Source organism: Crotalus tigris, unplaced genomic scaffold (assembly GCF_016545835.1).
Source record: "Crotalus tigris isolate CLP2741 ecotype Arizona unplaced genomic scaffold, ASM1654583v1 scf7180000019011.417310, whole genome shotgun sequence".
NCBI classification, from domain to species: Eukaryota; Metazoa; Chordata; class Lepidosauria; order Squamata; family Viperidae; genus Crotalus; species Crotalus tigris.
Window position 1 is genome coordinate 244,156 of NW_024097325.1, and position 144,179 is coordinate 388,334.

At 39.5% G+C, this 144,179-nt stretch overlaps 8 protein-coding genes across 9 annotated transcripts; 6 read left to right on the top strand and 2 right to left on the bottom strand.

Annotated features, from left to right (window-relative positions):
* Positions 1–1,311: 1,311 nt before the first annotated feature.
* On the bottom strand, positions 1,312–38,487 carry NFATC4 (nuclear factor of activated T cells 4). Of its 2 annotated transcripts, XM_039358366.1 has the most exons (11): positions 38,444–38,487; positions 37,857–37,925; positions 25,007–25,988; positions 17,971–18,133; positions 11,380–11,579; positions 8,206–8,378; positions 6,924–7,064; positions 5,105–5,160; positions 4,704–4,830; positions 4,093–4,614; positions 1,312–2,267 (listed from the first exon to the last, which is right to left on the bottom strand). In XM_039358366.1, the coding sequence occupies exons 2-11, from the start codon at positions 37,873–37,875 to the stop codon at positions 2,200–2,202; spliced, it is 2,451 nt and encodes an 816-aa protein (XP_039214300.1). In that variant the 5' UTR covers positions 37,876–37,925; positions 38,444–38,487; the 3' UTR covers positions 1,312–2,199. The 2 variants fall into 2 exon arrangements, with proteins under 2 accessions (XP_039214300.1, XP_039214298.1); XM_039358364.1 differs by lacking the exon at positions 38,444–38,487 and having other exon boundaries at positions 37,857–38,226.
* A 9,391-nt stretch (positions 38,488–47,878) lies between these two features.
* On the top strand, positions 47,879–76,331 carry LOC120314851 (ubiquitin carboxyl-terminal hydrolase CYLD-like). Its single transcript, XM_039358360.1, has 15 exons — positions 47,879–48,007; positions 49,821–50,294; positions 50,836–51,165; positions 52,239–52,344; positions 54,809–55,185; positions 56,007–56,175; positions 57,953–58,097; positions 59,184–59,306; positions 63,299–63,390; positions 63,948–64,011; positions 64,803–64,935; positions 66,814–66,922; positions 69,234–69,352; positions 72,281–72,497; positions 73,657–76,331. The coding sequence occupies exons 2-15, from the start codon at positions 49,866–49,868 to the stop codon at positions 73,839–73,841; spliced, it is 2,598 nt and encodes an 865-aa protein (XP_039214294.1). The 5' UTR covers positions 47,879–48,007; positions 49,821–49,865; the 3' UTR covers positions 73,842–76,331.
* A 1,759-nt stretch (positions 76,332–78,090) lies between these two features.
* On the bottom strand, positions 78,091–79,158 carry LOC120314843 (olfactory receptor 1020-like). Its single transcript, XM_039358348.1, has one exon. It carries the CDS (start codon positions 79,018–79,020, stop codon positions 78,091–78,093), a length of 930 nt encoding a protein of 309 aa, XP_039214282.1. The 5' UTR covers positions 79,021–79,158.
* A 3,291-nt stretch (positions 79,159–82,449) lies between these two features.
* On the top strand, positions 82,450–92,974 carry LOC120314844 (vomeronasal type-2 receptor 26-like). The gene is made up of 5 exons (XM_039358349.1): positions 82,450–82,529; positions 87,558–87,849; positions 90,531–90,758; positions 91,367–91,493; positions 92,064–92,974. The coding sequence occupies exons 1-5, from the start codon at positions 82,450–82,452 to the stop codon at positions 92,972–92,974; spliced, it is 1,638 nt and encodes a 545-aa protein (XP_039214283.1).
* Positions 92,975–95,041: 2,067 nt separating this feature from the next.
* Positions 95,042–101,019, top strand: LOC120314845 (vomeronasal type-2 receptor 26-like). The gene is made up of 5 exons (XM_039358350.1): positions 95,042–95,217; positions 96,153–96,444; positions 97,508–98,368; positions 99,637–99,763; positions 100,109–101,019. The coding sequence occupies exons 1-5, from the start codon at positions 95,042–95,044 to the stop codon at positions 101,017–101,019; spliced, it is 2,367 nt and encodes a 788-aa protein (XP_039214284.1).
* A 3,707-nt stretch (positions 101,020–104,726) lies between these two features.
* Positions 104,727–114,897, top strand: LOC120314846 (vomeronasal type-2 receptor 26-like). The gene is made up of 4 exons (XM_039358351.1): positions 104,727–105,014; positions 105,918–106,778; positions 113,535–113,661; positions 113,990–114,897. Exons 1-4 carry the CDS (start codon positions 104,727–104,729, stop codon positions 114,895–114,897), a joined length of 2,184 nt encoding a protein of 727 aa, XP_039214285.1.
* Positions 114,898–120,981: 6,084 nt separating this feature from the next.
* LOC120314847 (vomeronasal type-2 receptor 26-like) lies at positions 120,982–128,128 on the top strand. Its single transcript, XM_039358353.1, has 6 exons — positions 120,982–121,028; positions 123,125–123,416; positions 124,281–125,144; positions 125,846–126,073; positions 126,494–126,641; positions 127,109–128,128. Exons 1-6 carry the CDS (start codon positions 120,982–120,984, stop codon positions 128,017–128,019), a joined length of 2,490 nt encoding a protein of 829 aa, XP_039214287.1. The 3' UTR covers positions 128,020–128,128.
* A 6,506-nt stretch (positions 128,129–134,634) lies between these two features.
* Positions 134,635–139,777, top strand: LOC120314848 (vomeronasal type-2 receptor 26-like). Its single transcript, XM_039358354.1, has 4 exons — positions 134,635–135,426; positions 137,084–137,311; positions 137,696–137,822; positions 138,867–139,777. Exons 1-4 carry the CDS (start codon positions 134,635–134,637, stop codon positions 139,775–139,777), a joined length of 2,058 nt encoding a protein of 685 aa, XP_039214288.1.
* Positions 139,778–144,179: the final 4,402 nt, after the last annotated feature.

Consider the following 144,179-nt stretch of genomic DNA (forward strand, 5'->3'; position numbering starts at 1 on the left):
TTATTCCTTTCTTTATCACTAATAGGTTAAGACTGTTTATTTTGGCCATTTAGCTAATTTTGTCCTGCAAAATGGGTTGGGGTTAAGAATTGTTGATTGATTTGTGAATATATGTACCTGCAGCATAACCGCAACAAAGATATTGCACCAATCAATTAGGCCTACGGTAGGCAAAAAAATATCGTGGATGTGAGATTTTAACATTAATGGCAGGCAAACACAGAACAAGACCCATGCAGGCATATGGCTGAACTAAACACAAAGGTACTGATAGCCAAAAGTTTGCATTTTGTCTTACTATCAGCATCTTGAAATAATTATAGAGATTGCCAAAAAAACGTTTCTCCTTTGTATTTGTTCCTACAAGGTAAGATGAATTCATGAGGACTTGCATTTTTTTAATGTATTTGAATTCATGAAGTTTTCTGTCACACAGAAAGAGCAAGATCCCAGTTTCATCGCTGGGAAATACTTGCATACTTTTTTTACAATAGTCAACCATTTGCTTTGTCTTTCTGTTACATTTCATGCTGTAAAGCCTTTCTAAAAACGGAAATTTGGGGTTGCTTTTAGTATGAATAGTAGGAGTTTACCACAGTGACTTTTATTTTTTCCCCTCAGAAACAAGCCCAAAAAACCAGTCACTAGCATCTACAGCAGTGGTTCTCAACCTTTCTAATGCCGCGACCCCATAATACAGTTCCTCATGTTGTGGTGACCCCCAACCACTTATATATCACCAGGTGCCAGGGGCATGGCCAAAGAAAAGGGGGAAAAAATGGCGGACAGCTTTTTTGGCGACCCCCGTGAAATGGTCGTTCGACCCCAAATGGGGTCCCGACCCACAGGTTGAGAACCACTGATCTACAGGGAAGAAGAGGAGAAAATGACATCACATATGCTATGATGTCATCAGTGCTCCTTATGGATCTCTTGGGGCCATATTTATTTATTTACATTTATCAAATTTATATACCGCTCATCTTGTGATGTGAGGAGACACTGAGAAGTTTACAACATAAGTCGCTTTTCAGTGACATCAACAAATGTATCCTCCTATGATACATGCAGGATTAAGGCTTCCTTTGACAAACACAAGTAATTTAGCTGTTTGTTAGCAAGTACTTTTTGAAACTTTTATTTGTTTATTTAATCCCTGGTCTTATTTCCTAAACATCTGCAAAGGAGTAGGACAGAGCTTGTGGAACATGAAGAAATGGGATGAAACAGATCTACACATATTCATCCTCTGTGATTTGTTTCTCTGTATCAACCAGATGTGTTTTCCAGAGGATATACAAAGATCAAGAATTTTAGGAACACTTATCTTTCTTTATTGATCATTTCATTGTGGGATCATAGAATGAGAAAGCACAAAGATCTGTGAGGGTTTCATAATCACCAAACATTGTTTGAACGTTATGGTTTGAGAAAGATCTCCTATAATACCATCCTCCCTCCACAGTGGGATGGGGTTGGGCAGAGACTAAATCTGAAGCCTTCTCCATTAAAGAAAGGATGAGAGGTAGTTTAGATAGAAGGCAAAGTGGATAGCATGGCAACCCTCTTGCTGGTTTTCAGGAAACAAACAGGATGGACATGACAGAGAATTCTGGACAGATGTGCAGGATAGACCCAATATCTTGGGAAAATGAGGTTCTTTCTCAGATAGCCATATAAAATAGATTAGTCAATGGAATCAATTATCATAGGACATACAGCTCCCCAATATGTAAATGTGGAGTAGATAAATAGAGAAAGGACTAAACTTTACAGAGGGCATGGTAACTCAATAGGTAGTCTCACTCTTTGCCCAAACTCTTTATCTTGGAGTACCAGATAAATAAATGGACCGATAGAGGATGGCCATTAAGTAGAAGAAAGATGATGAAGCAACTGATATCCAGTCTCCCAACACAGTCAATCTTAGAGCCTGGGAATTGCAGTTTAGCAACTTCTTCAGGACTACAAATGCTCCAGTCTTGGAGTGATGATGGTGTGACTCTGCCTTGAGTTATAAGAGGCCCCTAATCGAAGACTGAAATAAAAAACAGGCAGAAAATTAAAAAAAGGAAATTCGTCAATGTCAAAATCCTCAGAAGCTGGCAGTTTCTTGTGTGATCCCGGACATCTTCGCTTTCGCTGGGTTGACCTCCAGTCTTCTTGAAGCTTTATGAACCCCAGGATTCTGGTTGTTTCTCAGCTCTGTCCTCCTTCGCAGGATGGCTCCGGAAAGTCACTTAAGTCCCTGCCAATGATCTCAGTAACTAGGGAGAGTAGTCAGAAAAAAAGAGAGAGAGAGCCAATGTGAAGGAAAGCTCACCACACAGAAGCTTGTGAACTCACTAGGTGGCCTTAACCAAGCCACTGAAATTTCTAAGGCTTAGTCTGCAATACTTGTTATTGTGGGAAATTATTATGAACAACAATCCTGGAATTATAATTCCTAAGATCTGTTTCGAACAAGGGTAGTGTGTTAACAGCCTACCAGGCCCCAGTGGGTGGATAAAGACTTTCTAATTCTCATCTGGTAGTAGGCTGCTCCATTGCTGGCCTAAGTTATTCATCTTATGACCAAAGAAGGAAAAGGCAAGAAGATTGGGCAGAAACAGTGGGTAGTAATTTAACTTTCATGCTCGTGAGATCTGGAGGGATTTGAAGGGGAACACTAAAGGAATTATTCAACCATGTACTGATTTTGAGGTCCAGTGTCTCAGATTTAGCTTCTAGTATTTCCAGGTATGTGCACTGGAAAATTGAGACAATAATCTAGATCAGCAGCTAGTATAAGATCTGTGAACCCCAACCACCATGGCTTATAGATCATGATTTATGACTTATCACTATGTAAGTCTATAGTCAATGGCAATAGCTAGCAACCTTCAAAGTACTAAAATGGTATAGGGTTTCCTGCCTGAGCAGGGGGTTGACTACATGACCTCTAAGGTTCCTTCCAACTATGATTATTATTGTTGTTATTATTATTATTATTATATTACTACTACTACTACTACTACTACTACTACTAAACAGGTTGGATTGAGTCTATTCTTGAATGGGAGACGACAGGGAAATCCCAGCTTTCTTCCTCTATAATTCCACTAAAATTCTTTGAAATTGTAGCCAGTCAATGCCCACTACCAATTGCTCCATCATTCAAAGTTTAAGGGTAGGTAGGACTCAGCTGGAAGTTTAACTCAACGCCCAATATTTTGAAAATAAGTTTAAGGCTAGTCCTATGAACACACTTGGTTGAAGCTTATTTTCAAATTAGCCTGATTGGACCTATCACTTGAGAACAAGTGAATATGAAGGTTGGCTTAATCGTTCATTTTTTTGAACAGGAAGTGGAAAGACTATAAATGCCATTTATTCTGGGCCAGCTGCCTTCTGTGGCCTATGACATCATTTCTATGACTGTCATTTTCTATGACAGTGCCAGCCTCATTCTGCTCTCTTTGCTAATTTAGAATTATCAGCAAGATACAACTCTGACACAACTGAGTCCCACTGATAAAGAAGGTTACTTTTTCAAGAGAAGCAAGCTTTCCAGCCAGCTATGCCAACCTTCCAACTGCCCTATCACAAGGCTACCAGATCTGGACTGCAAACCTCCATATGACCACTAGATGGAAGCAAGAGAAATTTCTGTTTCTCATTCCTGTCATCTTGGGGTGATCTTGATTTCTGCAGCTCTGATCTAAAAGCTTCAGGCAAACATTCACACCAGGAGCCCTGGTAGCACAGTGGTTAGAATGCAATATTGCAGGTGAACTCTGCACACAGCCATGAGTTCGATCCTGGCAGGCTCAAGGTTGACTCAGATTTCCATCCTTTTGAGGTCAGCATATTGCCCCTCAGATTGTTGGAGGCAATACACTGTCATTGTAAACAGCTTGGCGAGTTCTATAAAGCACTACGGAGCAGTATCTAAGTCAAAGTGCTACTGCTATTGCTATTCTGTCATTGTGACCTGATTTTGGAAGGGCTGGGTTTCCATGTTTTGCAAATAGGAAAAAAAGAGGAAAAACACCATCATTCTTCTTAAATTGAAACCAAATCTTATTGAAAGCTTCACAAATATACCTTTACCTTCTTCCAGTGTGATCCCATGGATAGGCAAGTTTTCCCGGAAGCCACTGCTGAATCCCGATTTCTCCAGTTCCTTGGGGCTAAACTCCTGGGATCCAAGGTCTGGATCCGTCCATTCTGGTGACCTCTCCCCACTGTGGGTTTCTCTGTGTCCTGGTGGGTGAGGACTGCGTTGTGGACTAGGGAGTTGGAAGGGTGGAGGGTGGCAATCTAAAGCGTGAAGGTGGGGCAGGTTTGGAGGAGCAAGGTGGGGTACAGAGAGATTAATGTCCCCGTACGTCTCACTGGGAGGGAAACGGAAGGCTGGGCTGTAATGAGGAGGGGTTGAGAATGAGCAAGGGCTCCAGTTGGGGCCATAGGGGGAACAAGGTGGGGAGCGCTCAGGACTATAAGAGAAGGGAGGTCTGGAAGGGGAAAAATCCATGGCCCCTTGTGCTGGCGGTAGTGAAAAAGGAACATTGGGAGTGATGTGTGCGAATGTATGGGGTGTGGAATCCGGATGTGGCTCTTCTTTGAAGATCACTAGAGAAGAAAAGGAGAAGGTTGACAGGGATCATCAAGCACACTTTAGCACCCAACCATTATTATCTCCCATCTTCAGTTCTATCTACCAGGCAAATATTTGAAGCCTTGAGCTGGACTCCTTTTCCGGCGCCCATTGGAAATATAGAAGTATGTTTGAACGGGCCGTGAAACTCTCTTGTTGCTGTATTCGGGAACAGTGAGGGTCAGCAAAGCCTGTGGAAGGAGAAGAAAGTGATGTCAAGGCAAGTAAATCCAATAGAGGAGGTTAATCCCACAATCTGGGTTTGTTTTTTTCTTCAGATATAAGGACTTCAGATATATGTCCACATATCTGAAAACAACCATGTTAAGGAAACCAGGAACAGAATGCCTTGCTTCAATCACTGTCCATCATCTGCTGCTATGCTGAAAAAATACTACTTCATGGCTAGAAAAATTATCTCCAATATTGTCCCCTTAGATGATAGTTTATAGTTCTCATTCTCACCTCTGTGCTTTTCAAGCGATTAACGTTTGCTTCCTCTTCCCACTGGAGTTTTCCATCTGAAACCACAAAGGAACTAGTTCACTGTGAGGCCAAAGGATCAGACACCTGTATTGGTGTAAGACAGACATGTCAAACTCGCGACGTCACATGACGTCGCGCAACATATTGGAGCTTTTTCGCCATTGCTGGCAATGGGGTGGGCATGGCTTCCCAATGATGTGTCCGGCCCGTGGGCCAGCAGTTTGACACCCCCAGTGTAAGAGATGGAGGCACAGTTTTCTGGATCAAGCCAAAGAGTCACTTAATCCACTCAACCCCTTTCTGAAGATCAGAAGCAGGAGATGCTAAAAACAATCATAGCCCACACTTTGTGTCCAGTGGGCATGTTTGATGGTTCACTAAACCTGTCAATGGAAAATGTAGTCTTAGCTTTTAGAGATCACAACTACTATCATATTTAGTCCAGAGAAAAATGCCCCTGAGTTCAAGACAATTCTTTCCCAAAAGGATGAGTAGAAAGACAAGCTCATGCTGTGCCAGTTTTCTGATCTTGTTAGCCCCAGTATTAGAGCTTTCCCTGTGTGTGTTTGTGTGTGTGTTTGTGTGTTATTTGTGTCTCTCTGTGTGTGATAAATTGTGTGTGTGTGTCAGTGTGCCTACTCTTTCTTTATTCTTGTCAGAAGCACCATCAAATGATAACATCTAATCTTCAACACTGAGCAAATAAAATAAGGTATAAAATGGGTCACAAGGCATGTAAGATAAACAGGATTAAAACTAAATGACATTTGCCCAGTATCGGGCTACGTGGACAGCATTTTCTCTGGCCAGCCTAAGGACTTCCTCCATACAATCCCACATTTTCTTCTGAATAAATCTTTATTGGAAGTTTTAAAGAGAATATAAATACTAACTGAAACAAATACAGATTCAAGAAAAAAAAACAAAAAGAAAAAAGGGGGAGAAAATGAAAGAGACCAAGGTAAGGAAAGACAAGATAAAGAGAAGTAGGAAAAAAAAGTTTATAATTTGTTTTGCAGCAAATACAAATATAATTGCAAAGTTATCCTATGGTTACAAAAAAGAAAACCTTTACTTTTTAATATTATCCATATTTTTTTCCAATCATCAATATCCCATTCTTTTTTTCTGTTTCAATGCAACAAGTCTACAGGTTGACTTTAGAATATAGAAGTTGACTTTTCTTTAATCAAGGAAGTCAATTTAGCCATCTCTGCAAATGTCATCATCTTCACCCACTACGGTATTCCTCCCTAATAGATAGTATTGAGCCTTTCCATATGTGGGCATGCAATAATGTCACTGCAGTTGTCATATATTCCCCCTGCCCCCATTTTCTATTCTTACCTGCAAATACGACTACCGCAATTTGCAGGCATTTACATGGAGGGGTAAAGTTGTTCTCCAATTAAGCAAATGTGGGTAATTCAATTTGAATTCCATTCTTTTGCTCAGATAGTTTCCTGCCATGCAGCAGGGGAAAGAAAAGAAAGAAAGAAAGAAAGAAAGAAAGAAAGAAAGAAAGAAAGAAAGAAAGAAAGAAAGAAAGAAGGAGGGAGGGAGGGAGGGAGGGAGGGAGGGAGGGAGGGAGGAAGAAGGGGAGAAATAAAGAAAGAGGGAAGGGAAGGGAAGGACAGGAAAGGAAAGGAAAGGAAAGGAAAGGAAAGGAAAGGAAAAGAAAGGACAGGACAGGACAGGAAAGGAAAGGACAGGAAAGGAAAGGAAAGGAAAGGAAAGGAAAGGAAAGGAAAGGAAAGGAAAGGAAAGGAAAGGAGGAACTGAACCAGACTTCACTTACCAGGGCCTCGTTCGATGAAAACAACCTTTGATTCTGGCAGAAAGTTGGCTCCGCTGATGACCATCTCTTCACCACCATGCACTGAGCAGGCGCTAAGACTGTAATGCTCTACTTGTGGGAGTTCTTGTGCTGAACGCTGAGCTGCAAAGAGGGACCAGGGAGAGTCTAAAAGTCTTAGCTCTTTCACAGCAGAATTGGGGAATGCGATTACAGGCCAACTCATCCACTGTACCTTATACATAAGAATGGCTTCCTAAAACATTTCCTTAATGCCAACTTTCTTTTCTTTCATGCTTCCAAAAGCCAATCATTGCTCGAAGGTCTTTTGCACAAGACTCAACACCCTTCCCAGGCAACAGGTGTCTTGTGCTGCGACATAACTGGACACTGCAAAGTATGTTTTTTTAAAAAAGAAAAAGCAACAAAACCCACTCGGATCTCTCCTAAGCCTTGTGAGATTTTAACAATTTCCCTTTGGGATCTCCTAGTGTAATCTTGGGGAGTTAGTTCTGGCAAACTCACAAGATAATAAAATAAAATAAAATAAAATAAAATAATAAAATAAAATATAAATATAAATAATAAAATAAAATAAAATAATAAAATAATAAAATAAATAAAATAAAATAATGAAATGAAATGAAATAAAATAAAATAAATATAAATTAAGAGGCAATCCCACCTTCTACCCCTGTGCATCCTGTTCCCTCCCTCATCTTTTAATTATAATCTTAATTGGATTAGAATATCTAGTTTTATTGTCTTGGATATATTTATATGTTACGATTTTAATGTTTTATGCTGTAAGCTGCTCAGAATTGTTTCGTTACAAGATGGGTGAGAAATAAATTTAATAATTAATTAATAAATAAATGTGTATCTCTCTCTGTGTGTGTGTGTGTGTGTGTGTGTGTGTGTTACTTGTGCACAAGTATGTTTGTATATACATAGGCACATACTGTATTTTGGAGTGCATACTTTAAATTGACTGCCATTTTCCTTTATGTTCTCAAATCTGGGGTTTACCTGGATGTTTTAACTCAGCACTGGGTAAAGGGGAGATGTCCCCAGGCAAACTTTCAACAGGAATAACCTTCTCAGTTGCTGGAAGCAGAGCTACCATGGATGGATAGCTGATGATGGGCAAGAACTGAAAGGTCCCTTCTCCAGTTTCACATACCCATCACTCTCAATATAGAGTCAACCACCTCAACTTTCTTTTGAACCATCTTGAGGACAGCCCCCAGCAGTCACTTTAATACCCTGAGGTAGCAATACTCACAACATTCAATGGGCACAGAAGCCGTCTGGATGGAGACTACTTTGCCATTTCCTTGTGGGACATGAACCCGAAATACCAGCCGGACCCGTGTGTTTTTGCGCCCAATGTCCGTCTCGCCCTTGCGCAGCTCAATGTCTGAATTACGCAGTTTTAGGATTCCTGCACAATCGATGCTGGTGGGTTGGGGAGTGGGGAGGAAGAGATCCAGAAGAAACCAAAAAAAAAAAGAGAAATGAAAATTCTTCTGCTGGATCAATGGAACTTAGGTATCTTTATTTTTAAAGGAAAGAAAGGTGGAGATACATTACTTTTCTTGTGAGTTCAAGTCCTATCTTAGGCATGAAAACTGGCCAGGTGACTTTGGGTCAACTATTCACTCTCAGCCCAACCCATCTCACAGGATTGTTTTTGTGGGGAAAATAGGAGGAGGAAGACGTATTGGGCGTGTTTGGGATTGGAGCCTAAACCATATGAAGAACGGTTGCAGGAGTTAGGTGTGTCTAGTTTAATGAAAAGAAGGACTAGGGGTGACATGACCACAGTGTTCCAATATCTATGCGGCTGCCACAAAGAAGGGGGGGGAGGTCAATCTATTTTCCAAAGCACCTGAAGGCAGGAGAAGAAATAAGGGATGGAAACTAATCAAGCAGAGAACCAACCTAGAACTAAGGAGACATTTCCTGACAGTTAGAATAGAACAATTAATCAATGGAATGGTTTTCCTTTAGAAATTGTGGGTGCTCCATCAATGGCGGCTTTTAAGAAGAAATTGGACACACATTGGTCTGAAATGGTATAGGATTTCCTGCCTGAGCAGGGGGTTGGACTAGAAGATCTCCAAGATCCCTTCCAACTCTGTTATACTGTTATTATTTTTTACTCTGGTTTGAGGACTCATAACAAGTTCTTCTAAAATAGCTCATGAAAAAATGGCAAAGGGAAATTGGAAGTATTTTAACTTAAAATCTGATCACCCATGATATTTTTAAGAAGAGACTGGACAGCCATTTGTCCAAAATGGTATATGGTTTCCTGCCTGAGCAGGGGGTTGGACTAGATGACCTCCAAGGTCCCTTCCAACTTTACTACTACTACTACTACTACTACTACTACTACTTTATTATTATTATTATTATTAATAATAATAATAATAATAATAATAATAATAATAATAATAATAATAATAATATTAACCAAGAAACATTTTGGATAACTGGAATATTCTAGTTTTACTTCTCTTAAATCAATAAATTCAAAAACAATCATGGACGAAGAAAGAGGATGAGATGGAATGCAGCCTAGGAAAGAGGTAACACATTTACTTGTTTTTATCTCACCTTTATTATTTTTTATAAACAGAACAGGACAGACAGAACAGACAGAACAGAACAGAATAGAATAGAATAACACAGTTGGAAGGGACCTTGGAAGTCTTCTAGTCCAACCCCCTGCTCAGGCAGTAAACCCCATACCATTTCAGACAAATGGTTGTCCAATCTCTTCTTAAAAACTTCCAGGTTGGAGCATTCACAACTTCTGGAGGCATGTTGTTTCATGATTAATTGTTCTAACTGCCAGGAAATGTTTTCTCAGTTCCAGTTTCTCTCCCTGATTAGTTTCCATCCATTGCTTCTTGTCCTGCCTTCAGGTGCTTTGGAAAATAGCTTGACTCCCTCTTCTTTGTGGCAACCCCTGAGATACTAGAACACTGCTATCATGTCTCTCCTGGTCCTTCTTTTCATTGAATTAGAAATACCCAGTTCCAGAAACTGTCCTATATATGCTTTAGCCTCCAGTCCCCTAATCAGCTTTGTTGCTCTTCTCTTCACTCATTCCAGAGTCTTAACATCTTTTTTACATTGTGGTGCCCAAAACTGGATGCAGTATTCCAAGTAACTCAAGTATTCCAAATAACTCAAGATGGCAAACATACACAATACTTCCACCTCCTATTTTCCCCACAATAACAGCCCTGGAATTGGGCTGAGAGACAATGTTTGGCCCAAAGAAACCCAGCCAGTTTTCATGCCTAAAACAGGATTAGAACTAACAATCTCTTGGTTTCTGGACTAGCACCTTAACCACTACACAAAATTATCTTTCCCTATCTTTTAGAAATAACATAACATAACCTTTTAAGCTGCATAATAATACGTAATAATGAATGATACTGAGGGTATCATTAGGTGGAACTATAACTGTGTATTGTATTAGATTTTATATGGTACTATTGTAATTTATTGTTACATTGACTCTGGCTTCTGTTCTTGTGAAGCATTTAGAATCATCTGACTGAATCAGATTATAAATGTATTCATTCAATCAATCAATCAATATCTGAAACCAAGACAATTATACAGATAGTTTTCACTTACCAATCACAATTGGGACTGGCAACTCCGAAACTAAGTGACATGGCGATAAAATGAAGTATCATGTGACCATACTTAACAATAATTCCAGCTGTGACCATTAGCAAATCACTGCATGTTGTTAAGCATGATGTCACATGACCATGATTTGTGACTTCCTACCAGCTTCCCCAATGACTGCCTATTGGAAGCTGGTTCCAAATAGTGATCATGTGACCATGGGATGCTGGTACCTTTGTGAATGCAGGCCTTTTGTAGCTTATATCTCTATTATATTTAATTTAACATTCAATTGGTTTGTGAATACTTGGAAGATACGAATAGCCAAGAGGGAAAACAACTGGACTTTCTTGTTTTTCTTTGAAGACGTTTCGCTTCTCATCCAACAAGCAAAGAAGCTGAAGAAACTTTTTAGACGAGAAGCAAAACGTCTTCAAAGAAAAACAGGAAAGTCCTATTACCTCGAGAAAAAGTATCTTTGAGGTAACTATGACCTGGATGACTGAGAATCTCCATAGATATTTTATTGAATATTTTTTCTTTTCCTCCTTTTTTATTTATATTTTATATATTAATTTTGCCATGTTTCCCAACTCAGATCATCTTGTTTTTAAAATTTGAAATGAACTGAAGGTGATATTTTTAGGTTCTTCTCTTTCTCCTTCTTGAAACAAAAATTAAGAAGGAAAAGAAAAGCATAAGGTTGAGAAAGGACCAAATCTTTCTTCATCTTTATATCATCACCCAGATGGACAAGTCCTCTCTTCATCCCTCCACTTTTCGGCTCCTAAAGGCAACTTACTTGGCTGCCATGTTATTCTCGGGCAGCAGAGACATCTCAAGAACTTTGGTTCCACTGATGATAGATTCATAACTTGTGGTGGCCACCATTTTTCCAGTGATGCGATGCACCTGGTAGAAAGCATGAGGACGTAGGTTTCGCTCATCCGCCGTACCAATGAACATTTGTAATGTCAGGGGTTTTTCATCGTAACCTAAAAGCTTGAATGGAAAAGAGAAGAATGTCATAAACTCATTTCCTTACTTCGATGCATAGTTCCATGTGTCAAATATTTGGGGAGGACAATGCATTAAGACCTGGCAATGATTCTCAGACAACAGATTTTTAAATCCAACATTCCAAGTATTGTGAAATACATATTTTTAGTGTGACTTTGTTCCTAGCCAATTGGCTGTGGATGCCTATCTTGCATTTTATTTGGTAGGGGTTTTTTGAGAGGGATTCCATTTTGTTCTTGATATAGGCAATCCTTGACTTACAAACACCACTGAGTCTAAAGTTTCTGTTGCTAAGCAAGACAGTTGCTAAGTGAATTTTGCCCCATTTTATGACCTTTCTTGCCATAGTTATTAAGTGAATCACTGCAGTTGTTGAGTTAATAACACAGTTGTTAAGTGAATTCGGCTTCCCCATTGACTTTGCTTGTCAGAAGGTCACAAAAAGGGGATCACATGATCCTGGGACTGCAAACATCATAAATATGAACTAGTTTCTAAGCATCCGGATTTTGATCACATGACTATGGGGATGCTGCAACGGTCGTAAATGTGAAAAACAATCATATATTTTTTTTCTGGCAAGCAAAGTCAATTGGGAAGCCAGACTCACTTAACAGCTGTGTTACTAACTCAACAACTGTCATGATTCACTTAACAACCGTGGCAAGAAAGGTGGTAAAATGGGGCAAAACTCACTTAACTGTCTCGCTTAGCAACCTAAATTTTGTGTTCAATTATGATCATAGTCTACCTATCATAAGACTACCTATATTTAAATGAAATCCTTTTGTCTGTCCTGATTATTTCAGGTTTCAATTTCATTGGGTGAAATTGGTTCTAATATAGTCCTGGCCATGGTTTTCCCAGTTGCAATGTATGGCTGTGAAAGTTGGACCATAAGAAAGGCTGAGCGCCAAAGAATTGAGGCCTTTGAACTGTGGTGCTGGAGGAGACTCCTGTGAGTCCCTTGGACTGCAAGCCATTCAAACTGGTCAGTCCTAGAAGAGATCAACCCCAACTGCTCTCTAGAAGGCAAGATCCTGAAGTTGAAACTCAAATACTTTGGCCACCTAATGAGAAGGAAGGACTCACTGGAGAAGGGCCTAATGCTGGGAAAGATTGAGGGCAATAAAACAAGGGGATGACAGAGAATGAGATGGCTGGATGGAGTCACTGAAGAAGTAGGTGTGAACTTAAATGGACTCCAGAAGATGGTAGAGGACAGGAAGACCTGGAGGAACGTTGTCCATGGGGTTGCAATGGGTCGGACATGACTTCGCAATTAACAACAAAAGAATAGAATAGAATAGAATAGAATAGAATAGAATAGAATAGAATAGAATAGAATAGAATAGAATAGAATAGAACCTTGGAGGTCTTCTAGTCCAACCTTCTACTCAGGCAGGAAACCTATACCATTTCAGACAAATGGTTGTCTGAACCATTTGGAGAAGGGGAAACCAGCTCTTCCTTTACTTTGTCCACCATGCATAATTCTTTACACCTCAGCCATGTCCCCTCTCATTCTCCTCTTTTGTAGACTAAAACACTCCAAATGACACAACTGCCTCTCATACAGAAGCCTCTCTGGCCCTTGATCATCTTGGTTACCCTCCTCTCAACCTTCTCCAGCTCTGTTACATTTTTTTTTTTCAAAATCTGGTGGGATCAGGATAGGTTGTTTGTGCTTCAAAACCAGGAAATAAAGGAAAGGACATCTCGAAGCTCAAAGCTTTCAGGAGTGTGGAAACTAATCAAGGAGAGAAGCCACCTGGAATAAAAGAGAAACTTCCTGACAATGAGGACAATTAACCAGTGGAACAGCTTGCCTCCAGAAACCATGGGTGCTCCATCACTGGAGGTTTTTAAAAATAGATTGGACAGCCAGCTGTCTGAAATGGTATGGAGAGTTGGAGGTTGGACTAGAAGACCTCCAAGGTCCCTTCCAGTTCTATTATGATTAAGTATCCTTGAAAATGCCATGATTTCAGTGAGGAGAAAGTGCTCAGGGGATGCATGTACTGTAGCAGAATTAATCTCCAGATGCAAAAAAATAAAATAAAGCTATTTTCCAAAGCGCCTGAAGGCAGGACAAGAAGCAACAGGTAGAAACTAATCAAAGAGAGAAGCAACCTAGAACTAAGGAGAAACTTTCTGACAGTTAGAACAATTAACCAGTGGAACAACCTGCCTCCAGAAGCGGTGAATGCTCCAACACTGGAAGTTTTTAAGAAGAAACTGGACAGCCCTTTGTCCAAAATGGTATAGGGTTTCCTGTCTGAGCAGGGGGTTGGACTAGATGACCTCCAAGGTCCCTTCCAACTTTATCATCATTAGTATTATTAACCCCCAGATTTAGTTGGCACCCATCACCACTTCCAACCAGTAGGAGGAGAAAGGGGGCACCTGAATAGTTATCAAGAGTTAGTTGAAAGGGAAGGGCTGGCTGCGATGTGTCCTTCAGCTTCTCCAGAAGGCTAAATTCCTGTAATTTAAAAATAGGCTACAGGGCAAATCCCTGGCTTAAATTAAACCTCCCCTTCTATACCATTCATTCCTTGCCTTCACTACCATTCTCCCTTCTTCAGGAACCCACAACAGTGCAGCTGGTGACTTCAGCAGTTCGGTGGTCTCGCCTCAAGGGGTTGGCCAGATGTTTTCCATCAGAAGCCAAGCAGTCACAGCTGCACTCGATTTGAGATGCTCCCTTTTTACATTTCTCTCTCCCCCCCCCCCAAACATACTGCAGATGGAACATTCCACAAAACTGGAGGGGGCTGGAGGGGAAACTCAAGAGAAGCAGCTTGCCAACTTTGGAAGTGGAGGGGGGAGGGTTTGAAGAAAATCAGAAGCAAGCTAACTGCAAAAGTACTGTAAAATGGAAAGGAAAAAAAAAAGCTTTGATTTAAAAAAAAAAACCTAAAAAAAAAAAATAAACCAGAAACCTCAACAAGGCACGAATTGATCTTTTAAGGAAAAGTGAGGCTGGAAAGCCAAGGAATTTGTCAGAGAAGTACACAAGTAAGGAGTCTTTGTTTGTGCACAAGGTTTTCCATCTCTTCCAGCACCACTTGCTTTCTCTACAGCTCACAATCTCGTGACGTAGAGATGGACAGAGAAAAGCAATGCTGTGATTTAGGAATCAGAGCGTGGGAAAGGGCAGACTTGACTTGTGGCCTGGAAGGGGAGATTGAAGCAGGCCCAGGATGCGGTGTCTAAATGGGAGGGTGGAGAGATAAATTGATCAAAGCCAGAAAGACACTCCTTTCTTTCTCTCCAGTTAACCGGGGTGAAAAATCTCACAAACAGAAAATTTGAAGGATTAAAATTATGTGTGAGGAAGAAGGACTGGGATCTAATACAATGAAGAGTTCATGATGGTCATATCAGTCAATAAGAATAGACTAGACTAGACTAGACTAGATTAGACTAGACTAGACTAGACTAGACTAGGCTAGACTAGACTAGAATAGAATAGAATAAGACCTTGGAGGTCTTCTAGTCCAGCCCCCTGCTCAAGCAGGAGAACCTATACCAGTGATGGTGAACCTTTTAGAGACCGAGTGCCTAAAAATCACCCTGCCCCCCCTCACCCTCGTCGCTCTGCCCTGCTGGCTCCACTCCCGCCCCACCCCGCCCACCTGCCGGGCCACCCACCACCTCCATGGCCTGCCGCAGATAGCTCAGGTAGCCCTGCAGTGCCATGATGGACATGCCCTCCATCCGCACCCCACAGCATCAAGGGGCGCAAGGGCAGAGTCTTGTCCCTGCTGCCCAGATGCCATGTGCTTGGCTGCGCTGCTCCACACCCGGGGACAACTCTCCTTCGGGGGGTGCTGATGAGGAGGCCTCAGGGGGAGGCAGGGCTGGGACGACAGTGCGTGTGCGTGCCCACAGAGAGGGCTCTGAGTGCCGCCTCTGGCATGCGTGCCATAGGTTCGCCACTTCTGACCTATACCATTTCAGACAAGTGACTGTCTAGTCTCTTCTTAAAAAGAAGTGCTAGATTAACAGAATGATGGAGTTGGAAGAGACCTTGGAGGTCATCCAGTCCAACCCCCTGCTCAAGCAGAAAAATCTATACCATTTCAGACAAATAGCTGTCTAATCTCTTGTTTAAAAACTCCAGAGCTGGAGCATCCTCAACTCAGGCAAGCCATTAATTGTTCTCCCTGTCAGGAAATTTCTCCTTAGTTCTAGATTGGTTCTCTCCTTGATAAGTTTCCATCCATTGTTTCTTTTCCTGCCTTCAGGCGCTTTGGAGAATAGGTTGACCCCCCTCTTCTTTGTGGTAGCCTCTCAAATATGGGAACAAAGCTATCCCATCACCCCTAGTCTTTTTTTTTTAAATTAAACTAGACATACCCAATTCTACGCTACACTTCTCATCGCCCTATCTCATCCTGGCCCATCCTGCTGAATGATGGGGGTTAAAGTCTAATGCAAAGAGAGGACACATGCACCCAAATGACATCAGGCTGAAAACCCAATTTTCCATCTCCATCTTTCTTTCTTCATTATGAGCTCAAGCTGGCCAAATATCACCCACTCACTCCCATATTTAAAAGAAAATGTTTCTGTAAGCTAAATATAGTGGGCATCTATTTCACAATTTCTGAAGAAGAAAAAAATCCATGACATTTGTGCTGGGCTTTGTTTTGTTGCTTTGTACACAGCAAGGGAAGTCTTTGAAGTGGGAATAGTTTTCGTCTTTGGGATTTCTGGAAGAAGCTTTTCCAACTAGACTTCCCACCCCCTCCTATTCCTGTTCCCGCAACCTCTCCAAAAGCTCTGACTTTGCTTTGCAGATTACTCCACATCTGAAAATGTCATACCACACAGACAGACACATGCATGCACAAACAAACAAACAAAAAATAACAGCCAGAGATTGGATGTGAAATGAAGAGGGATTCAAAATATAAAACAATGAAAACAAAAACATAATCTTTGGGACAGCAAGCTGTGGAATCATTCTTCTTGAAGGCAGCTGAGTTTGTAACATAAAAAAGATGGAATGGTAATTATGGGATGACTTCAGAAAGGCATCAGAATATGCTCAGAAAAAAGTCTTGCCTTAAGTTCAAACTTAAATTAAGGCAAACAGAAAATTGTGTGCCTCCTTCCAGCCACTAAATACACCCCAAACTGGAAGAAATATGTACAATTTCCTTAAACCAAGAGGGAGGTTTGTGTCATTGATGCTCTATTTTGATGTGTGTCTGAAGGAAGGAAGAACATGTGAATCCAACTTAAAAACAATTTGCATTTTATAGAGCACTTCTGTACATAAAACATCCCTCTCTTGACTATTTTACCATATCTGAGAGTTAAAATTTGGCCTGTCTCACAGACACAGAAGGATATGGTTGGAGAATGCATTTCTGAAGAAAAATGAGAAATACATATTTTTGTTCCAAGCAACTTACCAACAACAGAAAGACAAAAAAAAAAAAAAAACTAGCACAGTGTTTCTCAACCTTGGAAACTTTAAGCTGCGTGGATTTCAAGTCCCAGAATCCCCCAGACATCGTGCTAGCTTTGAAATTCTAGGAGTTGAATTCCATATAGCTTAAAGTTGCCAAGGTTAAGAAACATTATGTAGCTCATAAGAGAAAAAGATGGATGAAAAATCATATTCTTCTCCCTTTTATACTGAGATACTCGGGTCTCTGATGGACTCCGATCCTGAACACAGAGTTGTAAAACATTCAAAAGTGAGAATGTCCCATACAATGTCAAGTGAAACACATTATTTTAGAAGTTGGATTACAATGCCCATTGTACATTAATGGCAATGAGTGTGATGAGAATTGGAATCTGACAACTCCTGGTAAGATTCAGCTTCTTTCAGTCTAAAGCATCTGTATAAGACTAAGATATCTGGAGGAGATTTGAATTGAGCCCTTTCTATTTAAGTCATGCTATAATTCCTTGACTTTTGGCTTAACATGTTGCCCAAATTCAGCCACTGTGTTTGAAAATCCTCATGCAAATGAACTCAACCGTGGTTAACTTAACCGTGGCTTAGTGAGAACCCTAATGAGAGGGACAATTTATTTTATTAATTTATATTCCACCACCATTATTTTTTTTCAAATAATTCAAAGCAGCAGACATACCCAATACAACCTTCCTCTTCCTATTTTTCCCACAACACCAACTTTGTGAGGTGAGTTAGGTGAGAGAGAATGACTTGCCCAAGGTCATCCAGTTGGTTTTCATGGCTAAGATGAGACTTTGAACTCACAGTCTCCACCTTTCTTAACCAATAGACCAAACTGGCTCTTTAATGTGTACTACTCATTATGATCAAAGGGCCATCATGGCAACCAGTAAAAAAATTATGCCTAGAATGTTATCCCTCAGTTACCTTCACCACAGGATGTCCTCCTGGAGTGGCTTTCACGGCACCCCTGCTGCCCTCCGTCTCATAGTGGGCACGGTGATGGGTTCGAGGCTGCACTTCGATCTTCAATTCATACTGCTCGTACTGACTGGGGAGAGGCCAGTCCAGAGGTGGAAGAGCAGAAGATCTGTTGAGAAGTGAAGGAAAGCAGAAAGACCTTTGAGGTTGACCTTGGTAGACCATCTCTACAAGGTGGAACAGAGGGTTGTCAGGTCAATGTGATGGTAAGACTGGACAATTCAAGAAGCCCAAAGGCTGCCATCTCTGCTGTCAGATGAATATCCTGGAAATCAGACCATTTTTTTTTTAGCCAAATCTTGGTCACTTGGGCAGCTGCTGAGGGTCTCTTTTGGGCATAAAATATGGGGTTTACCACACAATTAGGGCTTAGATCAAAATCCAAGCAACACACCAGCACAATAACATATTCCATCCCCCAAATATCACATCTGGCTGCTACTACAAGTCTTTAAACTTCTTCCCACCTCTAGTGTTCATAACTACTGGATCCAAAACATTTAGAATCAAAATCAGAATAGAGCTGGAAAGAACCCTGGAGGTCTTATAGTCAGCCCCTTGCTCAAGCAGGAGATCCTATACCATTTCAGACAAGTGACTGTCCAGGCTCTTCTTAAAAACCTCCAGTGATGAAACACCCACAACGTCTGAAGGCAAGCTGTTCCACTGACTAGTTGTCCTCACTGTTAGGATGTTTCTCTTTAATTCCAGGTTGCTTCTCTCCTTGATTAGTTTCCATACATTGTTTCTTATCCTGCCCTCTGGTGCTTTGGAAAATAAATGGAACCCCTCCTCTTTGTGGCAGCCCCTCAAATACTGTAATACTGCTATCATATCCTCCCTAGTCCTTCTTTTCCCTAGACTGGCCAAACCCAAATCCTGCTACTTCCTAGTTTACTTCCTAGGTAATACAGGAAGAACTTCTACTGCAAGCATTTAAAACATTGCCCTGCCAGTTCAGCTGGAAAGGTATTTTCAGTTTAGTAGAAGGAAGATCCAATCATATTCCAACTTCCCTTATGTCAGATTTTCAGTGCAAGAAGAGCTTCGCTCTTTAGAACTAAAGTTTATCCATCTTCTATTCAGTGGCAACAAATGCAGATAGTCCTCAATTTACAACCATTTGTTTAATCACTGTTCGAAGTTACAGTGGCACTGAAAAAAGTGACGTATGACCATTTTTCACACTTATGACCATTGCAGCATCCACATGGTCACAATATCGAAATTCAGATATCTGGGGGATTCCCAGACATGCAATTGAGGGAACTTCTAAGGGGACAAATTTTGATAAAATCTCGTATAAAGAATTGTTAATTTGCTCTGGTTCGAATTGGCATTTGAAATCCCTAGATGTATTAAGGCAGCAAAATATTCTACAGTCATGGTTTCAATATTTACAAATAATGGATAGATGGACTGTAGACAAGAAAGAGGGAATAACACTAGAAGATAGACAATTGGTTATTCAGATTAAAAACCAAAGTCCGGCTCATATAAAAAGAATATACAATGTTTTATTAGAGTTAGATTCGGAAACAGAATTGGTTAAAGACTGTATGATTAAATGGGCTCAGAATATACAGGAGCCGATCTCATTGGATTTATGGGAGACAATTTGGATAAGAAATGTTAAATTTACACAAGCTCAAAATTTGAGAGAAAATTTTTATAAAATGTTTTATAGATGGCACTTAGATCCTAAAAAATTATCTTCTTTGTATTCCAATATACAGCCCAAATGTTGGAGATGTGGCAACAATGATGCGACATACTTTCATATTTGGTGGAATTGTAAAAAAGTGAAGGCTTTTTGGATTATGATTTGGTGGAACATTCAAAAGATTTTTAGAAAAAAGATAAAGTTTACTCCTCAACTATTTTTACTTGGTATTTTTGTTGACTTAAATGAAAAAGAAACTACTTTGATGTTGAATTTATTAACTGCAGCAAGGTTACTAGTAGGTTTATATTGGAAGAAAGATTCCTTGCCTACTTTAGAAGAATGGATATTTAAAGTATCTAGTTTTGCAGAAATGGCAAAAATTTCTGCTTATTTAAAGGATCATACACAAGAAAGATATATTACTGTATGGGGAAGGTGGATAGATTATATTCAGAAAAAGTATGGCATTAAAAAGTTTCATTTATTTTATGAATGAATATTAAATATTATAGAGAATTGTTTTATAGGTTATGGAGTTAAAGGTTAATTATGATATTTTTTTTCTCTTCCTTTCTTTTTTTTCTTTTTTTCTTTTTTCTTAATTATTATAATTTTTTTTTTTAATTAACCCTGTATTCTGCTCTGGGAAGTGAAGGGAGGGGGGTTGGGGGTGGGAGGGAGGGTAAGAGGTTTTTTTTTTTCCTACCTTAAAATTTTATTGTATTTTTATAAATGATTGTATGTTTTAAAAAAATTAAAAAAAAATTTCAAAAAAGAAATTCAGATTCTTGATAACTGACTCATATTTGTGACTGTTGCACTATCCCAGAGTCATGTGATCACATTTTATGACCTTCTGATAAGAAAAGTCAATGGGGAAGCCAGATTCACTTAACAACCATGTTACTAACATAACTATAGTGATTCCCTTAATAACTGTGGCAAGAAAAGTCATAAAATGTGGCAAAACTCATTTAGCAACTGTTTTGCTTAATAACAGACATTTTGGACTCAATTCGTGATTTTAAGTCAAGGACCATTTGGATTTCATCCTGGTCTTAGAGCCTGGCATTCTGAGGATATACTGCTTCAAACTATGGAGGCTTTATTGTACCTCAGCAAGTTGTTCAATTGTGCAAAGCCTTGGCTACCATAGAATGCCATACTGAATTCCATGTATTCATTTTACAGTTATTTTATATTTTGTAAAGGCAATTTTGGGCTCTTTTTTCAAATAAACTTCACAGTATCATGTCAACTGAAAGTGAAGGGGGAAAGGAGAGGAGGAAGTAATCTTTGTGCTGTTGAATATTATACATAATTTTATGAACTTGCTTTACACCATTTTTTCTCATGTGGAAAATATTGTTATTGTTAGATTGCTAAATTTAACAGTAGATCTTCTAATCTATGTGATCATTTAAGTTAATCTGTTCTTGTGTTGTTTTCGGTTTTATGGTATCCATTTTAAGATGGGACCTCAAAATGCTCAGTTCATGGATTTAGTTAAAAGTGATCCTACAATGTTGTCTAATAATAATAATAATAACAACAACAACAACAATAGTAACAGTAGTAGTAGTAGTAATAGTAATAGGAGACTTCCTTCAGTGCAATTCAAAATTAAAATACAAAGAACCAGGGTTCTCAAAAGAAACTGGATCATCATCCATGGAGATGGAAATGACATTTGTTTGGTGTGTGTTTTAATAATAGTTGCACCACTGTCCCAATTTTCATTTTCTGACACACTGCACGGATGAAATATTCATTTGTTTTCCATATTTTTCTCTCTTTTTTTGCAATGTAGTTTTTAAAAAATGCATGTAAAATACAAGGATTAAAGAAAACTGCATGTAAAACAGTATTGGCTTGCTAATGATTAAAAAATAGCAAATTTGTGTAAAAATGGGATGAAACTGTATAAGTAGTCCTCAACTTATAATCATAACTAGGACCATAAATTTGGTCATATGTTGTGATGGTGGTAAGTTGAGGCACCCAAGTTACCAGACCCAATGTTATGACCATTTTTATAGAGTTGTTAAATGAATCTTGTGATCATAGGTACAAACACATTCTTTCAAACTAACTAAAAATGATGCGAATCGGGGTCAGGTCATTGCAGGATATTGCAACCAGTTGAAATGTGAGCCGATTGTGAAGTGCCTGAAATATAGTAATGTGACATTTTACAACCACCGGAAGGGCTATATGTAAAGAACTCTTTTCGAAGCTGTTGTAACTCCAAATGACTAGTCATAAATCAAAGACTACCTACATTTCAGGAAAAAAGTGACCTTTATAGCCAATGAAACTAGCAAGTGATTCCCCCCCCCCTTATTCCTACAAAGGTCTCCTTAACCCTTTCAAAGCATCAGACTTTCTAAGGAAAAATATCCTGAATTTAGCCGCTCATGAACCTAATCTGAACTTCCAACATTATTCTTAAGAAAACTGAAAAGATTGACTGGTGAATAGAGGTTACAGTTCATATTCCTCCCAATAGGTCCATTATCAGGACAAGAAGCAATGGATGGAAACTAACCAAGAGAGAAGCAACCTAGAACTAAGGAGAAACTTCCTGACAGAACAATTAACCAGTGGAACAACCTGCCTCTGGAAGCGGTGAATGCTCCAACACTGGACGTTTTTAAGGAGAGACTGGACAACCATTTGTCTGAAATGGTATAAGGTTTTCTGCCTGAACAGGGGGTTGGACTAGAACAGTGGTTCTCAACCTGTGGGTCGGGACCCCATTTGGGGTCGAACGACCATTTCACGGGGGTCGCCAAACAAGGCTGTCTGCCATTTTTCCCCCCTTTTCTTTGGCCACGCCCCTAGCACCCAGTGATGTATAAGTGGTTGGGGGTCACCACAACATGGGGAACTGTATTATGGGGTCGCGGCATTAGAAAGGTTGAGAACCACTGGACTAGAAGATCTCCAAAGTCCCTTCAAACTATTCTATTCTATTCTATTCTATTCTATTCTATTCTATTAGCTAATAGTTCAGATCTTCATTTTAAATTCCTTCAGTTTATATCCACTCTATCTGACCTTGGGAGAAAGCACTCATTAGAAATGCAGCAGATAAATTTCAAAAGGGACTTTTGAAAATTCTAACTGGTATTTCTTTACAAAAAAAAAAAATGATGGGGTATAGTATAGAATGAAGCTGACCCTGTACTCTGGAATTATAAAAGGGACTGGCGGCATGCACCAAAGTAAAAAGGCTCTTTTCTACCACGCAGGCAAAATTCTTCAGATCCAACTGCTTACCTTAACAGGGAACGAAACCACAGTCTGTTTATGCCAGCAACCCATCTCAACAGCCCTGGAGCTGGGATCTGGGATGTGTAACAGGAGACATCAGCCTTTCTGCCTGGGCTGGCTTGACAAGTTGTTTTTATACACCAGACCCACTGGCAGTCGGACCAAAATGCTGACAGAGCCTCAAGTGGCAAAGTCAGGCCAGCCGGTTTGAAGGTGGCTAAAAGAATGGGGATCCGGTGTGCCCCATCACCCTGGGCCAAAGAAACTAAAATTTGGGGGAAGGGAACGAGAGCTACAATCAGGCAAAAGCTTTTGGAGAAAAAATTCACGCCAAACTAACTACTTGGTAGGGTAGGGATGATAAAAGATAAAAAGGAAGGTCTGATTTCAGACTACTATGGTGCTCTAATGATGAAGGGGATGCATGTAAGTCCTCGACTTACGACCACAATGGAGCCCAAAATTTCTGTTGCTAACCAAGACATTTGTTAAGTGAGTTTTGCCCTATCTTACGACCTTCCTTGCCACAACTGAATCACTGCAGTTGTTAAGTCAGTAACACGGTTGTTAAGTCAATCTGGCTTCCTCACTGACTTTGCTTGTCAGAAGATCACAAAACCCGGGACGCTGCATCCGTCATAAATACATGCCAGTTGTCAAGCGTCTGAATTTTGATCACGGGGGATGCAGCAATGGTCATAAGCATGAGAAATGGTCCTAGGTCACTTTTTTCAGTGCCATTGTAACTTCAAACAGTCACTAAATGAACTTTTGTAAGTCTGCAATCAAGAGCACAAATAATACAGAAAGAAACCAGTGTACAGACCTGTGTGGCCAAATTGAATAAGCTGTAACTTTCTATGGATAAGGAAGAAAAGTCAGAAAACTTTCTTCTTGCAAAGTCTGTCCCTATAAACCATGGGTGGCCACATGTTTACCAAAGAAAGTCCTTTTTTTGGTTAAGGATTTGGGAATAAATCAGAGGCAGAGGGAAGTAATGGCCCTGATCAAGTAATGGCTGCTTTGAGAGTTATTAGTAAATCGAGCACAGGTCGTTTTGCAAATCTATGGAATTCCTGGAGAACCAATCAGCATTTGCCCTTCCTGGAGGGGACCTGAGTGCAAAGAATTGTCAGCCAATCATGGCTTATTTGCTTCCCAAGAAATCGGGTTTTTCTTCCACTACTTCACGGTCGCACCGAATAAAAAGAACTTAAATTGCTAGGGTTTGCCCACGATGGTGGCATGATCATAGCTGGGTAGGCCTCTTCACCCAAGTATACAGTGAGATGCCAGCAGCTGCAAGATGAATGTAGCAGATCGTCTCTGAAAGGAGCGTCCAACTTGGCTTTAAATGCAAGGAAACAATGCCTGGACACCAAGGGAACAAATCATGTCATCAAGGCATGATGAGACCCAATAACAGTAGCATCTGATTACGGGGGGTCCTCAACTTACAACCACAATTGAGCCCAAAATGTCTGTTGTTAAGCGTGACAGTTATTAAATGAGTTTTGCCTGATTTTACAACCGTTCTTGCCACAGTTGTTAAGTGAAAAACTGAAATTGTTAAATTAGTAGCACGGTCGTTAAGTGAATCTGGAATCCCCATTGACTTTGCTTGTCCGAAGGTCACAAAAGAGAATCACATGACCCTGGGACACTGCATTCATCCTAAGTTGCCAAGTGTCCAAATTCTGATCACATGGCCATGGAGATACTGCAAAGGTCGTGAGAAAAATGGTCATGTCACTTTTTTCAGTACCGCTGCAACTTTGAACAATCACTAAACAAATGGTTGTAAGTCAAGGACTCCCTGTATTTGATTACTGGAGAGCAACCAGTCTTGGTTTACCACACTCTGGAGTTGTAGAGGCGGTGGATGTATTATCCCCCATCATGCCTTGCTTGCTTCAAGGCATCTGCCTGAGAGTTTCATAAAAAATGTCTCTTAACAAACTTTGGTGAGCTCCCAAAGTTTGCATTTCTTGACAAGAAATGGAAGGGGATGTTCTCCTGTCTCACGTGAACCTCACGTACCTGAACAGAGGACTGTGGCCTCCAAGACGTGCCTTGGACCAGGACAAGGGGGATGGCACAGCCAGATAATCCATCCCTTCTTTGCGTGCGATCCCAAGTCCCCCGCTACCCATGGGGCCACCACCCACATCTTCTCCATTGCAACTCCCTTCCTCCTTCCGGGTCAGTGCCACCGTCTGCTCGGTTGAGGTCTTACGAGCTTTTTGAGGGATGCTTTCTGCTAGCCGGGCAGTGGAGCAGTTAAATGGGGCTACATCATTGACCAATTCCAAGGGGTCTCCTGGAGCCTCCTCACCCAGGCTACCCCTTCGGGAGAGGCATGGAGACACGGAAGTCTCCGAGCTGGAATAGCGTCTTTTGCCGCAGGGGGAAGTTGGTCGAGGTCCAAGAAGCATCCAGGTGTCCTCCGTTCCTCGACTCGGAGAATAGCTGGTACTGTAAGATGGCCAGGATTCTTCAGCAGATGACCATGGCTTGGGAGATGCTCGGGGCGAGCCCAAGGGAGAACTAAGAGCAAAACGAGCTGCAGCCTCATTTAGCTCATGTTCTACATCATCTCCAGCAGGGGCCTCATCGTCCGAAAAAAAACTCCCAGGGGAGACACTGCCACTGCTAGCAGGACTTGGGGTGAAGAATCCGGAAGAAGGAGCCGCTTCCCGGTAACCCCCAAAAGCCTCCAGCAAGAGATAGTCCCGAGGAGAAGAGTCCCAATCATCTTCCTCCGTCCGTTGACTTGGAGAGATGGTGGTGATCTGGATGCTGGGGCATTCGAGCACCCGGGAGCTTCCCAGTCGTACCCGCCGGGCCGGCTGGCTTTCAAAAGTGTCACCATCCAAGTTGGCAGGGCGGGGTGGAGGAGAGTGCATGCCAGCATGGCTCCCTCCAAGATGCATAGGACATGGGATGCCCAGAGGAGAGGCATAAGGCGGAGGGTCCCCAAGAGTGAGCAAACAATAGCCAGGGAGAGTGTCTGCTTCCAGGTCTGGAAAAAGAATTAGAATTAGAATTAGAATAACAGAGTTGGAAGGGACCTTGTAGGTCATCTAGTCCAAGCAGCAGACCCTACACCAGGGGTGTCAAACTTGCTGAGTCACGTGATATGTCACGGCGTATCAAGACTTTTTTCCCCTTGCTGGAGCTGGGGTGGGTGCGGCCTCCGTGTGACGCATCTAGCCCATGGGCCAGCAGTTTGACACCCCTGCCCTACACCATTTCTGACCGATGGCTGTCCAGTCTCTTCTGGAAAACTTCCAGTGATGAAGCTCTCACAACATCTGAAGGCAAATTGTTCTATTGGTTGATTGTTCTCACTGTCAGATAATTTCTCCTTATTTCTAGGTTGAATCTCTCTTTGATCAGTTTCCATCCGTTGCTTTGGAAAATAGGTTGACTCCCTCCTCTCTGTGAAAGCCCCTCAAATATTGGAACACTGCTATCAGGTCTCCCCTGTCCTCCTCTTCACTAGACTAGCCATGCCCAGTTCCTCATATGTTTTAGTCTCCAGTTCCCTAATCATCTTTATTGCATGGGTGGCTGGCTGATGAATGCGTGTGCGCAAACGTGCACAACCCCACATGCATGAGCATCGTGAGTATTCGCCGCCCACTTACATGAGTGTCACAGGTATTCACGGCCCCATTCATGTGAGCAATGGGTGCTCCTGTGCATGTATGCGTCTGCACATTCATTTGCCCCCCCCCCCAAACCATCCCTTTTTTCCCCTTCCCCTGTTCCAGGCTGCCAAATCCAAAAGGTTGGGAACTCTGCTCTATTGGATTGAATTGCAGAATTGGCTGGTCTAAGACGTTGCTTCACAGAAATTCCCAAGAAAGGCAAATTTAGAAATAATTATTGCTGACTTCTAGCTCCCACCTGTATTGGAGCATTGAAGATATACAGAGAGTCCTCGACATACGACCACAATGAAGCCTAAAATTTCTGCCGTTAAGCAAGTTTTGCTTCATTTTACCACCTTTCTTGCCACCGTTGTTAAGTGAATCACTGCTGTTGTTAAGTTAGTCACACGGTTGTTAAATGATTCTGGCTTCCCTATTGTCAGAAGGTCGCAAAGGGGGAATCACATGAGCCTAGGACCCTGCAACCATCACGAATATATCAGTTGCCAAGCGTTACCAGGCATCTGAATTTTGATCACATGACCATGGGGATGCTGCAATGGTCGTAAGTGTGGGAAGTGTTTTAGTCTCCAGACCTTGGATCATCTTAGTTGCTCTTTGATTTTTTTTCCCAAACTCTCAGCGTCTTTTTTTGTGATGTGGTGACCAAAATTGGCTGCAGTATTCCAGGTGGACTTCAACTCCCAGAATTTCTGAACTGGATGGGGAATTCTGGGAGTTGAGGTCCATGCATCTTCAAGTTTCCAAGGTTGAGAAACGCTGCATTAGATGAATATTTCCCAAGATATCTGCGCAATCAGCTCCATTTATATCTTGTAGCAATAAATTCCATCAATTCCTTACACGTTTTCACTGCCAGGTTTTTCTCTTCTTGGTCCAGAGTACAGGTAGTCCTCAACTTACGACTGCAATTGAGCCCAAAATTTCCATTCTGTTGTGAAGTGAAACGTTGGTTAAGTGAGTTTTCCCCCATTTTATGACCTTGCTTACCACAATTGCTAAGTGAATCTCTGCAGTTGTTAAATGAGTAATACGGTTGTTAAGTGAATCTGATTTCTCCATTAACTTTGGTTGTCAGAAGGTTACAAAAGATGGTCACATGACTCTGGGACACTACAACCAACACCACAACCATCATAAATATGAGTCAGTTGCCAAGCGTCTGAATTTTGATCACGTGACCATGGGGATGCTACAATGGTCGTTAAGTGTGGAAAATCATCATAAGTCACTTTTTACAGTACCATTATAACTTCAAATGGTCACTAAATGAACTGTTGTAAGTCAAGGACTACACATGGTGGGCCAGGCCTCCAGAAGACTCTTGAATGAGTTTCAGTTCTCTTCACTTTCACTGGGTCTTTGAAGTAAACTCCTTAATGGACATGTAACTATGTCATCAGATAAATCATTCAAATAGTGAGCAGCCTATAAGAATAGAATATATCTTGTTCACATATATGTAAATTTCTGCAATATTCATTGCTAATACCGAATAAGCCTAAAGAGAAACAGTATGGTATAGGGGTTAAGGCTCAGCCACAGAAAAATAGAGAAACCACCAACGGTTCCTCAGAACTGAATATAGGTAGTCCTCAATCTACAACCATAGCTGAGCTCAAAATTTCTGTTTTAAGTGAGACATTGGTTAAGTGAGTTTTGCCTGATTTTATGACCTTTCTTGCCATAAAGTGAATCACTGCAGTTGATAATTGAGTAACCTGGTTGTTAATGAATCTAGTTTCCCCATTAACTTTGTTTGCCAGAAGGTCACAAGAGAAGATCACATGACCCTAGGACACTGCAACTGTTATAAATATGAGTCAGTTGCCAAGCATTTGAATTTTGATCACATGATCATGGGAATGCTGTAAAGGTTGTAATTGTGAAAAACGGTCATTAAGTCATGGTTTTCAGTACCGTGGTAAATTTGGATGGTCACTAAATGAACAATTGTAAGACAAAGACTACCTGTACAGCACTAGTGCAGCTTTTTGAAAGAAGATCTATTTGTTTTCAAAAGCTCAAGTTTCTAGGCCTCAAGTCTGTCAAAACGAACAAAACCACTGTCTGTTGTGGATGTGAACAAACGTGTAGGTTTCAAGCTTGATTCAGCCTTCCAAGGTCCGTAAAATGAGAACCCAGATTGTTGGGGGCAATAAGCTGACTCTGTAAACTCCTTAAAGAGGACTGTAAAGCACTGTGAAATGGTATATAAGTCTAAGGGCTAGTGCTACTGCTATTTATAAAAATGTGATTAATGAAACTATAAGCAATGTTGGATGGGTGTGGTATAGTTAAGATGTTAGTCCAAGTACATCCATAACCACAGAAATCCACTAGATGAGGGGTCTCCAACCTGTGGGCCACAGCCCACTATCGGCTGCGGCCACTTGGCCACCAGGCCATATGAAGGGATGGCCAGTGCACACGCACATGCACATGCACTCACCCTCCCACATTCATGCTAGCGCCACCCGAAGCATCCCACCAGTGCTAGCACTGCCCCGAGCATCCCACTGGCGCTAGCACCACCTCAACCCTGTGTGTCCCACCAGCACTAGTGCCCCCGGAGCATCCCACCAGCACTAGCACCGCCCCACCCCAGAATGTCCCACCGGCACTAGTGCCACCCATTGTGTCCCACTAGCTCTAGAGCTGCCCCATTTGCAGCACTTGGGCCCACACAGCCCCTTTTGCATGTGCATGTGCTTGCGTGCAGCCTTTTGTGTGTGCACATACGCTCACGTGCTGCCCATTTGCGTGCATGCACGTAGCGATGCCTGCCTCCCTTTCTGGGCCGCCAAATGAAAAAGGTTGGAGACCTTCGCACCAGATGACTTTAGGCTAACTTTTTTTTCTTTCTATCTATAGGTTGTCCTCGACTTACAACGGTTCCCTTAGTGACCATTCAAAGTTCTAATGGCACTGAGAAAAGAGATTTCAGTTACAGCCTTTGCAGCATCCCCATGGTCATGTGATCAAAATTCAGACTCTTGGCAACTCATACTTACGACAGATACAGTGTCCCAAATTCATGTGATCACCTTTTGTGAACTTCTGACAAGCAAAGTCAAGGGGGAAGCCAGATTCACTTAATAACGGGGTTACTAACTTATCAATTGTGGTGGTAAGTCGAGGACTACCTGTATTTCAATGCCAGTCCAAACTACTCATGGGGTCATCGTGAGGGAGATGATGATGATGATGATGATGATACTAATGAACAGAGTGCTCCTGGAGAAGCTACCAATTTAAGTAGTAAATAAACAAACCCACAGGCTAGCCGTGTGAAATGCCAACTATGCAATCCCAGCCTTGACTCGACTCCAGAGCCAAGAATCCAAAGAGAAGTGAAGGAAAACTTGAGCTGCCTCGTTCGGAGATTAGTCACCCAGATTTCAGTTTGTGGCCAGTCTCCTTATGCCAAGAGCCCATGTTGAGCCCCGGGGGCTCTAAGTTGGGTATAAATAGTTGGTTAGAAAAACCACCCACAATAGAGAAAGGGATTGATTTTCCTAGAAGAAACAAACATTTGGATCAACATAAGAAGGGTGAAAAAAAATGGTGGGGGCAGGGGGGAGAGAGAGAGAGGAATACACTGATTTGTTCAATTTCCCCTCTTTCTCTCTTCCTCCATGTCCTCCAGCTTAGCCCCCCCCCCTTTGCAAAAATCTGCTTCCAATTTAAAGGGTTTTTTTTTTTTTTCCTTCCCTTGATTTCATCTGCTCTTGCGAAGCTAGGCCTAAGCTCTGGAGACTCAAGGCGCGACTCAACCCGATCCTGTCTCTCTCTCGCTCTCTCCAGCCTGCTTCCCTCCCTCTTCACCCCAGAGTTGTCCTTGGCTTTCTACGCAACACCATTTCCTGTTGCCTGCCCTGGCGTTTTGGCAGCCGACCCCCATGGCATTCGCTTTAAAAGACTTTTTTTCCACTGCCTTTCAAGCAGGGGAACGTGCCTAGAGCTTTGCCTGGTGAAGCCAAACAAAGGAAGAAAAGTGGTTTTCTCTGTTTTTAATCAATATAGGCGAGCCAGTAGGAGCAAGTCCAGCAATCTCACACACACACACACACACACACACACACACACACACACACACACACTATCTGAAAAAGCCAACACATATTACATCAGACCCTGGAGTTTCCCTGAAGTCCAGCAAAGAGGGTATTTTACAAGCAAGGGTCCACTACTAAAAAGGCCCCGTTTTTAGGATTTGTCTTTCCAACTGTTCTTGCAGAAAACCATCCTTGGCTTACAACCTTTTGATTAGTGACAGTTCAAAGTTGCAATGGCAATGAAAAAAGGTACTTAAAATTTGTCCTTGCACCTACGACTCTTGCAGCATTCCTCCCAAGATCACCTGATCAAAATTTGGATGCTAGGCAAATGACACGTATATACAACGGTAATCCAGAATCATGCGATCACCTTTTGTGATCTTCCCAATCAGTTTCCCACAATGGGGAAAGCCAGATTTGCTTAACAACTGCATGATTCACTTAACCACTACAATGATTTGCTTAACAGCCATCGCAAAAAAAGATCATTAAATCTTGCAGGATCCATTTAACAACTGCCTTGCTTAGCAATGGAAATTGTGTTCTCAGTTGTGGTTATACGTCGAGCAATAGATGCCTCTTTCTACTTGTTAGTAGACTAATATGAACAAAAGTATATTGCAACCATTTACGGCTTTCCAGCATGTTAAACCATGTTAAAACCAGCTTATTGAAACCAGTATGTCAAACCAAGTGCAGCAACACAGGGACAAATAGTTTATATATATCAGACAACCACTCAATACCAATATACCAGGATTAGAACAATTAATCAGTGGAATGACTTGTCTCCAGAAGTTGTAGATCAGTGATGGCGAACCTTTTAGAGACTGAGTGCCCAAACTGCAACCCAAAACCCACTTATGCATCGTCGAGTGCCAGGTGGGTGTGGCCAATTGGCTGGGTGTGGCCAATTGGGTGGCGTGGCCAATTGGGTGGGCGTGGCTGCAGTGATAACGGCAGACTGGATGGGACTAAAAAGTTCAATCAATCAATTCCAACTTTGCAAGAACTTTTTTTTCCCGCGAGAAGTTGAAATTGACTGATTGGACCTTTTTTTTTTTTGCACATGGCGGTGGAGGCCTAAAGCAAAAAGGTTTTATAAAACCCAGCTGAAGGCCTAGGACTGGGGCGACAGCACGCATGCCCACAGAGAGGGCTCTGAGTGCCACCTCTGGCACCCATGCCATAGGTTCGCCACCACTGTTGTAGATGCTCCAACACTGGAAGTTTTTAAGAAGAGATTGGACAACCATTTGTCTGAAATGGTATGGGGTTTCCTGCCTGAGTAGGGAGTTGGACTACATGACCTCCAAGATCCCTTCCAACTCTGTTATTCTGTTATACATTCTGTTATATCTTATACCTGCTGAATAGTCAAAATCATTTTTAACTTTCAGTAGTATGAATAACATACTCTAATTACAACATTACACCACAGTGATGAACAAAACAAGAGCTACTTATTAATCAGGAGGTGTGCAATAATTATTAATTTATTTAAAATATTAATACTGATACTTAAGGTACCACTCATTTTAAAAACAATATACTTTGGGTAGCATATATCAAATGATAGAACAATATGTACAAATAATAAAAACAGAATGAAGAATTAACCATTGAATGGCCTGATTTGGGTCTCAAATTAAATTTTTAAACCGAACAGGTCAAAGATTGAGATATCACTCACTCTTTTAATTATCTAGAAAATGCATTTTACATACAGGCATGATAAATCAAGCCTCCGCTTTCAATCTGATTCTAATGTTTCAAAGAATGTGAGTAAATCCACCCAAATCCTTTTCTCTCCGCTATAAATTTCCCCTCTGTACAGAATACAGCACATAGGGGCACAGTGCATCTCTCTTGTAGAAAACACATCCAGCTTTTAGCAGGCGCATTCATATACAACAGCTGAAAGCAGCTTTCTAAATACAAGCTTTGAAAAAGATGTGGCTGCTTTAATCATGTGCATCCTATATGTGCTTCACAGGCATACTTGCACCTTGTGAAGAATTCACAACCTCAACAAATTCATACAATCTTACTGTTATTGACATTTGAGTTTCTTCCAGTTGCAGAACTTAGGAAAGTCCTCAAATCAGTCATAGGAGGGAATTTATCTCCACCTTTAATAAGATATATTTATTTTTCCAGATTTTTTTTACTTCTATAGCAGTGTTTCTCCACCTTAGAAACTTTACGATGCGTGGACTTTGATTTCTAGAATTCCCCAGGCATATTCTGGGAGTTGAAAACCACATATTTTGCAGTTGCCAAGATTGAGAAACACTGATCAATAGGATCTCCATCTCAGCTGATTTAAGGATCAACTGTTTTTAATGTCCTCTGTTCTAAAACTTTAAATTCCAAGGTGCACAAAGTCAACACAGAACGTGGCAGAACTTCACAGGTGAAGTCCATTTTCTGGGCCTGCTCCTACAGGAATGCCAGTAATGGACATAGAGACCTCAGGTCCCATCTAGATGAACAATCCAGAAAGACTGTACTGGTCATCATGTCAAATACCTTAGAGAGCAGAGCAGAACATCCAACACAGATACACTCCCCAATTAATAGCTGGAATAAATCAATTACAAGAAGACCAAGATTATTAGGATACATTCTGGAGAGGACTGGAATAAATCAAATAATCAGCAGCGTCCAAGCTTAAATTGAGGAGTCGGACATGTTCCATCACTTTGTCCAATAATGGCAAATGTCCAACTAGGTGGCAATTGTTTCAAGGCCATCTAATACACATTTTGTCAACACTATGTCTGACAAGTTAGGCAAGATCACCTATTAAGAGTCATTTATCCCTTTCAGGGTAGATATACAGTTCTGATTAATATTCCACAGTTAGGTGTTTATGGCACCAAAGTACAGTGACTGTAGGTCTCATCCTTTGAAACAGTTTAGGTATCTCCTATTCTTCATCCCATATTATCTAAAAATATCCATGATACTGCAGATAGCAAAATAGTTTCTGGTTCCATCTAAGATTTGGCTGGAACAATGCAATATGAAAGTTGCTTAAATCTGTGATAACATCTGGGGAAAAAAGTGAAGCAAATGGATCCCAGCAGCCCTTTGAAAAGTAAGCTTTCCTCAACCCCAAAAGTTATGTTAAATCACATCAAACTGATCAGGAGAAAAGATCCTTTTGCAATAAGCATCAATGCAGAGTATGGCCAATGTCTTAACTAGCTTTAGCTGCCCTCTTCGCACCTTCTGCACTTGTAACTATCAACCGGGTTGTGTGATTGTTCACACACAGGACCTGAGACTATCATACATCATACATACCATACAATTTCATAAATTTCTATACATGGATTTGGGACATTTGGGAGAAATTAGGTTCAAGTGTTGAGGGAGATAGGTTTAGGGCCCAAGGTGATTAAACCTACAAGAATCTTCCTAATGTGAGGACAATTTTTACCAAAATAAATGGTGGGTGGCTTTAAAAGCCGAAACAAACAGAAGGTGTCTACAGAAAGATTAAAATGATGAAGAAAGAAAATAGATCCATACTGTCTAATAGAAGATGGAATAAGGACATAAAATGTGCATCATGATGGACAATTTGTCGCTTCTTTTTCTTTAGGACCAGGGGATGGTGGAAGAGGGTGAATGTTTAATCTCAAATCAAATGCTATGTTCTTCTCTTCAGAAGAACCCCATACATCCATAGGTAAATAGGAGAAAGCAGATAAAGAAAATATTAAATCTTAAGAAGTTTTTAAGAAGAGACTGGACAGCCATTTGTCCGAAATGTTGTAGGGTTTCCTGCCTGAGCAGGGGGTTGGGCTAGATGACCTCCAAGGTCCCTTCCAACTTTACTACTATTACTATTACTATTTATAAATGTCCCATTTGCTGAAAAATTGGCAACGCTGAAATTTGGCCACTTAAGTTTGGAGTAATTCAGGATGACACTATTAACACGTTCCCATCACCTTGTAAAGCTTTGGACTTAATTGCTATCTCATCCAGTTTACATTTCCCTAGAAAGGCAATTTTCTATCTTGCAGCAAGGGTAGAAACATGCAATAGGAAAATTTCTGCACTTAAACAAATCCTCCAGATTTAGAACACTCTTTTGAGGAAATTCTAGATTTTATAGTCTAATATTATCTCACAGAGAGAAGAGTTGGGGCAGGCAAGTGGTGGTATGCCACATGCCATGAATGCAAGCTATGTGCTCTCACACACATACACAAATAGATATATGCACACCACAAAGTTAACAGCCAGCATCTCTAGTAAAAGGGCTTAAGTAACAAGTGCTAGGAATATCCTGCCATCTCCTTCCATCATTAGAAGGAGGGACAACCCAAACAGATAGAATGCCTTTGACAAATCATAAAGGGGAAAAAAAAGTTTTGACACTGTTTTATCACCAACCTGATAGAACCTCCAAATCGAAGGCAGTATACCTTGAATTTCCAGATACTTGGGGCAAAAAAGAAATAAGGATCCCATTGCATACTTTCCATAAGAACTAGCATGACCACTATTAGCAAAAGGAGGCTGGATTTTGGTCCTTGCAACATCTGGAGAGCCTGGGTCCTCTGCTTACGTCAGTGGTTCTCAACCTCTGGGTCGGGACCCCATTTGGGGTCGAACGACCATTTCACGGGGGTCACCAAACAACGCAGTCCGCCATTTTTTCCCCCTTTTCTTTAGCTGTGCTACTCCCTTTTATTCTATTGGCTTTTGAAAGCCAGTAGAATAGACTCTCTTGAATAGAGTCTAATTCTATTGGCTTTCAAAAGCCAATAGGAATTGTCCAGGCTGTCTCTGCCCTGCTGAGCCCGTCAAAAGTCCCATTCTGCAAACGGTGCTGCATCAGTTGAGTAGTCCTCAACTTACGACCGGTTGAGTAGTCCTCGACTTACAACCGGTTGGGGGTCGCAGCATTAAAAAGGTTGAGAACCACTGGCTTACATCCTAACACTTATCACGGACAGCCAAGGAGCCACCTTTCAAATCAGAGTTGGGTTTCCAGCTGGCATCTTCCTTGCATCAAGAGGGCTGGGCTAAGCCCTCCCTCTCTTTACCTTAGAAACAAATACTTTGGAAAAGTTTGCTCCAAACTCCTCCTTGAACTAAATCCAATCCTCAGCTGGGCCTCCACCCTGTTTAGTGGGCCAGAGACTAACCCGAGACTCGATGCAGGGAAAGGGGAAACCAACAGTGTCTGAATCCAATTAAAGGACCATTTTCCTGAGCCCCAGCCTGGGCTGGCAGGGACCCCCGTTGCCTAGGAAATGGGGTGCAGACTCAAAAGACTAAAACTGGGGGGGGGGAGAGAAAGAGAGAGCTTTGCACTGTTGCAGAAAGCGCGAGAGGCTTCCCTCTTCCCTACTCATGGCTCTGTCTCTCCCACCCCAGTTCTTTCCCTGCATCAAGCCTTGGATCCTGGCCAGTCTGGAGGACCTTAATTCTGTGGGATCCCAAGACCGTCACAGCCCTCATCTGGATTTCATTTGAACCAGACGCAAGCCTGCCCAGAGACTGGTTGACCTTTCTTTTTGGAAAAAAACCCAGTTTCCTACCTCTTGCCTTCGGAGAGGCTTCTCGGCAGGGCTGCCAACTTCCTCACAGCAATGCCCCAAGCCAGAAAGCAGAGGGGCTCAAGGCCCCCAATCTACTTCTACACAACCCCCCCCTTCCCACCTGCAAGGCTGCCAGGGGATCCCGAAGTCAAGAATCCGCCTTTCGCAACACGATCTCCCCATCCAGGAGGCACTTCTGCCTCTCCTTCTTCTTTTTGGCAAACAGGCTAGTGGAAATGCGTGTCAAGCAAGCCACATTCCTCCTCCCCCCCCCCAGTTTCGGCTTCCAAGTTGGCCCTTCCCAATGTGGTATTTAACATTGAAAAGGTCATGTTCTAGGGCAACCACTTCAAGCAGATGTAGAACAGGGAGTTTCAGATGACAATGGCTTGCACCCCCCCCCAAAAAAATAATTGCATTGCAAGCCTGGTCTATTTTGTGCCCCGTATACCTTACACAATAACCCCACCCCACTAATTCTTCTTCTAGATTTTGCATGTTGGGATGTAGGAAAATCTGGCATTAGAAGAGAAAAAGAAAGGGGAAAAAATACCTTGAGAAAAATATCCATAAGATACAATTCCTCAGAAGGACCAGGAACTTTTTCAACTTTGGTGCTGGTCCCTAAGTATCTGGCTAAAGTCATACAGCATGTGCAGATAATGGGGGGGGGGGTCAATTAATCTACATCAGCAAGGGATACAAATTAATTCTAAGTTTTGGTTCCTTGGCTCAATTGTTGCAAAGTTAAATTAATTACTTTGTTGGTGCAGATCCACCATTTTGATAACAACAACAACAACAACGATGATGATGATGAGGACAAAATCCAGGCACAATTTTGTTCTGTGTCCCTTTAATTTTATTATCCGTTTAATCTTATTATACGTGTGTTCTATAGTGTCTTTTCTTCCCTCAATAGATAAAGAGCACAATAACCCTACAGGGTAGGCAATCATTAAACATATTACAGCCAAGGCTAGGAGTCAATAAATTGGTTTGCTTAGAACAGCAGGGTGTTCGCATCAACACTATAATTTCATAAAACACACCTTTCCTGCTCAAATAGCTTGTAATCTCCTTGAAACACAACTTTCACTTAAAAACTAAACAAGGTTAATTATTGGTCCAAGGCCACTTATTCCTAGAAAAATGCCAGGAATTTTGGGTCATCTGTAAAAACTGACACTTTTTTCCCCCTCCCCTCATTCACTTTCTCTCTCCCTCTCTCTTTTAACAACCAGAATCCCTTCATTTGCCTCTTTGACACACAAACATAAACTTTCTGAAGCGGCAAGGCAACATCTGGCTTGAAAGACAAAGAGCAAATGGAAAATTTAAGATTTTAATTCTGCACGTTCACAGATGTGCACGCACGATAAGTCTGTAAATAGATGGACATATACATGTACTTTCTCCTTAAAAAATAATTAGAGGGGGTGCAGTTCCTCAGTTGAATCAAACACACTGTAAACACAACTTTTCACAACTTTTTCCCTGCCATTCTTCCCTCCCTGAACTTCAGCATCCCTCCCTCCCCAGTGCAAGTAAGGCATTGCCCAAATAGCGATATCGCCCACCTCACCTTCCAAGGGGACCCCCATTGTTGGAGGGTCTTTTTCCTCCTCTCCAAAAATCAGCTTGAATTCTAAATCTTCATTTTCGCAGTTTGCGGCACCCATTTTTTAAGAGAGAGAGACAGACAGACAGAAAGAGAAACACAGAGAGAAAGTAGTGGAGTGAATGGATAGACGGTGCCTAATATGGTTAAGATTAAAAAAAAACCTCTTTTAAAACATTTAAAAGAAAAGGGATGGAGACATCTGGGGATGAAGAAGAGAAAGGGGAAAGTGTTCCCTTTTCTAACTCAGAACTTTTCTTTTGCTGTTCCCCACCCTCAATATTGAAGCAATAATCATTATTAAAAAGAAAAGTTCCCCAAAGTTTTCTCTCTGCTCCAGTTGCCTGCTTCTCACTCCCTTGCTCTCTCTTGATTGGTTCTTTAAAGACCTCAAACCATGCCCCCAGATGTCAGATTAAGCCCCACCCACCCAGAGGCTTGGGAAAGGAGGGCTAAGAATGTGCTGTGGGCTATCCTTTAATGCCCACTCCAAAGGGAAAGAAATCTTTGCCCCCATCCTCCCCTGTCTTCTCGAAGATGGATGAGCCTACCTGGAGTTCTAGGAAAAGGTTGAGCAAGGAGGAAAGTTCTAACAGTCCCCGGTTTTGAGGCTTGCTTAATTAGGGTGAGAGGGATGCAGGGCTCAGAAGCAGCAGAATGAATTTGGAGTTTTGCAAGCCTCACAAATACTGCGATGAAAGCAAGCATGATGCTTAAGAAACTCCTAGCCGTATCAATTGCAAGTTTCTGTAGAAGACAGGGAAATATGATGGAGCTGCTGCTCCAGAGAAGGAAGGAAAGAAGGAAGGAAGGAAGGGAGGGAGGGAGGGAGGGAGGGAAAGGGAGCGAAGGAGGGAAGAAGGGAGGAGGAGCGAGGAAGGAAGGAAGGAAGGGAGGAGGGAGGGAGGACAGGGAGCAAAGGAGGAGGAAGGAAGAGGAAGGAAGGAAAGGAAGGAGGGAGGGAAGGAAGGAGGGAGGGACAGGAAGGAGGAGGGGAGGAGGGAGGGCGGGAGGAGGGACAGTGGAGGGAGGGAGGGGAGAAGGGAGGGAGGGAGGGAGGGGAGAGGAGGGAAGGAAGGAAGGGAGGGAGGAGGGAGGGAGGGACAGGGAGAAGGAGGGAGGGAAGGAAGGAAGAGAAGGAGGGAGGGAGGGAGGGAGGAAGAAGGAAGGAGGGAAGAAGGAAGGAAGGAAGGAAGGAAGGAAGGAAGGAAGGAAGGAAGGAAGGAAGGAAGGAAGGAAGGAAGGAAGGAAGGAAGGAAGGAAGGAAGGAAAAGAGAGGGAAGGAATGGGAGCAGGGAAGGACTCCCCCCCCCAAAAGGATATTTGATACTTTTACATAACTGATGAATGTATGAAGGTATCGGGAACCAGATATGGGATCTAGAAGGAGGGAAGGGAGAGGAAGGAAGGATGTTTTTTTTTTGGAAGGAGGGCTCAAGCAAGGGAAGTTGAATATTTAGGAAGGAACTCAACCACAGGACTGGAAAAGGTGGGTGGAGACAATGGGAGCAACCAGCCCAAAGTCAAAAGTGAGTATTCCATTTTACATAACTGAGGCAATGTAACTCAAAACTATGATCTCTGTTCACTTCTGTACTCTTGATTATAAAAGTGGGGAGAGCAGGAGTTGTCCCTTGGGCAGTGAAAGTTTTCATATGCAGCCTCAACCACTCTCTGTCTGGGTGGGTGGGACTAAAAGACAGAAACGAGCCACAAAGGGCAGTGTTTGCCAAACGCGCACTCGGCCATTTTGCTCCCCCTTTTCTCTTAGCAATATAGAGTGCTCCCTTTTATTCTATTGGCTTTTGCTAAAGCCAATAGAATAGAGCTCTCTTGATCCCTTGAGTCAGTAATTGTAATGTGCAGCAAAAGGTCCTCAACCTATGGGTGGGACCAGGCTTTCTCTGCCCTGCTGAGCACCGGGTAAAGCCCAACATGAGGGAGGGAGGGAGGGAGGGAGGGAAAGGGAGCGAAGCTGCCCCCACCCCCCCTCGGATATTTGATACTTTTACATAACTGATGAATGTATGAAGGTATCGAACCAGATATATCTAGATTTTTTGTGGGGAGAGGGATTTATATTCCATGTTTTTTTTTTTCTCAGAGGGCTCAAAAGGGTGCCTCAACCACGACTAAAAGACAGCTCAGCCTCCAAGGGCTGAGGCTGATATGACTCTGTTCACTTCTGACTCTTGCTATAAAGTCTCTGAGCTCAGTAGTGTGTATCAGGTTCTCAACCTCTGGGTCGGGACCCCATTTGGGGTCGAACGACCAGCCAGTGAGTGAGGGAGGGAGGGAGGGAGGGAAAGGGAGCGAAGGAGGGAAGAAGGAAGGAAGGAAGGAAGGAAGGAAGGAAGGAAGGAAGGAAGGAAGGAAGGAAGGAAGGAAGGAAGGGAGTGAGTGAGGGAGGGAGGGAGGGAGGGAAAGGGAGCGAAGGAGGGAAGAAGGAAGGAAGGAAGGAAGGAAGGAAGGAAGGAAGGAAGGAAGGAAGGAAGGAAGGAAGGAAGGAAGGAAGGAAGGAAGGAAAAGAGAGGGAAGGAATGGGAGCAGGGAAGGACTCCCCCCCCCAAAAGGATATTTGATACTTTTACATAACTGATGAATGTATGAAGGTATCGAACCAGATATATCTAGATTTTTTGTGGGGAGAGGGATTTATATTCCATGTTTTTTTTTTTCTTCAGAGGGCTCAAAAGGGTTTTCATATTCTACCAGCCTCAACCACTCTGTAAGGTGGGTGGAACTAAAAGACAGCTCAACCAGCCCAAAGTCATCCAGTGAGTTTCCATGGCTGAGGCTGAACTCAAAACTATGAGTGCTCTGTTCACTTCTGGACTCTTGGCTATAAAAGTCTCTGAGCTCAGTTGTCCCTTGGGCAGTGTGTAATGCAGTGGTTCTCAACCTCTGGGTCGGGACCCCATTTGGGGTCGAACGACCATTTCACGGGGGTCGCCAAACAACGCACTCGGCCATTTTTTCCCCCTTTTCCTTAGCTATGCTACTCCCTTTTATTCTATTGGCTTTTGAAAGCCAATAGAATAGACTCTCTTGAATAGAGTCTAATTCTATTGGCTTTCAAAAGCAAATAGGAATTGTCCAGGCTGTCTCTGCCCTGCTGAGCCCGCCAAAAGTCCCATTCTGCAAACGGTGCTGCACCAGTTGAGTAGTCCTCGACTTACGACCGGTTGAGTAGTCCTTGACTTACGACCGGTTGGGGGGTCGCGGCATTAAAAAAGTTGAGAACCACTGGTGTAACGTCAGAGACAATACAAACCAACTTCCCCGGCCTTAGCTGACTAGAATGATGGGAACTATCGAGCAGCAACATCTAAACAATGACAGATTTGAGATGGAGAGCTCCTAATTTAGAAGATACTGTGAATGATGTGTAAGCTTGTAGAAATGATAAAAGGATGAGGGAGATCAAGAAACATCCTATTTGTTCTTTTTTTTATTCTTTATCCAGAGCTCAGGGTAAACATTTATTTTCCCATTCCTTCCCTTTATCTTCCTAATAACCCAATTAAGTAGCTTAGGCTTAGAAAAGCAGTGTTTACATGGCAGTTGATGCATGGATAGCTAGAACAAAGTTTACTGAACTAGCCCAGTCTTCTTGGTTCATGTGTCACACTGAAAGTTTCCCCACTGGTGCACTATGGTCACACAACGTACTATCGGAACATGTGCTAATTTGAGGCTCAGGCATCATGACATCCCAGATTGGATCTAGTTAATACAGATAGTCCTCGATTTATGACCACAATTGAGCCCAGAATTTCCATTGCTTAGCAAGACAGTTGTTAAGTGAGTTTTGCCCCCTTTTACAAACTCTCTTGCCACAATTGCTAAGTGAATCACTGCAGTTGTTAAGTTAGTAACATGATCGTTAGGTGAATCTGGCTTTCCTATTGACTTTGCTTGTCAGAAGATCTCAAAAGTTGATCACATGACCCCGTGACACTGCAACCGTCATAAAAACATGTCAGTTGCCATGTGTCTGAATTTTGATCACACAGCGAAGGGGATGCTGCAATGGTCATAAGAGTGGAAGATAGTCATGAGCCATTGTGGCACAGTGGTTAGAATGCAGTATTGCAGGCTGATTGTGCCCACTGCCAGCAGTTTGATCCTGACTGGCTCAAGGTTGACTCAGCCTTCCATCCTTCCGAGCTCGGTAAAATGAGGATTTAGTTGTTGGGGACAATATGCTGATTCTGTTAAGTGCTTAGAGTGTAAAGCACTATATAGCGGTATATAAGCCCAAGTGCTATAGCTATCGTTATTGCTATAAGTCACTGGCTGGGGAATTCTGGGAGTTGAAGTCCACATATCTTAAAGATGCCAAGGTTGAGAAACACTGGGATTAGAGACCACAGGAAACCCCACATTATTGGCTAACCTGGGAAGTAAGATATCCATTTCAGAAAGTGGCAAGGAGATTCTATCTTTGTACTATTCCAAGAAAATTCCATAGGTGTGTTCATGAAGGCACCGTGAGTTGAACTTGGCTTAAAGGAGTAGTAATGTCTTTGATTACAGCCATGTTTTAAGTCCTACAATATTTGCTATTTTCAAAAGCAGGCAAGTTAAAATGGGCTTTAATTCTGCAAATTCAGCCCAGGAGAAAAAAAAATTCTCCAATGAACTACCTGAGGGGAGGGATACACTAAATTTTGTGAATAACTCTGACAATTATATTTCCTTGTGTGGGTTGGAAATGAATACTTTGCACTGAGATTGTATCCTTCATCAGGGAAACTCTGTTGGGGCAATCTTTACACAACAGACAACACTAAACTAAGGCCAATTAAAGATTCATGACCGTTATCTCTATAACATACAAAACTAAGTTGATTGAACATGCCAGCTTTTGGTGCAAACCTAAGCCATTTTGTTACCATATGGTAAATGGTTTCATCTACTGTGTGACTGCTAGATTAAGAAACTAGGTTAAGATTGAATGAAGGCAATGAAGGCAAATATATATGCCCCAGCATGCCCCAGCATGGCTGGCTCCGGAATTCTGGGAGTTGAAGTCCACAAATCATAAAAGAGCCAAGGTTCCCCACCCCTGCCCCAGGGTAATGTTGTAGGATCCTACCTAGGTTGGGATCAGAGAGGTTAGTTTTCTGAGCTTTCAGACTTGTGCTGGAACCCATCCTCAGGGAATTTCTCTCTCACCAGAATGTATATGCTTTGGGTTCTTCTATACATAATTCTATGCAAAATACTACGCACAGAATAGCACACATTCTGATGAGAGAGAAGTTCCCTGGGGAAGGGCTCCAGAATGAGTTCAAAAGCTTGGAAGAATAGAATAGAGCTGGAAGGGATCTTGGAGGTCTTCTAGTCCAGCCCCCTGCTCAAGCAGGAGAACCTATACTATTTCAGGGAAGTGACTTGTCTAGTCTCTTCTTAAAAACCTCCAGTGATGGATCATCCACAATTTCTGAAGGAAAGCTGTTCCACTGGTTAATTGCTCTCACTGTTAGGAAGTTTCTCCTTGAATCCAGGTTGCTTCTCTCTTTTACCAGTTTCCAACCATTGTTTGTTGTCCTGCCCTCTGGTCCTTTGATGAATAACGTGACCCCCTCTTCTTTGTGGCAGTCCCTCAAATACTGGAATACTGCTATCATGTCACCCCTGTTTCTTCTTTTCTTCAGACTAGCCAAACCCAACTCCTTCAGCCGTTCTTCATGTTTTAGTCTCCAGGTCATTGATCATTTTAGTTTAATGAAAAGAAGGACTAGGGGTGACATGATAGCAGTGTTCCAATATCTCACAGGTTGCCACAAAGAAGAGGGAGGTGTCAAGCTACTCTCCAAAGCACCTGAAGGCAGGACAAGAAGCAACGGATGGAAACTAACCAAGGAGAGAAGCAACCTAGAACTAAGGAGAAATTTCCTGATAGTTAGAACAATTAATCAGTGGCACAACGTGCCTGCAGAAGTTGTAGGTGCTCAAACATTGGAAGTTTTTAAGCAGAGACTAGACAACCATTTTTCTGAAATGGTCTAGGGTTTCCTGCCTGAACATGGGGTTGGACTAGAAGACCTCCAAGGTCCCTTCTAACTCTGTTATTCTATTCTGTTCTAAAAACCTAGAAATTGTCCCTCCACCCTGGAATGAGACACAAATCTGAGCCAGAAGGTGAGTTAGGACAAGCTGGTGATTGGCTGGCTCAAGGAAATATGAACCACAAATGAGCCAATCACAGTGTTATACAAATCCAGCTGTGACTTCATTTGTGATTCACTGCATCATTCAAAATCAGAAAAATTAAATTAGGGGTAAGTTTAGCAATTCAGTTAAATGTGGTTTGCCCTGGCCTGCAAAGAGGCATTGAGTTGCCTTTTTTTTCTTTTTCTTTTTCTTTTCTTTCTTTTCTTTTCTTTTCTTTTCTTTTCTTTTTTTTTCTTCTTCTTCTTCTTCTTCTTCTTCTTCTTCTTCTTCTTCTTCTTCTTCTTCTTCTTCTTCTTCTTCTTCTCCTCCTTCTTCTTCTTCTTCTTCTTCTTCTTCTTCTTCTTCTTCTTCTTCTTCTTCTTCTTCTTCTCCTTCTCCTTCTCCTTCTCCTTCTTTTTTTGCAGTGGGGGGAGGTCCCCAATATATCCTGACTCAACACTTGCCTAGAGTATAAATTCACATATTATGCTATTCCCTTATGCAAATCCTGATGACTGGGGTCACAGAAAGAAAGCATAATAGCTTAACATAATCTGGGAACTCTGAGACTTTCCTAAATCTGCCAATTTTAACAAATGAGATTTCCAAGGGCTTCAGACCCACCACCTCAAAAGCCCACATCCCATCATTCTTAACTGTATGGCATTGGATGTTCCCTAGAGATTAACAGGCCTCCATTTCCCGTTTCCTTGCCCCCCCCCAGGAGGGAGTGACGCATGGCCTCTGCAGAAATAGAGACATCCTAGCCCACAACATGCATGCACGCACACTCCTTCCTTCCCGCTCTTTCTTTCTTCTTTTTCTTTCTTCTTTTTTTCTGTTTTCCTTTTTCATTATCTTAATCAGAACCATCCCTTTTTTCAACAAGCTGAGATGAGGGAGGCAGAAACTCAAGTTGCAGAGGGAGCTTGGTTTGAAAACTTTTAACTACCTCTCTACACTGGAAGGGTGGGAGGACCTCTTAATAAGGTCAGTTGCTATCCTTGAGGTTTTCATGCCTCTTTTCAAAGCAATTTAGGGACTTGTTAAGAAAACTCCGGGAAGGGTTACCCTTCAGCTTGGTTTCAAATGTCTCCTTTCATGTCCAATATATGTCTGGCTTTATTAAATAACAGACAGGGAAAGTGCTTTTTGATGAAATTTCCTACCCATTGTTATACCTCCCTTCCCTTCCCCTGTCCCTCCCTTCCTCCCTCCCTTCCTTCCTTGGACTTCTAAAATCAAGACTATCATACAAACCAACATCATATTGTTAGCATTCTGCTAATTTAGAGATATCTGCAGAGCCTTACCATACTAAATGTTCCTCATTCTGATACCCATTTGGTATCATCGGATGTTATTTTATTTCCCTTAATTCATCTGAACAACTGACAATTGATCAGGTTCATACAACATTGGAGACAGCAAAGCCTGGTTTTTAGGCACACTGGCTGAGTTCGTACAACATCCTAAGTGACAAATAAGTGAATCCTATTTGGGGGTAAGTATGTTAAACAGACCTGGATTTGGGGTGGTGTACCAGTCTTGAACCTTACATGGCAGTTTGTCCAGTTTAGTAGTTTCTTGTGCACTACTTTTACAATTGAACACCTATTGCAACTCATGAAAACAGGCTGCACACTCCATTCCTTACTCACTGCATATCCATACCCTTTCACAAAGCAGCAGTGAGGGATACTACAACATTATTCCCTTTGCTGGATTTAAGAGATTTGGAAAGCTTTTAAAAATAATGGCAATAGTGGAATCAAAGAAGAGCTAAATCCAATAAATAGAAATTCTCAAGAAGAAATTCCCAGCTAACAACTAGAACAGAGGCAGCATTTGTTTCAAGGGGCCATACATCCCCTATAGGAATGGGAAAGCATTTGGATAACAACTGTGCTAAATTTCTTTATATATATATATATATATATATATATATATATATATATATACACATATACATATATACATATATATATATGAGGGTATATGACAACCTATTGTTGCAATTTCAACTGTTTCTTTTTTTTAACTCTCATCTTAGACTGGGTCTTTTTTATATATAACTTTATTGATTTTCAAAAACACCAGATGAAAAGATAAGCAAATAAGAACAAAATAATTTTAAAAATAATATTACGAAGAAAAGAAGATAGAGGTGCAAAAAAGAAAAAGAAAAGAAAAAGGGAGAAAAATAGAAAAAGAATGACTTCCGATTTTCTTTGGTACAGATAAGAACAAAAAGGATGCATCAAATTCTTACTCTAGGGTTATAATCCCTTATCATTCTGATCATCAGATTCCAAAACCAACATCTCATTTCTTTCAGTCTTTCACAAAAAATCCAAAACTGATTTCCAAGTAGAAATAAAATTAGTCAAAGTCTTTTCTTTAATCAAAGCTGTCAATTTCTCCATCTCCTCCGATTCCATCAGCTTCGTCATCCATTCTCCCATTGTAGGTATTGGCGAGTCCTTCCATCTTTGTCCATATACTGTTATGATGCATAAAAGCAAAGTTCCATAAAGCTAAGTCTTATATTCTGAGCTGAATATAACTTGGAAGCAGTCTGCTTTCTGAAAGATTGCGTGCTAATTATAACAGACGAGCGCCATCTTGTGGTCCATCAGTTGCATCGTTTTTTGGCTTAAATTGTATCTTTTCTTAAATTGTCTCTAGTTGGTAGATCTCTATCATCTGTCTTTATCTACTTTGACTTTTGTAAGGAGAATATTTCAAATTAGGATAAGAACTTCACACTTTATCTTTCTTTCCTTCTTAATAAAGCTTGATTTTGCTAATCATTGTGAGAATTTGTTGTTGTTGTTAACTGCGAAGTCGTGTCCGACTTATCGCGACCCCATGGACAACGTTCCTCCAGGTCTTCCTGTCCTCTACCATCTTCTGGAGTCCATTTAAGTTTTTTGTGTTGGATAGGATCTACCCCCACCCCACCCCAAGCTATCCACCACTGCTGGAAAACTGAATAGGATTCGCACCTTGCATGGCATCTATCAAGTTTTTCTATATATTTGCTGTTGCTGTACATGGGCTTCCATCCTAGCCTCCCTGCTGGAAGGGGATTTCCCTGACTCTCCTTCCCCCTCCTTTCGACAAACGGCGGGGTTTCCCCGGGACTGCCGCTACTTCCCTTTCGTGCACGTGGGAATAGTGTTCTGTTGGCTACGTAAAGCCCAGCCTTTCTATCCGGACGCTGGAAAAAGAGAGAGAGAGAAAAAAAAAAGGGGGGGGGGAGGACGAAAGAAACATCCTGAAACCTCCCAAGCAATGATCAAGGAGGGAGGGAGGTGACGGCCAAATACATTTTCTTGCCTTCTCCCTTTTCGGAGATTTGCGCTGCGGTATCCCTCGCCCTGCACCCTGGACAAGCCGGCCTTAACTCCAGGCGATTTAGCCTGGCCGTGCCCGAAATTGGAAAGAATCGAGGGAGTGACGGGCAAACGTGTCCTGGGAAGCCAACCACGCTTACGCGCTAATGACTGCAGATCGCTAGGCGTGTCGCTCCGTCGAGGACTGGAAGAAAGTTGGCAAGTGTTCGATGGGGCATCTAAAACCGAATTAATTCCATTATTACCCTTGCCTCCTTCCCTGGCCAGGTCGCTATTTACATCTGAATCTGAAAATGCGATTTCCCCCAAAATGATTCAGTAAGGTGGGTGGCGGGAAATAAAGCCGGGGAACTCCGTTGCTTCGACCTCTTCCCCAACCAGGCACACAAACACACGCGCGCGCGCGCGCGCACCGTTTCTCCGTTTTGATTGGCTCCCTTTCCCTTCACCTGGCTTTTCATTGGTTCCCGACTTCCGCCCCTTTAAAAAACTTTCAGCAACTTCCTGAACTTCGCTTCTCTCGTCCGGGCGGCTTTTAAGGTGATCATCTTCCTCCGTGTAGTTCAAGAAAGTTTTGACCCGCTGCGGTTCCAGGTGAGTTTTCCCGAGTGTCGGACGAAGGAGGAGTATTGGGGAGTTTATTGCTGTGTCTCTTGCTTGGTTGCACGCATTCTCACGACCTATAGGCCCGCGGATCCTGATCTGCTATAACGTGGGGAAGGATGCGGAGATTGCAATTCGGTGCTTTCCAAGAAGGCCTTAATTCTGCCACCTTATCTGAAAATTAAACCTCATGGCCCGGTTTTAAATATGTCAATTTCCAGAGTTGTCAGAGGACCAGTTCAGCAAAGTCTTCTTTTAAAAGCAATTTGACTTAGAATGAAAATACAATCAGGATACTTTAGAGATATGGCTCTTCAAAGACAGAATTTACAGGGCTCAGTTTTGAAATTGACATATTCTCCAGAGGGAAAGTGAGGAAGGAGAAAACCAATAGATTGGGCTTAATAACTTTAGCGAGGTGGGGTTTTGTTTTGTTTTTTGGTCCAGTTTTCCTTTTTTTAAAAACTGAATAATATAAAATAAAAACTAATAGATAAGAGACAAATGTATACACAATACGTGGTTTTCTAAACAGATTGAACAATGGTTGTCAAAATTCATCTATTTCCTAATAGTACAAGCTCTGAAAATTGGCTACTTGTAGAAGTGACATCTTTCTTATCTATGAAAAGTAATGACATTTAGGATTTCAGCGGGGAATTCACTTAGACTGGTATGAAAAACAAGCAATAGGTTTTATCATAACATTGGAAGCACAGTAGCATATTAATGAGATCAGGGCTACAAGAGGCAAATCCCTAAGCTAGTTGCAAATCTGTCTCAATTGCATCCTAATCAGCCTGATTGTGATGTGGCTAATTTTTTGGCCTTTTGTGATGACAGTATTTCAGTTTCAGAAACAAAGAGGGGCTTTTTAAAAAAAACTGTAGATGCAAACGAAATAAATTAATCTAAATTGTAGGGACTTTGGTGCTCTCCGAGCTTGATTGTTTTGTTGCAGACATTTCATTACGCAACTAACATTATCAGTGCTAGAAAGGAGTAGAACTTCTAGCACTGATGATGTTACCTAGCTGGATAATGAAACGTCTGCAAGAAAACAACCAAGCCAAGAAAACACCCAGGACCCCATACTTCAACCTACAAATGTGCTTGTCAAAGTTCCGACTGATGATCCCAGCAAAGTAAGCACAGCTGAGACTATCAAATCTCTAATGCAAAACTTTATTGGGTAAATCATTATTTATTTATTTATTTATTTATTTATTTATGAGACTTATATACCGCTTTAAGTGCGAGCACTCTTTAAGCAGTGTACACCAGTAAGCAATGTATATATATATTTACATTGCCCCCAACAATCTGGGTCCTCATTTTACCTACCCCGGAAGGATGGAAGGCTGAGTCAACCTTGAGCCGGTGAGATTTGAACCACTGACCTGCTGAACACAGTCAGCTAAAGTGGCCTGCAGTACTGCACTCTAACTGCTGCGCCACCTCGGCTCTTTTTGGCACAGTTGAAAGGAAAACCAGCTCTGGTTATTTCATGCCTCAATTGCTATATTAAAAGTATAGAAACCTTATTTGTGCAGGTCACAATTATAAGTCAGGGAGAGAATGTCTTCAGTTCTCAGTAAACAAAATTTGGAATGACCTTAGTTCTCAGGCTTAGTAGCTCAGCACCTGCAATACACATTCCATTCTTTCCCCTCTCCCCCTGGATCTGTAGGCAAGGCAAGGAACAGAAATGGCTGAAGCAGCACGAGGTTTCTTCCAGCGTGACAGTTCTCTTCTATTGATACCCGGATGGCTTCACTTCCTTTTTTTTTTTTTCCCCTGGCAGGTGATTGGGGCATCTCTCCTTTGTCATTATCACCACACAAAGGCAATGAAGCCACGGCGACTCTACATAGCTGTGAAAGATTTCACAGGGGAAGCCAGAGCAGGCGGAGAAGTCAAGATATCCAGGGGTACTTTACTAAGCCAGGAAGATGCCCGCGGGGTCTCCCCTGATGGAACATTTTGGGCCAAGGTCTTGGATGCAGAAAAGTTGGTCCGAGTACCACCACTGATGGCCAGAGAACTGAGCGGAGCCCAGTCTGGTTTGCTGGAAGCTGTGACCCATGGAGACGAACGTCTGGCACTCTTTAAGCAGGGGCGGTTGATGAATAAACTCAGTGCCCTGGGGAAGGGTGACCGAGTGAGGGTCCAGATCACCTCTGCTTCTGGGCAGAAAGTTCCAGGCATTATCCGATACCGAGGACCCATAGACAAGAGCAAGCAAGATACCAGCATCATCTTTGGGGTGGAGCTGGTGGTGAGTAATACAGAATAAGAGAATAACAAAGTTGGAAGGGACCTTGGAGGTCTTCTAGTCCAATCCCCTGCTCCAATCTCCACTTAAAAACCTCCAGTGATGGGGCACCCATATCTTCTGGAAGCAAGTTGTTCCACTGGTTAATTGTTCCCACTGTCAGGAAATTTCTCCTTAGTTCTAGGTTGCTTCTCTACTTGATTAGTTTCCACCCATTGCTTCTTGTCCTGCCATCAAGTGCTTTGGAGAATAGGTTGACCCCCTCTTCTTTGTGGCAGGCATGTGGAATTCCCCAGCCAGTAGGGAATTGTCCACACATCTTAAGCTTGCTGAGATCAAGAAACAGTGGCCGAGAGTTTGGGTTCACATGGATCAAAAAGGTTCTTATCCTTATTGGACCACCAGAATTCAGTGGTTAACCTTGGGAGATGTGCAATTTCTCAGCTAAATCTACTCCCACCAGGGTTGTTCCGAGGCTAGAGGGATGGAGAGTGAGATGAGGAATAGAGTATCTTTCTGAAAGAGCCATTGACCTCTTTTATAGGGCTCAGCTGCCGGGAAGGGTTTTACAGATGGCTCCTTCAAAGGCCAGAAGTTCTTCTCCTGCCGTGAGAACTGTGGCGTCTTTGTACCCATCAGCCGGATTGAGCCTGACAAATCGGTGGAGGATAGTCCATCAGCACCTCGAAGAGGAGGCATCCGGGAATGTACAAGAGTCCAGCTTACAACAGGAGATCCCTTGTCGTCCCCAGGGCTAACGGTTGGAGACCGGGTCTTTTTCAAGATGGAAAGCAGCACCCCTACTGGCAGTGTGGTATATTGCAACCATCTTCCAGGGAAATTTGAAGCCGGAGTGTTTGTGGGGATATTTCTGGTAAGTACTTGTCCAGAGAAAGCAGGATACCAGTTTGAGAGAATCTCCTGAACGTTAATTTGACACTTTTTTTTCAATACTTATTTTTAATACACTCTTTTCATACAACTTTTTTCAATACACAGTATTTTTTTATATAGGAAAGTCACATTTCTAAAAATGTTGAAACAGTGGGGGGAAAAGTTCGCTGTTTTGTTTCCTCCACCAGTGGAAATTTGGGCGAAAATGGAAAACGTTTGTCATGCTGAATTTTATCAATAGTTTTTCAGATATAAAGTCGTGCTAGTACTTTGTAGACTTTGTTAAATGTAATGGTTTTTTTTTTCTTCCAAACATTTTGTGTTGTGAATGCATGTCTGTATAACTCATTGAAATATATTGTTGATTCATGCAATTATGCATATATTGTTTTTATTTTAAAATATATGTTGGTTACTGTATTTATTGACTAAATTTGTAAGCCGCTCAATGCTGTGTTAACTTGGCTCCTTACAGAATAAAAGTACTTTAAAAAAAAAAAGCAGTATATATAGCATAGAAAGGAATGAATATTTTTTATTCTTGTAGCTGAAATGTAATAATATTGGAGCCTTTTTTTCCCCTGTTTAGAAGAAATAAGCAGAAAAAAAGATCAGCACTGAAAATAAGGAGGTTATGATTTTTGGATTTCCCTCTACATCAAACCAAGAAAGATTTTCAGCAAAAACAATAAATAAAAAGTTGAGAAAAATGGAAAGAGAGAAATGGAAGGTCACAATTAGGGATCTGAAGCCCAAAAGATGGTTTAATGTGTCTTTTCCTGGACTTGTTTGGTTAGGCTTCCTTAACTTAAATGTCTCTTCATTCATGATTACGGAGCTACCATGTGAACCCAAGAAAAGATGCAGGATCTTTATAGAGAAGTGCCAACAGGTTTGGTCTGCTCTAAAATGTCTGGACTTTACATCCAAAGTCTTTGGGTGGCTGGGGAATTCTGGGAGTTGAAGTCACACTTTTCAAGTTGCCAAGGTTGAGAAACCCTAAAGTATTGCTATTCCATCCATCTTCTTGACCACTTTTAAATATTTCTATAGGATGAGCCTGTGGGATCCTGGGATGGTTACTTCAAAGGCAAACCTCTCTGTCATTTTCCATCACCCAAATATGGGATCTTGCTCCCCATTTTCAAGGTGCATAAAGGTAAGATTTATCCTAATCGAGGTTTGGGAACATTCTTGTATTTTTCACATTCTGCCAAAAACTGATCCTGTGTGTTTTTTGAATGAACTTTGATCAACGAACTTCATTTTTCAAAGATCCTGGAGCACTTGGGAACTACCAGAAAACTGGAAAAGAGCTGATGTAGTTCCCATCTTCAAAAAAGGGGAAAAAATTTATCCAGGAAACTACAGACCTATCAGCTTGACCTCAATACCTGGGAAGATTCTGGAAAAGATAATCAAACAATGAATCAGCGAACACCTAGAGGCAAACAAAAGTCATTACTAAAAGCCAACATGGATTTGTCAAAAACAGATCATGCCAGACAAACCTTATTGCATTCTTTGACCAAGTGACAAAATTAGTGGATCAGAGGAATGCTGTGGATATAATTTACTTGGACTTCAGTAAAGCATTTGATAAAGTAGATCACAACCTACTACTTGATAAGATAGAAAAATGTGGGTTAGACAGCATCACCACCAGATAGATTCATAGCTGGCTGACCAGCCATACTCAGCGTGTGGTCCTCAATGGAACTCCATCTACATGAAGGGAAGTGTGCAGTGGGGTGCCCCAGGGCTCTGTTCTGGGCCCAGTGATCTTCAACATCTTCATAAATGATTTGGACGAGGGGATAGATGGGGAATTCATCAAATTTGTAGACGACACCAAGCTGGCAGGAATAGCCAACACTCAGAAGATAGACTTAAGATACAGAAGGTTCTTGACAGACTTAAACACTGGGCACTATCTAACAAAATGAAATTCAATGGTGAAAAAAGTAAGATTCTACATTTAGGCAAGAAAAACCAAATGTACAGGTATAGTATAGGTGGTACCTTGCTCAATACTAGTAACTGAGAGAGGGATCTCAGAGTCCTAGTGGGCAATCACTTAAATATGAGCCAGCAGTGTGCTGCAGCTGCCAAAAAAGCCAACACACTGCTAGGCTGCATTAACAGAGGAATAGAATCAAGATCACGTGAAATATTAATACTATATTACTACTTTTAATTAATATTAAATTAGTATTAATACTACTTAAATACTACTTTTGGAATACTGCATCCAGTTTTGGTCAACACAATGTAAAAAAGATGTTGAGACTCTAGAAGGAGTACAGAGAAGAGCAACAAAGATGATTAGGGGACTGGAGGCTAAAACATATAAGGAACGGTTGTTGGAATTGGGTATGTCTAGTTTAATGAAGAGAAGGACGAGGGGGGACATGATAGCAATGTTCCAATATCTCAGGGGCTGCCACAAAGAAGAGGGAGTCAAGCTATTCTCCAAAGCGCCTGAAGGCAAGACAAGGAGCAACGGGTGGAAACTAACCAAAGAGAGAAGCAACCTAGAACTAAGGAGAAACTTCCTGACAGTTAGAACAATTAATCAGTGGAACAACCTGCCTCCAGAAGCGGTGAATGCTCCAACACTGGAAGTTTTTAAGAAGAGACTGGACAGTCAATTGTCCAAAATGGTATAGCGTTTTCTGCCTGAGCAGGGAGTTGGACTAGAGGACCTCCAAGGTCCCTTCCAACTTTATTATTATTGTTGTTGTTATTATTGTTGTTGTAGTAATAATTCATTATTGTCCTGTCAAACAGAGAACATCTTGGTTAGTGATTCATTATTTTTTAAAACCATTGCATGTTACAATCTATCGAACATTCTCTGCAAATCATTTGGGTTTTCAACTAACAATATAGCCTTCTTTGTCTCCATGTGATTTGTCTCCCCAACCAGCACATCTTTGATCAAGGCACAAGCATTCCTTATATATCTGTTCATAAATAAGTTAAATAACCAAGGAGGCTCTCCCACATCCTTTTCTTTGTGAGATTTTATTAGGCAAAGTTTTAAGAGCTAAAAACTTGCTCTGGAGCTGTTGAGTTTTTCATTTTAATTCAGATTGTTAGAAGGATAAATTGTGGGTCCGAGCTCCAAATTGCACATTGGGAACAGTTCATTTAGTAACCATTCAAAGTTACTATGGCACTGAAAAAAAGTGACTTATGGCTGTTTTTCACACAACAGTGGCAGCATCCCCATGGTCACGTGATCAAAATTCAGATGCTTGGGACTGGTTCATATTTATGACAGTTGCAGTATCCTGAGTCACGTGATTGCCTTTTGAGGCCTTCTGAAAGCAAAGTCAATGGGGAATCTAGATTCACTTAACAATCGTGTTACTAACTTATCAACTGCACTGATTCACTTAACAATTGTGGCAAGAAAGTTTGTAAAATGGGGCAAGCTCACTTAACAAATGTTTCACTTAGCAACATAAATTTTGGGCTCAATTGTGGTATCTTGAGGATTACCTGTATATTGGCATGAGATTATGATTAAATGTTCTCTCTCTCTCTCTCTCTCTCTCTCTCTCTCTCTCTCTCTCTCTCTCTCTCTCTCTCTCTCTCTCCCCTCTCCCCCATTCAAGAACAAGTTGATAAAAGTCAAGAGGTCCTGAACAGCAACTCCTCCACCCCTACCTCAGATGAATATGAAGACTGCCCATCCCCTTCCTCCATCAGATATCCTCCACCAAGGAAGGAGTGTTTATCCCAGAACTCTCCACCGTCAGCCCCTTCATCAAATTTGGAGGACCTCAAGGAAGAAGAAACACAAGTTTTTGAGAGAAAGGAGAAGAAAAGTGAGGCAGAAGAATCTGAGGAGGATAAGGACAGCAGAGAATATGACTACCATCTCTTAGAAATCAATTCCATGGTGGAGGTTTATAATCCACCCATCTATGGTGTGATACGTTGGATCGGAGACCTACCAGATGTAGATGAGACGGTTGCTGGCTTGGAGCTGGTGAGAAAGTGGAAAAAGTGGAAGAAGAGAGGCATAGCCAAGGGTGCTTTTCCAAAAGGCAACTGGACTTTCTTGGTTTTTTCCTTGAAAACATTTCACTTCTCATCCAAGAAGCTTCTTCAGTTCAGAACTGAAGAAGTTACTTAGATGAGAAGTGAAACATTTTCAAGGAAAAAAAAACCAAGAAAGTCCAGTTGCCTTTTGGAAAAACATATTTGGGACAACTATGATCTGGATGATTGAGAATCTTCATAGACAAGAAGAGGCACATTTGCACATATTATTCTTACATTGCATTTCCGTAGATATGCAGTGATTCCACATCACCTTCAGAGGATTATTTCTCAGATACGTTAGATGCCTGCTAATTCCTTGATGCTAATCAAAATGGAGCACTAAATCAAAATTAGTCCTAGAAATTTGAAAACGTGTTGACCTCTTGCTGGTTGGAGAAGTTGAAGTCCATACATCTTCAAACATTGACATATTTTAACATATTATGGACATAGGGTCAACTGAATCCTTCTTTCCACTTTAGGCCAACAAGATGTTCTTTACAAGTAGTCTTCCACTTACAATCATAGTTGGGGCTAGAATTCCTGTTGCTAAACTTTAGAATTTCTGATGTTCTTTACAAGTAGTCTTCCACTTACAATCATAGTTGGGGCTAGAATTCCTGTTGCTAAACTTTAGAATTTCTGTTTACTAACAGTAAGATATGTTAATAAACAGAACTGAAAGATGTTATATATCATAGGACAGAGGGAAAAGGTTAAAGGCAATTGGGGATGTATAAGTTCACCTCTTTTTACTTTTTCTAGGAGGAACCACTACCAACTGGCTGTACAGATGGACAATATAGAGGGATCCGTTATTTCTATTGCCAAACAAACAAAGCCCTCTTTGTCAAGCTACGCCACTGCCATCCTGACTCACGTTTTGACACCTTGCAGAGTCCCGAAAATCCTGTTTTGCGATGCAACTCCCTGGGTATGGCTTAGAGCAGTGTTTTTCAAGTTTGGCAACAGTAAGATATCTGGAGTTCAACTCCTGGAATTATGGAATACTAACTACGCAGGGGAATGGAATTCTGGGAATTGGTTTCAGATTTCCTGGCTACCCTATGGTTTAAAACAGCATTTCTCAAACTTAGCAAAAGTAAGATATGTAGATTTCAACTCTCAGAATCCCCCAGCCCACACACTAGGGTATGGAATTCTTGGAGTTGATGTCTATACATCTTAAAGTTGCCAAGTTTGAGAACTGTTGGCTTAGAGAACTGTTGGCTTAGAGCAGTGATTCTCAACCTTTTTAATGCCGCAACCCCCAACCGGTCGTAAGTCAAGGACTAAACTGGTCGTAAGTCAAGGACTATCCAACCGGTCGTAAGTCAAGGACTTTCCCTGCCCAGGAGCGCCACGCATGTGTGGTGCCGCCCCCTGCGCCGGCCGAGGCGTAGCTGGCAAGCGGCAGAAACGGCGCAGGGCGACCACTGGCTGGGCCACCAGCTGGCCCAGCCCAAGGGAGGTAAGGCATCTACCGGGCCCCACGCGCGCCAGCATCACCCCCCTGCGCCTGCTGGCCTCCCACCTCCCACCCCTGGCTCTTTTTTACTTACATTTTTAGTAGCTCAGCAGGGAGGGGTGGAAACTTCCAGACAGCTCGCCTTCGCTGCAGACAACTTGCAGCACCATTTGCAGAATGGGACTTTTGGCGGGCTCAGCAGGGCAGAGACAGCCTGGACAATTCCTATTGGCTTTTGAAAGCCAATAGAATTAGACTCTATTCACGATCCCCGTGAAATGATCGTTCGACCCCAAATGGAGTCCCGACCCACAGGTTGAGAACGCTGGCTTAGAGAGACTGAGAGCAAAGCAGGCTTGAAGATTGGAAAATTACCCCTTTTATCCTCAGCAACAAGGGTTCTTGCAGAAGTCATTAGAGTCAAGACAAGTCTCCAAACTTGGCAACTTTAAGACTTGTGGACTTCAACTCCCAGAATTCTGCAGCCAGCATGGCTTGAACCACAAGTCTTAAAAGTTATTAAGTTTGAAGATGCCTGGACTATAAAGCATCCACTATCCCATAGATGTTGGATAGATTGGCTGGGACTGGAGGATGTAGAATTGTAGCAACTTCCAAAGAGTTATCAGTTCTCCTCTGGAACTGCTGATTAAACTTTCAGTTTAATCAATAATTCTCAAATTAGGACATAAAAAGGAATGAGTATAGACTGGAGAATCAAATTATTACATTAAGTCTTCCGCAGGGTTTAGGATACAGGACCTTCTTTCAAATCCCCATCTTCTCCCTGTTTCTTTTTTCTTCCATTGAAGTGATGACCTGGTAAATGGAAGTATACAGGAAAAACTAAATCACTGAAATAATTATTTGCTTACATTTTAATACGGATCTTTTGGTTGGTCAGTTGGTTTTGCTTATGTTCTGGGTTTTATTTTTAAGTGGAAAGTCTCATCTGATTGGTTTCCAACACTAATTGTGCTTTGGAGGAACACCCAACCTCTGTTATACATCTCTTTGTTGGAGTTAGAAGTTGTCTTGACACTCTTGATTATTTCACCCAGTGTATTCCCAGTGTAAGGATGTTGATCTTATCATAATGAAGAGATGGGGAGAGGACTTACTGATTCCTGTTTTAGCCTATGTTAGCCCTGATGGAGCTTATTCCTAGAAAGAATGAAGAAGTAACCATGCAAGCAGGGTGTTTGCATGGCTATTAGTTCTGTCCTTTGCTCTTTTCTCCTAGACTTTCGGGTCTATGCCAGTGTCAAGGTGGAAGAAGATACTCCACCACCACCATTGGGCAATCAAGGTTTGGAACTTCTTTCAGGGTGGAAAAAAGGGATCCAAGGTCATTGCAACTCTTGCTACCTCGATGCTACTTTGTTCTGGTAAGGCTGGGTCTATCACTAGAGAGATGTATTATTCTAAATTGGCAAGATCCTGCCTTTGATGTCCTGAAATATCTGTGACCTACAATTAGTTGAATCCGAGAAGGCTTATCAAAACTTGCGGAATTGGAAAAAAACATTGGCAGATTGCGTTCCTTTTCATGCAAGAATAGAATTAAGGATAAATGATGTGGGGAGCCACAATCATGTGGTGACTAAGGTCTTGGATTTGGTTGAAGGGCGCTCAAGTTCAAGTTTTCACTTGACCCATGGAGGCTATCAGAATGGTGTATTCTGTCCACCTTCCCTCTCAAAGCAGAAAGAGACACATGTTGCATTATGTCAAGTTCCCACGTTCAGGGCTTTACATGACTTCTCCCTGGTGCCTCCTGGAGAATGATGTAACATGATTATGGAGCCCACTGGTAAGTAGGTAGTCCAGTCAAAAAATCAAACATGACCTAGAGGGGTCTTGTTTAGAGAAGACTTCCCCTACACATATATACAACCATATGAATGCAGTATCAATATTGTATCTATTTCTTTCATTGTTCAATGGGTTCTGGCTAGATTATCTGCAAAGTACCTCACTGAAAAACAATACAGGTAGTCCTCAACTCACAAAAGTTCCTTTGGTGACTATTCGAAGTTACAACAGCACTGAAAACCTTACAGCCATTTTTTTCACCCTTGGTTATGTGGTTTACATTCAGATACTTGACGACTGACTCACATTAATGATAGTTGCAGTATCCCGGAGTCATGCAACCTCCTGACAAGCAAAGTCAATGGGGAAGTCAGATTCGTTTAACAACCGTGTTACTAATTTAACAACTGCAGTGTTTTACTTAGCAAACATGGCAAGAAAAGTCGTAAAATGGGGAAGAACTCACTTAACAACTTTCTCACTTAGCAACATAAATTTTGGGTTCAGTTTGTGATCGTAAGTTGAGGACTACCTGTATTATCCCATTTTTCTATTCCCCAGTTTCCCTTATCCCAATTTGCAACCCACTAGACCTTCTCCTCTGCAAAACTGGGGGGGGGGAAAACTCCAAAAATCCCATTTTTCTCTTCTGCTTACAGTATGTTCTCCTTTACTTCTGTGTTGGATTCAATGCTACTACGCCCAACAGACAAGAACGATGGGGAATCTTACACCAAGACACGAGATCTCTTGAGAACAGAGATTGTCAACCCTTTGCGAAAGTGAGTTTAAGTTTATCCTCTAAAAAGGGTCCAGTTGCTCTTTTTTGATGTATACATATTCAGTAAGCCAGAGAACAGCTGGGAACTTCTAGAAGCCTGGCTCTCTGACAAATCAGCCATCAATAGGCACATAGACATTAACAACATCTAGAGATTATGCCAGTGGTGGCGAACCTATGGCACGGATGCCAGAGGTGGCACTCAGAGCCCTCTCTGTGGGCACGTGCATCATCGCCCCAGTCCTAGGCCTTCAGCTGGGTTTTATAAAACCTTTTTGCTTTAGGCCTCCGCCGCCGTGTGCAAAAAAAAAAAAAAAAGAGGTTCAATCAATCAATCAATTTCAGTTTCTCTCGGGAAAAAAAAAGATCTTGCAAAGTTGGAATTGATTGATTGAACTTTTTAGTCCCACTCAGTCTGCCCTTACCACTGCAGCCACGCCCACCAAATGGGCCACACCCACCTGGCACCCGACGATGCATAAATGGGTTTTGGGTTGCAGTTTGGGCACTCGGTCTCTAAAAGGTTCGCCATCACTGGACTATGCAAAAGAAACAATCAACTAGCCCAGGGATAGGGAACCTTGGCTCTTTTAGGACTCGTGGACTTCAACTCCCAGAATTCCTGAGTCAGCATGGCTGGTTCAGGAATTCTGGGTATTGAAGTCCACAAGTCATAAAAGAGCCAAGGTTCCCTACCCCTGAACGTGCCCAAAAGAGGAAAAGACCCCAGCACCTCCCCGCCAGTAATCAGCACTCAGATCAGCATAGATTAACTGCAAGGTCAACTTCAGACCAGCAATCAAGTAAGCAATACTCCAATCAAGAAACTGCCAAATAGCCATTAGTAAACAGTCCAACTGAAGAATGCCTAAGACCGCCCACCCACCCACTCAGACAAGTCACCAGAATACAAACAGCATTCCTTACTAGCACTGATGATGTTACCTAGTTAAGGTAATGAAACGTCTGCAAGAGAACAAGAAAGCTCAGAGAGCACCAAGGACTGCTCACTTCTAAGATTGCCAAACATTTCTTGTGTGGTGTGGTGTGAGAATGCAGTGGTGGGTTCCTGCAAGAGAGGAATTTCCCAAGAGGATGAATCATCTTGAGTCTGTCTCTTTCACTCTCCCTGAAATAGATTATTTGATCACATGTAAATTCTGAAAATCCAGCACATAACAGTAGCTAGTAGCTATTGTTATTGGTAATCATGGCCTTATGGAAAGTTTTGGAAATACCTGAGCACTCGGGCTTCACCAGTGAAGAAAAGATTTGGGGGGATTCTTTCACAAATTCTGATAACTGAGCAAAATAGAACACATAGTTACGTTTTTAATGAAAAGCAGGACTAGGGGTGACATGATAGCAGTGTTCCAATATCTAAGGCAGGGGTGTCAAACTGCCAGCCCGTGGGCCGGACACGCCAAATGGAAGCCGCACCCACCCCATTGCCAGCAATGGCAAAACAGTCATGATATCTCGCGCAATATCATGTGATATCACGAGTTTGACATGTTTGATCTAAGGGATTGCCATAAAAAAGGGGGTCAACCTATTCTCCAAAGCACCTGAGGGCAGGACAAGAAGCAATGGATGGAAACTAATCAAGGAGAGAAGCAACCTAGAACTAAGGAGAAATTTCCTGACAGTTAGAATAATTAATCAATGGAACGACTTGCCTCCAGAAGTTGTAAATGCTCCAACACTGGAAGTTTTTAAGAAGAGATTGGACAATCATTTGTCTGAAATGGTATAGGGTTTCCTGCCTGAGCAGGGGGTTGGACTAGAAGACCTCCAAGGTCCCTTCCAACTCTGTTATTCTTTTCAACAAATTGCTACTGCAATTTAAAATGGCATTTTAATCCCATTAGGATAATAAGGGAAACATCACCACTTCTTGCTCCTTTTTCACTTTATTTCATGTTTCTTAGTGGCAGGGCTGAATCCAGTTAATAGTGGGGTGGATGCCTTTAAGAATTCTCAGGGTTACTCTGGGAGAAGGGGGGAAAGGAGAAGGAAGGAGATGATTTTCCAGGAAGAGGTTTTTGGCTCATGGATCCACTCAGGCTTTTAACTGGTGAATCACAGGAACATTCACAAGGCTGATAGCTTCTAAGGAATTGAATTCTCTGGCTAGAGCAGTGGTGGCAAACTATGGCACTGGTGCCAGAGGCGGCACTCAGAGCCCTCTCTGTGGGCACACACGCTGTCGCCCCAGTCCTACACCTTCAGCTGGATTTTATAAAACCTTTGCGCTTTAGGCCTCCGTCACCGTGTGTAAAAAAAAAAAAAAGGTTCAATCAGTCAATTTCAACTTCTCGCGGGGAAAAAAAAAGATCTTGCAAAGTTGGAATTGATTGATTGAACTTTTTAGTCCCATCCAGTCTGCCGTTACCACTGCAGCCATGCCCACCCAATGGGCCACACCCATCCGGCACTTGACAATGCATTAGTGGGTTTTGGGTTGCAGTTTGGGCACTCAGTCTCTAAAAGGTTCGCCAACACTGGGCTAGAGAATCCTCAGGCTCTTCTCACAGGTTGGACTCTCACACTTCATTATTCCAGAATATGGTTTGTTTGTTCTGGCTTAGTCTTATCTCCAAATCAAGCTGCAGTGCAGTTTGCAAACCCATAATAGGGGTAAACAAATCAAAACCAAATCACTGTAGTTTGGCCATACATGAGATCCAGCACGAAACTTGTACAGGTAGTTCTCAATGACCATCGCTTAGTGATCATTCGAAGTTGCAACAGGCCTCCGTGGAGGTATTTATTTTATTTATTTATTTATTTATTTATGAGACTTATATACCGCTTTAAGTGCAAGCACTCTCTAAGCGGTGTACACCAGTAAGCAATGTATATCTATATTTACGGTTCCAAAGTTCTGATAGCTGTTCGCCCTCCATGCTGTCATGTCAGATGCTCGTCAGCCAGCTCATGTTTACCTTTATTTGTAGCATTCCATGGTCACATGACTGTATTTTACCTTTGTTTGGTTTTTTGCTGAAAATCAGCATTTACTTCTGATTTTTAACAAAACTGGTCCATAGCGAACCGTTGGTTCCCTTAGCGATCATGGCATTTGCTTAATGATCATGCAAAAAAAAAACCAAAAACCATACAATTGGGTCACTCACAAATTGGGTGTGGCCCTATTTTAAGTATCATGATTTAAGAGGATCTCGGAGAGGGATCTCGGAGTCCTAGTGGACAATCACTTAAATATGAGCCAGCAGTGTGCTGCAGCTGCCAAAAAAACCAACACATTGCTAGGCTGCATTAACAGAGGGATAGAATCAAGATCACGTGAAGTGTTAATACCACTTTACAATGCCTTGGTAAGGCCACACTTGCAATACTGCATCCAGTTTTGGTGGCCACAATGTAAAAAAGATGTTGAGACTCTAGAAAGAGTGCAGAGAAGAGCAACAAAGATGATTAGGGGACTGGAGGCTAAAACATATAAGGAAAGGTTGCTGGAATTGGGTATGTCTAATTTAATGAAGAGAAGGATGAGGGGGGACATGATAGCAGTGTTATCAAGGAGAGAAGCAACCTAGAACTAAGGAGAAACTTCCTGACAGTTAGAACAGTTAACCAGTGGAACAACCTGCCTCCAGAAGCAGTGAATGCTCCAACATTGGAAGTTTTTAAGAAGAGACTGGACAGCCATTTGTCTGAAATGGTGTAGGGTTTCCTGCCTGAGCAGGGGGTTGGACTCGATGATCTCCAAGGTCCCCTCCAACTTTATTATTATATTATATTATATTATATTATATTATATTATATTATATTATAATCCCATGGTGGGCAGGCTCCATTATGATCATAAGTCAGGGACTATTTGTAGCTCTTTCATGTATTTTATAGAAAGACTGACAACTCCTTACCTATCACTTTCTTGCCATCCCTTGAAAAAAGCAAACTTGGTGACTTTATAACCCTTTTGAGCGCATTTCTGTGGGTTTTTTTTTTCTTTTCACCTGATAGGAATGGTTATGTGTGTGCCGCCAAAATCATGGCCTTGCGGAAAGCTTTGGAAACAGCTGGGCACTCCTCTGGCTTCACCAGTGAAGAAAAAGGTTTGGGCCTGTGCATGTCTGAATGTGTATGTGGGGAGGGGTTGCATAGTAAATTGAAGGAGTCATCTGGGCAATTGTGAAAGATGGAGAAGGGAAGGGAAAAGACAGGAGGGCAGGGGTGGAGGGGGAGAGATCAATACAATTTAGTGTAAAACTGGTCTAGTCTTCTAGCATATTATTAATTCTGGACCATACAAAAACATGTTGATGTATCTTTTCATTTTGTGGAATATTATGTTCTGTCATAAACTGGTAATGAGCACATCTCTGGAATCCTCTCTTGAACATCAGCCGTGTCCCATCTCTTTCCATCTACCTATCATCATTTTATGATCTTCTGAAAGTTGGGGCAATTAAGCAATATGATGAGGTCTCCTTGCTACCTGAGATGGTTCCCAACGCTATTGAGCTTCAGAGGAAAAATGGGGACATAATTGGGAGGGTGTGTGTTATTTTGTTTCTATTCTACTCTTCTTTTCTTCGCTCAAGGGAAGGCAGGTCTGTCTGAACTGGGCATACAAGATTGTCTCTCCATCTTTGCCTCTTTCTCTTGGCAGACCCAGAAGAGTTTCTCACCCTGCTCTTCCGAGTGCTAAAGATGGAGCCTCTCTTTCAGATCCGGTGAGAAGGATGAGCTGCTTTCTATTTCATAGTCCCATGCTGTACATCTGTGGTGTGCAGAACACTTTAAATTCAGACTGTCTCGGATTCAAGATGCCCCATTTGAGGCTCAAAACATTTAGTATGGCAGTAAAGGGGTCTGTTTTATGTTCAAAATGAGGCGATTTCATTATTTGGAAGAAGCTTGAAACACTTCAAAACAATTCACAAAGCAGTCCATTTCATACGTTTAACAACTGTTTCAAACTCAAAGTGGGGCATTTTGGAAATAATATGTATAGGCGTCTGCTGAACATTCATGCCATTTTACACCAAGGTAAGTTAAAATAAGAAGTCACAGATACTTGTATATACCATAATTTCCGGCGTATAAGACGACTCGACGTATAAGACAACCCCCGACTTCGGCACCAAGTTTAACGCTTGCGAAAGTCGTCTTATACGCCGGAAAGTACAGTATATTTTTTCTTTGATTAGCTGGGACAGGTACAGGATAATCATAATATATAATATTTTTAATTATAGAGCAATGAAGTTACTGTGACCACAAACCACCCCTAAATTTCTATTTGACCTTATTTTGATTGTTCTGTTTTGCTAGGCAGTATCTCTGTACTTCTTAGAATAGTTTTGCAAGCCTGAGGGATAGAAACTTTGACAAAGAAAGTAATCCAGGGTAGACTCTGTTGCTTACATTTTTCCTACATTTACAGATTTTTTTACAGTATATTCCAGACCAAATAGTATCCCCAAATAGAATCTAATTCTCTTTTTTTCCCCTTTCAACCTAGCTCAGCTGGCCAGGACCCTCATGGTTGCATTTTCTACCAGATATTTACCGAGGATCACCCAAATCACGTAGTTCCAACAGTTCAAGAACTTCTGGAGGGATCACTGATGACCGTGGATCTCAAATTTACAGAGGTGAGATGCAAGACCAGAAGGATAGGAAGATGTGACCTCAGATATTCTTTTCAGCAAGATAATTTGTGTGACATTTGAAGGACCCCCTGGGGTACAGAAAGTTGATCTAAGGTCAGGCACATCAACAAGACGTTGGTTGTGCGATCAAAGTAATTTAGATCCATTACTGTAGCCACCATCTTTACTACGGAGAGTCCTCGACTTACAACAGTTGATTTAGTGACCGTTCAAAGTTACAACATCACTGGAAAAAGTAACTTATAACCGTTTTACACACGACCATTGCAGCCCCCCCTCCCATGGTCACGTTTAAAATTTATGACAGTTGCAGTGTTCCGAGATCATGTGATCAATGGGGAAGTCAAATTCATTTAACAGCCATGTTACTAACTTAACTGCAGAGATTCATTTAACAACTTGTGCAAGAAAGATTGTAAAATGGGACAAAATTCATTGAACCACTGTCTGATGTAGCCACATAAATTTTGGGCTCAATTGTGGTTGTAAGTCAAGGACTGCCTGTATTAGATGTTCCTACTTTGGGCCAAGATGCTAGGATAAGGTTTTCCCAAGTCTCCATGTGATGTTTGGGTTCATTCCCAAAGTCCTTTGGGGTTTTGTAAATATAATAAATAAATGCTATAGAATGGCCCTTTTGGGAACGTACAAAAGGGTTTTTTTTTTTTAAGAAAAAGAAAAGTAATTTAAAAATAATATTGTACTATGTGCATATAGATAATATAGCCCTATTTTAGTTAACTGTAGCTGTAAATAAAATGGAATCAATTATAATTTCTCATTTAGCCATTCCCAGTTCTTTAAATTGTGTTTTAATTGTAATTGGTGCTCTTTTTCTCCTTTAATCCAAGAAACACAATGTGAAGAAATTATTTTTTTTTTAAAAAAAAAAATCCATGGTTATACCTTGGGGATATAAACTTATCAGCACATTTATCATTGCTGAGAGAACAAAAATTAACTCAAGTTAATTTTTAAAGCGGGACTGCCTTGAGTATCCTTGTCCAAGGCAATTACTATATGCAGTACAGGTGGTCCTCAACTTATAACCACAATTGAGCCCAAGATTTCTGTTGCTAAGCGAGACATTTGTAAAGTAAATTTTGCCATATTTTACGACCTATCATGCCAAAGTTGTTAAGTGAATCACTGCAAGCTGTTAAGGTAGTGACAAGGTTGTTAAATGAATCTGGTTTCCCCATTGACTTTGCTTGTCAGATGGTCAAAAAAGGGGATTACAAAACCGTCAAAAATATGAGTTAGTTGCCAAGAGTCTGAACCTTTGACCATGTGACGGTGGGGATGCTTCAATGGTCATAAGGATGAAAAACAGTCATAAATCACTTTTTTCCAGTGCCATTGTAACTTTGAGAATGCTCACTAAACAAACCGTTGTCGTTTCATGAAACGGATTTGAAAAACCTGAGATTTGCCTTTTTGAGTTGAGTGTCCAAAGTGTGATGTTGTTCCAGCTAATGAAACATTCCAAAGAACTTCCAGGCATTTATTTTCCTAAAAGTCTTTTATTGTTATAAAATGTCGGCATAGGCACAAAGGAGGGGTGCTAGGATCTAAGTTCTCTTCCTCTGAACAGTTAAATTATCAGCGTGTTCCCTCCCTAAATTAGCCATCATATCTCACATTATCCAATTAGTGTGAAGGTCAAATGTTTTCTTCCTCTTTCTTTCCCGGGCTTTACCCCCAATGCCCCTTCCGCTCTTTATTAACCCCATATTTACCAGACAATTCTGCATATTGTCAAAAACAAGAATATACAATATTTGCAGTGTTGACAAAGTGGGAGCTCATCATCTATTCTTCCTCCCAATCTCATCTGGGTGCTTCCGTTCTTCTTGGCAGGCCCCTTCATGCCTTATCCTTCAGATGCCTCGGAATGGGAAGAATTTCAAAGCCTTTCGAACCATCCAACCCAGCCTGGAACTTGACCTCACGGATCTCCTGGAAGAAAGTAAGGAATGAGAGAGAAAAGCACGTATCTCTGTCCTACGACTTCAATCCTATTGTGGCTTTACATTATCTGAAAATCTACAACAAGGTAAAGGGAAAAACCTGGTTCAGTTTAGCCCCCTATTTCTTTATGTCAGTCCAATGAGATAGACTACACCAGGAAATCACAGGAAAGCTAAAGCTACTTTGTATTAAAATAGACTATGATGATGATGATGATGATGATGAATAATAATAATAATAATAGTAGTAGTAGTAGTAATGAACAAAATAGAGGCAGGGGAAGACAAAGCACTACATGGCCAATACATAAAAAAATAGCTGGGAAAGCAGATAATAACAAGACTTGGCAATGGTTAAAAGCAGGAAAATTGAAGAAAGAGACCAAGGGACTAATTCTGGCTGCACAAGACCAAGTCTTAAGGACAAATGCATATAAAGTCAAAATTGAGAAGACAGCAACAGACAGTAAGTGCCGCCTATGCAAAGAAGCTGAGGAAACAGTGGACCACCTGGTAAGCTGTTGCAAGAAGATTGCACAGACTGACTACTAGCAGCGGCATGACAAAGTAGCAACAATGTGCATTGGAAGATCTGCAAAAAATATCATTTGCCTGTAAGCAAAAACTGGTGGGATCATAAAATAGAGAAAGTCATAGAAAATGATAAAATTAAACTGCTCTGGGGCTTCAGAATTCAAACAGACAAGCACCTGCAACATAACACCCCAGACTTTTAACAATTGTCAATAAGAAAGACAAAAAAGTCTGGATAGTGGACATGGCAGTTCCTGGAGACAACAGAATAGACAAGAAAGAACTGGAGAAGATAACAAAATACAAAGACCTACAAATAGAAATAGAAAGACTGTGGCAAAAGCAAGCAAGGGTAGTACCAATAGTCATAGGCGCCTTGCGTACAATCCCAAAACAACTGGAGCACCACTTGAACACCATTGGCATTGACAAATTCGCTATTAGTCAATTGCAAAAGACGGACTTACTAGGAACTGCTTCCATCCTGCGACGATACCTGTAATACCATCAAACATCCACATCTGCCTATCCCAGGTCCTGGGTAAGGACTCGATAGGTAGACAAAATGCCAAATCCAGTCTGAACATCTGGTTGACTGTGCGATGATCCATAATAATAATAGAATCTTGGAAATATGATTGTGTATTATCTCCCCTTGCTTGTGATAGTTCAGTGAAATAGGGAGGTGTTTGCCTGAGCCATTTCCAAATCTCATCTCCTAGTTCTGGACTTCTGCCTCTTTGGCTTAGGTAAAGATTTCTGCATATCTCCATCAAGTTTTATCTTCCTTAATCTCTTTGCCTATTATTCCAACTCAACATTTTGTGGAAGCTCCCAAAGTGAAGTAACTACTTTCCTCTACTATTTATTCATAGCAGTTGGTTTGATGTAGTGGTGTAATAGTTAAAATGGTGGACAGGGGCCAGAAAGACCAAAGTTGATACGCCCTTAACTATGGAAATGTTTTGGTTACTTTGGATCAATCGTGCTCTGTTAGCTCAATCTGTCGAGGTGGTTGTGAGAAAAGGAAGAAGGAATGCTGTGGACGCTGCCTTGAGATCCTAAAAAATGGTGGGTTGTAAACCTAATGATCAATCAAGTAAGTAATCATGGGGGAGTTGGACATTCCCTTTGAAAACACCATCTTCCTCTCCTTCGTTGAGCTTTTATCTTCCACAATTTCCTAGTTTGCCTTCTTTCTACCTAGATCTGTGGCCTTCACCACATCTAGGACCATAAATTAATTCCATTCTTCCTGTAACCACCATTTCCTTTTGTCTGTTGGTGGCTTTCAAGTCACCAACTGATTTTGTTTCCAGTTTTCTAGACCTGGAGAAGGAAAGAAATGTTTGTGCCAAATGCCTTCCTCTTTGTGGGGCAAACAAAATTTGCTTTGCTCTCTTTTATTTCCCAACTTGGCAATCAATTCCCGAGGATTGAATGTCATTTCCCATAATCCACAGCCAGCATGTCAGTTTTAAGATAAACTTTATTGTCATTTTTTTACTAGGGGCACACTAACACACATTAAAAATGAAATTCTGTTGCCTGCTCTCAAAAGTGACATAACACAAATATAAACATGCTATATACAACATATGTATATACCTATGCCCTTACATATAAATACCTATAAATAATCACTGTCCATCTTAAATACATAAAAAAGGTTCACAAGATTAATATCGTATGGAACAAAACTGTGACTGAATCTGGATGTTCTGCTTCAGATACCACTTCTAACTTGGACCAACATTTCTAATTTTGCCATTGCAGCTCCCCGTGAGTGTTCTGTATGCCAAGGACTGGCTGTGATGGAGTGTCCAGATTGCTACCAGGATCCTAGTTTTGGCATGAGACACATCAAACAGTTCTGCAAGATTTGCAATCAGCAGGTATCTTTACAACAGCTTTCCATTCTACGATACTCCTTTTAGGTATGCTTGTTTGATAAAGAATATATAGCCGAAGTATATTACTATATACAAAGTATATAGACTTTTCTAGTTAAAATTTTTGATGCAGAGTGGGGATATGCACACACACATATTCACTCACTCGCCTACTCACCACTTCTGTGGCCCAGTAGTGGGCCACAGCCTGGGGTTGTGGACTCCTTGTCATCAGTCCTACTAGAAAACCCAACAAAGGGAATCCTGAAGGCTATTAAGTCCCAGCAAGCAAAAATTTTATTGGGTACGGCATCTCAGAACTAAAGAAGTGAAACCAGCTCTGAGTTTTCCCATGTGAAAGCTTGCTTAATTAAAAGATAGATCCCCATGCCCCCACCTCTTGGGTGTTCACATTGTCTAAGAGTACTGTTTCTTTTTTATGGGAATAGTTCACTTCTCCATCAAATATCTGTGGCAGTGATCTTGGCATGTGTCGTGATTCCATGCCAGCCTGTGTTCCCAACAGCTGAGTCCTGGGGAATCTGAGGAGGAGATGGAGGAGGCATTTGGATGGCCATCAGGGTCTGAGGGAGGCTCTGATGAATTACAAGACTCACAGTCTGATGAAGAGCCTGGCCCCTCCAGTCGTGTTACGGATGAAGCTCAGCTGTATGGGGAGAGTGAGTCGGATTTGGAGGATTCATAGCTGATGGACATGATTGATGCTCATAGACGCAGGCAATTAGCTAGAGCAGATCAGCAGCAATCAATACAACAACTCCAGGGGAGGAGGAGAAGGCATTGAGAAGTCACGCCTTGGGATTGCTTTATAAAAAGGGAATGTGTGGGCGGTGCTGGTTGCTGAAGGTAACCGTTTATAAAGAATTTCCAAGGATCATGGTCTATTTTGATTTATCAGTGAATTTCTTGTTTAAACTTCTGCTCTGTTTGCTTTTGTAACCAATTATCTGTTAGGAAATTATTCTGTGTTTTTTGTTTTGGAGAAAAACTTATCAGGACTGTTTTGGAAACAAAAAGAGGTTGGTTTTCCCTGCCTACTATTTAAGAGGGGTTTGTTCTTGTGACGTAACAAGGATGGACGTAGGCTGGGACAGAATAGCATGGTCCAGGCTCTCATGGTCCATGAATGGCTTCGTGGCATTCCATTCCATTCCCTCCCTTTTCTTTGACAAGGGGATGAAGCTAGCAGGCATTGTAGCAATTCAATTTTGAACCTCTGCTTTAACAGATGTAATTCTGCTAAAGCTCTCAAGAGGACAAAGCCATGAGTATTATTGCCAAACTGCTCTTGGCAAAATCCAGTGTCAGTTGCATTTACAAAATTAGCAATTCAAGGTTTGAGCCTAAGACTCCAAAGTCATGTTAAATAAGATTCCTGTGCTTGCCTTGCCTTATTTTTTTATTTATTAAATTTATTTACTGCCCATCTCACCATGAGGCTACTCTAAGTCAGCGGTCCCCAATCTTTCCAGCTTGGCGGTCCAGCCCAGCGCCAGTGGCGGGCATGCTCATGCCCTCCATTCACACAAACTCCATTTGCGCAAGTGGAGGGCACTCGTGTGCAAAGCTCCATTTGTGCAAATGTAGCTTCAGGCGCACGTGCCCTCTGCTCACACGCAATTGTTCTCGGCTCACACAAATGGAACTATGCACATGAACAGAGGGTGTTTTGTGTTTGCATATGAAGCTCCAAATGTGCAAGCAGCAGGCTCTTGCGCTCATGCATGAAGCTCCACTCACACAAGCGGAGGATTTTTGCACACAAAACTCCACTTGCGTGAATGGAGCTTTGCACGCAAGCACAAGCACTCTCTGCTTGCGAGTTTGGAGCTTTGTGCGCATGCTTGCCCATTTCTCCTGCAGCCCAGTTTCAAACATTCCATGGCCCACTAGTGGGCTACGGCCTGGGGATTGGAGACCCCTGCTCTAAGTGGTTTATCCAAACAGGTATGTATAGTCTTTAAAAAGGTGAGTGAGGAGGGATATAATCCTCTTCTTCTAATATCTGAGAAAGATGTTTATAGAAGATGCTTTAGAAGAGAAATTGGACAGTGGAAACAATTACTCAGCGATATGGTTGCTCTCCTTCACTGGATGTGGTCAAATAGAGGTTAGACTAGTAAGGTTGGACTTTCCAGAATTTAGATTCCTACACTGAGCAAAGGGTTAGGATTTGATGCCTAAAGGCTTCATGGATTCTGTGATAGGAGATACAAGCTTCTAGTTTTGTTTATAGTGGACCTTTTTTTTTAAAAAAAAGAAATGATGTAATGGATGACTCAGTAATCAAGAAAGCCCTTTGCAAAAAGAACCATCTGAGTTTAGCTCTGGTTTTATTGTTGTTTGATGTTACTAAATATTACATCTATATCAGACATGTCAAACACAAGGCCCGGGGGCCGGATGTGGCCTGCAAAGTGGTTTCATGTGGCCTGCGAAGCCATTCTGGAAACAGTGAGGGAACGGCCCCCGCTGCCTTGGCCCTGGCCGGCTGGGAGCCAATGTACAATTTTGTGGTAGCCATCTATGCTAAAATGCATTCAGTCTTAGCTCCACAAGGCTGTCTAGAAACAGCGAGGAATCAGCCCCTGCTGCGTCACCCCTGCCCCCTGGGTGCATCCTGGAGAGGTGTCACCCTTTGTGAGAAATGAAGAAATGGACCATGCCTTGGCGCTTGCCCCAGTCCCACCCCCTCCTACCCACAGGCACCCTTGATGCAAACAATGTAGAGCTGGCCATGCCCACCCACCTTGGCCACACCCACCCAGCCCCCCGAGGGCAACCGCAATGCTGATACGGCCCTCAATGAAATTGAGTTTGACACCCCTGATCTATATGGTTGCCCAATTGGAAAGGCTCAAAGTAGCTTTGTTTAAAATCTTGTGATGTTCTTTGGCCACTACTCTACAGGTTCACAAGCACCGGGCTCGACAGTACCACCAGCCCCGTCCATTGTATCTGCCTGAGGAGCTTTCCCACTTTGGCTCTTTTCCGGAGACCATCCCCCGTCAGACAATGCAGCTCTTTGCAGTTCTCTGCATTGAAACAAGTCATTATGTGGGTTTTACCCGCCATGGCCCAGATGCCCACCAGTGGCTTTTCTTTGATAGTATGGCTGACCGTGAGGGTGAGTTGTTTCAAAACATCTTTTCCAAAGGAAGCCAAGGTTTGCTTTTATCAATGTTACGTTTAGCTTGTAAAATCGGATGAGAATCTTCCCTCTGATTTGTTGAATTCATTAGATTCAACTGTTGAACTGACTTAAAGAAAAAATCTGTCTGAATGTCGAAACTGAATCCTCAGATTAGTTTGATTTGGAATTTTTTGAAGGGATTCAGAAAAAATATGCTGTGCACATGGGTCAAAGTATTAAATATTGTTCAAATTGACTTGAAAAGTATCCAATTCCACAGAGCAATCAACTGTTCCAGTTTGCAGTTTGGTTGAATCAATCTCACGCCTATACTATGATTGCTTATAGCCAAGGTTATTTCTGCACACAAGTGAGATTGTAAAAAGTAAGAAATGGAAGCTCTATTAACCTGGGCTTAGTTAAAATCTATATAAAATAAATTGAAGTGAGTCATAACAGTTGGCAGCCCCTGATTAACTTTGGCTCATCTGGAAAAGCTAAATCTGATCAGACCTGGTTTGTATTTGGATATGGATCTCTAGAAAATCAGCATGGCCTTTGGTTAGAGTCCAATGTTTTTCACTGTTGGCAATTTGAAGATGTGTAGATTCAAATTGCCAAGATTGAGAAATACTATGTTAGATTAAAAAATAATAAATTAATAATCAGTCAATCTATCAGAAAGTGGCAATAGCAAGCTACTTCCATAGTGGAACCAAGAAAATTTCTTGAACCCCTTCTTATAATCACCACGCATTGATTTTGCTCAGTGGAATCTATACTTTTCTCTTACACTTGAGAACTTAAAACATTTGATTCAAGTATCTATTAGAACAGAAGCCATGTTATCAGCTGCCTGAAATCTAGACCAGATGCTTTATTGCTTGGCTAAACATCTTACAATGGTCTTCCAGCGACAGCAAACATGGGGACTGGATGGGAATTTTTGCTTGGTTTGGAAAAATGTCCACTCCAAATGTCAGAAAAATTAGTACTGGGAGACATCTTTAGAGATGCTGCTGTTTATTGAAAGCATTTCCCAGTGCTAAAATCTCACTGGTCAAAGGTTGGAATTCCACCATTAAGTTGATTTACTTTCCTGTTTCTTTCCATGCATACCCTCAGTTGTTATGCCTGTCTTTTTTTTCCCAAGGTGGATTGAATGGCTTTAACATCCCTCGTGTCACACCCTGTTCCGAGGTAGCGGATTACTTGGAAATGTCCCCTGAAGCTCTGCAGGACTTGAATCCCAAATCTTTGCCCTCTTATGCCCGCCGCTTGCTCTGTGATGCTTACATGTGCTTCTACCACAGCCCTTCCCTCAGCCTCTACAAATAAATGTTTGGATGAGAGACAGGAGATTTTAGAAGAGAGAGAAGTTACCGTATATGCCAGCGTACAAGGCGACCCGGCGTATAAGACGACCCCCGTCTTTGTCGCCAAGCCGCATTCCTAGAATGTCGTCTTATACGCTGGAAACTACCAGTATTTCTGGCGTATAAGACGACTCGGCCTATAAGACGACCCCCATCTTTGGCGCCGATTTTAGCACTTGCAGAAGTCGCCTTATACGCTGGCATATACGGTATGTGACTGCAGGGATCCCATGGCAGATATGGCTGGGAAATCTGAGTGTTTAAACCAAAACCTTTGGGAGAAACAACCTGAGAGAGTACTGAGCAATTCAGAAACAAGGGCTATATATTGTTACCTAGAACTTTTCAGGTAGACGCAATATTGGAATCAGCTCTTCCTTCAGGACTAATCTCAATGAAATATTTAAAAACATTATATGTAACATCCCCTGACCACTCTTCACCATTCAAACTGAACGGCACCCACTTTGAGCAGCTTACCAAAGGATGTTTGGACATTGTATGTGAATACAAAAAAAATAGACTGTCATGCCTCTAAACCCATCCTCTATTTGGGTATTTCTAAACCAATCCTGATGAGTCTTTTTCTACCGCATGAAACTTTTGAGCTCTTACAGTCTTTTCCCCAAGTGGTCACACTCCCAGATTAAAGAAGTTGTGACAGAAAAACGGGATCTTCTCAGTGGTGATACCTTGTTTCCAGACACACAGACCTGATGCCAGTTCTGAGGTCCTTTCAAAATCGTGTGGCGATTAGAATTATGAATTGGAAATTTTTTTCCCAAGAGAGATTAAAAAGATGATGTGATATGGAAAAGCAATTGCACTTAAGACTTATATACTGCTTCATAGTGCTTTACAGCCCTCTCTAAGTGGTTTACAGGGTCAGCACATTGCCCTCAACAATCCGGATTCTCATTTTACCGACCTCGGAAGGATAGAAGGCTGAATCAACCCCAAGCTGGTGAGAATCTAACTGCCAAACTGCTGGCAGCCAGCAGAAGTAGCCTGCAGTACTGCATTCTAACCACTGTGCCACCATGGAAAAATTGGATGGAAAGATGGCTATTGAATTTGGACCAAGTGATAGATGATGATTAATTTTTAACATTGTGTTAAAGAGACAAACATTATCTACCAGATGTAACCTAATGGTTATATTTACAGTTACATTATTTGTTAACAACATTGGACCAACAGTATTTTTAGCTTTGAGACTCTTGAGATATTAGAACTTGTTAAATCCTTTACATCTTTTTTTTTTTTTTAAAAAAAAGCCCTACTGTTCATTTTTATAGATATTTGTTATCAGTAATTCAATATGCTATGAAGATCTAAAAAATTAGTGGAATAAATAATTTGAGATTCTTATAATGCCCAGACAATGGGAGACTGAACTTCTCTAGCAAGAGTGTCACTGGACCTCAAATTATGACTTATAGAACAAAAACATTATTTAGAATTTATTGCACTCTGTTATATATGTATAGAAAAGGATTTTCAAAAACAACATTTTGCTGGAGATGAAGGATATTGGTTCTTTAAAACACACATTTTTACACTGTCTTGCACTTACCAAGTTTTGGAAGAAAGTACTAGATTATATAAATATAATTGCGTGAGAAAAAGCTAAAATTTTCAGACAATAATATACCTTTGAATTACATATCTTGTATTTGGAATTTGACAACTGGGCAATGAAAATGGATTTTCTGTGTCCTTATTATGGCAAATAACTGACATTATAGCATTGGTAAGATAATTGTATGCCTCTTCACTCAATGGGTTGAGCACCTGATTGCACTTACCATCTATAAGTGGACCACCTATAGATGTAGTATATGAACAAATATAATGAAATATGGGGCTCATTTAAACAAAATACCAAAGGTTTTTTCTACATACATACATACATACCGGTACATACATACATACATATATATATATACATATACACATACATACATATATATATACACACACACACACACACATACTTGAATAATAATTGCATTAGATAATATATTATCTAATAGAATTTTAACTATTTACTGCTAAAATGATACACCTTTTTTCTTTTTCCTTTGTATTTTTTTAAAATAACTTTCTGTGTATTTTTTTCTTTTGGCAAAGTATGTATTTTTATCGTTTCCAATGTTGTTTTTTTTTCCAATATTTGTCATTATTTTTAAAAAAGCTATAAAAGAATTTTAAAAGAGATTTAATGATTTTTCTGTGTTGGGAAAAGCAGGTGTTGCAATGTTAAAATTATGGGTTGGTTACTGCTTGGCTTTTATTGCTTTAAGGGCTCCTATTTCATCTTTTAAAATGAGGTGTATTTATTAAAATTTGACAAAATTTCCTTTGACAATCTAACGCAGGATTTAGCTATCTTTAAGCATTGAGTATCATTGCACAATGCTGAATTATAGTATAGACGCAAAACATTTTTTTTTAAATTTACAATAATGAAAATCTGGAAAGATTGGGGTTTCTCCCAAGGAATCAACCATTTCACCATGTGGCTGTTATGTGAGAAAAATCATATACACTGTTGTATAAGTAAATAAGCAAGACCCTCTAATGTTTTAACTACTATACCAGACAAATGGGCCATCTACAGATAAAATGGCTCAATTTTTATGGTATTTTGATTCAAAATTCAAAGTCTGCTTATCTTATTTATATGCAAATACATGTGGGAATTATGGATATTTTTAAAAAGTATCACCATATATGGTCATGGATGATCCCATCTGTGGATAAGCCGAATTCTGGGAGTGATTTTGGCCCCTAGAATTCTGGCTTATCTACAGTCGGTCTATTTTTTGAATTTAATTTAAAACAATATACTGCACTACGCTATTTTTTAAATAACTTATATTAAGGCTCTGTTTTACAGCATGATTAATCAGGTCAATGCAAGGGTAGAGTCTTGTGGGAACATCCAAAAGGGGATATTTAAACCAGTTAGTGAATTTAACTCAGAACAGTTAATCATGCACAGCATTAAAGTAGCTTTACCTAATCAATTCTGTTGTGAGAATCTATGAAAGCAGCCATGTGAATATTTTTTACTATCTAGCCTTCTAGAACAGGGGTGTCAAACTGCCAGCCCGTGAGCTGGATGCATCACGCCAAAACCGCGCCCACCGCATTGCCGGCAATGGGAAAAAAGTTGCAATACGTCACAACACGTCATGTGACATTGTGAGTTTGACACCCGTGTTGTAGAAGAAAAGGAGCACCTGGAAAAGCAACTCATTCATTACAAAATCCACAGCTAAGACTTCACAGCACATGGCACACTTTCTAAAACAGTGGTTCTCAACCTGTGGGTCGGGACCCCATTTGGGGTCGGACGACCATTTCATGGGGGTCGCCAAACAAGGCTGTCTGCCATTTTTCCCCCCCTTTTCTTTGGCCATGCCCCTGGCACCCAGTGATGTATAAGTGGTTGGGGGTCACCGCAACATGGGGAACTGTATTATGGGGTCGCGGCATTAGAAAGGTTGAGAACCACTGTTCTAAAGTGTGGCTCACTCACACTTATGGCCTGCTCAGTAGAGAAGAGGCCATGCATTTCTGCTGAAACTAGGGCTAATGGGATACTAGCAATGATGGGCTTCAATTATGTGAACAACCAGTTCTCTGTGTGGATGCCGCTTCCGGAAGTCCATTCTGAGCCTGGGCAACAAATAATTAGTTACCGGTTCTGCCGAAGTGGTGCGAACTGGCTGAATCCCACCACTGGATACCAGCTACCAGAAAGTAGTAGAAGATTCGGAATCCTTAATATCTATTGAACCAGTCCCTAGGTCTCTGCTTCCAGAAGCACAAGCCACCAGATTCAGCAGGATGAGAAACATAATTAAGCCCGTTGTAGGAACAAGGACATTAAATATTATCATTACAAAATACTATACCTAGGTTCCCCAGTTACATGCAGGACTATGATGTATTAAGGTAGAAGCCAGTATAACCTTTGTTCAGAGTGATCCAGTCCAAGGAGGCCACAGATGAGAAGATACCGGTATATCCTTTTGTGAAGGATATGGAGTTATGCCCAAGTTGGAGAAATCTCACACTTTTTTTTTTGAGTTTTGAGCAGTTTAAGTTTTGAGACATCTGAAGGACACCAGGTTAAAAGATGACTGAACTAGATCAATTAAAGTCATTAGGGATCTCTTTGTTCTTGTTTGGTTTTGCCTTTAGGGCCTCCTTTGTAGAATTTTGACCACTGCCTTATGGATATCCTTATTCCGCAGGGTGTAAATGATAGGGTTGATTAAGGGAGTGACCACAGTATAAAAGACAGCAATTAGCTTGTTATGACTGGAAGCTGACTCAGACTTTTGTTTCAGATAAATAGAGATGAGGGTGCCATAGAACAAGGTGACCACTGCCAAATGGGAGGCACACGTGGAGAAAGCCTTGTGCCAACTAGCAGTTGACCTCATCTGGAACACCATGAGCAGGATAAGTGCATAGGAGGTCAAGACAACTATAAGGGGACCAAGGATAACCAGGACTGATGTCCAAAACAGAATGATTTCTGTTACATTGGTGTCACCACATGCAAGTTTTACTACTAAGGGCAGCTCACAGAAAAAGTGGTTGATTTGGTTGGAGCCACAGAAAGTGTGCTGAAAAGTCAAAGTTATATTGATAGCTGCAATTAGGAAACAAATTGCCCAGGAAACCGTAGTTAGCATCCATCGATGCCTCTTGTCCATAGTTATAGCATAGGTCAAGGGATGACAGATGGCCAAGTCGCGGTCATAGGCCATGACAGCCAGCAGAAAGCATTCTGTGCCACCAAAGGTTGTGCTTATATACACCTGGATTGCACAACGGATAAAGGAGATGGTTCCACTACCTGACAGGAGATGAGCCAATATTTGGGGCACAGTGCTGGTGGTGTAACAGATCTCCAGGAAAGAGAAGTGACTCAGAAAGAAGTACATAGGAGTGTGGAGTTTGGAGTTGTACTGAACCAGCATGATGACTGCCAGATTCCCCAAAAGGGTAAGAGAATAAATAAGGAGGATTGTGGCAAAGAGTATCATCCGGGTTTTGTGGTGAGCAGAAAGGCCCAACAAAAGGAACTCCCTAACAGAGGTGAAATTCTCAACTTCCATTCTGATTCCTACCTACACAAAAAATACAATAAGAAGAAACAGTGACTGTGAAACAGACCTAGCAAAAGATCAGTCTTAGGTACATGAAAAGCCATTTTTGAGACCCCAAATGTACTCTCAATTCATGCAGAAGACAAAATTTCTTGAATAACAAACATTCTACTACTCCAAAGAATTTACCTGGGCACAAAAGCCAGAAAATTAATCTTAGTAAGAAATATATTACCTAAATAACAAAGCTTATTTAATTGATTCACAAATGAATCAAACTTCTCCTTTTCCACAATTAAATTTCCCTTATTAATTATAAAGTAACTTTTTTTAAATTTAGTTTGCTTCTTAATATGATGGACTCTTATGGGAAATTATTGGATGGATAGTAATATTAGAAGATAATTCTGCCATGGTTCATTCTAAGGAACTATTGAATCACTCAAAATGCACCTCAAGTTTCCTGCCTGAGCAGGGGGTTGGACTAGAAGACCTCCAAAGTCCCTTCCAACTGTGCTATTCTGTTCTGGTTTTAAATTATTGGCTTTTTGATGACACTTACATGGAGTGATGACCGACTCGGACCTTCTCGGTCATTTCCTCTTTTGTGGAGAAGCGGGTGGCTTTCTCTCTCCCGGAGAAGCCGCTGCCGGCCGCGTTTCCCCGCGTTTCGGGCGTTTATCATGCCCATAGACCTGGTGCCGACACTGCTTGGCGCCTGGGAGCCGGAGAAGCGAGCTGCAGGATGAGCGTTTGCCCCTTCTTTGTCTCCCAGTCTGGATTGGGAGGACTTGGAAGTTGGGCTGCCTTTGCTGTCGGTGGTTTGTGCGCTCACCGCGCACAGAGACCTCTGCGCGAGCGGCTGAAGGAACGAAGCGAGGGTGGAAGACAGGAGGAGAGGCCGGAGGCTTCGTTTGCAATTGTGGCCGGCACGGTTCTGTTCGCCGCGCTGATTGCTTCTGGGGGGCGGGGGGGGGCTGCCGCCGGCTTGTCACACTTCTCTTAACTCTTAGACTCTATTTACATCTGGCCGCGCGAGAGTCCCTTTGGCTGCCTCTGCAGTCCATTTTTTTTTTCTGCCTGTATTTCTCAACTTCTTTGAACTGTAGTACTTGCTACTAGCTGTAGCGGTGTCTGTTGTTGCTGCTGCGCTAGAAACTGTCGAAAGTTACATTTCAGCAACTTCTTTACCTGAAAGGCTTATTGGGACTATGGAAATTTAGAAGCGGTGGTGGTGGTTGTTAGGCCGAGGAGTGGGGGAAGAGAGAAAATAGCAGTTGAGTAACAGAGCTACTCCGGGCTATGGAGTCCCTTCTCCTTTCCCTCAGCCAGTTCTAAAGGAAAACACCTCTTCCTTACATGCCTGGGTTGTATGGGTTTTCCCACTGAGTAATAATTCTCTCTTTGGGGTGAGGGGAAGGGGCATTAGTTAAGTTGGGTGTATGGAAGGGATTCCCCCAAAGTGAGCTGCCCTCAGCCCTTCTTTAACTATCCAAAAATCCCTCAAGACTTAGTTATCTCCTCAGGCCTGGGGACTTCAGGCAGTTTTTGAAGTATTGACAGGGCTCCAGGGTAATTAACACCTAACTCTTCACCTAATATGTTTCTTTTTAATTATTTTTTAAAGTTTTTTCTTTTATAATGTAAAAGGTTTTTTTAATCATAATTGTCTATTTTTTTTACCTTCAGTTCCATGGCACCCACAATCTGAGATGGGTGACCAAATAAATATGACAAATGTATGTATGTATGCATGTATGTATGTTCTGTCACAGTGCAAATTCCATGCCTTTTCTATCTGCCTTGTCATGTTGTACATGCTTAAACAATTCCATCTCGTTGCATACATCTACTCTTTTGCATGGTGTACCTTTTAACAGTTTTTCTGGGAAATGGATGAGTTGTGCTAAATGTGCTGCCCAGAGTCGCTTGGTAGAGAGATGGGCATCATACAAATTTAATATATAAATAAATAAACAAGCAAGCTCTTGCTTAGGGGTGTGTCATAAACAATGCCTGAACTGTTGGGGGGGGGAGTCTAAAAGTGAATCTAACCAAATAGATACCTAGAATTGTGTCAACTTGTCTTTGAGAACATGAAACAAATAATTGTGTTATTCATGATTCAAAAGATAAATATTGAGGAGAAATATTCTCCCTTGTCATTAACTGCCCCACTTTAACAGAAGCTTCAAGATGAAATGAAGACAAATAATATCAACTATACTTTGGCCACCTAATGAGAAGGAAGGACTCACTGGAGAAGGGCCTAATGCTGGGAAAGATTGAGGGCAATAGAAGAAGGGGACGACAGAGAATGAGATGGCTGGATGGAGTCACTGAAGCAGTAGATGTGAACTTAAATGGACTCCAGAAGATGGTAGAGGACAGGAAGACCTGGAGGAACATTGTTCATGGGGTCGCAATGGGTCGGACACAACTTCGCAATTAACAACAACAATACAAAAAAAACCATACATACAGAAGGAGGAAGATGAACCTGCTTCTTTTCATGGGAAGAAGATTCCTAAAAAATTGCAAGAGAAAACTAAATAAACTACCAACCCCTTGTGCAAACAATAATGTTGGGATGGGCTAATGTGTCCTCCAACAGTTTTGCATCTATTAAGCAATAGTCTGATATCTAAATCAATTTCAAAATTTGGGATGCCAACTTTGATTGGAATTTTGCCCCAAATAGTGTTTTTAAGTGGAAGGGCATTCCTGTTTTTAACTCTGTTCAACAGTTCTATAGGTCTTATGTCATACTTTAAATGTAGTTGACTTTAATTGACTTTAATTTAATTTAAATTGAATTGAATTTAAATGTAATGTAATTGACATTAACAGAGAATCATTCTCAGAAGGGATAAAGTGCTTCCAAAATGGGTTTGGAACCCTTTCACTTTATGTTGACTATGATATAATCTATAAATTAATATTAAGCTATTTTTGTCTTAGCAATTGGAAGACATGAACACTATTTCTGTCCTACAAACTGAAGTAAAACTTTATGAAGTTCTTATTAGTTAAGATTCTTCTCTTGCTCTCAATCATTACAAACATCTGTATCTTTTATTACTATGCTAAGGGATGCTAAAGGTAATCTCTGCTAAGATGGCAAAAACATATTTTGTTCAAAGTTTCCCAGGGCTTTACTTTATCAATCCCTATGTAATTATTTCAACTTCACCTCTAAATCCTGGGGGATAGCTGAGCCATTAGCTCAAGTAGAATTATATTTAATGAAAGAATGTTGGAGCAGGGAAATTGGCTTACAAAGAAATGTCATTCTTAAAGGTGATGATATTTGCAGTATTGGTTATTGTGCCTTTACCACAAGTGGTGTGCAGGATTAGCAGGGCTAAATGCAGCACCAGTGACCCTCTGCCATTTCTTCACAAGCAATATCAGTCAGGAGACCTCATTGTTGTGAACATGCTCTCTCAGATCTATGTCTTCCACACAATGATAGACTTCAGCAAATGTCCCTCTAAGGAGCTCTTTGAGGATACTGTGTAAGATTTTATACAGAGAAAAAAAGTTAATTTGAACTGGGAAGTCTTTTCATATTCACGTTAGCCTTACTTGGAATGACTGACATCATCTTTTCTTTGCTGGATCTTCATCCCCCCAGTTTTTTTTTCATTTATTATATCCTTTTTATAAAATATATATTGTGCAATAATGAGCAACCAGTTCAACAGCATATTTCAGACTAGCTGCAACTGTTGATAGCTTGTTGGCTAAAGATAGCGTGCTTAGGATCTATAAATTGAGTGCTTGCTTTCATAAAGAAGGAAAGTAATATTACGGGAAAGACAGCCATAAATTTTTCCAAATCTCCAAGATGGCAATTAGAAAATCACAGCAACCTTCTACTGAGCCGTGGTGGTACAGTGGTTAGAGTGCAGTACTCCAGGTTACTTCTGACTGCTGATTGCCAGCAGTTCAGCAGTTTGATTCTCACCAGCTCAAGATTGACTCAGCCTTCCATCCCTCCGAGGTGGGTTAAATGAGGAGCCAGATTGTTGGGGGCAATAGGCTGACTGTAAACTCTTAGAGAGGGCTGTAAAGCACTGTGAAGTGGTATAAAAGTCTAAGTGCTATTGCTATTGCAAGCAAGTTTTAGATGTATATTGGCCACTATGAAGGTTTTGTGCGGAAAGCCAGCCAAATATATAGCAAGGACAGGAACTTGTAAAAAAAAAAAAAGGCTTATAATCATTTGAGAATAGTTTCTGCTTTCCAAGATATTAACTGTGTCTCAAAACCAGTTTTGGGGGCTAGTTGAGTTCTAGCTCATCAACACACACTGACAAGCTATTTTAACTTTATAAAGGGAATTTCTATCAGTGTCCCATTTTAAAAAGAGCAATAAGATTGTACATTTAATAATAATAATAGTAGTAAAGTTGGAAGGGACCTTGGAGGTCATCTAGTCCAACCCCCTGCTCGGGCAGGAAACCCTACACCATTTCGGACAAGTGGCTGTCCAGTCTCTTCTTAAAAACTTCCAGTGTTGGAGCATTTACTGCTTCTGGAGGCAAGCTGTTCCACTGATTAATTGTTCTCACTGTCAGGAAGTTTCTCCTTAGTTCTAGGTTGCTTCTCTCCTTGATTAGTTTCCACCCGTTGCTTCTTGTCCTGCCTTCAGGTGCTTTGGAAAATAGCTTAATTCCCTCTTCTTTATGGCAGCCCCTGAGATATTGGAATACTGCTATCATGTCCCCCCTTGTCCTTCTCTTCGTTAAACTAGACATACCCAATTCTAGCAACCGTTCCTTTACTTCCTAATCTACTTGAATGTCTTCTGAGTCTTTGGGACTATCCCCTACAAATACCTTCTTTATCCTGCTGCTCTTCAAATGTTCTAGACCTGAATTCCCACAATTCTGTTGACAGGTGCATCAATTTATTCATGATGTCTCTAATTGTTTAGGATCAACTAAACTGTCAGATACAGCAGCTGCCACAAGCCATCCAGTCCAGGTGGTATTCATTTTGCCACACACATACTGAAAAACAAGTGAGGAACCATGCCTCCAGTCTCCATGACTCCTTATTATGTTGGTTGCGTTTGACGCGACCTGTACAGTCATCCATGAGAATGAAAAGGGCCAGTCCTTTCATTGGTTAAGGTGAAGTTTTCATACCAGAAGTTATAAAAAGCCAATTGTTGATTATTTAATTGTGTTGACAGGGAGGAAGAACATATTGTTTCAAGTGCCAGAGTAACCTGGTTAGCCTTGGATGCTCTGCCTTGAACATGAAGGCGAAAAGCAATTTATTGTGCTAACTACAAGACAACGAAATCCATAAATTCCATGCTCAAGAGGAAGATCTGGTTGACTCCTATTTCACTTCCTAACTGTTATTTATTCATTCATTCATTCATTCATTCATTTATAAAATACAAAGAAAAATAGAAATAGGAAATTAAGGGAGGGAAAAGGAGAGGGGAGAAAAGGTGTGAGGTACAAGGGAAAAAGAAAAAAAAGACGTTGACTTCTGACTCTTTAGCACAGTACAAGATAAAAACACTCCAGCCTTGGCTTCTTGTTTTTATACATTAATATATAATTAGCCATTTCTATAACAACAAATCTATCTAATCGACAAAACCAAAGTCAAAGTTTCATTTTTTTTCCATCACAAGCACAAAATCCAGAAGTGATATCCAAATGAAAAACATACTCAAATATATTCTCCTCTTTGAATAAGATGATCAATTTAACCATTCCTGTTTTATCTTCCTTCCTGTGGGAATAGTATGTATTTTTATTTGCACCCAATAATCTTTGTAAACTATCACCATTTTTATTAACAAAGTTAACTATATACTTTCAAATTCTTCGACCTTACTGGGATAACTTCTCTTTTTTTCCCCACCCTCTTTTTTAAAAAAAAAAATTGCTAAACTTTTTAAAATACTTTTCTAGAATCAAAACATTCTAATACATCTTTTTCTTTAATTTCTTAATATATAGGCTTTGAACTTCAGTATTGAATTTAGGTCTCACTTTCCATACTAAGCTTAGAGAATATATAAGCTTCCTTTTTAGAACACAAAGTTTTCTTTAAACTAGTATATCATTTTCTTTAACTTTCTCTTAACACAAGTACTCTCAAATACATTTTTAGTAACATTACATACTTTAAAAATTACTTAAACATTTAGATAGATAGATAGATAGATAGATAGATAGATAGATAGATAGATAGATAGATAGATAGATAGATATCTTCTTTGGTGGATGTCAGTATATACATCTTCCCTCTCCTCCTCCTTTCCAGAATCATCTTCTATTCCTTTTCCTTTTTATTAACCTCATCCATAACCCATGAACAGAATAACAGTGTTGAAAGGGAACTCAGAAACTTTCCAGTCCAACCCGCTGCTCAAGCAGGAAACCCTATGCCACTAGAGAGCCTTGGTGATGCAATGGTTAAAATGCAGTATTGCAAGCTAATTCTGCATTCCCACTGCCAGGAGTTCGATCCTGACCTGTTCAAGGTTGACTCAGCCTTCCGCCCTTCCGAAGACAGTAAAATGAGGACCCAGATTGTTGGGCGCAATATGATGACTCCGTAAACCACTTAGAGAGGGCTGTAAAGCACTGTGAAACGGTATATAAGTCTAAATGCTATTGCTATAATCATAATCTGATGATTATATCCTGAAGGAAAAAGGATAAAATATGCTGAAGAAAAAAGATCTTCCTTTTTTTTTCAAATTTTCCCATGATTATGTGAAAATCATCAAGCATTTCACACAAATAGAATTTTGCATTCAGGAAATTGGTACTTAATACCAAATATGAGAAAAGGAGGAAGAAAAGTTAAGCCCAGCTATATGATGGGAAGGTATTCCTAGGGTAGAAGGAACCTCAAGAAGAATTCTTTTCAATGAAATGGTTGAAATATTCATATATTCCTAAAGTTGAAAGATGTGATGTTCATTATTGAGTGGATCTCCATGCTCAGTGAGTGAATCCCATGTCTTGCAATGGATAACTTAAAAGTGTTTTCCTGGGAAATGGATTGGTTATGTTTTATTAGTTGTTGCTCAGGTGTGAGCTGAATTTTGTAAAGGGGATGTTTACAAACTGCATATTGGATCATACTATGTTGCCCAAGAAAATGTAGAGTGTGTTTCCATTTGATATGCATGCCTTGATTGAGTTTTTTTTATATATAGGACTTCCTGAGAGTCCACATCTTAAAATAATTTACATGCAGAAAAGAAGGTGTCATGTCCTCCTTGAATTCTTTGTTGAGCAATCAAGTTTTTAGATAATAAATTACTAAAGTCTGAAATGTTTATGTGTTTTAAAAAATCTTCTTTTGCGATGATTGTCATAATTTTTTACTTTACCTTCATTTGAGCATTAAAAAATTTGCTAGTTTTTAACTGGTATTGTGCATGACATCAGTGTAATGAGCAATGTATTAAATAAAACCTTAATGAATCCCCTCTTTAATTATCAGATTAAATTAAATTCCCTCTCTGACAGCATGGAAGAAGTTGTATTCCTTTTTTTTTTTGGTCATCAGACAAATATTGCTTAAAGTTAGTAAAATATCTAAACTAGGGAAAATGCTTTCTCCCTTTAGCATTAAAAAAATTGAATTTATATAGAGGATTCCCTTAATATGAATTAGGATAAAGATTAATGAGTCAATAGAGGTATATATTATTCCCCACAGCAATGAGAAACAGAGATGGTCAAACTGATTCCAAAGAAAATAATATATTTAATCTTGCTTCTCTTTTGAAATTGCTTCCAGATTTTGTGCTCACACTGCAAAAGAAAAATGAAATCTTGCTTTTGTTTTTGTTAATTAGATAGGTTTATTGTTAGAGAAATGGCTTGTGCATACTGTTGTGTGAAAGCAAAAGTTGTCACTGTAATATTGTTATCTTCTACTGTGTTAAAGTGAGTTGGAAGTTGGTCTTTTTCATTTCTCTTCCCTCTTTCCCTCCCCCTTTTTCTAGTTTTCTATTACTTTTTTGAATTTCTCTTTGTATTTTATATTTTGACAAACCAATAAAACTATTATTATGATAGAATACTCTTTGTCAACCCAATTTTTAAAACACCCAGGTTTTTCCAGATAAATTTAGATTCAAATTCATGTTTTTGATTGATTTCTTTAAAAATCTGCAGTACAGTGAGCTAAATCATCTTCTGCTTCCCTATTTGCTATACAGCCATCATGCTATCTGAGATACCCAAATGACTATCAAGAATGGAATCTGTTTTGGAGGTGTTGAAGAAAAGGAAGTGATTCTACTCCTGTAAAATGAATCAGCATCCTTTTGAAAATCAATAATAAGTGACTTCTAATTTCTGAAATAATTACCCAGAGTGATGAATGTTGGAAGATTGTTGGGATGAAAACTATTTTCATAACCAGTATTTTTCAAAGGCAAAATCTCAGTTATGACACTTCACATTCAGTTCCAAATAATTACAATGCTATTAAGTGCTTTCATTTCAATCGAATGCATAGTGAAAAAATATATGTATTTCCCTTTTCAGGATCATGACTCCAATCTACCAGCACATCTTGGCCTTAGAATTTGCCATCACGGAGATCAATAGAAATCCCAATATTTTACCCAATCACACCCTCGGTTTACAGATCTATAATACCTACTTCATGACAAGTTGGACATATCGTGCCTCACTGGAGCTTTTCTCTACAAAGGGCCAGTTCATCCCTAACTACAACTGTGAAACACAGCACAGACCAATAGCAGTCATTGGAGGACCTACTGCTGATGTATGTTTACACATGGCTACTATCCTATCCCTCTACAAGATGCCACAGGTATGAGCTTTGATGGAGCCCAGACCAAATAGATAACTATTAATGCATTGTTTCCTTATTGTAATGGGTGTGTTTATACCATAGGAATGGATTCTTTTTGCTATAAAGAGATTTGTCTTAACAAAACTGATGACAAGAGAATTCTGCTGTAGCATACTAAAGACTAAGGTTATGGCCTTAAGCCTTTTGACCAGTGCTTTTTTTTTCTATAAAAAAAAAAAGTTCTGGAACTCACACACGTCATATAAACCGCCTTGCCTACCCTACAAGGTTCCATCCAAAAAAGGTGCCGGAACTCTGTTCTGTGCCTTCTATGAGAAAAAAAGCCCTGCTTTCGACCTTTTATTTTTTGAAAGACCCAAAGATCAACAAGTGTGCTATGTCTTCCCAAGGATTAATTCACTATTAATGCTTGACTTAAGAAAAGCAATTACTAAAAATATAGAGCATTCTGAGAACAATAAAAAGCGAATAGGTATTTTATGGGGCTATCTACTAATTCACGATTTCCAGCTCCATTTAATATTATTGAAGGAAAAGAAAGAAATGGGGGGTGAATTCAGGAAATATACTGATTGTTGTAGAAAAAAATGGCAATTGGGACAATAGAATTGGAGAAACTGGATTGATTCTAATAGGAATTTTACATCCATAGCATCTAATGTACTGTAAGAGACATTCTTCTATTGTCTGTTGCACTATAAAATTGGAATGCCAAACAGGAATTTATATCAATATCATATTTTAAATGGCTAAATAATATCATTACACACTATCTTTAAAAACACACACAAAAGAATAAGTGCTCTGTCTATTTCCTGTTATTTTTCTTTTTTGAAGTTAATATATGGTTCCTCCACTGATAGTAGTACAGAAAAAGAGGCTATTCTCTATCAACAAATGTTCCCAATTATGGACCATCAATATAAAGGAATCTTTCAATTACTGTTGCATTTCCAATGGACATGGATTGGGATATTGTCTGTAAATAATAATAGTGGTGAGAAGTTTGTACAAGATCTGGTTCCCATGTTTGCCCAGAGAGGGATCTGCTTAGATTTTATTGAAACGTTTCCCGTTATTGAATATTCAAATACCATTCTTGAATTGGTGGAAATGGAACTTCAAATGTACATGGTGGTTATGAAAAGCACAGTTAATATAGTACTAGTTCATGGTGAAATTTACGGAACTGTAGTTCTGAGACTTCTTTCTACTAATTTGAAATCTGAAGATGTATCATTATGGAGAAAGGATAAAATCTGGATGATGACCGCTGAGATGGATTTCACCTCACTTCCCTTTCTAAGGAATAGTGACCTAGTGTTCCTCCATGGTGCTCTGTCTTTTGCAATTCACTCAGAGGAGGTGTTAGGATTCCAGCAATTTGTTCAGATGAGGAACCCTATCTTGGAAAAAGAAGATACTTTTATCAAGCTCTTCTGGGAAAGTGCCTTTGAATGTTCCTTCTCCATCTCTGTTATGGAAGATGAAAATGTGATTCCCTGCACTGGAAAGGAGAAACTGTTAGCTCTTCCTACATCTGTGCTTGAAATGGATATGACTGGCCAAAGCTACAGCATCTACAATGCCATCCATGTGGTGGCACATGCTTTGCATGACTTCCATTCATCAACAGTGGAATACAGAACTAGAGGACATGAAGCCAAACTGGAACATCTGGAACAAAAGCTGTGGAAAGTAAATCTTCAAGAACAGGCCAATTACTGGCTGCTAACTACATTTGTCATCCAAATCCGAAACCTAAGTGAAATTCATTCTTCCAAGGGATTGTGTCAAAACATATAGTTTTGCTAAATGTCACCTTCTGTCTAGCTGTAATCCAAATAATGTATAAAATAAAATATCTGCATATACAATATTATAATAACTTCATATTCAATAGGACAAGGTTTTAAAACTTTTTATGCCATTTAAAACTTCTTATGCCATATAGAGAGATAGAGATAGATAGATAGATAGAGAGAGAGAGAGAGAGAGAGAGAGAGAGAGAGAGATACCTTGTCCTATTGAATATGCACACACACATACATACATTAATAGAAAGGACTACATGTGACTTGTTTTCTACTATACAAGTTCAGTTGTTGACTGTAGTTTAATCAGGGCTCCAATTTTTGTTGTAGGCATTAGAATCCTCCTGTTATTCCAGAAAAAAAGACAAATTATTTCCATGAATCTGCCCTTGGCATCCCTGAAATAAGTGTAGAAATATAATCTGCCAGGTTTTCAGAAGATCATATCTAGACACTCATTCTGATAGCCAATCTTCTCTGACTGAAAAATTTCTGATTTTGAAAGGGAAAGTAGAGATATTGTTCAGCCCCCAAACTTACATTAATTCTTCATCCAATTACATTAATTCTTCATCCAATCAGTTATTGCAATACTTTATACTTTGCAATATAAAATACATTTGCTTTCTATTTTATTCTCCTTTGATTTTTGATCCCTGAACACTCCAGTTGCTTTGTTTTCTCTTTGTGCTCGGAAGGATATACAATTTTAATTAAGGTTTCCAAGATCATTTATTATTATTGCGTTACCTGCTAATCTCTCTTAAACTTTGAAAAAATATTGTTATCTTTGAAAAGAGGTATGAAGCTTATCTCATCTCTGCTTGTCTGTCTGTCACTCTCTCTGTCTCTCTTCCCATTTAGCTTAACCAATTTATGAGACGAATCTCATTTAATAACACTGTTGGACAAAAAATTTCTTTCAACCAAAATGGAAAATTGGATACTGGCTTTGATATTGTGAATTGGATCACATTCCCAAATCTATCTTTTCTGAGAGTCAGAGTTGGAAGGATTAAACCCATGGATCCCCAAGAAGCATTGTTCACCATTGATGAAGATGATATTGTATGGCCCAGGAGATTTAACCAGGTATGTCCAGTTCAATTTTGGCTTGTAGACAAATATCTTTCTATAGTCCCTCAAGTTGTCTTAGAACAAAATCCCATAAAGAAACTAGATTCAGGTAAAAATATTTGAAATATTCCAAGATTCCTAAGTGTTCTCTGCAAATATCTGGAGACCACCTGATGAATCCTTGTATGTCTATGTAAGTTAAATCTGTGAATGGAGGTATGGGAGTACTGAAGAACTGATATTTCATATCATATTGAATGAGTCAGTTTTCCCATTCAGCAAGATTCACCCATGTTCAAAAGGAAGGATGAGCCAAAAAATTTGGATTTTGTAGAAAAATCAAAAGTAATAATGGTCTATCTAGCTTTCAAACATACCTAGCTATCTTAACCTAATTTAGCTACCTAATTATCTTATTCTTATTTAATGCTATGTAATGCTGGATGGTTGTATGGCTGAGCACTTTCTCCAACTGAAATAATCCTCTCTTGTGAATAAAGTAAGACAGAATCTTAACCACATATGAGGAAAGAAAATGAAGTCCAAGGACAGTCCTTAGCATTGTATTACAATTTAGTAGAAATTTATCAAAGACAACATTCTCTCCTTTCCTTCATAAATAGGTCCAACCTCTATCTTTGTGCAATAGCAGGTGCCATTCAGGTTCCAGTAGGCGCAAAATAGAAGGGAGGCCATTTTGTTGCTATGATTGCCTAAGATGTCCTCATGGGAAGATTTCCAAACAAGAAGGTGAGTTCTGGTATATGTTATCCTAAAAAACATACTTAAATATAATTATAAGTCACAACAACAATAAAAGCTTTACTAAATAAAAGACTTAGGAGGTGAGGGTTTGGCAGCACAAGCAAACAACAGCCAACAATTTAATAGCCAGCCACCAACACCTAAATCAACATTTAAAAATCAATATATAACAGGCACCATATAAATACCACAGTCCAAAGCACACACTCTGCTAGAGAGAATGTCCCTGAAAATGGGCTCCAACATGAGTCCAAAAGCTCAGAAGACAAAACATCTGGATCGACCCAGATTGGATCTTGCAATAAAAGATTTAAACTAATGGCCTAGATTAATGCTTCCACTTGACAGATGGATAGGAAATTGACTAGCGTTCAGTTTATGGAATGGTTTCCATAGTGATACCAAGTAGTGAGTCTTAGAGCAAAGGGATGTTCAGTTGATAAGCCTACCCATATATTTGGTTTTCACATGTTATACATCAGCTCCTTTTTTTCCAAGAAAGAATATAGCGCTCAGTTTTCAACGCAATTTGTAAATTGTTAATTTATTTTCTAGACATGGATGATTGTTCTCAATGTCCAGAAGATCAATATGCAAATGCAAACCAGGATTTGTGTCTAGTAAAGATTGCAACATTTTTGATGTATGAAGAAACTTTGGGGATCATTTTGGCCAGTTCTGCTCTTTTCTGTTCTTTGGTCACAGTTGGAGTTCTTTGGATCTTTATTAAGCATCAGGACACTCCCATAGTCAAAGCCAACAACCGGAATCTCACCTATGCTCTCCTTATTGCTCTCCTCTTGTCTTTTCTTTCTTGTTTATTATTCCTTGGAAAACCTGGCAAGATGACATGTCTCCTTCGTCAAACTGCCTTCGGTATTATCTTCTCTGTGGCCATTTCCTGTGTGTTGGCCAAAACCATAATTGTAGTTCTGGCTTTCATGGCCACTAAACCTGGTTCTAAGATAACCAAATGGGTGGGGAGAAGATTGGCCATGTCCATTGTGTTGGGCTGCAGCTTAATTCAAGGAATTATTTGCACTATATGGCTGACAACCTCTCCACCATTCCCAGATGCTGACACAAATTTATGGGTGGAAGAAATCTTTCTGCAGTGTAATGAAGGTTCAGTCTTCATGTTCTACTGTGTCTTGGGCTATATGGGCTTCCTTGCCATTATTAGCTTTACGGTGGCTTTTCTAGCGAGAAAATTGCCTGATACTTTCAATGAAGCGAAGTTTATCACCTTCAGTATGTTGCTCTTCTGCAGTGTCTGGTTGTCCTTTGTCCCAACATACCTGAGCACCAAAGGAAAATATATGATTGCGGTAGAGATCTTCTCCATTATTGCTTCTAGTGTTGGGTTACTAAGTTGTATTTTTTTCTCTAAATGCTACATCATTCTTTTGAAGCCTGCTCTAAACAACAGAGAACAGCTAAAAAGACAAACGCAAAGAAAAACGTAAAATTATTTGTCTTTTTATTTCCAATTATCTGCAGGAAAAGAGAATAATTTAATATTCCGATCCAATATCACTAACCTAGAATTATTCCCTTTCAAATCATAAGGTGTAATTCAGAATTTATAAGAAAAATAAACTATTGTCATATACATACCATGTATTTCATTTCTATTGATCAGTATTTTCTTTTTAAAAAATGATTTCAATCTATGGTATTATTCCATTATTTATTGCTTGCTAACACAATTAGAGGCAAGTATTCTAAATGTGACATTGCTAGAGCCCATACTTGGATGTCCAAAACAGGCAACCTTGGATATGGATCTATCTTAGATATGGCAGAACATATACTACCAGTCTGAATTAATCCCAATGTCAAGGTTCTGATAGACAAGTCCAAATAAGTCAGAACTCTGAGGCTTGAAATTTCCTCAAATAATATGTTTATTGGTTACATAGTATTGGCATGGTCAAAAGTGAAACCAAGTCTTAAGTTCTCTTCAAAAAGCAACAATATTACAAAGTTAAACTTCCCACCCTAGTGCTATGCAATTATCTATGTTGCTGGATAGAAGAGTTTGGTGGGCTTTCTAACTAAATGCCTCAGCCCCTATCTAACTGACAGAAATGACCTTAGTTCCCATGGGACAGTAAAATGGTTAGACTAGTAGAAATCCTCTATCCCCCTCCCAATCCTGTGGCAACTTAGAATGAAGGAAATGGTGGCAGCCAGGTTCATTGTAGAGTTGACACCCAGATTCCAAGACTCCAAAGAATCTCAACTCATGGTGTAAGACATCACATGACTCACCTCACATGTCATTTTGCCCCATTGACACCTGGAAAGGAAAGACTAGGCTTGCAGAGAAGCTCACTCAAAGTGTGAACTCTGTGACTTTTTCTCTAAAAGTCTGGGTAGCACTACACAGATCCCAACTTGGTAGAATCTGTGCTGACACATGTCCTCAAATTCACTAGACATATTTCTACTTCCTTCATTTCCTTCTCCTTCCTTCCTTTCTCAGGAAGGATGGTTGAAATTGTGACTGCAGTACATGAGGAGTACACACCTTGAAGGAATAGTGTAAGATTTTTCTAATCTCATGAATTTATACACAAAGAAAAGAAAGTTCAGAAGAAATCAGCAATATTTGCAGTACCATATATTGGAGGAAGAGGGGGAGGAGGAGGGGGAAGAGGATGGGGAGGAGGAGGAAGTTGCCTATTTTCATGGGAATAAGACTCTCAAGAAATTGCATGAAAAAATGTCTAAATGAACTACCAACTCTTGTGTAGCCAACAATGATAGCTTGAGATTCTATGTTTGTACACTACAAAAGTCTTGCATCTATTCAGCAATAATATGATACATCAATGGTTCTCAAAATTTTGGATTCACACTTTGATTGAGGATTTTTGCCCCCAAACAGAATGTGCTTAAGGGGGGAGGCATTCTTGTTTTCAAATCTGTTTCACAATTTTCTACATCTTTTGTCACACTTTCCATTTAATTCTAGGCATTCACAGAGAATCATTCTCGGCAGGGGCTGAAGCAATTCAAAAAAAATTGGGGGGGGTTAAAAGTAGCCCTTTAACTTCACTTTGGCACCTGATAAGACACTTCTGTGAATTAATTCCATTTATTTAAGTATTTAGGGAACCAAAAGACTCTTCTTGTCCTACAAATGAAGGAAAAGTTTGGGAAGTTATCATTAGAATTACGATTCTCTAATGCTCCCAGTCATTACAAACATCTGTATCTGTTGTCTCCACTCTACAGAATTCTAAAAATGATCTCTACTATCATAGTAAAAACATGTTTTCTTGTTCAAGATTTCCCAGGACTTTGCTTCTGAAAATTGGGAATTTTTCTACTGCAATTAACAATCCCTATGTAGTTATTTCAACTTCAGCTCTAAATCCATGGAGGAGGGGGGAGGTGAGTTATTAACTCAAGTTGAATTATACTTAATGAAAGACAATGTTGGTTCAGAGAAATTGAGTAAAGAAAATATGCTGTTGTCAGAGATAGTGATATTTGCAGTGTTGGTTATTATGCCTTTACCGCAAATGGTGTGCAGAATTGGCAGGGGTAAATGCAGCATCAGTGACCCTCTGCCATTTCTTTACAAGCATTATCAGTCAGGCGACTTCATTGTTGTGAACATGCTCTCTCAGATCTACGTCTTCCATGCAATGATGGACTTCAGCAAGCATCCCTCTAAGGAGCTCTTTGAGGACACTGTGTAAGAATTTATATATGGAAAGCAAGTTAACTCGAATTAGGAAGTCTTTTCATATTCATATTAGCCTCAATTCCAGTGATTGGCAGAATATTTTCTTCGCTGGATATCACTATCTTCATCCTCCCACTCTTCTTCTTTTTCCATTATTATCTTACTCTCCTTTTCCTTTTCATGAGCCCCAGCCATAATCCATGATTGCTATGTGATGATTGCATCCTGCAGGGGAAAAAACAATCTTTCTTTTATTTTTCAAATTTTCCCACAATTATTTGAAAATAATGAACCATGTTATATTAATATTTTCATTATCTTGGTAGGTCCTCATTACTAGCTATCCAGGACCATATGTTGCCTGTGGGCTGCAAGTAGGAAGTGCTTGATTTAGAGCTTCTCCAACAGTTTGCATATTCCCTTTTATGTATCACTGAGTAAGGTTCTTTATTATATTTCTGAAAGTCTCTGACATAATGAAAGAAGTTATGATCCACTTTGGGGTTATAGTAATATGCTAGAGTGCTATTGTTAATCCATTTTTTAGAACACCCGATTTATTTCAAGAGGAATCTGAATGGCCCAAAATTAGGTATTATTAATATAGTCAGCTAAGCCATCTTCTGCTTCTCTGTTTGCTATAGAGCCATCAATACTAGCTCAGCCTTTGAAATTACTATAGTGGTGCAATGGAGGTTTTGGAGGTTTTAAAGAAAATGGAGTGACTCTACTCCTCCAAAAATCATCAGTATCCTTTTGAAAAATCAACAACAAGTGACTTCATTTTCTGAAATTATTACTCAGAAGGATGACTATTGGAAGATTGTCATCAAAATCAAAATGATTGTGATGCTTTTTCCATCAAATTCACTTGTGAAAAAGTATGTTATGTGCTTCCTTTTCAACTAAGTACCTGGTGACAAAATATGTATTTCCCTTTCCAGAGTTATGACTCCAATATACCAGCACATCTTGGCCTTAGAATTTGCCATCAAGGAGATCAACAGAAATCTTCATCTTTTACCCAATCACACCCTCGGTTTTCAGATTTATAATACCTACTTCATGACAAGTTGGACCTATCGGGCCTCACTGGAGCTTTTCTCTACAAAGGGCCAGTTCATCCCTAACTACAACTGTGATACACAGCACAGACCAATAGCAGTCCTTGGAGGACCTACCACTGAAGTGTGCCTACACATGGCTACCATCCTATCCCTCTATAAGATGCCACAGGTATGAGCTTTGATGGATCCCAGACCAAATAGAAAGCCATCAATGCCTTTCTATCCTTTTTTAAAAAAAAAATTCCTTTTTCACTTTACAAAAAACAAAACACAAAATACACATTTTTTCCTTAACAGTACTATGTCCTATATCTCTTACATATATTTACAATTATTTACATTACTTCTCATACTTTTTTACTCCTCAGTTCTAACCAATTGTAACATTTGTCCCATATCTCATAAAATTCTATTGTTTCCTTGTCTTTTATTTCTAAAGTAAGTTTATACATCTGTGATCATTTATGACAGTGATTCTCAACCTTTTTTTCACCATGGACCCCCTTTAAATACCTTTTATGGGCATGGCCACAGACCACTAAGACTTAAGATTTAAATCATAATATTTCTTCAAGCCTTCATGGACCTCCTGTGATGACATCATGTACACCAAGGGGTCCATGGACCACAGGTAGAGAACCAATGGCTTATGGCATAGGAAAGAAGGGATTCTTCCTCAAATAAAAGGATTATTATTATTATTATTAAAACTAATGACTACAAGGAAATCGTGCTGTAGCGTACTAATGTCATCAGGCTTGTGGCTATAACTCTTCTGATCTTTTGTTCTTTAAATACTTTATTATCAGTGATTCATTTTCCACTAAATCAATATTTAAGACAAACAGTGATTAAAACTATAAAGAATTTTCAGAAGCATTTTCAGAAGCATTTCCATTAAAGCTACATTTAAGAGAAAATATGATAAAAATATTCAGCATTCTCAGAACTGAAAAAAGAGAAAAAGAGTTTTAAGAGGTAATGTATCAATTTACAAATGCAAGCTGTTAGGAAATTTTGGTTTGCTGACACAGCTCAACAGTTTAACAAACTCCATGTAGAATGATTTAAATTTATATGGGAAATACAACTTGAGTCAAAATATGAGATATCTTTTGAGTATAAATATCTATATTGCAGCTTAAGCAGATAAATAGTATCACTACACACTACTGTTTTTGAAAAAAAAAGTATCCTGTTATCTATTTCCCAGTATTTTTCTTTTTCTGAAGATAATGTATGGTTCCACCATCGAAGGTAGTATGAAAAAAGAGGCGGTTTTATATCAACAAATGTTCCCAAGTATGGACCATCAGTATAAGGGAATTTTTCTATTACTGCTCCATTTCAGATGGACATGGATTGGGATCTTGTCTCTGAAAAATGACAGTGGTGAGAAGTTTATACAAGATCTGGTTCCCATGCTAGCCCAGAAGGGGATCTGCTCAGACTTCATTGAAACATTTCCAATCATTGATGACTCAAGTAGCATTGCTGAGTTGGTAGAAATGGGACTTGAAATGTACATGGTGGTTATGAAAAGCACAGTTAATATAGTACTGGTTCATGGTGAAATTTATGGAATTATAGTTCTGAGACTTCTTTCCACTAATTTGAAAACTGAAGATGCATCATTATGGAGAAAGAGTAAAATCTGGGTGATGACCGCTGAGATGGATTTCACCTCACTTCCCTTTCTAAGGAATAGTGACCTAATCTTTCTCCATGGTGCTCTATCTTTTGCAATTCACACAGAGAAGGTGTCAGGATTCCAGAAATTTGTTCAGATGAAGGACCCAATCTTGGAAAAAGAAGATACTTTTATCAAGCTCTTCTGGGAAAGTGCCTTTGAATGTTCCTTCTCCATCTCTGAAGTGGAGGTAGAAAATGTGATTCCCTGTACTGGAAAGGAGAAACTGTTAGCTCTTCCTACATCTGTGTTTGAAATGGACATGACTGGCCATAGCTACAGCATCTACGATGCCATCCATGTTGCGGCATATGCTTTGCATGACTTCCATTCATCAATGCTGAAATACAGAGCTAGAGGGCATGAGGCCAAATTGGAACTTCTGGATCAAAAGTTGTGGAAGGTAAAACCTTAAGCAAACCAATTACTGGCTACTCACTGTATCTGCCACCCTGATCCTAAACCTAAATGAAATTCATTCTTCTAAAGAGAATATATTTAAGAATGTCATTTTACTCAATGCCATCTTCTTTCTAGCTCTATTTCAAATAATGTCATCATAAATTATTATATCTGCATATGTATTAGGACAGTAGCATACAATTTTTTTATTTCCTGTTAACAGTGTTCTTTATTTGGCCTTACAATTCTCGATTTTCCATGCTTTCCTGAATTTCCACATTTCAAGAATTACTAAGTATAGAGATTATATTCACCAGACTCACCAGAAGCAGTCTCTATCTTAAAAGGGGGGAATGGATCTTATCAACTTGGGCTTCCATCCATCCATCCATCCATCCCTATCTATCTATCTATCTATCTATCTATCTATCTATCTATCTATCTATCTATCTATCTATCCTTGTCTTGGCTTCTTCTCTGATGTAGCTCAACAAATTTATGAAGGGGGTCTCATTCAATAATAGTGCTGAACAAAAGGTTTCTTTCAACCAAAATGGAGAATTGGAAACTGGATTTGATATTATGAATTGGATCACATTTTCCAATCTATCTTTTCTGAGAGTCACAGTTGGAAGGATGGACCCCAAGGACTCCCAAGAATCATTGTTCACCATTAATGAGGATGATATTGTATGGCCAGAGAGGTTTAACCAGGTATGGCCAGTTTCATGTTTGCTTTTAGACAAATGTCTTTCGGTCAGTCCTCAAATTGTCTTAGAACAAAATCCTACACAAAAATTAGAATATTTCAAGTATTCCAAGATTCCTAAATTTTCTCCAGACAAATCTCTGGACCACCTAGTGAACCCTTGATTGTCTCCTAAATTAGATGTGTGACTAGAGGACTGAGGTATTTAAGAGTTAATGTTTCTTATCATATTTACATAAAAGTATATGTTTCCCCATTGATACCAAGAGCTGCAAAAGAAAGAATGTGCCAAGGCTGTAGCACACATTTTGGATTTTGTAAAAATACAGAAAATGTCTACATTCTGACCTTATGATCATTATTTAATGTTAGGTAGTGCTGAATGGTTACACAGCGAGCACTTTCTCCAGTAGAAATAAACCTGCTCTCATGTGAATAAACTAAAACAGAAACTAACCATTTATAAAGGCACAGAAACAAAGCATTATGGAAATCCAGTACTGTATTACCATTAAAAAAATTGTCAAAGCAAACTATTTTCTTCTTTCCTTCTTGAACAGGTCCAACCTTTATCTCTGTGCAATAGCAAGTGCCATTCAGGTTATACTAGAAGAAAGATAGAAGGGAAGCCATTTTGTTGCTATGATTGTCTCCGATGTCCACATGGGAAGATTTCCAACCAAATAGGTGAGTTCTTGCATTTGGTATCCCAGAAAATATACAGTATCTAAATAAAACTGTGGTTCAAAAGAACAATGAAAAGTTTAGACTAATATTCTGGAATAATGGTTCCACCTGACAAATTGATGGAGTAAAACATGGAAAATAACCAGCAGTCAATTTATGGAATGGATTTCTGACAGTGATATCAAGTAGTGTGTTTTGGAGCAAAGAGGTTTTCCAGTATAACTTTATTGAAAATCCACTAGTGTAACAAGAAAACTTGTTTGTTTGGTTTTTTTTTTTGTCAACATGTATGGCTTAGTTTTGATTCTTTCCATGCAATTTGTAAGTTGCTAATTTATTTTCTAGATATGGATGATTGTTTTCCATGTCCAAAAGCTCAGTATGCAAATGTGAACCAGGATTTGTGCCTTTCAAAGATTGCAACATTTTTAATGTACGAAGAAATTCTGGGGATCATTTTGGTCAGTTCTGCTGTTTTCTTTTCTTTGGTCACATCTGGAATTCTTTGGATCTTTATTAAGCATCAGGATACTCCCATAGTCAAAGCCAACAACCGGAATCTCACCTATGCTCTCCTTATTGCTCTCCTCTTGTCTTTTCTTTCTAGTTTATTATTCCTTGGAAAACCTGATAAGGTGACATGTCTCCTTCGTCAAACTACTTTTGGTATCATCTTCTCTGTGGCCATTTCTTGTGTATTGGCCAAAACTGTCATTGTGATTTTGGCATTCATGGCCACTAAGCCTGGGTCTAAGATGATCAGATGGGTGGGGAGAAGAGTAGCAGTGTCTATCCTTTTGTGCTGCACCTTGCTTCAAGGATTTATTTGCACTATATGGCTGACAATCTCTCCCCCATTCCCAGATGCTGACACAAGTTCAGGGTCAGAAGAAATCTTTCTGGAGTGTAATGAAGGATCAGTCTACATGTTCTACTGTGTCTTAGGCTACATGGGTTTCCTTGCCATTATTAGTTTTACAGTGGCATTCCTGGCAAGGAAATTGCCTGATGCTTTCAATGAAGCCAAGTTCATTACCTTTAGTATGTTGGTCTTCTGCAGTGTCTGGTTGTCCTTTGTTCCAACATACCTGAGCACCAAAGGAAAATACATGGTTGCTGTGGAGATCTTCTCCATTATAGCTTCCAGTGTTGGATTACTAGTTTGCATTTTTTTCCCTAAGTGCTACATTATTGTCCTGAAGCCTTCTCTCAACAACAAAGAACAGCTAAGAAGACAAACCCACATAAAACCATAAAAAAGTATATGTCTCATTATTTTAGATTGTTTGTAGAAAAACAGAATCATTTAATGTTCAAATTCAATACCACTTATCTAGAATAATTGTTTCAGATCTTCAGATTTAATTCTCACTTGATAGATAAAATAAAATATTTTCATTTACATACCATCTATTTCATTTGTCTTGACTAGTTATTTAAAAAAAATTGGAATTTATGCTGCTACGGTTACTCCTCAACTTACAACCACAATTGAGCCCAAAATTTATGTTACTAAGTGAAACATTTGTTAATTGAATTTTGCCCCATTTTACGACCTCTCTCACCACAGTTGTTAAGTGAATCACTACAGTTTTTAAGTTAGTAACATGGTTGTTAAGTGAATCTGTTTTACCCATTGACTTTGCTTGTCAGAAGATTGCAGAAACTGATCACATGACCCTGGGACACTGCAACCATTATAAATATGAGTCAATTGCAAAGCCTCTGAATCATGTGGCCATAGGAATTCTGCAAAGGTTGTAAGTGTGAAATATGGTCATAAGTCACTTATTTCAGCACCATTATAACTACTATATATAATATAGTTAATGTTTATAAATAACAAACTTCCTTTATTTCTTATATATTTTATTATAACTGTGATGCTGTGGTGTTAGATATGCCTGCTATAGAGGATAAGCACAGAAAAGAAATTTACCAATACATTATAAGAGAACAGGCAGAAATGCATTCAGAGATTTCCAATTCAGTTCTGAAAATATGGAATACAGACTTCCATAAACTTTCTACATGATCAGTGGCTAGGTCCTTCCTTGAAAAGTAAGACAAAATATATATGTATTTGAATCCATTTTTAAAGGTTCTGGGTTTTTTTTTTACATTTCCACCATGCATAAAATGTTCCTCCATGTTGTTTACATATGTATTTGAAGTTCCTTTATACATTCTATTTTTCAGACATCATACCATCTAAATTATTTTTCAGACTTCATATGCCAACAATACAGAGTGTGTTTAGGTGGAGGGCATTCCTGTTTTCAACTCTGTTTAACGATTCTTTAGATCTTTTGACAAATATTCCATGTGATTGGAGGCATTCAAAGAGAATTATTCTCAAAAAGGAGTGAAGGGCTTCCAAAATGGGTTTTGAAATACAAGAAGCCCTTTGACTTTTGGCCCATGATATAAACCTCCTGTGAATTAATATTAAGCTCTATTTATGTTAACACTAGAGAGACATAAATAATATAATAGAATAACAGAGTTGGAAGGGATCTTGGAGGTCTTCTAGTCCAACCCCCTGCTTAGGCAGGAGACCCTATACTATTTTAGACAAATGGTTGTCCAGTCTCTTCTTAAAATCTTCCAGTGTTGGAACATTCACAACTTCTAGAGAAAAGTTGTTCCACTGATTAATTATTCTAAATGTCAGGAAATTTCTTCTTAGTTCTAGGTTGCTTCTCTCCTTGATTAGTTTCCATCCATTGCTTCTTGTCCTGCCCTCAGAACAAGACTCTCTTCCTGTCCTTCTACAGATGCAGGAAAAGTTGATGAAGTTATAATTAGAGTTAGGATTCTGCTCTTACTCTCAGTAACTGCAATTCTTACTCTCAGTAACTGCAAACATCTAAGTCTCTTGTCACCACACTGCAGAATTCTAAAAGAGATCTCCATTGAGACATCAAAACATGCTTTCTTGTTCAAAGTTTCCCCGGATTTTGCTTCTGACATTGTTTATTTTTCTACTGCAATTATCAATTCCTATATAATTATTTCAAATTCAGCTCTACATCCCGGCGGATGGGGGAGGGGTAACTGAGTGATTAGCTCCAGTAGAATTACACTTAATGAAGAAAAATGTTGGTTCACAGATGTTAGCTTACAGAAGAAAAGCTACTGTCAAAGATGGTGATATTTATAGTATTGGTTATTCTGCCTTTACCTCAAGTGGTGTGCAAGAGTCGCAGGGCTGAATGCAGGACCAGTGACCCTCTGCCTTTTCTTCACAAGCAATATCAGTCAGGAGACCTCATTGTTGTAAACATGCTCTCTCAGATCTATATCTTCCACACAATGATGGACTTCAGCAAACGTCCCTCCAAGGAGCTCTTTGAGGACACCATGTAAGATTGTAGTCACAGAAAACATTAATTTGAACTAAGTCTTTTCATATTAATATTAGCCTCAGTTCCAGTGATTGGCATGATCTTTCCTTTGCTGGATGGCACTATCTTCATCCTTAAATTCTTCCTCCTTTTCCATCACCATCTTCTCCCCCTGTTCCTTTTCATAAATCTCTTCATAATCCATAATCTTGATGTGATTATTATATCCTGCAAGAAAAAAAAGAGGTACTCATAGAGTAAAAGGAACCTGAAGTAGAATTCCTTCCCAAGAAAAGGTTGGAATATACACAGACTTCTGAAGTTGGAAGAGGTGTATTTCCCCACTGAATGGAGAAATTCTTAGTGAATCTGAAATGTTGCAGTGGATAACTAAATATTCTTTCCTGGGAAATGGATGGATTACAATCTATTTGTTCTTGCTCAGCTGTGAATCAGATTTTTTTTAAGGGGATATTTTAGCAAACTGCACATTTGGTTATCTTATGTTGTCCAAGAAGACTTAAAGCATCTTCAACAGTTTGTGTTGCAACATTTATGCATGCACTGATTGAGGTTCTTTATAGCAATCTTTCAGAGAGACCTCATCTTAAAATAATTTACACACATGTCCTTCTCTGGATTTTTTTTATTGAACAATTTTACAGATAATAACTTACAGTAAACTTTTTACCTTTCTTTTTTAAATGCATTTCTTTTTCAAACTTTGCCATGAGAATTATTCACTGCATCTTCATTCTAGCATCAAAAAATTACTAATTGGTACATGTATGACATTCAGTATAATAACCAATTTATTAAGTAGACTCTTAAACATTAAGATTTATTAATATTAAATTATAACTTATTTCTGACATCATGGAAGAAGTTAGCCTCCTTTTTTTTTGGGTCAAATTCTTCTATGTTTCCAGCTTTCTATTTCCAAGTTATGTATAAAAATACTGGGATTGAATTATAATTTTGATCCTTTGTTGTTGTTGTTACTTGCGGAGTCATGTCTGACCCATCGCGACCCCATGGACAACATTCCTCCAGGCCTTCCTGTCCTCTACCATCTTCTGGAGTCCATTAAAGCTCACGCCTACTGCTTCAGTGACTCCATCCAGCCACCTCATTCTCTGTCGTCCCATTCTTCTATTGCCTTTGTTCTTTCCCAGTATTAGGCTCTTTGATCCTTATCACATAAAAAATGCATTGTTTGAGAGAATGCCTGTTTGAAAAATGCAAGCTATTTATGATATTATTTATTTGGTGCCATCAATGTTATCTTAGAGTCCCAAATTGCTATCAACAGTAGAATGTGCTTTGGAATTAAAAAAAGTGGAGTGGGTCTACTTTTCCAGAATGCAACAGAACCCTTTTACAATAAGTGGCTTTGGGTTTTGAAATTATGATATGTAAGGATGAATACTGGAAGATTTTGGGGGCAAAAATCAATTTTATCTCCAATATTTTTCAAGGGCTATTGTGACCTCACTTGTGACATTGCTCATTAAAATCAAAATGATTGCAATGTTATTTTATCATGCTCATTTATAGAGTATGATGAAATAATATCAGTGCATGGTGACAAGATATGGATTTTTCTTTCCAGGATCATGACTCCAATCTACCAGCACATCTTGGCCTTAGAATTTGCCATCACAGAGATCAATAGAAATCCCAATATTTTACCCAATCACACCCTGGGTTTTCAGATCTATAATACCTACTTCATGACAAGTTGGACATATCGGGCCTCACTGGAGCTTTTCTCTGTAAAGGGCCAGTTCATCCCTAACTACAACTGTGAAACACAGCACAGACCAATAGCAGTCATTGGAGGACCTACTGCTGATGTGTGTTTACACATGGCTACCATCTTGTCCCTCTACAAGATACCACAGGTATCAGCTTTGAAAGAACCCAGACCAAATAGTTAATCATCAATGCACTGTTCCATTCTTTAAATGGGAGTATTTATGGCATAGGAAGGAAGGGGTTCTTCTTGAAATAAAGAGATTAATCTTAACAAAAGTTAAGGGTTCCTGAATACTACAAAGGAATTCAGATGTGGCAGACTAATATTCCCAGGCTTGTGACCATAACTCTGCTGACATTTTATCATTTGATAGATCTAAGAATATTAAGGTATACCTTCCTAAGGATTGATTCTCAGTTAAAGTCCTATTTAAGAAAAATGGCATCTAAAATATATATTCTCAGAACTATGAAGAGAGAAACAGTGTTTTACATGACAATTTACCAATCTATCAGTTCCAGTTCCCTTTAATGGTATTGATTGAAAACAAAAGAATGCAGGCTTAATTGGGAAAACGTTAGTTATAATATGACAGGAATTGGGGCAATAGTGATAGAGAAATTAGATTAATTGTAATGAAATATTACATCAATATTACAGTCTGATGAACTGTAGAGAAATTCTTGTATTCTTTGTTGCAATATAAAAGTGGAAAGCCAAGCAGAAAGATGTTAAAAGCATTGTTTCAGTAATACAGTATAAAACCCAATGCTTCGTTTCCATAAAATGCAAACTATTAAGACATTTCTAAATGTATCTAAAGTCACATTTGCTGAAACAACTCAACCTTTGGAATAATGACTTTAAAATTCCACATGTGATGTTCTAAATATATATGTGAATTAGAGGTGGAATCAAAATAAGAAATATGAACCTTAATATCCATGTTGTAGGTTAAATGGGTAAATAATATTATTGCACAAGCTACCTTAAAGAAAAGAAGACAATAAGTGCCCTGTTACTTATTTCCTGTATTTTTCTTTTTAAGTTAATCTATGGTTCTCCTATTGAAAATAATAGCAGAAGAGAGGCTGCTTCATATCTACAAATTTCCCCAAATATAGACCATCAAAATAAGGGAATTTTCCTATTACTGCTGCATTTTGGATGGACATGGATTGGCATATTGACTGCAAAATATGACAGTGGAGAGAGGTTTGTACAAAATGTGGTTCCCATGTTAGCCCAGAAGGGGATCTGCTCAGCCTTCATTGAAATATTTCCAATCGTTGGCTATTCAAATAGAATTGCTGAGTTGGTAGAATTGGGACTTGAAATGTACATGGTGGTTATGAAAAGCACAGTTAATGTAGTACTAGTTCATGGTCAAATTCATGCCATTATAGTTCTGAGACTTCTGTCCACCAGTTTGAAATCTGAAGATTTACCATTATGGGAAAAAGGTAAAGTCTGGCTTCTGACAGCACAGGTGGGTTTCACCTCACTTCCCTTTCTAAGAAATGGTGACTTAATCTTCCTCCACGGTGCTCTGTCTTTTGCTATTCACTCAGAGAAGGTGTCAGGATTCCAGAAATTTGTTCAGATGAAGGACCCTATCTTAGAAAAAGAAGATATTTTTATCAAGCTCTTCTGGGAAAGTGCCTTTAAATGTTCCTTCTCCATCTCTGAAGTGGAGGAGGAAAATGTGATTCCCTGCACTGGAAAGGAGAAACTGTTAGCTCTTCCTACATCTGTGTTTGAAATGGACATGACTGGCCACAGCTACAGCATCTACAATGCCATCTATGTGGTGGCACGTGGTTTGCATGACTTCCATTCATCAATAATGCAATACAGAGCTAGGGGGCATGCAACCAAACTGGAACATCTGGATCAAAATCTATGGAAGGTAAACTTTGAGCAAACCAGTTACTGGCTTCTCACAATATCTGCAACCCTAATCCTAAATCTAAATTTAATGGATTCTTCCAAGGGGAATGCATCTAGGCATGTAGTTTTGTTGCATGCCATTTACTCTTTAGTTGTAGTCAAAATAATATCAATATTTGTTGCCTAGCAGTGAGATGGGCAGCAAACAAAAGTAATTATAATTTATAATTTATTATAATATCTGCATATTCATTAGACAAGAGTGTGAAATTTGTTATGCCTTTCTTTTCCAATGAAGCTTAACCAATTTATGAGAAGGATCTCATTCAACAATAGTGCTGGACAAAAAGTTTCTTTCAGCCATAATGGAGAATTGGAGACTGGTTTTGATATTATGAATTGGATCACATTCCCCAATCTATCTTTTCTGAGAGTCAGAGTTGGAAGGATGGACCCCATGAATTCCCAGGAAGCATTGTTCACCGTTGATGAGAATGATATCATATGGCCAAGGAGATTTAACCAGGCATGGCCAGTTTCATACTGACTTTTAGATAAATAGTTTTCTGTCATCCCTCAAGTTGCCTTAGATTCATAGAAATTAGATTCAGGTGAAAAATATTATAAATGCTTAAAGATTCCTAAAAATTCTCGACTTCCGGTTCTGGATCACGGCGTCTGCAGCTGTGCAAAGAGGCTGCTCTCTTCGCCAGCTGCTTTCTCTCTGCCGGTAGACCTTTAATTGGGTCGAAAAGTCACCCTGGAGGGGTGACTACCATTGAGGAGGCTCTCGCCGATCGTGGAAGGATGGCAGCTCCTTCCGCAATCCGAGAATGCTCCTTAGGGCCGACGGAGGAAAGATCGGCCAGTAAAATGGTCGATTACCTTGCTGCTATAACCAGAAGTCAGAAGAACATCTAAGCACAAGAACCACCATGGTTGATCCGAGTGAGATTTTTTCCCCCTCTCTTAGTCTCCCTTTTTTTCTTTTTGTTTCCTGTAAAAAGCATTTTTGGAACTATTTCCCTGTTTTAAGAAAACGGCATTTGTGAGTGTGGGAAAAGAAGCTATGGACTGAAAATTAACTTTAATTGACTATTTTTTACTTTTTTACCTACTTTGGAGTCTTGAAAAATTTCCTGCTATTGAATTTATTACTGGATTTAGCTTACATATGGAAAATATCTTTTTTCTTCTTTTTCTGATCTTGTTAATGTTAATTTTGGTGTCTGGGAAGAGATTTCACAGTTTACTGAGGACACCTTGTGGAATAAGTTAAAACTGCAACTGTCTTTTTTTCCCTGTTTGATGTTGAGACTGGCTTTGATCTTCAGATCATCATAAAAGGGAAAAGATAAAGAAATTCAACAGCTGTATTTGTGGGGGTGGACACTGGCTAAATGTTTACTGAATATAGCCTCCGCTAAAAGATAACAGGACTGTTTCTAATAACTATTGAAATGCAGAAATTCTATTCACAACTCAGCTGTAAACTTATATTGGAAAAAATTTATGAAGCCACTGAACAAATATGTCTACAAATGAAAGAGAGTATTACAGAAATTAAAAAAACAGAAATTCTACTTTGAATCTACAAACTGACCTCCAGACTTTAGCTGAACATTCTACAGACCAAAAAACAACAAGTGGAACCACTCAACACGAAAGAAGATTCTACTTCATCTTATATACAACCTAATGAGATTTCTGATGTACAAAAAATGACTGTAATCAAATTACCCATAATCTCAAAACCAACAGAAATGGATGTACAAATACAACTAATTCAGAACCATGATAACTTGGATAATCAATTAGTAGTCACAAAATTAGATATATTTGAGTGTTCTACTCCACAGATCCAAATGTCGAGATCTGAATCTTTAAAACAACAAGGGACTACCTACAAAGGAGCCAGGTCTTCAAAACAGAGGAGGGGACGCTCTTTTTTGACCCAAATGATATCGCAAGGCATAAAGAGAGACTTATTTGTTGATATTGAGGCTCTGTTATGGAAACCTATTTGGCATAAAAAGAAAGCTAGAATAAGATTTAAGAGTGTGATCCAAAATTCTACATAATGGGTTTAAAAGGCTTTTTAGACATGGATTGACTTATGGTTTAAGATGGGTGAATAAGATGTTAGATTGAATAAAGATTAATTAAATATTTGAACTTAGTAAGATGTTTGTTTGTGTAGTAACATGCTTGTTGTGGATATAGCAATTCTAGGTGGGGGTTAAAGGAGTTTAATATAGATATTGTGTCATGGTTCTGACTAATGAAACACTTCAAAGAACTTCCAGGCATGTTTATCCTAAAGCCTTTATTAACAGTGTCACAAATTGACGGCACATCATGGAGGTTTATGCCAGAATCTGAATTCCTCTTGCTGGCATCTAACTTTTCTTGCTAAACCCCTCCCTTATCTTGCAGTCACAAGTCACATCTTCCAATTAGCCCAGAGGGCAGAGATTCACTTCCATTCCTTTTCCCGGGCTTTTGTTATTTCCCCTCCCTTTTCTCTGTCATCTGAATTAACTCTAAAAATACCAGACAGTTCTGCATATTTTGTCAAAGCAAGAATATTCAGTATTAATAGCGTTGACATCAGGTCCCCCTTACAAAAAGGACAGATCCTGTAATGTAAACAAAAGCATATGTTAATGACTAGTTTTTGGTTTGTTGGGGTATTTCGCATGAAACCTTTTGATGAACCTGTCAGCTTTCACCTCAATGGATTTCACCCAAAACTTCGTTATCTCTTCATGCTGCTTTTGAAGTCTTTATTCCCAGCTGGGAGATCTGCCAGAGTTCTTTCTCCTCTGGCTGGCTGGCTGCTGCTTCACTCCCTGGGGAAGCTGCTGCTGCTGAAGGGCTGACCTCAAGCTATCTCTCCCCTTTCATAATGAGATCTTCCCCGAATCTTTATCGGTCTACCCCTTAGTTTAGGAATAGTGATTGGAGTTTGGGACCCCTTAATTGGTTTGAAAAATTTGCAGATTCTGGCATGATGTCATGGTTCCGACTAATGAAATACTTCAAAGAACTTCCAGGCATGTTTATCCTAAAGCCTTTATTAACAGTGTCACAAATTGACGGCACATTATGGAGGTTTATGCCAGAATCTGAATTCCTCTTGCTAGCATCTAACTTTTCTTGCTAAACCCCTCCCTTATCTTGCAGTCACAAGTCACATCTTCCAATTAGCCCAGAGGGCAGAGATTCACTTCCGTTCCTTTTCCCGGGCTTTTGTTATTTCCCCTCCCTTTTCTCTGTCATCTGAATTAACTCTAAAAATACCAGACAGTTCTGCATATTTTGTCAAAGCAAGACTATTCAATATTAGCAGCGTTGACATATTGATTGTCTGATAGATGATAGATTTAAAAAATAGAGTAGAAATATATTTTTTGAAATTTTTTTGTTGTTAGAAAGGATAGTTATTTTGAAATGAAAGAAAAATAAGAGGGATTTTTGAAAAAAGAAGAAATGATATTAATAAAGGATTACTGATTATGTTAAGGAAAAAAGGAACGGAGAGGTACCTGAAGTGTTAATAACATTTTTATTGTGGTGAAATAAAATATGGTAATTGAAAATAGTAAAACTTAATACAGGACTTGGACCTATGTAGATGAAATGTTATTGATGATTGTTTTGATTGACTTAATTGTATTGAAATACATTAATTTGAATATAATATATTATTTGAGGGAATAGAGAGGAAGTTTTTTTAAATATTTAATTTGAATTATATTTGTATGATTTTGTTTTTGGATAATTGGTTACCCTGTCATCACATTGTTTCCTAAGCACTTGTTTGTAAAAAGAAAAAACTAATAAAACTTGTGGGTTTTTTTTTTGTTGTTTAAAAAAAAGATTCCTAAAAATTCTCCAGGCAAATCTGGGGACTATTACAATGTGACTCTATCTGGTGATACCTGAGATGGATCTGCGTACGATCGTTGGGATGGTGCATGTGAAAAGCATGAAACTTTGGACTCGGCTCTGTCAACCGGACTGCCTCTTTGGTGAGGCTCGGGCTGTGGGGAACCCTGTGAGCTTTCTAGAAACTTCTTGCGTTCCTCGTTTATTAGCTTGAGGCTTTGCATCTCGCTGTCGACACTTGGGTCTCTTAATTGTTCTTGAATGTCCTTGAGTTGCTGTTCAGAGTCCATCCATTGCACATAGGCGTCTTCCTTATCTCCTTCCACTGTGTGTGCCCATTCTGGGGAGAGTTCCTCCTTCTGTGCGTGGTAGAGTTTGTATAATCTCTCCCAGCTTCTTTCATGGCGCCTGTGGACGGTGTGCCATTTCTCCATCAGATGTGAGTGCATGGCTTCTGTGAGCTTTCTGCATTGTCTAAGATCGTATTGACCCTGAGACATTTTGGGCTTTGTTGAGGCTTGAGTTTCAGCCTCTGCATACTGGTCAATGTTGGCTGTTTGCAGCATCTCTCCTTGACTGACTGGTTGGGGTGTTTCAACTAGGCTAGTTAATTGAGCCCCTTTGTCCAAATCAGTAAGACACTCCTCCATGGTTAGGGTAGGTTCCGTGTCCTTCTCAGCTATTTTGAAGAGAATTTGAAGAACTTATCTCTTTGACCACTAGGGGTCGCTACTTGTAGATCAGCTTCTGAGGTGCTGTCTGTGGGTGGAGATGCCACTGGGTGCGTTCTCCTGTGTTTGTGGGTACTTCAGTGCAGTTCACCCCTTCACCACTAGGGGTCGCTTGCTGTGGATCAGCTACCAGGGTGCTCTGGCTTCGAGGTTCACCCTTTGTCCACTAGAGGGGCTTCTCTGGGTGCGGTTAAAGGCTTGCGTGTAGAGCTTCCTTTAACCACTAGGGGGCGTCTGGAGAAAGGCTAGCCAAATTCTTCCTATTGCCACGTTACTGCTAGTGAGCCACTGTGATAATAGGCGAATGCAATTGGCTCTTGTTTCCTGTCTCTCAAGCTGGGACAGCTTAGCCTTCAGCTTGAGTGAGTGAGTGAGTACTTTTGGTAAGTTCACTCTGTGCCCTCTAGGGGGTATTGAAAAGGCTAGCCAAATTCTTCCTATTACCACGTTACTGCTAGTGAGCCACTGAGAGAATGTAGAGGTACAAACTCCCACGTGGTCAGTTGCAGGCTGGCACTCCGGGTCATCAGCTGTGATAATGAGCGAAGAGACTTGGCTTTGATTTCTCAAGCTGGAACAGCTTAGTGCTCAGCTTGGGTAAATGAGTGAATGCTTCTGATAAGATCACTCTGTGCCTTCTGGGGGGTGTTGGTAGCTTGGGATAACTTTAAGTAGCTTGCACTTTAACTAACAGATTTGCTCTGTTGTGTGCTGAATTGATTGTGGCTGTTGTGACTCAGCTAGGAAAAAAAAAAAATTGCATGACCACCAGGGGGTGCTTCTGCGATGATTCCTCCTTATAACATTGGCTGAAATTCCGAGCATACTATGGCAACAGATGAGTTTATTGAAAGGCAATAAACCTTGCTTTTGTTTGAACTTTAGAGGCAGTCATTAAACAGTTCTTTGTTTCAGGCTGCGTGATTCACTGGCAGAGGGGAAGGGGAAAAGCCCAAGCTCCTTTTGGTGTTAAAATTCAAACTTTTCATGCAAGAAACAAAGTAATTTTGAATCAGATACAAGGCACTTTTCATTTTGAAAGTTAGCTAGCAAGTGAATTAGCATAACAAAACTTCTGAATCACTCCTTGAGAGCTGTCTTTTACACAGACACGGCTTTGCTTTGCAGGTTCTTACAAGCATCAAGAGAATCTTTACTTGCTTGAAGGTTTATGCAGAGAAAAGGCTGACCAATTTGATTCTCTTTCTTCAAACTGTTGCAGCTTTGAGAGGAGAATTAATCTTTGCCAATTTACTATTTGCTTTCAAAAGATGGCACAAATTATGAAAAAATCTTCTTACTATACTGACCCGAATTCAAAAGTGTTATATTTCAAATCCAGTCAGATAGTTAACTCAAAAGAAACGATCTTATAACAAACAAATATATTTTAATGAGAAAGATTACTTGTGTTCATGTTGAGATTGGTGCTGCTGGGAATACATTGGTTGTTCATCTTTCAGATCTTTTCCTTAGGTAAGAAGATTTTGCTCTTTATACCATCTTATAAGGAAAACTTCCATGGCCCATGCTTCTTACAGACAAAGAGATTCCCATGTGGCTTGTGTCCAGGAAGTCTCCCCAAGACCTTTGGAACTCCTCCCACTGACCCATCCACATACCTAGCATTTAACCCAATAACTGCCAGGCCTTCCAACATAGAGCTGGGCTATAGAGCTATATGGGTCATAGAGCTCTATGGGCCAGAACAGGATGCCTTCTACATTAGGTTTATGAATGAGGAGATGGGAGTATTTAGAAGGAGAACTGATGTTTCTTATCATATTGAAATAAAAGAATATGTTTTCCCATCCAGGAAGAGCCATCCAGACATGTGAAAAAAAAGATGTTCCAAGGATATTGAAAACATTTTGGATTTTGATGTAAAATCAAAGGAAATAATGATCTATTGAGCTTTGCAACATAGCTACCTACCTTTTAATTATATTTTAATACTACATAGTGCTGAATGTTGTACAATTTGGCACTGTCTCCAGCTGAAATAATCCTTCTCTCTTGTGAATAAATTAAAGCAGAAGCTAAATATAATGAAGAAAAAGCCTGAAATTCCAATGACACTCCTTAGTACTGTATTAATATTAAGAAAAAAAATTGTCAAAGACAAAGCATTTTCTTCTTTCCTTCATGAACAGGTTCAACCTCTATCTTTGTGCAATAGCAATTGCCATTCAGGTCATGCCAGGCGCAAGATAGAAGGGAAGGCATTTTGTTGTTATGATTGCCTACGATGTCCATATGGGAAAATTGCCAACCAAGTTGGTGAGTCCTTACATTTGTACCCTAAAAATATACCTAAATAAAATTGTAAGTCAGAACACAAATGAAAAATTTAGATTGATGCTCTAGACTAATTGTTCCCTTTGACAAATGGATGGAATAATATGATATATTGATCAGCATTCAGTTTATTGAATAAATTTCAACAGCGATATCAGTGAGTCTTGGAACAAAAGGGTTTCAAATGGGATGTTTACCAGTGTATTTGATTTCCACGTGTTATAAAAACAGTTCTTTTTTCTTAAAATATAGTGTTCAGTTTGATTCTTCCAATGCAATTTGTAAGTTGTTACCGTAATTTATTTTCTAGACATGGATGATTGTTTTCAATGTCCAGCTGATCAATATGCAAATGTGAACCAGAATTTGTGTCTTCCAAAGATTGCAACATTTTTGATGTATGGAGAAATTTTAGGGATCATTTTGGCCAGTTCCGCTCTTTTGTTTTCTTTGGTCACAGTTGGAATTCTTTGGATCTTTATTAAGCATAAGGATACTCCCATAGTCAAAGCCAACAACCGGAATCTCACCTATGCTCTCCTTATTGCTCTCCTCTTATCTTTTCTTTCTTGTTTATTATTCCTTGGAAAACCTGACAAAGTGAGATGTCTCCTTCGTCAAACTGGCTTTGGGATCATCTTCTCTGTGGCCATTTCCTGTGTATTGGCTAAAACCATCACTGTAGTTCTGGCTTTCATGGCCACTAAGCCTGGTTCTAAGATAACCAAATGGGTGGGGAGAAGATTGGCCATGTCCATCGTGTTGGGCTGCAGCTTAATTCAAGGAATTATTTGTACGATATGGCTGACAACCTCTCCACCATTCACAGATGCTGACACAAATGCAGGGGCAGAAGAAATATTTCTGCAGTGTAATGAAGGTTCAGTCTTCATGTTCTACTGTGTCTTGGGCTATATGGGCTTCCTTGCCATTATTAGCTTTACGGTGGCTTTTCTAGCGAGAAAATTGCCTGATGCTTTCAATGAAGCCAAGTTTATCACCTTCAGTATGTTGCTCTTCTGTAGTGTCTGGTTGTCCTTTGTTCCCACCTATCTGAGTACCAAGGCAAAGTATATGGTTGCTGTGGAGATCTTCTCTATTATTGCTTCTAGTGTTGGGTTATTGGTTTGTATTTTTTCCCCTAAGTGTTATATCATTATGTTGAGGCCTGATCTAAACAACAAAAAACAGCTAAGACAAACCTACAGAAAAGCATAAAATTCTATCCCTTATTGCTTCAGATTGTTTATTTGGAATCAAATCATTGAAAATTCTAATCCAATATCAGTTACTTAGATTTACACTCTTTCAAATCTTCAAGTTCAATTCTCAGTTTATGAGCAAAATATACTATTGCCATTTACATACTATTTATTTGTGTTCACCAGTCTTTTTTTTTAAAAAAATGTTTGATTTAAATCTATGCTACTATAAGTAGTCCTCGACTTTCAACTGGTCACTTGGTCATTTGAAATTATGACAGAGCTCCCCAGATCTACCTATAAACTGATTTCAAAGTTCTGTTGGCTGCCTATCCTCAAAGTCAAGTAATTGCATTTTTGGGTGCTTGGCACTGTCCCCACATTTACAGTTGTTTATGTCAAGGTTGCTAAGATGCTTGCTAACCTCTGTTGGTACTCAACTTGCCATAAAAACAGTGGGGAGGGAGAAAGAAACAGGAAAGAAACAGCAGTTTCAAGAAGCCATCCAGGGACCGTGAGACCCATGGTCAGAAAAGCAAGTGTCTGAAAGAGAAGTGGACCGTTCCCATAACAAACCAAAGAGATGTGATTGGGCAACATGAACAGTTGTTGTTGTTGTTGGGGTTATGAAAAGCTATTGTTAACTAACCAGATTTTCATGGGGGAAACTAGAGTTGATTTTGCTTCTTCAGTGCTAGGATGTGTATTCAATACAGTTTATCTCTTATAACACCTCAAAACCATAGAGTTTCTTCAATATTGAATTTGCTGGCTGGACAGTTGTCTGTTTGCTGAATCCAGCAGTCACATGACCACAATTTACATTTTTTTCCCCTGGAATCCAGCATTTACTTCCATTTTCTGGCAAAAAAAGGGATTGATACAATGGATCACTTAATGACTGTTGCATTTACTACTGCCATGTTTGCTTAATGACTGGAGTGTTTGCTTAACAAATGCCACAGAAAAAAATGGTGAAATCACTCATGGTCACTAAACAACTAGTACAATATGTGACCATGCATCCAAGCAAAATTATGGTCATAATCCAAGGAGTACCTGCATTTCATTATTTATTGTTTGCTCACAAATGTGATTTCAAGAGAGGAGGCATGTATTCAGTGGTGGGATTCAAATATGTGAACAACTAGTTATCTGTTTGGATGCCACTTCCAGAAGTCCATTCTGGGCCTGGGCAACAAAAAATTAGCTACCGTTTCTGCTGAACTGGTGCAAACCGGCTAAATCCAACCACCACATGTATTCCAATCATGATATTGTCAGGGGCCACAATTAAATACTGTATCCCAAACAGGCAACTGTAGACATGGACCTATATTAGAGGTGGCAGAACCAATACAACTATACATCATGTTGAATATATCCCAGGTTCAAAATCTCCAAAGAATCCAAATTCACGGTGCAAGACATTATCTGACTGACCTTATATGCCTCCTTGTCCAATTGGCCTCTGGAGCAGAAGACTGAACTTTCACAACCTTTCCCCAAAAGTCTGTGTGAAAAATACACAGATCACAATTCACAAGTTGATACACTTGAAGCTGTGCTGCTACATGTCTTCAAAATCACAATGCAACTTTCTACTTCCTTAATGTCTTTTAATCTTTAAAATCCTCTCTATCAATGTATGTATTTGAATCCATTTTAAAGCTTTTTTCATTTACATTTACAATATAAATGTTGCTTTATGTATCTAATATGCATCTGAAGTGCCTTTATACATTCTAGATAATATTTCAGTAGTCATATATCAACAATGTATTGTTTTATAAAAAATATCTTTAAGATCATAATGCAATGTAAATGTCAACCCTTTTAACCACATATTTTCCCATTTATCCATGTATTATAATTCTTAGCAAACCTTATCATACATTCTTTAACCTGTTTTTCCTTTGTTTCAAATTTCAATAAAAGTTTATATATTTTAGCTGTTACTGTACATGCATATCATCAATGCACAATACCACTTCAAATTTTGTCTTATTTTATTACATAAGTCTTTTTGTCCACTCTGAATCTTTCTGACAACTGTAAATGGAAACACTATTAATAATTATAATCTTCTATTAATTTACTCTCTCATTTTGATTTTAAATTTCATTATATTGTTTGCCAATAATACCCAATATGACAAGTTCTTTCCTTCTCTGCTGTTTCTCTTCTGACATTCTCCTTGAGCTGAGATGCATAAAGATATTTTGGAGCACAATCTTGATTTCTATATATTTCATATGGCATACCTAATTCAATGATTTTTGAAATTCATGTTAATGCTAATTTTATCACACCAGAAATATCTATGCCAGCCAAACCTCAGGTAGTGACTTACTAACTGTAAAAGTCTTGCATTTTGCATTTTGCTGTTTTGTTTTGTCTGGAGAAAAGAATAGATGTTACTAAGAAACATTTATTCTTTTCTCCAGACATAACAAAACAGCAAAATTCAATTTCAAATCTAGTAAATCCAATTCTCCTCTCTTTTTTGCATCAATGACACTTAATATTTAACTTGTTTTTATTTTGCCTTGCCATATAAATTTATTTTTTTTTTCATTGTGTCAGTAGTAATCAGTTATCAAAACAGGTATTGTCCAGAGCAGAACCATCATTCATGACATTTATTTTTATATATAGATTCTGCCCAACCATGATAATTTTAATTTTTCATCTTTAACATGTCTTTCTTAATTTCATTCCAGTCTTAACCTAATTACTTTGAAAAACATACAATTCATAAAAATACAGTATTTCACTTTTTTTCCTCAAGCTTAAAATATTTTTTGTCATCAGTTCTATTTGATTTATTTTTCCATATTTTTTTGTTAATATCTTCATCTTCTGATTATTAATCTTAAAACCTGCTACCATGCCAAAGTTCTTCAATTTTCCCATTCATGTTTCTATTCTCTCCAGTGAATATTCTAAAGTTGTTGTTATTACTATGATTTGTTGACTAGTCAGCCAAATGTTTAGATGGGACTTGGCATTTTTGTCCACCTATTGAGTTTTTCCCAAGGACCTGAGAGAGGAAGATGGTATTGTTTGGTGGTGTTGGTATTAAAGATATCATCACAGACTGTTCTGAGTAAAACTGCCTTTCGCAATTGAGTGGTGGAGTTTTCCCAAGCAAGACAGCCTTGTGTTTCTCTGTTGGGATTTGCCATCAATAGAAGTGTTGTCTTTTTTGGAACTTTGATCTTATATATGTTGATGGCAGTAAGACTATTGTATGCACAAAAATGGAAGGACATTTCGATTCCCACTATGGACGAATGGCTACAGAAGCTGATGGAGTTGGCAGAGACTTTTGATTAAAGAAAATAATACTGTATAAGTACTTTTGTTTCCACATGGAGACCGTCCTGGATTTTGTGCCTGAAGTGGAAAAAAAATGAAACCTTGATTTGATTGATTTTGTTATAGAAATGGCTAGTTTATACTACTATGAAAAAGTAAAAAGTAGAGGTTCGATATTAATGCTTCATTCTACTGCAACAGAGGAAGTCGGAAGTCAATGCCTTTTGTTTTCTTTTTTCCTTCTCCCCCTCACTTTTTCCTCCCCACTGTGTCCTACTATTTGTTTTTGTGTCTTTGTATTTTATTCATAATCTAATAAAATGTTATAAATCCCTAAAATAAATAATAATAAAAAAAATGTTGTGTTTGGATGCAGAGGTACTACCTGTGAAAAAGAAGTCTGACAATTTGGGGATTATCCTGGATTCATTCCTGGCACTTGCCTCTGAACAGCAGGTACAAACCATGACTAAAAAGGCTCAGCTTCAACTTGCAGCTTTATCTGATACAAGGGGATCTGACCATAGGAGCTTAAAAGTAAATCCTCATCATCACCTAGAAAATCTCCTGCAATATTCTTTATATATTCTTTTGCATTTAAAGGCAATGCAAAAATTATCCAGAATTCGGCAGTGTTTATTTGAATGGAGGTTAGAGAATGTCTATTTGTATCTGGCCTCAATTATATCAACTTATTTTTGAGAGCATGAACCAAATTGTATGTTTTTTCATCATTCAAAATATAAATATTGAAGATAGCTTCCTCTCCCCCCCCCCAGTCATTTTGTTGCCTCTTTTGATTTTTTCTGTAGGGAAGGTAGACAGTTAAACAAGCTTCAAGATAATATTAAGACATAGAAAAGAAATCAAACCACGAGGAGGAGGAGGAGGAGGAGGAGGAGGAGGAGACCTATTAGCATGGGAACAATGCCCCAAGAAAAAGAGAAGAGCAACAAAGATGATTAGGAGTATGAAAGCTAAAGCATATGAAGAATGGTTGCTGGAATTGGGTATGTCTAGTTTAATGAAAAGAAGGACTTGAGGCTGTGTTCCAATATGTCAGAGGCTGTGACAAAGAAGAGGGGCTCAAGCTATTCTCCAAAGCACTTGAAGGCAGGACAAGAAACAACGGATGGAAACTAATCAAGGAGAGAAACCAACCTAGAACTAAGGAGAAATTTCCTTAGATCAATTAATCAGTGGGACGACTTGGCTGCAGAAGCTGTGGATACTACAACACTGGAGATTTTTAAGACAAGATTGAACAGCCACTTGTCTGAAATGGTATAGAGCAGTGGTTCTCAACCTGTGGGTCGGGACCCCATTTGGGGTCGAACGACCATTTCACGGGGGTCGCCAAACAACGCAGTCCGCCATTTTTTTCCCCTTTTCCTTAGCTGTGCTACTCCCTTTTATTCTATTGGCTTTTGAAAGCCAATAGAATAGACTCTCTTGAATAGAGTCTAATTCTATTGGCTTTCAAAAGCCGTTAGGAATTGTCCAGACTGTCTCTCCCCTGCTGAGCCTGCCAAAAGTCCCATTCTCCAAACGGTGCTGCAAGTTGTCTGAAGAGAAAGCGAGCTGTCTGGAAGTTTCCACCCCTCCCTGCTGAGCAACTACTAAAAATCTAAGTAAAAGAGGGCCAGGGGTGGGAGGCCGGTGGGCACAGGGAGGGTTGCTGGCACACATGGAGCCCGGCAGGTGTCTTACCTCCCTTGGGCTGGGCCAACTGGTGGCCCAGCTGGTGGTTGGCCTGTGCCATCTCTGCCACTTGCCAGCTACGCCTTGGCAGGCGCAGGGGGCGGCACCACGCATGCGCGACGCTCCCGGGCAGGGAAAGTCCTCGACTTATGACCAGTTGGGTAGTCCTCAACTTACAACTGGTTGGGGGTCGCGGCATTAAAAAGGTTGAGAACCACTGGTATAGAGTCTCTGCTTAAGCAGGGGGTTAGTCTAGAAGACCCCCAAGGTCCCTTCCAACTCTTTTATTCTGATAAATTACAAGAGAAAATGCAAAAAGTGGTTGGAGTTTTGCCCCAACCAACGAGTTGCCCCAGAGTATATTTAAGGGGAAGGGTATTTCTGTTATTAACTCTGTTCAACAATTCTCTAGGTTTTATTTCATACTTTCCATATGATTCCAGATATTAACAGATTTTTTTCTCAATAAAGGCCAAAGTGCTTCCAAAATGGATTTTGGAGTACAAGAAGCCTTTAACATCATTTTGGGCCCTTTTATAACTCTTCTGCAAATTAATGTTAAACTATGTTTTTCTTTTTTTAAGATTTGGGAATCATGAACTCCTCCTATCTTTCTACAAATCAAGGAAGAGATTGTGAAGCTCTCTTTAGAGTTTGAATTCTTGTCTTGCTCTCAATCAGCACAAACATTACAGAATGCTAAAGGCAATGTCTACTGAGTTTGCAAAAACATGTTTTCTTGTTCAAGCTTTCCTAAGACTTTGCTGACTTTTCTACTGCAATTATCAGTCCCTATATAATTTTTTCAACTTCATTTCTACACCCTGGGGCATAATTTAGCCATTAACTCAAATAGTATACTTCTTGAAAAAGAATTTTGAGACAGACAAATTGGCTTACAGAAGAAATGCTGATATTTGCAGTATTGGTTATTCTGCCTTTACCTCAAATTATGTGCAATATTCACAGGGCTAAATGCAGCACAAGTGACCCTCTGCCTTTTCTTCACAAGCATTATCAATCTGGAGACCTCATTGTTGTGAATTTGCTCTCTCAGCTCTATGTTTTCCAGACAACGATGGACTTCAGCAAGCGTCCCTCTAAGGAGCTCTTTGAGGACACTGTGTAAGAGTTTATACCCCAGAAAAGAAGTTATTTTGATCCAGGAGGTGTTTCCTTATTAATATTAACTTCAGTTATAATGATTAACATTGCCTTTTCTTTGCTGGATGGCACTATCTTCATCCTCTCACACCACCTCCTTTTCCTTCATCATCGTCTCTGCCTGCTCCTCTTCATACGCCTCATCCATAATCCACAAACATGATGTGATGCCTATTTTCTGCAAGAAAAAGAAAGATCTTCCAATATTTTGTTTAAAATTTTCTTCAATTATGAGAAAAGAATAAAATGTTCCAAAAATATTATGGATACACACTCATGCACCTAATTATTTTTGGCATGCTTTTCTTGGTTATATATATCTGTATCTATATATATATATATATTTATCTGTCTAATATATCTATATATCTATATATCCCTATCTCTATCTCTATCTATCTATCTCTTTCTATATCTCTTTCTATATCTATATCTATCTATATCTATATGTATATCTATATCTATCTATATCTATATCTATACAGAAAGTTTTTCAGACAGACCAGTCTGATTGATTGCACCTTGGCATTTTGACTGCTATACTGCACTTCTACTTCTTTATAATCTCTGGCCTGGTGGTTAATACAACTGCCTAGCATGTAGACTACCCTGGTTCGAATCCCATAAAGGATGTGGCTAGCTGATGAGGACAAATGAGTCCGAAATAGCTATACTAGTCTCCCACTTAAATCTTTAACTCTTGTCAGCAAAAAGAAATCTGAATATCTCTCTCTCTCTCTATCTATCTATCTCTATCTCCATCTCTATCTATCTATCTATCTATCTATCTATCTATCTATCTATCTATCTATAGATATAGATATAGATATATTGTCTGTCTGTCTATCACCAAATATGAGAAAAAGAGGAGGAAAAGCTAAGGTAGAATTCCTTTCAAAGGAAAAGTTGGAATATTCATATATACCTGAAGTTGAAAGCACTAATTTCCCCCATTGGATGGGTGTCCATGCTTAGGGGGGTGAATCTGAAATCTTTCAGCAGGTAACCCAAAATGTTTCCTGGGAAATAGATGGGTTATAATCTATTAGTTCTTCCTCAAGTGTGAATTGGATTTTGTAAAGGGGATGTTTTAGCAAACTGCACTTTGGGTTATTCTGCATTGTCCAAGAAGACTTAGAGCATCTTTAACAGTTTTCGTGATTTCACTTTTATACATTGCACTGATTGTGGTTCTTTTAAAGAATCTTCCTGGGACTCCTCATCTTAAAATAATTCACACAGAGAAGAGCACATTTTGTGTCCTTCTCTGGGTTCTTTATTGAACATCCAAGTTCCCCTGTAATAAATTACTGAAGTCTGAAATATTTACTTTAAAAAAAAATGTGGCTTTCTTTTTTAAGGGTTGTCATGAAAATATTTTATTTTACTTTCATTCAAACATTAAAAATACTAGTATTGACAAAAGCCCATTCTTGTTATAGTATATGGCATCAGAGTAATAACGATTTTTAAGTAGAATCTTAAAGATTGCTGTCTTTAATTATCAGATTATGAAATGAAATGTCCTCGCTAACATCATGGAAGAAATTATGCTTCTTTTTTGAGACACCAGCTAATGGGTACTAATATGTCAGATAATCCAATTGCCATTCCATATTTTAAAACACCCAAGTTATTTCAAGATGAATTTGGATTGTTAAAACTGTGCATTATCAGTTATAGTGAGCTATACCACAGTCTGTTTACATATTTGCTATAAAGCCATCAAAGCTAGTTTGGACTCCAAAATTACAATCAAGAGTGAATGATGTTTGGAGCCCTTAAAGTAAATGGAGTACTCTTCTCCAAAATGCAATGGTACTCTTGAAAATCAAAATAAATGAATTTAATTTGTGAAATGATTACCCAGTAGGATGAGTGACTGTTAGGTAAAAGTAATTTTCATAACCAATATTGTTCAAAGGCTATGAAAACTTCATCTATGACCCTGCTCATTAAAAACAAAATACTTACAGTGCTATTTTATCACTCGCCTATAAATGTATATTATGTATATTATGACTGCAAAGTGACAAAATATGTATTTCCTTTTCCAGAGTTATGACTCCAATCTACCAGCACATCTTGGCCTTAGAATTTGCCATCAAGGAGGTCAACAGAAATCTTCATCTTTTACCCAATCATACCCTCGGTTTTCAGATCTATAATACCTACTTCATGACAAGTTGGACATATCAGGCCTCATTGGAGCTTTTCTCTAGAAAGGGGCAGTTCCTTCCTAACTACAACTGTGAAACACAACACAGACCAATAGCAGTCATTGGAGGACCTACATCTGATGTGTGTGTACACATGAGTGCCATCCTGTCCCTCTACAAGATGCCACAGGTATCACCTTTGATGGAACCAGAACAAATAGATAACCATCAGTGCACTGTTCTTTTCTTTAAATGGGAGAATTTATGATATAGGAAGGAAGGGGTTCTTTTTGAAATAAAGACTATTCTTAACAAAACTAAGGATTTCTGGATACCACAAAGGAATTCAGCTGTAGTTGATTAATGTACGCAGACTTATGGCCATAACTCTTCTGATATTTTATTGTTTGAAAGATTTAAAGGATTAAGGAGGGTGGTATGCTTCCCCTAAAATTAATCTATTAAAGCTGTATTTAAGAAAAACAAGGTCTAAAGTATACAGTATTTTCAGAACTATAAGAACAGAAAAGTAATTTATAGTGTACCAACCGATTTACAATTTCTGGTTTCCCTTAATGTTATTGAAGGAAAAGAAAGGAACATGATTAATTGAGAAAAATGAGTTATAGAATATGAGAGAAATTGGGACAATAGAGATGGAAGAATTAGATTAATTGTAATGTAATGTAATCTAATGTAATGTAGGAGGAGAAATTCTTGTATTTTGTTGTTGTTGCAATGTAAAAGTGGAAAGCCAAACAGGTAAATGTTACAAACGTTTCCATGAAATTTAATTTTATGTGAAAGGCAATAATGTGTTTTTTTAATCAAATTTGCTAATGGAAACGTGAGAATGATGACTTAATAATTTCCTCCTAGCATATTCCAAATATATATATCAAATAATCAAAATAAGAAATGCTGTTGAGCATTAATATGTATGTTATAGTTTAAATGGGTAAATAATATCTTTTCAACCCACATTTCAAAAAAGGAAGAAGAGGATAAGTGTCATATTGCCTATTGGCCTGCATTTTTCTTTTTCTTTTTTAAGTTAATCTATGGTTCCACTACTGAAAGTAGTATGAAAAAAGAGGCTGCGTTATGGCAACAAATGTTCCCAAATATAGATGGTCAATATAAGGGAATTTGTTTATTACTTTTGCATTTTGGATGGATATGGATTGGGATCTTGTCAGCAACAGATGACAATGGTGAGAAGTTTATACAAAACATGGTTTCCATGTTTGCCCAGAGAGGGATCTGTTCAGCTTTCATTGAAATATTTCCTGTCATCGATTATTCAAATAGCTTTGCTGAGCTGGTGGAAGTGGGACTTCAAATGTACATGGTAGTTATGAAAAGCACAGTTAATGTAGTATTAGTTCATGGTGAAATTTATGGAATTATAGTTCTGAGACTTCTTTCCACTAATTTGAAAACTGAAGATGCATCATTATGGAGAAAGAGTAAAATCTGGGTGATGACCGCTGAGATGGATTTCACCTCACTTCCCTTTCTAAGGAATGCTGACCTAGTCTTCCTCCATGGTGCTCTGTCTTTTGCAATTCACACAGAGAAGGTGTCAGGATTCCAGAAATTTGTTCAGATGAAGGACCCAATCTTGGAAAAAGAAGATACTTTTGTCAAGCTCTTCTGGGAAAGTGCCTTTGAATGTTCCTTCTCCATCTCTGTTATGAATGAAGACAAAAATGTGATTCCCTGTACTGGAAAGGAGAAACTGTTAGCTCTTCCTACATCTGTGTTTGAAATGGACATGACTGGCCATAGCTACAGCATCTACAATGCCATCCATGTTGTGGCATATGCTTTGCATGACTTCCATTCATCAATGTTGCAATACAGAGCTAGAGGGCATGAGGCCAAATTGGAACTTCTGGATCAAAAGTTGTGGAAGGTAAAACCTTAAGCAAACCAATTACTGGCTACTCACTGTATCTGCCACCCTGATCCTAAACCTAAATGAAATACATTCTTCCAAGGATAATGTATCTAACGATGTAGTTTTACTCAATGCCATTTTCTCTTCAGCTCTATTCCAAATAATGTCATTAAAAATTATCATATATATATATTAGGACAGTAGCATTCCATTTTTTATTTTATGTTAATGGTGTTTTTTATTTAGTTTTCCATGCTTTCCTGAATTTCCATATTTCAAGAATTACTAAGTATAGAGATTATCACCTGTCTGTCCATCGGTCTATCATCTATCTATCTATCTATCTATCTATCTATCTATCTATCTATCTATCTATCTATCTATCTATCTATCTATCTATCTATCTATCACCTGAATCCTAAGCCTCAATTACATTCATTGTTCCAAAGGAAATGAAAAAATATTTTTCTTTTATTTTCTATTTTATTCTTTTGGGTATTTGCATGTGTATTACATTTTGGTTGCTTGAGTTTGTGTTTGTGCTCTAAAGGATGCATTATTTTAATGCTGGTTTACCAGAGTCTATACTGTTATTGCATTGTCTACTATCTTCCCTTAAACTTTGAAGGAAATATTATTAAATGGGGGAATGAATGTTTTCATCTGGGTACCTGATCTATTTATATCTATTTTCTCTTTCTTCTTTTCCATTGTAGCTAAACCAATTTATGAGAGGTATCTCATTCAATAATAGTGCTGGACAAAAAGTTTCTTTTAACCAAAATGGAGAATTGGAGACTGGATTTGATATTATGAATTGGATCACATTCCCCAATCTATCATTTCTGAGAGTCAGAGTTGGAGAGATGAAGCTCATGGATTCCCAGGAACCATTATTCAGCATTGATGATGATGATATTGTATGGCCAAAGAGATTTAACCAGGTATGCTTAGTTCCATTTTAGCTTGTAAACAAATATCTTTCTGTCATTCCTCAAGTTGTCTTAGTTTCAAAGTTCAACACAGAGATTAGATTCAGCTGCAAACTGATGTTTCTTGCCATATTAAAATAAAACTATGTTTTTCTTATTCAGCACGAGCCATCCAGATATGGAAAATAGAGGTTGTGCCAAGGATATTGCAAAGATTTTGGATTTTGTAGAGATAACAGTGGTCTATCTAGCTTTTGAAGATAATCTACCTACCTTTTAATCCTCATTTAATGCTGAAGGTTGTATTTTTGAGTACTTTTTTCAAATGAAATAATCCTTCTCTTTTCTGAAGAAACTAAAGCAGAAGCTAACTACATGTGAAGGCAGAGAAGTACTGTGTTACCTCTAAATGATTTATAAAAAAAACCATATTCTCCTTTTCTTCTTGAACAGGTCCAACCTCTATCTTTATGTAATAGCAGGTGCCATTCAGGTTATACTAGGAGCAAGATAGAAGACAAACCATTTTGTTGCTATAATTGTATACAATGTCCACATGGGAAGATTTCCAACCAAGATAGTAAGGTCTTGCATATACTACTGTAAATATATACCTAAATAAAACTGTGAGTAAAAACAGCAATGAAAAGTCTACATCAGACATGTCAAACCCGCGACATCATGTGACGTCACGTAACTTATTGGGACAGTTTTGCCATTGCTGGCAATGGGGTGGGCGTGGCTTCTGGATGACTCATCTGGCCCATGGGCCAGCAGTTGGACACCCTTAGTCTACATTAATACTTAATTAAAAGTTCCTGTTAACAGATGGAAAGAGTAAAAAGTAGCACCTTGATCAGCTTTCAGTTTACTGAATGGATTTCAACAGTGCAAATTTGATGAAAATAATGTATCTTGGAGCAAACAGGAAGTTTTAAAACAGAAGGTTTACTAGTTTTCACATGTTATACAACAGGTTTTTGTTCTTCATAGTGCTCAGTTTTTATTCTTTCAGTGTAATATATACATTGTTAATTTATTTTTTAGACATAGATGATTGCTTTCAGTGTCCAGAAGATCAATATGCAAATGTGAACCAGGATTTGTGTCTTCCAAAGATTGCAACATTTTTGATGTATGAAGAAACTTTGGGGATCATTTTGGCCAGTTCTGCTCTTTTCTTTTCTTTGGTTACAGCTGGAGTCCTTTGGATCTTTATTAAGCATCAGGACACTCCCATAGTCAAAGCCAACAACCGGAATCTCACCTATGCTCTCCTTATTGCTCTCCTCTTCTCTTTTCTTTCTTGTTTATTATTCCTTGGAAAACCTAGCAAGATGACATGTCTCCTTCGTCAAACTGCCTTCAGTATTATCTTCTCTGTGGCCATTTCCTGTGTGTTGGCCAAAACCATCATTGTAGTTCTGGCTTTCATGGCCACTAAGCCTGGTTCTAAGATAACCAAATGGGTGGGGAGAAGATTGGCCATGTCCGTCGTGTTGGGCTGTAGCTTAATTCAAGCAACTATTTGCACTATATGGCTGACAACCTCTCCCCCATTCCCAGATGCTGAAACAAATTTAGTGGTGGAAGAAATCTTTCTGCAGTGTAATGAAGGTTCAGTCTTCATGTTCTATTGTGTCTTGGGCTATATGGGTTTCCTTGCCATTATCAGCTTCACGGTGGCTTTTCTAGCAAGAAAATTGCCTGATGTTTTCAATGAAGCCAAGTTTATCACCTTCAGCATGTTGGTCTTCTGCAGTGTCTGGTTGTCGTTTGTTCCAACATACCTGAGCACCAAAGGAAAATATATGGTTGCTGTGGAGATCTTCTCCATTATTGCTTCTAATGTTGGGTTACTGATTTGTATTTTTTCCCCTAAATGCTATATCATTGTTCTGAGGCCTTCTCTAAACAGCAAAAAACAGCTAAGAAGACAAACCCAGAGCAAAACATAAAATTATATATATCATTATTTCAGATTGTCTATAGGAAAAGAGAAATATTTAATCTTCTAATATAATATCACCTAGAATTATGCCCTTTCAAATCTTTACGTTTAATTTTGAGCTGACAAGTAAAATAAAGTATTGCCATTTGCATACTATCTATTTCATTTGTGTTGACCTATGAAACATATTGTGCAAGATTACATGTCAGATCCCCAAAGAAATAGCTTGCTTTTCTTTCCATTATATCTATAACCTTTTGTAATTATTTCTTGGGGCCTACCATTCTGTTGGGAGAGGGGTGCTTTGGGGATTCTTTGCATTGCCCTGCCACTATGCCCTTCCTGCAGGAGAAGGTATAAGTCACACTTATCTTGGAGATGGTTTGTGTTGGAGCCAGAGAGAAACAAAAGTAAGAGAGACCTTGAAAAGCCCGCCAATGGAGCCAGCTATCAAAACAATATGCACCTGTGGATTGGCTTGGATTCAAATGAACACTAGATCCTTGGGGGGAGGAATAATGATTATTGCTTTTAATATACTGTTTGTGCGGGTTTTTCTCCAGACCTCACTTTGGTTTTCCTGCTGTCACTCACCCCTAATAAAAGTTCCTTTTGAGACAATGTCTGTTTCAAGAGTTCTGCTTTCTTGGGAGGCCTAGATGAGGTAGATCCTTAAATTGCCCTTCTAGTTCCCTAGAAGATCTGCATAAAGCAAAGCTAGAGGAAATCACCTGGATAGCTGAATTGGACATCCAGTTATGAGGCCAGTGCCATACCCCCATAGAGGTTTTATCTATAATTAAGTGGAATATATATCTATATCTATATCTATCTATGTGTGTATGTGTGTGTGTGTATACATGTTTGTGTGTGTTTATGTCTCTTCTGTCATGTTCACATCGTACACTAAATAATAATAATTTGTGTTGACCAATATTTTTTTTTAAAAAAAATCTTTGATTGAAATTTATGCTATTCTTCCATTATTTATTGCTTGGTAACATTTGAGATTTCAAGAGAAGAGGAATATATTCCAATCATGACATTGTCAGAGGCCATCTGTGGATCCCCCAAACAGCCAAATACAGGCAACCTTGAATGTGGATCTATTCTAAAGATGGAAGGATGCATACTACAGATTACCTTGAATTCATCTCAGATTCCAAAACTCCAAAGAATCTCAACTCATGGGATGTCACCTGTTTGCCTCTTTACCCAACTAGCCTTTAGAATGGAAGGATTAAGATTGTTTTTTTTTTCCTATAAAGGAACTCATTCAAAGGGTAAACTCTTTTTGGCTTGTTGATTATCTTTTTTTGCACAGTATATAGATTTTGTTTATGTCTACATGTTCACTGATGGCTGATCTGTCACAGTGTCAGGCTCCCAGGAATTCTCTAGCATTTTTGGACTTGGCTTGATCACAGTTTCCCAGTTGAAACTATGGTTAAGTCTGTCCATAATTTTAAAAAAATCATCATCTCTGAGCTGACCACTCAACCCAATATAACCCAACCTAGACAGGCCATAAAAAGGATAACACTGCCATAAATCAAAAACATCTCAAAAACCAACAACCACATGGCATCAGTGTTGCACACAAGCCAACTAAAGTCCTCCAAAGTATCCTAAGTAAACTTAAAAGACCCAGAAGAAAAAAGGTAGTTATCTACACCAAGGGTTTCAAACTCGCAATGTCATGTGATGTGTCATGACGTATTGTAACTTTGTTTTCTATTGCCAGCGATGGGGTGAGTGCGGTTTCGCTATGACGCATCTGGCCCATGGGCTGGCAGTTTGACACCCCTGATCTACACTATACAGTGTAAAGATTTACAACAGCTACTACATAGAACAAATAGGTAGAAGACTAGCAGAATGCATTCATGAGCACCAACTAGCAGTCAGGAGACACAATTAACACCAAGATTAACATCAGACTAACAATTAAGGAGTAAACAATATCCCAATCAAGAAACACCCAAACAAGCTAACAGCAAACAGCCCAACCAAGGAATCACCAAGATTAGTCCCACCAACACTAACAGGGCAGGTCACTAAAATATAAATTGAGAGAAAACCATAATCTTTATTAATGCTGATGGTGTTACCTAGTTCAGGTAATGAAACATCTGCAAGAAAAAAGCCAAGCTCAGAGAACTCCAAGGACCCCTCACTTTGAATCTTTCAGATGACTGTAAATGGAAACACCATTGATAATTATATCAGATAGAAATCATGACTAAAAGGACCCTGATTCAGCTGGTATGCAACAGCAGCTTTAGATAGTAGAAGTGACCATGGCCGCTTATAAGTAAATCCTCATTAACACCTAGACAGGTTACATCAATGTTTGTTATACAAAGATGCATTTAAAGACTACCCAGAAAATATAGCATATCCAGAATGCAGCAGCGTTTGTCTTAATGGATGCTATAGAACCATCTATCTGTATAGCTGGCTTGTCAATTTGTGTATCAATTTATTTTGAAAATTTGAACCAAATCACATTGTTTACACAGTTGAAAAGATAAATACTGGGGAGAGTTTTTTTCACTCTATCATTGAGCTATTCCATTTCAATAACTTTTTGCATGGAAGGTGGACATCTAGAAAAGCTTCAAGATGAGATTAAGAAATCGAAAACAAATCAAAAACAGGAGGAGGAAGAGGAGGAAGCAGCTGCCTATTTTATTTAGAAGAAGACTCTGAAGAAATTGGCAGAGGACATATAAAATTGAACTACTAACTCTTGTGCAACCAACCATGATGGAATGGGCTACTACATCAACAGTTTCACATCTATTCAGGAATAATCTGAATAGTCTGAATAGAATAACAAAGTTGGAAGGGATATTGGAGATCTTCTAGTCCAACCCCCTGCTCAGGCAGGAAACCCTATACCATTTCAGACAAATGGTTGTCCAATCTCTTCTTAAAAACTTTCATTGTTGGAGCATTCACAGCTTCTGGAGGCAAGTCGTTCCACAGATTAATTGTTCTGTCGGGAAATTTCTTCTTGGTTCTAGGTTGCTTTTCTCCTTGATTAGTTTCCATATAACCTAAATCAGTCTCAAGATTTGGGATGTAAACTTTGGTTAAACATTTGCCCCAAATAGACTGTATTTAGGGGGAGCAGCAATTCTGTTCAGTTTTTTTCCCACACATTATTCTCAAAAGGGGACAAAACACTTTCAGAATCAGTTTTGGAGTAAAAGGAACCCTAAACTTAACTTTGGCTCTATTCTAACTCTTCTGTGAATTAATATCATAAACCTATTAAATAAAATAAAAAATTAAGCTATTTTTGTTTTAACATTTGGGATAAAACCGTTTTCTTGTCCTTCAACAAATGCAGGAAATGTTTTTTTTTTCATTAGTTAGGATTCTTCTCACACTCTCAATTATTACAAGCATTTTCATTTTGTGACGCCACACTACAGAATGATAAAGGTGATCTCTACTAAGAAGGTAAAAACATGTTTTTTGCTCAAGGCTGCCTAGGGCTTTGATTCTGAAATTACTGTCTTTTCTACTGCAATTATCAATCCCTATATTATTATTTCAACATTAATTTTAGGTCCAGGGGGAGTGGCTGAGCTATTAGTGCAAGTAACATTATACTTCATGAAAAAGAATTTTGAGACAGACAAATTGGCTTACAAAGAAATGCTGTTGTTAAAAGTGATGATATTTGCAGTATTGGTTATTGCGCTTTTACCTCAAATGATGTGCAGGATTCACAGGACTAACTGCAGCATCAGTGACCCTCTGCCATTTCTTCACAAGCAATATCAGTCAGGAGACCTCATTGTTGTGAACATGCTCTCTCAGATCTATGTCTTCCACACAATGATGGACTTCAGCAAGCGTCCCTCTAAGGAGCTCTTTGAGGACACTGTGTAAGAATTTATATATGGAAAGCAAGTTAATTTGAACTAGGAAGTCTCTTCATATTCATATTAGCCTAAATTCCAATGATTGGCAGCATCTTTTCTTTGCTGATAGCATTATCTTCATCCTCCCATTCTTCCTCCTTTTCCATCATTATCTTCTCCTCCTTGTTCCTTTTATACTGTAAGTAGCATTAATAATCCCTGGTTGTTATGTGATAATTAGAAGAATTAGGCCTTAAACAGAAATAAAAATTTTCATTAGGAAAAGAAATATATAATATGAAATATGGGAAATGGAGGAGAAAAAGCTAAGCCAAGCTGTATGATGGGAAGGTATCGCTGGGGTTGAAGGAACCTCAAGCAGAATCCCTTTTCAAGGAGAGTTTGAGATATTCATATACTTCTGAAAATGGAAGGACTGATCTTCCCCACTGAGTGGAGCTCCATGCTTAGTGGAAGAATCTGATGTCTTGCAGTGGGTAACTTAAAATTCCTTCCTGGAAAATGGATGGGTTATGATCTAGTAGCTCTTGTTCAGGCATGAGTTGGATTTTGTAAAGGGGATATTTTAACAAACTGCACATGTTGTCCAAGAAGACTTAGGGAACCTTCAACAATTTATGTTTCAACTTTTATGCATGCTCTGACTGAGGTTTTTTTGGAGGAACATTTTGAGAGTCTTCATCTTAAAATAATTTACACACAGAAGAGAAAGTTTCATGTCCTTCTCTAAATTTGTTATTGAACAACCAAGTTTCCAGATAGTAAATTATTGGAAACTGAAGTGTTTATGTTTTGTTTTAATTGATGAGTTCTTTTTCAAATGTTGCCATGAGAATTATTCACTTCACCTTCATTCTAGCATTTAAAAAAAATCTACTTGTTCCAGTACATGACATCAGTGTTATAAACAATTTATTAAGTAAAATCTTATTTTTTTAAAAAAATATTAATTATATGGTTTAATATAGTTTAATTAAATTATATGCACTCTCTGACTGGAAAAAAGCTATGCTCTTTTTTTGGTCAAAATTCTTCTATATGTCTACTTTCCATTTCCGAGCTATGTGTAGGAAATACTGAGATTAAACTATAATTTTTATCCTTATGGCATAATAAATGTTTGATTTGGGAGAATGCCTGTTTGAAAAAAGGAAATAATTTTTATTTGGTGCCATCAATTATCTTAGACTCCCAAATTATTTTCAACAATAGAATGTGTTTTGGAGGTTTTAAAGAAAATGGACTGACTCTTGTCTTCCAGAATGTATCAGTACCCTTTTACAATAAGTTTCTTCAGTTTCTGAAATTATTAAGTTGAATACTGAAAGATTATTGGGACAAAAATCATTTTCATCCCCAATATTTTAAAAATGCTATCAAAACCTCCCTTATGACACTGCCCAATAAAATAAAAATGATTGTAATGCTATTTTGTCAGACTCACCTATAAAGAAGTATTCTGTTCAATTGAGTGCAGAGTGACAAAATATGCATTTCTCTTTCTAGGGTCATGACTCCAATCTACCAGCACATCTTGTCCTTAGAATTTGCCATCACAGAGATCAATAGAAATCCCAATATTTTACCTAATGACACCCTTGGTTTCCAGATCTATAACACCTACTTCATGCCAAGCTGGACATATCGAGCCTCTCTGGAACTTTTCTCTACAAAGGGCCAGGTCATCCCTAATTACAGTTGTGATATGCAGCACAGACCAATAGCAGTCATTGGAGGACCTACCACGGAGGTTTGTCTACAAATGGCTACCATTCTGTCCATCTACAAGATGCCACAGGTATCACCTTTGATAGAGCCCAGAACAAATAGATAACCATCAGTGCACTATTCCCTTCTTTTTATGGGAGCATTCATGGCATAAGAAGGAGGGGGTTCTGCTTGAAATAGAAATTATTCTTACAATTAATGACTTCTGATGACTACATGGGAATTCTGCTGTGGCTTACTCCTGTCCCCAGTCTTGTGGCTATAATGCTTCTGGCCTTTTATGTTGGAATGACCTAAATGATCAGTTAGTGTGCTATCCCTTGCCAAGAAGTAATTTTCCATTAGAGCAATGTTTAAGGGAAACAATGACTAAAACTATAGAGAATTCTCAGAAGCATTAAAACAGACAAAAAAGTATTTTAAGGCCAATCTACCAATTTACAATTTTCAGTCATTGTAATGGGTACTGAAGGAAAAGAAAGGAATGGGGGAGGAAACTAAGTTATAGAAAATAACAGCAGTTGGCAAAATTGCTGGAAAAATGAAATTATTCTGAATGGGAATTTTTCATCCACAGCCTCTCATGTACTGTAGGAGAAATACTTAAAATGTCTGTTGAAATATAGAAGTGGAAAGCCAAGTTTGAAAATGCTGTAGGTATTGTTTGACTAGTGTAATACTCATGAGATTTTGGTGCAACAATGTGTTTTTGATCAAATTTCCTAATGCACCTCAGCCTTGGGAGTAATAACAATTTCCACATGTCACATTCTGAATAAGTTTGTGAAGTATAGGTTCATAAGTATGAAATATGTGTTGAATCTTAATGTGTTGTAGCTTAAATGGGTAAATAATACCATTCCACACTACCTTTTTTAAAAAAAGAAAAAAAATGTCCTGTTGACTGCCTATATTTTTCTTTTTTGTTTTTTAAGTTAATCTATGGTTCCACTACCAAAAGTAGTACAAAAACAGTGGCTGCCTTACATCAGCAAATGTTCCCAATTATGGACTGTCAATATAAAGGAATTTTTCAATTACTGTTACATTTCAGATGGACATGGATTGGGATCTTGTCTGTGGATAATGATAGTGGGGACAGGTTTGTACAAAATGTGGTCCCCATGTTTGCCCAGAGAGGGATCTGCTCAGACTTTATTGAAACATTTCCAATAATTGATTCAAATAGCATTGCTGAGTTGGTGGAAATAGGACTTGAAATGTATCTGGTGGTTATAAAAAGCACAGTTAATGTAGTTCTAGTTCATGGTGAAATTTACGGAATTATAGTTCTGAGATTTCTTTCCACTAATTTGAAATCTGAAGATGCATCATTGTGGAGAAAAGGTAAAATCTGGATTATGACTGCTGAGATGGATTTCATGTCACTTCCTTTTCTAAGGAATAGTGACCTAGTCTTCCTCCATGGTGCTCTGTCTTTTGCAATTCACACAGAGAAGGTGTCAGGATTCCAGAAATTTGTTCAGATGAAGGACCCAATCTTGGAAAAAGAAGATACTTTTATCAAGCTCTTCTGGGAAAGTGCCTTTGAATGTTCCTTCTCCACCTCTGAAGTGGAGGAGGAAAATGTGATTCCCTGCACTGGAAAGGAGAAACTGGAAGCTCTTCCTACATCTGTGTTTGAAATGGACATGACTGGCCACAGCTACAGCATTTATAATGCCATCCATGTGGTGGCACGTGCTTTGCATGACTTCCATTCACCCATGAAGGAATATAGAACTAGAGGACATGATGATAAATATTTGGTTCAAAAGCTGTGGAAGGTAAATTCTTGAGCCAAACCAATTACTGGCTGCTCACCATATTTGCAGCCCAGTTCCAAAATATAAATTAAGTCCATGTAGGAGATGATCTGACAGGCCATTCTTCGAAGGGGAATGTGTTTAAACGTATAATTTTGTTAAATGTCATCTCTTTAGCTATAATCCAATTAATGTCTTTAAAAATTATAACATCTGAGTCTTAAAACAAAGCTGTAAAATTTGTTATGCCTGTCTTTTTATGTTAATTGAACTCTTTATTGTGCCTTACAGTATCTAGGTTTTATATATGTTCCCTGAACTTACATATTTTAAGACCTTTCTCACTTTGTAGTATTTATTTCAGATCCATTTTGTTTCAAAAGAAGTCCATGATGACTGGTTTGATTTCTGTAATCCATATCTTTAATGTCTCTCTCTCTGTGTGCATGTATGCATGTGTGTGTATAGGCTACATATAAAAGAGTCTGTCATCATTAGCATTCTAACAAATTTCTGTTGCTGTAAGAAAGGGAAACAAGAGACATCAGATGAGATCAGCATTGTTGCATAAAGAGTTCTCTAACAAATTGAGGAACAAAAGTATAAAAACATGGAAAGAGGGATCTATAACTAGAGCAGAATACCAGCAAATAGCCCAAATCTGCAAGGACAAAATCAGGAAGGCCAAGGTTCAGAATGAACTAGTACTTGCAAAAAATGCCCAAAATAACAAAAAAGTTCTTTTTCAATATATAAGAAGTAAGAAGATAGTCAAAATACCAATCAGTCCACTAATGGGAAAGAACAAGAAGGTGTCAGGCAGCAGGGAGAAAGCAAAACTGCTTAATTCCTTTTTTGCATTAGTCTTTAAGCAAAAGGAAAAAAATTGTCCAACCTGTCAAAAGCAACACCATTGGAGACAGAATAGAAATACAGGTCAAGATAGGGAAGGAATTGTTAAGAGAACACCTATCTTCTTAGGACAAGTGCAGATTCCTGGATCAGATGATTTAATCTGAGGTTACTGAAGAAATTGGCATTGATCTTGGAATCACTGAATGAATTTTTTAGAGCTTTTGGAGCATGGGGAAACTGCTAGAGGAGTGGAAAAATGTTGATGTGGTTCCAATCTTCAAAAAGCAAAAAAAAAAAAAAAAAAAAAAAAAGAGGATCCAGGAAACAACAGACCAATTAGCTTGACATTAATACTTGGGGAAATTCTGCAAAAAAAAAAAAGGCAACAAATTTGTAAGTATCTAAAAAATAAATAGGATGATTAATGAAAGCCAGCATACGTTTGTTAAAAACAGGTCATACCAAACAAATCATATTGCCTTCTTTGACAAACTGACTAAATTAGCAGTTGAAGGAAATGCTGTGGATATAGTAGACTTAGGCTTCAATAAGGCATTTGATAAAGTAGACCACAGCTTTTTGGTAAGACAGAACAATGTGGGATAAATTATTTTTATTTTTGAAAGGGGAAATGAATCTTATCACCTTGGGTTTCTAATCTCTCTCTCTCTCTCTCTCTCTCTCTCTCTCTCTCTCCCTCCCTCCCTCCCTCCCTCCCTCCCTCCCTCTCTCTCTCTCTCTCTCTCTCTCTCTCTCTCTCTCTCTCTCTCTCTCATCTATCTGTCATGTATCTAACCTTTACTTGGATTCTTTTCCAATGTAGCTCAATGAATTTATGAGACGGGTCTCATTCAATAATAGTGCTGGACAAAAAATTTCTTTCAACCAAAATGGAGAATTGGAGACTGGATTTGATATTATGAATTGGATCACATTCCAAAATCTATCTTTTCTCAAAGTTAGAGTTGGAGGGATAGACTCCATGGATTCCCAAGAGGCATTATTCACCATTGATAAAAATGATATTGTATGGCCGAGGAGGTTTAAACAAGTAAGGAAAGTTTTGACTTATAGTGAAATATCTTTCCTCCATTCTCAGAATTCTCTTAGATCCAAAACCCACACAGCAATTATATTCAGTAATGTGAAGACCTTTACAAGTCCTTTCACCTGGTGGAACATTAGGTATCTTCTAACATAATGTGTGAATGGAGGGATTGGTATATTTAAGAAAGAGAGTTGATGTTCTCTGGTATATTAGCTTAAAGAAGTATGTTTTCTCATTTAACAAGAACTACCCAGATGTATATAAGGAAAGATGTACCAAAGACATTGCAGACAATTCATGCATGACAGTGGAAAAACCATGCCAGATGATATTGTCTAACCACTGAGTACTAATTTGTCAAAGCATTTTCTTCTTTCTCTCAAGTAGGTTCAACCGCTATCTTTGTGTAATAGCAAATGCCATTCAGGTTATGTTAGAAGCAAGATAGAAGGGAAGCCATTTTGCTGCTATGATTGTTTACAATGTCCACATGGGAAGATTTCCAACCAAGAAGGTGAGTTCTTGCTTTTGTTTTACTGGAAGACATACCTAAATAAAAATGCAACACATGTTGAATTACTATGTCTGAACTCTGTGTGGTCTGAGACTTAGATATTATTGCAAAGCATCTAATCAAGAGTTTATAAATAAATATACGGCTTCTCATTACAGAGAAGAGGCAGGCAGGGCAATAGTTTTCAATATCAAACTTGTCTTCTTTCTCCTAAACCTGTCATAGCTCAGGGCTTTGCTCTTTGTCAATTAAGAAATTAGATTTAAACTCCTGTACATGACAAATGTAAGGAGCTGCACCTACCAATATATAAAATAAATGGCAAATATGTCCATCTATGGAATCATCAGAGTTGTTAGTCAAACTGCATCTTGTTGAAGATCACAAATGAAGTGTGTCTGCTCAGATTTAATGAAATACAGAAAACACAGAAAATTGACCCAAATGAGATATGCATTCAATTCATTGACTGAATTACAATATGATGCCAAATAATATATTTTGGGACAAAGGGTTTCCCAAACATAACTATTGGAAGTATGCCAGTGTATTTGATATTCACATGTTAAACAGTAGCTCTCTTTTCTTAATAGTGTTGTCATGGTTCCAATTAACAAAAGAAACACTTCAAAGAACTTCCAGGAATTGTTTATCCTAAAAAGTCTTTCATCATGAAAACAAAGTGTGGGCACAGCATGGTGGATGCCAAGATCTGAATTCCCCTCCCCTGAGCACATAATATTCAATCATAATTCCCTCCTCTAATTTGCAGTCATAAGTCATGTTCTCCAATCAATTTGAAGGGCAAAGTTTCCTTTCCCACAGTTTCTTATCTTAACTAATCCCCACACACATTCTTTCTCCTCCCCTCCCCTCCCAGCATCATCTAATTTAACTCTAAAAGTACCACACAGCTTATACAGAGAGTGGCTCCCTCTTCATATTTTGTCAAAGCAAGAATATCCAATGTTAGCAGCATTGACAACTGTCATGTTCAGTTTTAATTCTTTCAACAAATTTGTAAGTTGTTATTTTATTTTCTAGACATGGATGAATGCTTTCAATGTCCAGAAGATCGGTACCCTAATAAGATGCAGGATTTCTGTCTCCCAAAAATTATAACATTTTTGAAGTATGAAGAAACTTTGGGCACTATATTGGCCAGTTCTGCTCTGTTCTTTACTTTGGTCACAGCTGCAATCCTCTGGATCTTTATTAGGCATCAGGACACTCCTATTGTCAAAGCCAACAACCGGAATCTCACATATGCTCTCCTTGTTGCTCTCATGTTATCTTTTCTTTGTTCTTTATTATTCCTAGGAAAACCTGGCAAGGTGACATGTCTCCTTCGTCAAACAGCCTTTGGGATCATCTTTTCCATGGCCATTTCTTGTGTATTGGCCAAAACCATTGTTGTAGTTCTGGCTTTCATGGCCACTAAGCCTGGGTCCATAATGAGCAGATGGGTTGGGAAAAGACTTGTATTTTCGATAATTTTGGGCTGTTGTTGTATTCAAGGTATTATTTCCATTATATGGGTGGCAACCTCTCCTCCATTCCCAGATGCTGACATGAATTTAGTGGTACAAGAAATCATTCTAGAGTGTAATGAAGGATCAGTCTTCATGTTCTACTGTATCTTGGGCTATATGGGCCTCCTTGCTATTATCAGTTTTACAGTAGCTTTCCTAGCCAGAAATCTGCCTGATGTATTCAATGAAGCCAAGTTTATCACCTTCAGCATGTTGGTCTTTTGTAGTGTTTGGTTGTCCTTTGTTCCAACATATCTGAGCACCAAGGGAAAATATATGGTTGCTGTGGAGATCTTCTCCATTATTGCTTCCAGTGTTGGGTTACTGGTTTGTATCTTTTCTCCTAAATGCTACATCATTGTGTTGAGGCCTGATCTAAACAACAAAGAACAGCTAAGAAGACAAACCCACAGAAAAATATAAAATAATATGTCAGATATCTAGGGGAAAACAGAATCATTTAATATTATGGTTCAGTTTCACTTACCTAGAAGTAAGCTCTTTGCATCCTTTTGTTTTAGTTGTCAGTTTATAGATAAAGTATTAGTTGTGAAAAGTTTTGCTATTCTGGCTTCTAATATTGGTTTGCCTGACTGCATTTTCCTTCCCAAATGCTGTATCACGTTGATAAAAAAAACTCAGGCATCACTTGATGAAATAATTGAAATCTAGCTAAATTAGATGAGAAGTCTGGGCCTCATTTCAATTTAGGAGCAAAAAGTTGCTTTGGAGCACCTTCAAAGCATCATATTCTCAGCAGGTAAACTCTTAATGGCTTCTCAAATATCTTACAACTGGCTATCCCAGAATGCTCTCCCAGAAGCAGCAAAGATCTCATTTTCACTAAAATAATATTCAAATGATGTATCCCTTTTAAAATATAGTTTTAAATGTGTTCTTTAAATCAGGAAGTGTATTTGAAGATTTGAAAATATTAAAAGGCTTAAAATAAGTAAGTCAACCACAGTATAGTATCAAATCTCAACTTAAAAATCTTATAATAAAAGCAGCCCAGAGACATGGGATATGAGATGGGCAGCAAATACATTTTACAAATATTGCATGCCAAAAAAATAAAAAGAGAGATTAACAGTCCTGCCACTCTGCATCCCTGATAATTTGTAATTCTGTTCAATAATGCAAGAAAAGACTAATGTCTGATCAATCTATTTATCTTTAGTATGGACAGGAGGATTCTGTTGATGCATATCATTTCACTATCATTGTTTAGCAGAAAGGCAGAAATTTAAGGAATGGGAAATGTTAAGTACTTTGTTCGCTTGCGAATGATGAATAAACATGGCGAAGTTTAACAGCTCTTTATTCTTCAACCAACAACACCCGAACAACAACAAAAGGCACGCAGGCCTCTTTATGTGTCCAGAGACCCAGACAACGGCAAACAAAGTAACAGAGCGTTTTCGTGGCTTGCGCATGCACACAAAGCTGGTGCCACTCAGTCTGGTCCCAGGCAGCTTTTGGAATGCCCAGGACCAATGCAATGTCCCGAGCCTGCTTTTGCAGGCTCAGGACACAACACCCCTCCCCCCTAGATGGAACATACCTGCACACACACATGTACTCCATACATTGGAAGAGTGTTATATAGTTTCATTAATCAAATGCAAGGAATGTGGAAAACTCGAGTCTGCCCTCAGGCAAAACCTCTTCACTTTGTGCATGCAATAAATGTATCCGAAATCAAAAAATAATACAAAATAATCTACTTGTTACTCAGGGGCCTCATGATCAGAACCTTGTGGCTTGACAGCAACTTCACAAATTCTCTAAGATGTTTGGGTGGGCACTTGGCCCGCTGTGACCTTCTAAGGCCAGGAGAGATTGCCTGGCCCACCTGCTCACCTACCAGGCAAGGCAGGCCAGGGTGTTGCTGCTGTAAATTCCCAGATGACCCCGCTGAGGTTGCCTGGCCTACATGCTCGCCTACCAGGTTAGGCAGGCCAGGACTTTGCTGCCCCAAATACCCAGTTGACCCACCCATCTGCTGGCTGGCTGGACCCTCTAAGTCCAAACCAGCATACCTTGGAGGGATGGAAGTCCCCAGGTCCACAATGGACCCTTCTTGGGAACACTGTCCCTTGAACCCAAGGCCAGCAGATGGAGAGTGCTGGGTATGGAAGTGCCCCAGTACTCGGTGGCCCCCAAGCATGTGTCCAAGGTGCCAGAGTCAGGAGTCGCCTCCATGGCTACCCCCTTTGCTGGTGACCTCCTTTTGGGAGCAATTGCGGAATTTGGCAAGTGCCCCTTTTGGAATTCTTTTTCTCTTGCTGCTTGTGATTTGTGTGGATACCCCCAGTCAGTCTCCCTGTCTGGAGCACTATCTGACATATATGAATACTGTGGATACCCCCGGTGTGACTCCCTGTCTGGAGTAATTATGGATGTGTGGGAAGACCCCCTATTCAGTGAATTCCTGTTGGGAGCACTTGCGGAACCTTGGGATGAATCCCAAATAGCCTCAGTAGCTGCTAGTGATGGCCTGTTAGGCCTGTGAAACTGAGCCTCAGAATGCATGTTATGGTCCTCCTCCCCCCCCCAGAGCAGAGCCAGGAGCAGAAGGGTGAGAGTCCAGTCTCCAACGCAGTTGGTTTATGTGTCTGCAAAGAACGTGGCCGTCTACCAAGGCAACTTCATATGACAATGGCCCAGAGACCTTGCAGACCACAGCTTGACCCAGAGATGACCAGGCCCATAGTTTCGTGCCCAGACTGGATCGCCCACTTGTAGTCTCCTAGGTGCCCGCGGTTGTGACACCTGTGAAGCCACCCGATCAGGGTGCAACCTGTCCAGTTTAGTGATGAGGCGGAGACTCCAGCGGAGTTCAGCAGGGCTCTTCCCTGTGGCAGTGCATGGTGTGGTGTGGTGTGCAAGAAGGAAATCTGCTAACCTGTGATGCCAGTTACCATAAGTCAGTTTCTTGAGGGCATCTTTGGTGGTGCGCACCATTCTCTCTGCCAGTCCATTGGAGGATGGGTGGAAGGGAGCCGATGTTGCATGCCAGATCAGATTGGCCTGAAGAAAAGCCTGGAACTCAGAAGAGGTAAATTGAGGGCCATTATCTGAAACCAGAACATCTGGAAGACCATGTGATGCAAAAATTCCTCTCAACACCTGGATGGTCCTGGCAGTAGTAGTGGAGGAAACAGGATCAACCTCTAGCCACTTGGAATGGCTATCCACAACAACCAGGAAGAATTGCCCCTGAAAGGGCCCAGCGTAATCTATATGCACCCTAGACCATGGGGTTTGAGCTTCCTCCCACCTATGTACTGGGGCCTGAGACATTTCAGGCCGAGACTGTTGGCACACTTGACACCCATGCATCTAGGCCTCGATGGCTTTATCGAGGCCAGGCCACCAAAGATGGTTGCATGCAAGTGCTTTTATCCTCACTATGCCAAGATGTCCCTCATGCAGAGAGATCAAGATTCTAGACCTCAATGAGGCTGGAATCACTACCCTGCTACCCCATAACAGGCATCCCTTAAAAGTGGAAAACTCATGCTTCTTGTGCCAGAAGCTTTGGAACTCAGTATCTGGGCACTTGTCAGGCCATCCTGACAACACCCATGTCAGCACGCATGTAAGCGTGTGATCAGTGGCAGTTTCTGCAGCCACATCCCTAGCATTGAGGGAGACTCAGGCAACTCCTGAATGGACAGAATATTAATGGCTGGAGCAGGATCAGGCTCCAGTTGATTCAGGGGTAATCTGCTCAGGCCATCTGCATGAACCATTTCTTTTCCTGGTTTGTGAACTAATGTATAGTCATATGCTGACAGGAAAATGGACCATCTCAGCATATGAGGAGAAATGATATGTGGGGCCTGTTTGTTAGTGATAAACAAACCAGCAGAGGCTTGTGGTCAGTATAGACCGTGAAATGGCGGTCATATAAGAAATCATGAAATGTCTTAATGCCAGCCACTATGGCCAAGGCCCCTTTATGGATTACTGCCTTGTCGTGGCGAAGGGGCTTGCATAACTCAATGAAGCTATAAGCTATGCCGTGCAGGGCCACCCAAGACGGACAGGTTATAGCAGAGAGTTCTGACAAAATGTGATCCACTGGAGAAGGAAATGGCAAACCACTCCAGTATCTTTGCCATGAAAACCCCATGGACAGTACTAAAAGGCAAAAAGATATGACGCTGGAAGATGAGCCCCTCAGGTCGGAAGGTGTCCAATATGCTACTGGGGAAGAGCAGAGGGCTAGTACTAGTAGCGCCAGAAAGAATGAAGCGACTGGGCCAAAGCCGAAAGGACGCTCAGCTGTGGATATATCTGGTGGTGAAAGGAAAGTCCGATGCTGTAAAGATTTTTTCTCCATAGGAACCTGGAATGTAAGATCCATGAATCAAGGCAAGCTAGACGTAGTCAAAAAAGAGATGACAAGACTGAACATCGACATCTTAGGAATCAGCGAACTAAAATGGACAGGAATGGGTGAATTTAACTCAGATGACCATCAGGTATACTACTGTGGGCAAGAATCCCTCAGAAGAAATGGAGTAGCCTTCATAGTCAATAAAAGAATAGGAAAAGCAATACTGGGATACAATCCCCAAAATGACAGAATGATCTCAATTCGAATCCAAGGCAAACCATTCAATATCACAGTAGTCCAAATCTATGCCCCAACCACTGGTGCTGAAGAGGATGAAATTGACCGGTTCTATGAAGCCCTACAGCACCTTATAGAATTAACACCAAAAAATGATGTCCTTATCATCATGGGGGATTGGAATGCTAAGGTAGGAAGCCAAAAGATAACCGGAATAACAGGCAAGTTTGGCCTTGGAGT

Coding starts and splice junctions, on each gene's coding strand:
- LOC120314846 (XM_039358351.1), top strand. CDS start 104,727: ATGACTCCAATCTACCAGCACATCTTGGCCTTAGAATTTGCCATCACA. Junction 106,779..113,534: donor TGGATCAAAATCTATGGAAG/GTAAACTTTGAG, acceptor CTTCATGAACAG/GTTCAACCTCTATCTTTGTG. Junction 113,662..113,989: donor GAAAATTGCCAACCAAGTTG/GTGAGTCCTTAC, acceptor TTTATTTTCTAG/ACATGGATGATTGTTTTCAA.
- LOC120314848 (XM_039358354.1), top strand. CDS start 134,635: ATGTTCCCAATTATGGACTGTCAATATAAAGGAATTTTTCAATTACTG. Junction 135,427..137,083: donor TGGTTCAAAAGCTGTGGAAG/GTAAATTCTTGA, acceptor TTTCCAATGTAG/CTCAATGAATTTATGAGACG. Junction 137,823..138,866: donor GAAGATTTCCAACCAAGAAG/GTGAGTTCTTGC, acceptor TTTATTTTCTAG/ACATGGATGAATGCTTTCAA.
- LOC120314844 (XM_039358349.1), top strand. CDS start 82,450: ATGCTCTCTCAGATCTATGTCTTCCACACAATGATAGACTTCAGCAAA. Junction 82,530..87,557: donor GAGCTCTTTGAGGATACTGT/GTAAGATTTTAT, acceptor TTCCCTTTTCAG/GATCATGACTCCAATCTACC. Junction 90,759..91,366: donor GGCCCAGGAGATTTAACCAG/GTATGTCCAGTT, acceptor CTTCATAAATAG/GTCCAACCTCTATCTTTGTG.
- LOC120314851 (XM_039358360.1), top strand. CDS start 49,866: ATGAAGCCACGGCGACTCTACATAGCTGTGAAAGATTTCACAGGGGAA. Junction 56,176..57,952: donor TTTGCGATGCAACTCCCTGG/GTATGGCTTAGA, acceptor CTTTTCTCCTAG/ACTTTCGGGTCTATGCCAGT. Junction 64,936..66,813: donor TGGATCTCAAATTTACAGAG/GTGAGATGCAAG, acceptor TCTTCTTGGCAG/GCCCCTTCATGCCTTATCCT.
- LOC120314847 (XM_039358353.1), top strand. CDS start 120,982: ATGGACTTCAGCAAGCGTCCCTCTAAGGAGCTCTTTGAGGACACTGT. Junction 123,417..124,280: donor CCCTCTACAAGATGCCACAG/GTATCACCTTTG, acceptor TTCTTTTTTAAG/TTAATCTATGGTTCCACTAC. Junction 126,074..126,493: donor GGCCAAAGAGATTTAACCAG/GTATGCTTAGTT, acceptor AAAAAACCATAT/TCTCCTTTTCTTCTTGAACA.
- NFATC4 (XM_039358364.1), bottom strand. CDS start 37,953: ATGGGTGCCGCAAACTGCGAAAATGAAGATTTAGAATTCAAGCTGATT. Junction 25,989..37,856: donor AATGGGGGTCCCCTTGGAAG/GTGAGGTGGGCG, acceptor TTCTTTTTCCAG/ACCTGGAAGCAGACACTCTC. Junction 4,831..5,104: donor ATCGCTTGAAAAGCACAGAG/GTGAGAATGAGA, acceptor CTCCTTCCACAG/GCTTTGCTGACCCTCACTGT.
- LOC120314845 (XM_039358350.1), top strand. CDS start 95,042: ATGGTGTGCAGAATTGGCAGGGGTAAATGCAGCATCAGTGACCCTCTG. Junction 95,218..96,152: donor GAGCTCTTTGAGGACACTGT/GTAAGAATTTAT, acceptor TTCCCTTTCCAG/AGTTATGACTCCAATATACC. Junction 99,764..100,108: donor GAAGATTTCCAACCAAATAG/GTGAGTTCTTGC, acceptor TTTATTTTCTAG/ATATGGATGATTGTTTTCCA.
- LOC120314843 (XM_039358348.1), bottom strand. CDS start 79,020: ATGGAAGTTGAGAATTTCACCTCTGTTAGGGAGTTCCTTTTGTTGGGC.